This window comes from Suncus etruscus, chromosome 1 (genome assembly GCF_024139225.1).
Source record: "Suncus etruscus isolate mSunEtr1 chromosome 1, mSunEtr1.pri.cur, whole genome shotgun sequence".
In the NCBI taxonomy this organism is placed as follows: Eukaryota; Metazoa; Chordata; class Mammalia; order Eulipotyphla; family Soricidae; genus Suncus; species Suncus etruscus.
The window spans coordinates 206,976,590-207,085,733 of NC_064848.1; the positions used below are offsets into that span (position 1 = coordinate 206,976,590).

At 57.9% G+C, this 109,144-nt stretch overlaps 3 protein-coding genes across 4 annotated transcripts; 2 read left to right on the forward strand and 1 right to left on the reverse strand.

Annotated features, from left to right (window-relative positions):
- Positions 1-7,923: 7,923 nt before the first annotated feature.
- Positions 7,924-73,733, forward strand: RNF213 (ring finger protein 213). The gene is given in 70 exon segments (XM_049768688.1): positions 7,924-8,210; positions 8,349-8,400; positions 8,546-8,780; positions 10,470-10,523; positions 10,589-10,785; positions 13,821-14,267; positions 14,692-14,702; positions 15,601-15,759; positions 16,035-16,237; positions 16,688-16,959; positions 17,371-17,615; positions 18,526-18,723; positions 19,487-19,703; positions 20,024-20,085; positions 22,742-22,895; positions 23,356-23,532; positions 25,245-25,334; positions 25,744-25,866; positions 26,093-26,273; positions 28,153-28,323; positions 28,528-28,677; positions 29,468-30,150; positions 30,914-31,079; positions 32,490-32,707; positions 33,462-33,602; positions 33,675-33,839; positions 35,365-36,493; positions 36,835-37,028; positions 37,112-37,267; positions 39,211-42,819; positions 44,949-45,085; positions 45,472-45,567; positions 46,599-46,717; positions 47,981-48,106; positions 48,362-48,510; positions 48,633-48,774; positions 48,948-49,083; positions 49,367-49,558; positions 51,268-51,413; positions 51,866-52,020; positions 52,708-52,914; positions 53,252-53,433; positions 53,709-53,829; positions 56,417-56,517; positions 57,293-57,472; positions 57,926-58,095; positions 58,189-58,288; positions 58,509-58,620; positions 59,565-59,778; positions 59,881-60,074; positions 60,168-60,287; positions 61,691-61,801; positions 62,223-62,450; positions 62,593-62,674; positions 63,239-63,273; positions 63,726-63,820; positions 64,384-64,543; positions 64,925-65,099; positions 65,537-65,613; positions 65,937-66,142; positions 66,144-66,186; positions 67,436-67,568; positions 70,276-70,359; positions 70,552-70,732; positions 70,877-71,078; positions 71,689-71,766; positions 72,201-72,395; positions 72,522-72,611; positions 72,693-72,859; positions 73,381-73,733. Coding segments are annotated over 70 exon segments (15,618 nt in total). The 5' UTR covers positions 7,924-8,046; the 3' UTR covers positions 73,535-73,733.
- Positions 73,734-75,288: 1,555 nt separating this feature from the next.
- On the forward strand, positions 75,289-81,174 carry ENDOV (endonuclease V). Its single transcript, XM_049768699.1, is given in 13 exon segments — positions 75,289-75,322; positions 75,422-75,483; positions 76,302-76,549; positions 76,877-76,934; positions 76,936-77,052; positions 78,223-78,261; positions 78,263-78,364; positions 78,447-78,486; positions 79,099-79,214; positions 79,491-79,559; positions 79,788-79,917; positions 80,761-80,848; positions 80,949-81,174. Coding segments are annotated over 13 exon segments (1,167 nt in total). The 3' UTR covers positions 81,013-81,174.
- A 16,746-nt stretch (positions 81,175-97,920) lies between these two features.
- Positions 97,921-103,099, reverse strand: NPTX1 (neuronal pentraxin 1). 2 transcript variants are annotated; one of them, XM_049776476.1, is made up of 5 exons: positions 102,654-103,099; positions 102,175-102,379; positions 100,395-100,639; positions 99,447-99,626; positions 97,921-99,115 (listed from the first exon to the last, which is right to left on the reverse strand). In XM_049776476.1, the coding sequence occupies exons 1-5, from the start codon at positions 103,077-103,079 to the stop codon at positions 98,894-98,896; spliced, it is 1,278 nt and encodes a 425-aa protein (XP_049632433.1). In that variant the 5' UTR covers positions 103,080-103,099; the 3' UTR covers positions 97,921-98,893. The 2 variants fall into 2 exon arrangements, with proteins under 2 accessions (XP_049632433.1, XP_049632425.1); XM_049776468.1 differs by having other exon boundaries at positions 102,175-102,382; positions 102,654-103,096.
- Positions 103,100-109,144: the final 6,045 nt, after the last annotated feature.

The window sequence follows — 109,144 nt, forward strand, 5'->3', positions numbered from 1 at the left end:
TCCCCCGTGCCTGCCAGGAGCTATTTCTGAGCAGACAGCCAGGAGTGACCCCTGAGCACCGCCGGGTGTGACCCAAAAACCAAAAAAAGAATCGGGGTGGGACCGGAGAGAAAGCATAAAGGTAAGGCGTTTGCCTTGCATGCAGAAGGACAGTGGTTCGAAACCTGGCATCCCATATGGTCCCCCAAGCCAGCTAGGAGTGATTTCTGAGCATAGAGCCCGGAGGAACCCCTGAACACTGCCAGGTGTGATTCCCCCCCAAAAAAAAGAATCTCAAGGAGGGGCTGGAGAGATAGAATGGAGGTAAAGCTTTTGCCTTGCAGGCAGAAGGTTGGTGGTTCAAATCCCAGCATCCCATATGGTCCTCTGAGCCTGCCAGGAACGATTTCTGAGCATAGAGCCAGGATAACCCCTGAGTGCTGCCAGGTGTGACCCTCCCCCCCCCAAAAAAAAAGAATCTCAGGGAGTGCAGTCGAGGCGATGGTACAGAGAGGAGGGTGTTTGCCTTGTACATGGCTGGCCTATGTTCGATCCCCAGCATCTCAGACCAAGAGTAATTTTTCTGTTTGGTTTTTGGGCCCCACTTGGTGTTGCTCAGGGGTTCCTCCTGGCTCTGCACTCAGGAATCAATCTTGGCGGGTTTGGGGGACCCTGTGGGTTTCCAGGGATCAAACCCATGTCAGCCAGATGCAAGACAAATGCCCTCCCCACTCCCCCAGCCCTAGGAGTATTTTCTTTTTTCTTTTTTTCTTTTCTTTTTTTTTTTTGGGGGGGGGGGCCACACCCGGCGGTGCTCAGGGGTTCCTCCTGGCTGTCTGCTCAGAAATAGCTCCTGGCAGGCACGGGGGGACCCTATGGGACACCGGGATTCGAACCAACCACCTTTGGTCCTAGATCGGCTGCTTGCAAGGCAAACGCTGCTGTGCTATCTCTCCGGGCCCTAGGAGTATTTTTTTTTTTTAGTTTTTGGGCCACATCTAGTGGCACTCAGGGATTACTCCTGGCTCTGCTGAGAAATTGCTCCTGACAGGCTCGAGGAACTGTTTGGGATGCCAGGGATAGAACCTGGGTCAGCCATGTGCAAGGCAAACACCCTCCCACTGTACTAACCTCAACAGCCCCTCGAGTAATTTATTTATTTTTGATTTTCTGATCACACCCGGCAGCGCTCAGAGGTTACTCCTGGCTCTATGCTCAGAAATCACTCCTAGCTGGCTCGGGGGACCATATGGGATGCCGGGATTCGAACCACCATCCTGCATGCAAGGCAAACGCCTTACCTTTATGCTATCTCTCCGGCCCCCCTCGAATAATTTTGGGTTTTTTTGTTTTTTTTTTTTGGGTCACACCTGGCAGCACTCAGGGCCTACTCTTGGTTGTACACTCAGAAATCGGTCCAGGCAGGCTCAGGGGACCATATGGGATGCCAGGATTCAAACTACCGTCTTTCTACATTCAAGGCAAATGCTTTACCTCTATTCTGTCTCACCGGCCCTCAAGTAATTTTTTTTTTTTTGTCACACCCAGCAGCGCTCAGGGGTTACTCCTGGCTTTATGCTCAGAAATCACCCCTGGCAGGCTCAGGGGACCATATGAGATGCCAGGATTTGAACCACTGATCTTTTGCATGCAAGGCAAACACCTTACCTCCATGCTATCTCTCTGGCCCCCCACGAGTAATTCTTGAGTGCAGAGCCAGGAGTAACTCCTGAGCGCTGCTGAGTGTGGCTCCTCCCCCCACATAAAAGAAAGAACCTGGGGCCGGAGAGATAGCATGGAGGTAAGGCGTTTGCCTCACAGGCAGAAGGTTGGTGGTTCGAATCCCGGCATCTCATATGGTCCCCCGAGCCTCCCAGGAGCAACCCCTGAGCACTGCTGGGTATGACCCAGAAAACAAAAACCTAGGAAAAAGGATATATGTTCACCCCAAATAACCAAACATAAGGGCCTTAGAAATTGCTGCCCCAGCTGTGGTTTAGCTACCACAACCTAACCTCACGGCTGGTTCTTGGGGAGTCCCAGGTATGGAGGAGCCAGTGGTCTGTGGGCTGTGTCAGTCCTGTGGCCAGGAGAGAAATGGAATTGGTCCTTGTTAACCTGCCGGGTTAACCCCAGATTCAGCCCACATTGGGGGGGGGGGTTTGAGTAATCAGGAAAGACTGAACAAGCTCCTCTGGGAAGTGAGGAGCACGATTCTCCCGTCATGGTCCCCGTCCCTCCCCCCTTCCCCCCCCCCCAGTCCTTGCTCTTATAATACAAAGCAGCAAAGCAAGAACGAATTGGGGTGAGGAGGAAACAGAAAGGAATGGAACATTCCAGGGCACCACAGCCCGAAAGGAAACAACATTGCAGTCCTACGCTGTGGACAAAGGATGATGAAGGCATTGCTGCCACAGCCACTTGATCCTTTCAGATCTTACTTGAGGGCCAAGAGGTGTGTGGGGTTTTGCTGGCTTTGCACATGGGCAAACCCAGGTTTACACAGGGCACTACACACAGGCAGTCCCCAAGAGTCCTGCTTGGAGAGATCCCTGAGCACAGAGCTAGGTGTGGTTCCTGTTAAAAGTCCAGAGTCATGGGCCGAAGAGATAGCATGGAGGTAAGGCGTTTGCCTTTCATGCAGGAGGTCATCGGTTCGAATCCTGGCATCCCATAGGGTCCCCCATGCCTGCCAGGAGCAATTTCTGAGCCTGGAGCCAGGAATAACCCTCAGCTGAGCACTGCCGGGTGTGACCCAAAAACCACAAAAAAAAGTCCAGAATCGAAGGACGAGATCACATAACCTGAAGAAGGCTGAATAATTTAATCCATCTGCCAAAAAGCCACACACTGGTCGGCCAGGGTCATCTTTAGGAGATGAACCCTGCCCAAGGTCATGAAGAGTTGAAGACCATTATATAGGGGAAGGATATAAGGAGGTTCTAGCTTTCTGATGATCTTTAAAATGATTAGCTATCATCTAGGGTCTTCGTACTGCTTCCTTGTGTCCTTCCCCATAGGCTACCTGGTATGGCCAGGAAGCTTGGGGCGGTGCTATTGGAAATAGGCTTGAGGAAACCTAGCATGTGGCTTACACCATCTGGTCCTTACAAAATAGCATCGCTCCTTGTTCGGAACCCAGGTCCCAACAGTCCCCAAACTAAAAATAGAACTGTGAAACCAGCAGCCGATCCAGGACCAAAGATGGTTGGTTCGAATCCCGGTGTCCCATATGGTCCCCCTTGCCTGCCAGGAGCTATTTCTGAGCAGACAGCCAGGAGTCACCCCTGAGCAACACTGGGTGTGGCCCAAAAACAAAAACAAAAAAAAAAGAACTGTGAAACCAATCAATGCCATGCACCATCTAACAACCCAAGCAGCAATGAAGTCCCTCCCACAGAAAACTACTTACCTATTTCAACAGATGCAGAAGAAGGTGCTGATAAAAAATCCTAAAATCCTGCAGAAGGATCAGGAAGATAGCTGGGGCACATCCTCGGCACATGGGGGACCTGGAGTGGATCCCAGCATCACAGGGTCCCCATGTGGTGAGTCAGGAGTAGCCCCAGACAGCCTGGTGTGGCCCCAAACCAAAGAACAATATCCCACACATTCAAGATCTTAAGGAGGGGCCGGGCGGTGGCGCTAAAGGTAAGGTGCCTGCCTTGCTTGCGCTAGCCTTGGACGGACCGTGGTTCGATCCCCCGGTGTCCCATATGGTCCCCCAAGCCAGGAGCAACTTCTGAGCACATAGCCAGGAGTAACCCCTGAGCGTTACCGGGTGTGGCCCAAAAACCAAAAAAAAAAAAAAAAATCTTAAGGAGAAAACCTTTTTTTTTTTTTGGTTTTTCGGGCCACACCCGTTAGATGCTCAGGGGTTACTCCTGGCTACGCGCTCAGAAATTGCCCCTGGCTTAGGGGGACCATATGGGACGCCGGGGGATCGAACCGTGGTCCTTTCCTTGGCTAGCGCTTGCAAGGCAGACACCTTACCTGTAGCGCCACCTCGCCGGCCCCAGGAGAAAACCTTTTAAACCCCCCACCCTGTCCGATATTTTCACAGAATTCTCCAGCTTTGTGTGCCAGCAGGTTTGAAGTGGGAAGTGTCACCCAGCGTCAGCCCACTAATGTGCACCTAATGTGCCCCGATTTTCTGGGCAGCTGATGTCATGTGTTCCGGTGTGGCAGATGGGAGGGCAGATGAAAATGGGGGGGGGGGGCTGCACTGTGACCCAGGAGTCGAGTAGGAAGCGGGTGCTGGTGGGTGTTGTTTGAAGATGCAGTCATGGGCTGGGCACTATTGTGCTCCCCACACACACCCCTCCACACTGCAGGCACCAGTCCTTTTATGGGACGGACACTGAGGTCATAGGTTCACGGAGAGGAGGCTCAGGGTGTTCTTTGGTTTTGGTTTTGGTTTTGGTTTTAGTTTAGGTTTGGGTTTCGGGGTCACATCTGGCCGCTCTCAGGGGTTCCTCCTGGCTCTGCACTCAGGAATTACTCCTATGGGATTCTGGAGATGGAAACTGGGTTGGCTGTCAACCCAGGTTGGCTGTGGACAAGGCAAGCACTCTCCCCACAGTGCTCTTGCTCTGTCCTTGGGCGGCCCTGGTTTGATCCCTGGCACTTCGGGGAGGGACCCCTGAGCCTCCCAAGCCTGGAGCAGTGTGAACTTCACCAAGAGTGGTGGAAAACAAGGAAGTCGAAGTCTGAAGGGGGGTGGCTGAGCTCAGAGGGAGGCTGAAAGTGAGCGACTGCTGAGTGGTCCAGAGGCCCCCCTCCCCAGACAGCCTGCTGGGATCACCCTGGGGCAATAGAGCTGCTCCCCTCTGCACTGCTTCTGGACCCTAACCTCACCCTCCACTCATGCCACATCCGCCCTTCCTTGACCCCTCTGCTTGTGGTGACTGCACCCCTCACTCACAGGCTCTTCTGTTCTGGTCTCCTCCCTCTGCCCTGTCTGCCCCATCTGTCTTCAAAACTGCTAATGGGTGGCTCCCTGCTCCTGTCCTTGGGGTGCTCCCTGATACTAACCGTGGTGGTATTCCCCTACTCCTGCCAATGGGGTGCTCCCCACTCTTGATAACAGGGTGATCCCTTCTCCTGCTAATGAGTTCCTCTCCATTCTTGACAATGGAGTCCTCCTGCTCTTGATACTGAGGTGCTCTCTGGCTCCAGCTAATGGAATGCTTCCACTCCTGTCCGGAGATGCTATCTGCTCCTGTCCTGGGGGGCTAATGGAGTACTCCCCACTCTTGATAATAGGGGCTCCCAGCTCCTATCCAGGGAGGGACCAAGGTCCATTTCCTTCTTCTCAGAGGCTCAGGCCTGGATCCTGCTGTCCACCCCCCATCCCCCACCAAGCTGCTGCTTTCCCACCTGGGATGAGGGTGCAGTGTTAGTAGGAAACCTGTATTCTTGGGCTCCAACTGGGGAGCTGGGGAATGGGGGGGTGCCCTGCCTGGCCTCTCTCCCATCCCCACTGCCTTGGGCTTTGCTGAGATCAGCCAAGCCTGTGTTGCTGATCCTTCTTTCTTGTCCTCCTTCTCCTCCTGCCTTAGTGCCCCGAGAGCAGGTACAGCCTCAGGGGAGGACATGGACACTGAGATTGGGAACAGGCCGTGGGGGTCACACTCAGCTAGAGACCTGGCGCAGGGTGAGGATGGTGGGTGCTGTGGGGTGTGGATCACCTCCCCAGGTTCATTCCAGCCAGAGGGCTGGCCATAGGGACTGGGGGACTGGGGCTGCGATCTCCCACCCGAGTCAGTGTCCTGCTCCTGGCTGAGGTGAGAGCTGGTGAAGATATGGGGTGTTGATCTCATCCTGCTTTCCCCAAAACAATGACTCCCAGTTTCTTTTCCCTGCACCCACCACTTTTGACTTGCAAAAAACCCACCAGGACTTGGGAAAGTTCTTTGATTCGCCCCTTGATCCTCCCCCATTCCGGTTGTGCTTTGGGCTAGTGTAAGATAGTGGAGAGGTTGGTTTGGGGAGCTCTCAGATCACCAGGCTGGAATCCCCCCCCCCATGCTTTTCTCCTGTATATCTGTCTTGGTTTATTAATTCTCGAGGTGAACCTGCTTCAGACCCAATCTACTGGGGCTGGATACCTTGAGTGGAGCCTTACAGCGTTCGGGAAGCCCAGCCTAGAAACTTGGGATCTTGCCCCTGGAGGAATTTGGGGTTCTCTCCCTGTCACCGGACACCATTCTATGTGCTGGAGGTGTCTCCGGACTGGGACTGGGCCAGGTTGGGGCCACAAGGTGCCAGCAGGAAGTCCCAGCCCCATGCTGACCCTGTGGTCACAGGATGGGATCTTGATAGGGCAGGAGGGGCTGGTGGGCTGCGGACACAGGTATGAGCAGCCAGGGCTAGTCAGCGGGGGTGGGGGGGGGCTTCCTGTCTGGGCCTGGTCCAGAAGAAGAAGCCCAAGTTGGGTGAGGCCAAACCCCAAGTCAGGTTGCCCTTGAGAGGGGCGTGCAGGTCGGTGGCCCTTTGGGTATGTGGGGTTTGGCCAGAAGCTCCTGCAGGGTAAGGAGGATGCAGCTGCAGCAGGAAAGAACCCCGGGGCTGAGTAGAGTCCCCTCTCTGCACCTCCTAACTTGGGAACCTCACCCCAACTCTGCAGTGCGGGGACCAGGAGCCCCACCCTAGCCCCTCTCTGCTGGATTTCCAGGGCTGGAGAAAGAACAGTGCAGGTGGGATCTGGCCAAGGGCATGGGGGTGCAGTGATCCCCACCAGTCTGGCCCTAGCACTTCTTGTCTCTGTGTCCAAGTCCCCAAACAATGAGATCCACAGGATCCAGAGGTTTTGGGGTCCAGCATAGGTCCAGTCAGTGCTTGTGTCCGAGGCCTGAAGCAGAGGGTGGCAGTAGAAGGACCTTCCAGCCCCGCAGACCCAGGATCAGGATCAGGATCAGGGTGTGGATTGGGGGAGCCTTATTGTGTAGGGGAGTGGGGGCACCCCTTCCCCTCTGTCCTGTAGGCTGGTGGAGAGTCAGGTCAACTTCTAATGAGGGGCAAGAGGTTAGAGAACCACACCTGGGCGGCTGGAGAGGAGGGGAGGTAGGTATGGGAGGGGCGGGGTGGCAGGGAGAGGCTGGAGTGAATTGTACCTAGGTACGAAATTCCTGAAGTTCCTTCCTGCTGGGACAAAGGCTGCCAGATGGGCGGAGCTGGGAGAAGCCCCAAACCAGGAATGGCAATAAGAGGATCCCTTGCTCCCGTGGGCTCAGAGAGTCATGTGACCTTGCTCCCCTGGGCTCAGAGAGTCATGTGACCTTACCCCTCTCCTGCTGAGAGTTGGGGGCTACCCAGGGCTCTTTCCTGGCTCTGCGTTCTGGGTCCCACGTGCTCTGGTGTTGTCCTTCACAGGTAAAATCACTTTACTTTTTCAACTTTTCTGAGTTAATTAGCACAAGTCCCCTTCATTACATCAACCCTGACCCTCAGGTGATTTCGGTTCCACTATTGGCTAACAAAAGTGGCAGGAAAAGCAGCAGGAAAAAAGTCTGGCTGTCTCCATAAGCTCCAAGAAGCTGCTCAACAGCCCTGACCGAAAAATGCACCCTTGACTCTGTCCGATTTCTCGCGCAGAACTGCAAGCTGAGACCCGCAGAAGTACCCTACACTCTGGGGGTTGCATTTGCCCCACCACCCCAGAATGTGCAGTAGTTGGGTAAGGGAAGTGAGCTAGTGGGTGCAGACAGGGTCGCCTCCAGCGGAGCAGTGTGACCCCCAGTCCTCATCTCAGAGCCCTGTGCCTCCCAAATCACGGAGGAGCAGGCTGGGGCTGAGTCTGGGTCTTTTGCTAGGTGGGGGGCCCTGGGGAGCAGCAGGTACAGTCGAAGCGGAGCTCCAGCCTGGCTGCGCCTAGACAGACAGTGGGGGGGGAAGGGGTGACCAGCCAGCAAGTTTCCTTTCAGCCGAGAACCTTCCGCTGTTTAGTTCATTTTTCCAGAAATTGAAACTGAAACTGAGGTCATGTGACAGGCGGCCCGGTACTTAGCGGGGCGCCCGGCCCTGCGGAGGATTTCTGCTCGGAGCCAACCCAACACGCCGGGCAGGATGCGGTGCTCCGCTTGCAATTTCGTCTCCAAGGAGGAAGCCCCCAAGTTCTGCAGCAACTGTGGCCAGAAGATGCAGCCTACGGCCCCCCTGACCGGTGAGGCCCCTGGGAGGTGCTGGGGGTCCCTGCGCGCCCCATCGCCCATCAGAGGAGACCCTGGGGAGTGAAAACCCCTGCCCGACCGGCCCCTTCCTGGAAGCGCCTGCTGGCGGCTACTGCTTTGGCTGCAAGTGCCTGGGCTGCTGCGACACTTTTCTGGCTTCGGTCTTGGCTCTCCCGGTCCTGTTCCCCCTGGGAACAGCCCCAAGCCCCAGCCCACAGCCCCCCTGGGGATGAGGGAGCCACCTGCGATGGTGGGCTCTCCTGGGGGTCCTTTTGACAGCACTCTGTGGCCCTGGCTGGGATGCCCAGCTCCGTGCTTCCCAATTGCCTGCTTAGGCTCCCAGCCCCACTGCGCCAGGCCGCCCCATCCTTCCAGCTATGTCTTGTTCCCGGCAGGCTCTCCCCTGCCTCTGTGGCTTTCTGGATAGTAGTGTCCCCAGCTCAGGAAAAGCCTTCAGAGCACGCCACCTCCCCGACACAATGCACCGCCTGCACCCTTGGCACCAAGTCTTGCACCGACACAAAGGGTGGAGGGCAGCGCCCCTGCCCTCCCCACCCCGCCCTTCCTCCTGCTTTAACTTGACTCTGCTACCAAACTCAGTGCGCAGTCAGGTTGTGGATGTGGGTGAAGGTGCCCTTTGCGCTCTCTCTCTCTCTCTCTCTCTCTCTCTCTCTCTCTCTCTCTCTCTCTCTCTCTCTCTCTCTCTCTCTCTCTTGCTCTCTGTCTCTGTCTTTCTGTCTCTCTCTCTCTGTCACTCTCTCTCCCTCCCTCCTTGTAGATGTCTTCTCTACTGCTAGTCCCAACAAAGCCCCAAGCTGGGGCCCAGTGACCAACTCTTGAGCTCACCTGTCACACCTGCACGCGTGTGTGTTCAGACAGGCATGTGAACCGTATGAGGTTCGCTTGTATGTCTGCTCACTTGCCTGCAATGCCGTGCTCAAGCACATCCACAGTGGCACGAATGTGTTTGGATGTGCACGGAATGTTCACACCTGTTCATGTGTGTGTTTGTATGTGAACTGAGTGCTCACACACCTGTTCATACATGTTTGTGAACTGAGTGTCACGTGCCATCATACGTGCCTCTGCATGCTTCTGCACAGGCATTCACCTGTGTTTGGGCACATGTGTGGACATTTGCATGGTTGGGGGTCGGGGTGCCTTTGTGCATCAGCATGCTTATGTGCGTGTGTTTTTGCATGTTTGCACACACTGGTGCATGCCCATTCGTGTTTGATGTATGCCTGCATGTGTGTGTACATGTGTGTTCATACAGAGTTCAGCTTCTAACACACACACACACACACACACACCCTGCAGGGCTGCTTTAGGGCAAGGTTCAGACTTTCTCTTCTCTGTCCTTCCGCTGCCTGTTCCTGCTCCCGGCTTCTGTGAGCCTCCTGAGGTGTGACAAGGTGCGACTAGTCGCTTTCTGGGTGCTGAACCTGCTCACTCCTCTATTCAGCTGGCTGGGAGGTGGGTCTCTGGGACCCTTGTCTCTTGGGGGTGGAGGAGGGCTCAGAGAGCTTAAAGCCATCAGCAGGCACCGGGAGATGTCTGGGTGGGAAGGGACGGAGGAGGCAGGTGGGGTGCCTTGGTCTGGGGTATCACCTACCTGGCAGGCAGTGATTGCTGGGCGCTGGACTCCTGTACTGGGGTAGGCTGCAGGGTGCCATAGGTGGATATGGGGGACAACTCTGGGGTCTGGTTCCCTTTGGGGAAGGCTCTGTTCCTCTGCCCACAGGATAAGAAGCTGTCCCTCCTCAGGCTGGCTGGCCAGGCTTCAGGGGGCACCTGGGGCCTTGCAGGGGCCCCTCCCAGCTGCTGGGGAGTGGTGGGGGAACCCTGGGCAGTCAGGTCTGAGAGACTCAGTTACTTCCAGGGACAATCTGGGCTCCTGATGCTTTTTTGCCCTGCAGCTTTTTCCCGGGCCTCCTGACCCTCTCTGGCCACACCCTCCTGAGGGGGGTCCCTTGTCTCTTATGGGGGCACAGTGAGCATTTTGGAGTGCTGCTTCGTGGGGTCTCACTGCTGCTGGTGTGAGCTGGGCCCTGTTCCCCCACCAGCACATGGCAAGGCCAGAGGGCTGCGGGCGGGGCCAAGGGGGCGAGGCCACTTGGACTGGGGGCGTGGCCACAGGGTCGAGGCGGGGTCAAGGGCAGGGGCGGGGCCACGGGGGCTGAGGCGCTGCAGGGGGATGGCGGGCTGGACCGGTGGTGGTGGGAGAGATGGACGGGACATGCTGAGGGGACAGCAGGAGGGGCGGGATGGGGTCGCACTCTGCACTCCGGCCTTGACCCCGCTGCTTTCTGGGCCCAGCCCCTTGCCGGCCCCAGCTCCTGGAGGAGGCGCCCAGGCAGGCCGGGGAAGAAGGTTCTGGTTCTCGGGCCTCCCTGTCTGTCCCCGACCCTGACCCTGACCCTGCCTCTGCCCTTTAGGTCCCCAGGAACCCCCGCAGCAAGTGGCCCCCGAGGCCCCCCGGGCCCCTGAGGGCGAAGGCCCGTGCCAGGGCGATGTGGAGCTCGGGCAGGAGCTGAAGGCCGACCCCGCTGCCTTCTCGTCCGTGTCCCTGGGCTCTGGAGCCTGGCAGGAGCCCGAAGAGCCGCCCTCCGACTGCTCCTGGACCACCCCGATGGTGAGAGGCCCCGGGGGTGGTGGTGGGGGACCTCTGAGCCTGCCACCACTTGCTCCCACGGTGCCCCTGTTGACCCCACAGCCACACTCCCTCCCACCTACCACTTCCCTCTTCCAGCTTCCTCCTTCCTCCCACTTCCCCCTCCCATTTCCCTCTTCCTTTTTTGCTTCCTGCTTCCCCTTCCCACATCCTCCTTCCCAACCTTCTCACGTTCCCTTCCCCCTTCACTTCCCTTTCCCCTTTTCCTATTTTCCCTTTCTTTTTTTTTTTTTTTTTTTTTTTTTTTTTTTTTTTTTTGTGGTTTTTGGGTCACACCCAGCAGTGCTCAGGGGTTACTCCTGGCTCCATGCTCAGAAATTGCTCCTGGCAGGCACGGGGGACCATATGGGACGCCGGGATTCGAACCGATGACCTCCTGCATGAAAGGCAAACACCTTACCTCCATGCTATCTCTCCAGCCCCAACCTATTTTCCCTTTCACACATCCTTCCCCACTTCCTTCCCACTTCCCTTTCCATTTTCCCCTTTCTACTTCCCTCTTCCTCCTTCCCCATTTCCCTTTTGCCTTCCCTCTTCCCACTCCCCTTGCCTCTTTACTCTTCCCATTTCCCCTTCCCTTTCACACATCCTTCCCCACTTCCCCTTTCTACTTCCCCCTAGCCCCTTCACTCTTCGTATTTCCCCTTTCCTTTCCTTTTTCCCAATTCCCCTTCTCCCTTTCCTTTCCCACTTCCCATTCCCCGTGCTCTTCCTTCTTTCTATTTCCCCTTCCCTTTAACATCCTTTCTACTTCCCCTTCCCACTTTTCACCTCCCCAACCCCTTCACTCTTCTTATTTCCCTCTTTTCACTTCCCTCTTCCTCCTTCCATATTCTCTTTCTCCCTTTCCTCTTCCCTCTTCCCTTTCATACATCCTTTCCACTTTCCCTTTCCACTTCCCCCAAACCCTTCACTCTTCCTATTTCCCTCTTTCCACTTCCCTTTTTCTTTTTCCCAATTCCCCTTCTCCCATCCCTCTTCCCACTCCCCCTTTACTCTTCCCTCTTCCTATTTCCCCTTCCCTTTAGTACATCCTTTTCACTTCCCCTTCCTATTTCCCTTTCCACTTCCCTTTTCCTCTTTCCCAATTCCCCTTCTCCCATACCTCTTCCCACTTCCCACTCCCCCTTTACTCTTCCCTCTTCCTATTTCCCCTTCCCTTTAATACATCCTTTTCACTTCCCCTTCCCACTTTCCACTTCCCCTAACGGTTAGGGCCTAACCCCTTCACTCTTCCTTTTCCCCCTCTCTCCACTTCCCTCCTCCTCCTTCCCTATTCCCTTTCTCCCTTCCCACTTCTCACTCCTCCTTTACTTTTCCCTCTTCCCATTTCCCCCTTCCCCCTTTCTTCCCACCCCCCCTTTCCAGTCCCCCAACTTCCCACCCAGTTCTTTCTGTTATCTGATTGGTCATTGGAAAGACTAATTAGCTTCTACATGCAAATGAGGTTTGAAGATGCCCAATCAGAGGTCTTGGTGATATGGCCCCACCCTCTTCACTGCCTCCAAGTTCCAACTTCCTGCCTGGTGAAGGGACTGGCCGGAAGGGGCTGGAGCTGTAACACAGCAGTAGGGCCTTTGCCTGGCAGTGGCCAACCCTGATGGACCTCGGTTGGATTCCTGGCAACCCATATGATTGTTGCATTAATTATTATTATTTTGGGTTTTGGGTCACACCCAGCAGCGCCCAGGGGTCACTCCTGGCTTTACACTCAGAAATCGCTCCTGGCAGGCTCAGGGGACCATACGGGATGCCGGGATTCGAACCACTGGCCTTCTGCATACAAGGCAAATGCTTTACCTCCATGCTACCTCTCCGGCCCCTGTTATAAAGTCCCAGAGGTGCACGTGGTGAGGCCTTTCTTGGCCCAGCCTGGCACCTGCAGCCCTTCAGACCATGGGTTCAGGATAACGGCGAGGAAATGATTCACAGGCGCTCAGATGAAGTTTCAGCGCTCAGGGGTTCCTCCTGGCTCTACGCTGGCAGTTCCTCCTGGCAGTCTCAGGCTCCGGGACCCTATAGGATGCCGGGATTCGAAACATCATCCTTCTGCATGCAAGGCAAATGCCCTACCTCCATGCTATCTCTGGTCCCTCTTCATTCCTTCTGTCTCACCTCTTGCTCCAACTCTGCTGAGTCTGTCTCTCCCTACCCCCCCCCCCCCCCCCCGCAACCCCTTAAATGACCAACTACAGCCCCTCCCAGCTGTGGGAAGGTCTCAATCCAGGTAAGATAGGCAGGAAGTTGGGGGAAGGGTATCCACTGCCTTGATCCACTGGCGGTCAGGTGAAGTTTCTGGAGACATCAGCTTTATTACAAGGCCCTAACCACCATGTGCATATTTTTCACATGGTCTCTTAAGCTAAGCTTTGTAAGCAGCATCCTTCAGCTGCCCTCCATCCATCTATCAGCCTCTGCCTCTCTCTCTTTTTTTTTTTCTTTTTTGGTTTTTGGGCCACACCCGGCGGTGCTCAGGGGTCACTCCTGGCTGTCTGCTCAGAAATAGCTCCTGGCAGGCACGGGGGACCATATGGGACACAGGGATTCGAACCAACCACCTTAGGTCCTGGATCGGCTGCTTGCAAGGCAAACACCGCTGGGGCCCCTCTGCCTCTCTCTTGCTGCATCTGCCTCACCCCTCCCAGCTGTGGCAGGGTCTCCCTTTCTGGGTGAGAGAGGCAGGAAGTGGGGGGAGGGGTAACAGTGGTCTCCCAAGCCTGCCTAGGGTGGTTTCTGAGCATTGAGCCAGGAGTAACCGCTGAGTGCCACCAGGTGTGACCCCCCCAAACCAAAAATAAATAAATAAATAAAAAACCTGGCAGGAATTATCATCGTAGACTTTGGGGGCCCAACAAATTAAACTAAAACTCACTTCCCTTTTTCCTTTTGTTTAGAGCAAAAGTCAGAGGAGGAAGAAAAGAAAGAAAATGTCCCTGTCTGAGGAGCAGCGCTCTGACCAGTGCAGTCTGAACCTGACAAAGGGTTCCCCTCAACAGTGGGCAGGCACTAAGCCCACCCAGGAAAAGAAGCAGGTTCTGCCGCCTCAGACCCAGGGTGGCCCCCTACCTGCTGGCCACCAGACTCCTGGCCCTGCGTGCCCAGAGTCACTTGGCACTCTCACATCACCCATCCCAAGTGCTCCTGACCACAAGCAGATGGACACGTGCCCTGAGGTCATTTCCACCCCCCTGGATGGTCCCTGCGCCTCCCAAGGGATGGCGTCACCCACTGTGGGAAGCACTGGGTTGGAAGGGGACCCTCCAGAAATGAAGAAGAAGCAGCAGCCACACCTAGCCACCTCCCAGGATGGGAGCCTCCCATCCAAAGGGGCTGGCCCAGACCCCAATGCCCACAAGGGGGGACCCCCCAAGGAGGATGGAGCTGCCCAGGAACCTAAGCAGAAGGGAGAGGGCTCTCCAGCCCCAGGAGCACCACAAGCATCGGTGAGCAAGGGGGCATCATGCCCTGGGGGACATGTGGGATGGCCCAGAGTGCCATGTACTGTACTCCTGCTCTGAGTTCTGTACACCCCAGATTTGAGTTCACTCCCATCTGGGCAGGGTCCCTGGTTTTGCTCTGCAGGAGGGGCGGAGAGCAGCATCACTGAACTGGGGCTTGATGACCCTTAGGTGGGCCCATCTGGAGTCTGGTTTATGCTAGCCCCTCATGTGGTCCCTTGTGAACTTGATTTCAGTACATTGAGGCCACAGTGGTGCCGGCTAATTCCAGGAAAGGAGCTAAGAAAGACACTAAAAATCAGGCTCTGAAAAGCAAACAGCCACCAGTGGGCACCCCTGGGTCCCAGGAATGCTCCCAGATAACTAATTTCCTTCCAGCCTGGCCACCCTGGAGCTCCTGCCCTCTTAGGCCCTGGGCGGGTGGGTCTGTGTTAGGGAGAAAGACTCAGCCCAGTCTGACCTGCCAGGTGCACTGGGCAGAGTGCAGGCCTGGAAGAGGGGGTATGTGCAAGGCCCTGGGGTACAGGGATCAGGGAGTTGTCAGGAGGCTGTGAGGTGTCCTGGGATCTGGGGAGGAGGGACTGAGGGGAAGGGACACTATGGCTCTCACATGTAACTTGGGTGGTAGGAGGCCAGAAGTTCTAAAAGAAGAAAATTTGGGGAGATGGGACCTTCTGGCTGCTCTGGGGGGCAAATTGAGTATTTGGTTTCATAGATTTGGGTTTGGTTTTTCACTCTAGGAAAAGAAAAGCGAGCCCAGGACAGCCAAGACTGGAGAGAAATCAAGGAAACAGGAGGAAGTGAAACCAGACACTCAAAAGTCAGCAGAGATGGGGAGGTCAGGAGAGTGGGGGGGGGGGTGTCAGGGGAGGGACAAAGGGTCATGGGAGATGGGCCAGGGCTCTGAGTGGAGCAGCGCCAGGGGACAGCCTTGTGCCCACCCAGTGCCCATGAGTGCTCCCATGAGGCTGCAGCCACCTTTCTGTGGATCTGTGGGGGGTAAGACCACTCAGGAAGATGGGGGAACCCCATGCTCATTCCAAGTGGCTCAAGTGCCTCCCCCATCCCAGGGGCTTTGGCATTGGACAGTGGGGCAGACCGTCCCCCATGCTGCATTCTCCACATGTTAGGACAGACAGGTGCCAGCTGAGAAAGAGTCATGGCTGTGCGTTGCAGGGACAGTTCTGGGGACAGTCACCAGATGGTCACAGAGATGGTTATGGGGATAGCCACAGTCACGGGGTGGTCATGGGGACAGAAGCGTGTGGGGTTGGTCACAGAAACGCACTGTGACGGGTCTCGCTCATGTCCCTTGTAGCGCATCTAGTTCGGAGCCTGTTGTCACCATTTACTTCCACGCCATCCTATCCAAGGACTTTAACTTTGACCCCCAACATCACCGTGTTGTCATCCGGGGCGGGGAGGAGTTTGGGAAGCCGGAGTGGAAGAGGGAAGTGTGCGAGTTGCATTGCAGCCGGTGAGTGCTCCTGGCTGGGAGGGCAGGGGAGGAGGGATATGGGCCTGCGCATGATGCCTGGGCCTGTGCTCTGGGCACTCTCTTCTGTGGCTTTGGGAGAGCCTATTCATCCCATTGCTGATGTACTTGATGCTGGGAAAAGGAGTCTCCAGCACTCCTGTCCTATGAGCCCCTCGCCACGCTGTTCTGGGTGCCTGCTCTTGGGGTGCTGTGTAGCAGGGGATCGGGGTCCCAGGTAGGGTCTGGGTGACCAGGAGCTTCCCCATCCTTTCCAGGATCTTAGAGGGCCACGGCTTCTTGGTGGAAGGCAGCACTGTCCTTTTGCAGTGCTACCTGGACAAGGCCATCCCTTACAAGTACACAGTGGACCGCGGCCAGGGCAGCTTTGAGTACGAGTTCATCTACAAGACTCCAGCCAAGAAAGGGCAGCACATCAACCGTTGCCTGGTCGTGAAGCCGCACTTGCTGGACACTGGAGGTGAGAAGGTTGCAGGTGGGCATGAATGGAGCCAGTGGATGGGTTCAGCACAGCTCTATCCTGAGCTGCTCCTGTGGTTGGCGGGGGTAACACAGGGACTTCGGGGCCAGTCCTGCCAGGTGCTACAGATGCTGGAGAAATAGTACAGTGGGGAGAGAGGGCAGCTGATCCTGGTTCAGTCTGACCTCCCTGTAAGGGTCACTGAGCCCCGCACAGAGCCAGGAGCATAGCTGGGTGTGTCCCTAAATCTTCTACGAAAGAACAACCACTTGTTCCTTTCTTTCTCCCTCTCTTCCTCTTTCCTCTCACTCTCGCCCTCTCACCCCCTCCTCATTTCCCTCTCTCCCTTTCTTCCTTTCTCTTCTCCACTCTCCTTCGCTCTTTTTCCCCTCCCTTTCTATCTCCCCCTCATCCCCCTATCTTTACCCCACCCTTCCATCTGCTCCCCAGACTGGCACCAGTACGATGACATCGTCTGCAGGAAGCCCAGCTTCATGAAGTCCATCTCCAACTTATTCCACCCGAATTTGGTGGTGCAGGGGAAGCAGTTGGCCGCAACCGAGATGCTGAACAGCGTGTTTGGTGTGCTGGGGACGTGGACTGCAGCCAATGTGGCGGCCTTCTGTAGCCAGATGCAGCAGCTCTTCGAGGTGCTCCGCAGGCCCATAGTCTACGAGGGCAAATTGCTCCCCTGGGCCGACCTGCCCTATGGAGAAAAGGAGGTACCCACTCCCCCAGGATCCGCTGTTTCCCTTTCCCTGCGTTCCCTATACTCCTCCTCCCTGTATGGTTGATACTGTGCTGTGGGGCCAGAGAGATAGCACAAGGGTAGGGTGGGTGTCTGCTTTGCAAACAGCTGATCCAGGACAGACAGTGGTTCAAATCCTTGCATCCCTTATGGTCCCCTGCCTGTCAGGAGTGATTTCTGAGTAGAGAACCAGGAATAACTCCTGAGCACTGCTGGGTGGCCCAAAACCAAAAACAAAACAAAACAGAAAGATAACTGTGCTGTGCAGGCACTTCCCTGGTGCTCACCTGCCCTGAGGATTGTTGTGGCCCATGCAGAGAGATGCAGTAGGGTGGGGCAGGGCTCTGTGCCTTCTGCCATGCCCAGGGCTCTGTCCTCGGAACAGGTGAGGGAGCATCTGTGGCATTACCTGAGGAAGCGGCTGGCGTCGTTATTGGATGGGGACCCCCTGCCCAGAGGGTGGCCTCAGAGCCCATTGAAGCTGGGCCTGATGGTGTTTTTCTGCGTCCGAAAATTCATCCTGCCAGTGTTGGAGGAAGATCTGGGCCTGTTATGCCGCTGTCTGTATCACAGGTCTGCCACTGGCAGCTTTTGGAGTGATCTGGACCACATTTACAGCACCCCGCACAGGTAGTCTGCTGCCCTAGTCATTGTCCTCACCCCTACCTGTTGGGGAGGTGTCACCAGGGTGCACTGGGGGCGGCTAGACTGAGAATCAGAGCCTTGGTGGGAGTCTCACAGTGGCTGTTGCCAAGGCCATTTGGGCTGTGAGGGGGCATGGTTGCACGCGGCCAGCTTGTGGGGGCTCTTAGGTGGATGTGGGCCTGCTAGATTTTTCCATTTGTCTTGGGACCCAAAAACAAAACAAAAAAGAAAACAAAAAACAAGAGGGCCCGGAGAGATAGCACAGCGGCGTTTGCCTTGCAAGCAGCCCATCCAGGACCTAAGGGGTTGTTTCGAATCCCGGTGTCCCATATGGTTCCCCGTGCCTGCCAGGAGCTATTTCTGAGCAGACAGCCAGGAGGAATCCCTGAGCACCGCCGGGTGTGGCCCAAAAACAAAACAAAAAAGAAAACATTTGTCTTGGGACCACACTTGCAGTGCTCAGGGATCATTCCCGTAGGGCACGAGGGGGTCGCTATGGGTTGCCTTGTACCTAGTCAATTGTGTGCAAAGTCAGCGCCCTATTGCTGGAACATATTTCTGACTTCTGCCAGGGTCAGAACCAGGGTGGACTCTCAGGGACCTGGTGGAGATGGTGCAGCCCTGGACCATGGGTCCCTTTGGTCCCTTTGGTCCTCTTGGTACAGGTGGTTAGAAGGAGCCCGAGGACTTGAGCTGTGGGCTGCAATGATGGGCTATTACAGGCTCCGTGCTCTGGGTTCTCGGGGCTGGATCCCACACGATCCCATCAGGAGCCTCATCTCCCACATGAGTCCGAGGAAGGGCCCTTCCCAATAATCCGGCTGTCCCCCTTGTGCGGCACAAGTTGAGTTCCCTTGGAGAATATGTACCGGCTCACCTGGGGCTTCCTCTGCAGTTGGAAAAATGACTTGGAAGACCTGTTCCAGCGCTGCAGGGACTCAAGGGTGCACCTGTGGGTGTGTGCGCTGCCCCTGCTGCACCACCTCACCCCATCAGCCCTGACCTGGTCCGACATGCCGCAGCAGTCAGAGACGGCCTGGGCTGGTCTCAAGGGAGTCAAACTCTCCAAATGTCAGGAGATTCGGACGGAACAGTGAGTGTGGGTGCTCTGACTCCAACCCCTGAGCTGGGTCTGACCTCAGAGCCCCAACCCTGACCCCAGTTTGCATTTTATTTATTTATTTATTTATTTATGTATTTATTTATGTATTTATTTATTTATTTATTTAAGTTTTGGTTCTTGGGCCACATTCTGGGACGCTCAGAGGTTATTCCTGGCTGTGCACTCAGAAATCACTCCTGGCTTGGGTGAGGGGGACCATATGGGGTGCTGGGAGATCGAGCAGCAGTCCATCCTAGGCTAGCGTGCACTACCGCTCTGGCCCCACTAGTTTGCATTTTATCTTGTTTTGGGGCCGGGATGGAACCAACACTCCAGTCCTTGCACTGCCCCTCAGTCCCCTGGTTCTTCTAGGGTCCACCTCAGACTTTCCCACAGCAGTCTTCAGAAGCTTCTGTTCCCCAGAGGCCCAGCCCTCTGTTCCCCATCTCTTTTGTTCTGGTGGATCCTCAGGGTCGGTCACTGACATCAATAGATCTTTCCTACTCAGCACCTTTCCCCTTTCTTTATTCTGGTATTGGGGGTCACATTCGGTGCTGCTCTGCTGGGGTCACTCTGGTGCTGGGGGTCCTATGTGCCCTGTGTGCCCAGAGATGGACACAGAGCCACTGAGCTCTCTCCAACTTTCGTCCCAGACTTCCAGAATCCACGCAGGTACCCTTCAGCCTTCTAGTGGAATTCTCTCCCCCTCACCTACCTGCACTCACAGTTCTTCTCTGTACCCCCTCCTTCATAGGGGGGCACTTCTAGAGCTGATGAAGAAGAATGGACACTTGCTGAAGCTGGACCCCTGCCTTTTTCGCTCCTGGTTCAGTCTGCTGCACTTGGGCCAGCTAGCCTCTTACATGAGCCACTTCCAGGGCCACCTGAGTGACTTCCCCGAGCAGGTGGTTGACTGCCTGATGGGGACCTACCTCCGGCTCTGCAGACAGAAGGAGATCTCCAATATGCAGGTTCATGTCCCAGGAGCCTCCCATGTCCTGCTACTGGGCAAAGGCCGGCGAACCGGGAAATATCCAGGACTCATGGTTAATTTCTGGCAAGGACAGGGAAGGTCTGAGAACAGAAAGTCAGAGTGAGGGGTTTCCTTATTCTGTTTCGGCAGCAGAATCTGAGGACACCCCACCCTGCTCTTTGCTGGGGGGGCGCACTTGATCCTCGTACTCTGTAAGGAGGAGAGGGTGGGCCGACGCCCTCATAGTCACGCCTTCTCCTGCGCTGGACTGTGAGGTTGGGACTGAAGCTTCTTTTTTCTTTGTCTTTGTCCCTCAAGATAACTGATATTGAGACGATCCTGAAGACACTCTTGGTACTCCTGGAGATTTTCGGGAAGAAGTGAGTAGTGGAGAGGAGTCGGGTCTGTCATCTGTCTGCCCCCGGAACCTCGAGGCTAGACTGAGACCCCTCACTCTTGCCTCATTCCACCCTTAACACACATTCTCCCTTGTTTTGGGGTTGATGTGGGGCCACACTTGGTAGTGCTCAGAGCTGACTGCTAGGAGGGTTCAGGAGACCCTATAATGTACCAAGGATGGAATCTGAGTTAACCTCGTGCCAGACAAGTGCCTTAATTTACCCGATGGTGTTTCTGCCTCCATACACTATTTTGCTTGTTCTGGGGTCACACCTGGTGCTACACAGGATTAACTCTAGACCCTGCACTCGGGAATCAGGGATCGCTCCTAGCTGGCTGGGAGAGCATCTGCAGTGCCAGAACTCGAACCCAGGCCAGCTGGATATAAGGTGAGCCCCCGATCTACTTTACTGTCTCTTGTCACTTACTATCATTTTTTTTTTTTTTTTGGTTTTTGGGTCACACCTGGCAGCGCTCAGGGGTTCCTCCTGGCTCTATGCTCAGAAATAGCTCCTGGCAGGCTCGGGGGACCCTATGGGATGCCGGGATTCGAACCACTGACCTTCTGCATGCAAGGCAAACGCCCCACCTCCATGCTATCTCTCTGGCCTCCTCAGTATCTTTTTTTAAGTTAAAAGATGTGGGGGTGGGGCCCGGAGAGATAGCACAGCAGCGTTTGCCTTGCAAGCAGCCGATCCAGGACCAAAGGTGGTTGGTTCGAATCTCGGTGTCCCATAGGGTCCCCCGTGCCTGCCAGGAGCTATTTCTGAGCAGACAGCCAGGAGTAACCCCTGAGCACCGCCAGGTGTGGCCCAAAAACCAAAAAAAAAAAAAAAAAAAAAAAAAGATGTGGGGGAATCTTGGGACTGGAGTGATAGCCGAGTGGTAGGGCGTTTGCATTGCATGCTGCTGACCTGGGACGAACTCGGATTCGATTTTCAACATCCCAGATGGTCTCTCAAGCCTGCCAGGAGTGATTTTTGAGCACACAGCTAGGAGTCACCCCTGAGCACCAAAACCTCCCCCACAATACGACATGGGGGATCTGGAATAACAGCACAGTGAGTGGGGGGGTGCTTACTTTTATGTGCAGCTGACCAGAGATTAATCCCTGGCACCCCACATGATTCTTCAAGCCTCTTGGGACTGATCCCTGAGTTTGGAACCAGGAGTAAGTCCTGAGTACCACTGGATGTGGCTCAAAACACAAAGAAACTAATTTGAAGGCAGTTGGGCCACTACTCCTTTTTTTGTGTGTGGGGGGGCCAACCCAGCGGTGCTCAGGGGTTACTCCTGTCTCTCTGCTCAGAAATTGTTCCTGGTGGGCCTGGGGGACCATATGGGATGCCGGGATTTGAATCACCGTTGGTCCTGGGTCGGCCACTTGCAAGGCAAACGCTCTACCACTCTGCTATCTCTCAAGCCCCACATGGCTTACTCTTAACTCTGTGCTCGGAGATCAATCTTGGCTGGAAAAGCTTCCTTCCTTCCTTCCTTCCTTCCTTCCTTCCTTCCTTCCTTCCTTCCTTCCTTCCTTCCTTCCTTTCTTCTCCCTTCCCTTCTTCCTTCCTCCCTCCTCTCTCCCTTCCCTCCATCCTTTTCTTCTCCCTTCCCTTTTCTCTCCCCTTCTTCCTTCATCCATCCTTCCTTTCTTCCCTTCTTTCCTCCCTCTATCCTTCCCTCCCTACACTCCTTCCTTTTTTCTTTTTTCCCTTTCTACTTCCTTTCCTACTTTTTTCTTCTTTCCCTTTTTCCTTCCATCCCTCCCTCCCTCCCTACGTCCTTTATTCTTCCTTCTCTTTTTGATTCTTTCTCTCTTCACACCATTGGTATGTGGAGGCCTCACCTGTTCTTTCTGACAAACATAAAGCTCCTAGGGCTTGCAGGTCTGCCAAAGAGAAATCCCATCAAAGGCTCTTCCCAGGGTTGCCCCATTTATGTAATTACTGTTTTTTATGATTAGCATCTGTTATGAAGTCTGAAATAAAGAGCCTCATTTCAGGGTCCCCTCACTTCGGTTCTAAGAGTGATCTAGCTCGGAGGCATCATGTTTCCCTTGCTGTCAGGGACATGAGTAACCAGGAACCTTGCTGGCCATGGCAGCTGCCCCAGCTGTCCCCCTGGGCCTTTCCAGGCACTCTCATGCTCCACTTAGCATGATACATGGGGGTACTCCTCCCGCCTGCACCCCCTCTTGTGCTTCCCAGCTTGTGGCCTGGCCTCCATGAGCTCCGTGAGGAGGGACAGCAACACAGCTTTACCGAGTTCAAATGCAGCTTGGCCCAGAGCCATGGCTCTGGTGGGTCTTTTTTTTTTTTTTTTTTTTTTTTGTGTTTGGGCCACACCCGGCGGTGCTCAGGGGTTACTCCTGGCTGTGTGCTCAGAAATAGCTCCTGGCAGGCATGGGGGACCATATGGGACACCGGGATTCGAACCAACCACTTTTGGTCTTGGATCAGCTGCTTGCAAGGCAAACGCCGCTGCTGTGCTATCTCTCCGGGTCCCCGGGTCCGCTCTGATGGTTCTTAATGGTTCTGCTGTGGGCCCCAGCTGGGTGCTGTGTGAGGGACAAACTTGCTGGGAACCCCTGGCCACTCCGTCTTCCGACTCTTGGCTTTACCCCTGTGGAATCTCCAGGGCACTCCAGGACACCTTAGCACCCACCTATCTCTCTTTGGGCCTCAAGATTCACGAAAATGTCTGCCAAAAGGTCAAGAACCAGAAATTCTACAAGCTCCCTGCTCTGTCTGCCCAGCTGGTCTGCAATATCGTCACACTGAGATGTGCAGGGGTACGTGGGGGACTCTACCCCCAAGGGGTTTTGCTGCAGGGATGTTGGTGGTCGTAGGGGCTCACAGGAAAGGTGTGCGTTCACAGTTATGGGAGGCGCTGTGGATCACAGCGTTGTGGTACAGTGGGGTGAAATGGCTGAGGAAGGGTGTGTGGAGCCCATCTCTGAAATGTGGTGCCTTGCTGGCACTTGGGGTTCTCTGGCCCAGAGATGGTGACCCAGGTTCCCCCATCAGCTGGAGGCCAGGGCTGTCTTTGCTCTCACCGAGCCCTGTTGCAGCCCGTCAGTGCGGGACATCGGGGCCACTGCTCTGCCCTTCTGTGTCCTCCACTTAACCTTGGCCAGAAGCTGGGGAAGGGAAAAGTATGTGGAGGGAGTCCACAGGGCCAGTGGGTGTGTGTGGGACTGGACACGAATCAGCAGTCTGTGGGGATGTGCAGTGACATCCCCTTCTCTTCAGGACTTGGCTGCAGGCCAGCAAGGCATGTCTGAAGGCAGCTCTGTTACCGCTGTCGTCCAGGGGACTCTGGAAGCCACGAGACAGTGGCTACGGAAAATGTTCGAGAAGCCCATGCTCAGGGTGTCAGTCTCGTCTGGGACCATGCTTGTCATGTTCACTTGCCAGGAGGAGATCGAGGTGAGCTCTGTGGAGAGCTGGGAACTGCTGGAGTGTCTGAGATGCTGGGACCCGTCCTGAGTTCACTAGCTTGGGCTGGGGGGACATTGTCCCCAGGACTGGCTTGGGGAGGGGACTTCTGGGTCACTGTAGCTGAGAATGGGCTTGTTCAGCAAAAAGCAGGAGCTTGGAGCAAAGCGCTTTCCCAGGAAGGATCCAGGAGAAGGAAGCTGTGCTGTGATCTGGGTTCCACTTGGTTTGGGCTTCTGGAGGGGTTGGGGCCACACCCGCAGTGCTTAGATTAGAGCTGGTTCCTGGCTCTGCGCTTAGGGATCAGTTCTGGCAGGGTTCAGGGGGACCCTCTTCGATATCAGGGGTCCAATCCAGCTTGGCCCTGTCCCTCCCTGTCCTATTGCCCTGTGCAGTTGGGCTGAGCGGGCTGCCTCCTCTACCCATGTCTTCTTAGGGTCTTCCACAGAGTTTTCTGCCTTAGCCAAATAAAGATGGGGATGGGCCTTCATGTGTTTTGAGATTAAAAAGTCAGTAAGGATGCATCATGTGCTTCCCACTAAGCCTCACCAGGCCATAGCTTCCCTCCCGCCCAGTTCTGCCAGGATGGGCCTCATTGAGATTTGCCATTTCTCTTGCTCATTTACCCTGGCATTCTGGTTTCTCCCTGCCCACCTATGGCCTTGATTCTTCCCTTAGTCTTTGATCTGACCCAGGACTCCCCTTTCTCAGTTGTTGGGATCCTGGGCACTGAGGCTTCTGTGGCACCTGACATGGCCCCTTTCAATCACGGACACTGTAGTTAGCTCTTTTTTTTTTTTCTTTTGTTTTTTTGAGCCACACTCAGTGACATTCAGGGGTTAGTTACTCCTGGCTATGTGCTCAGAAATCGCTCCTGGCTTTGGGGACCATATGGGATGCCAGGGAATCGAACCTCGGTCCATCCTAGGCTAGCTCGGGCAAGCAGACGTCTTATCCCTTGCATTACCGCTCCGGCCCATCTGTTTTGTTTTTTGTTTGTTTTTGTTTGGGGCCACACCCTGTGGTTCTCAGGAATTACTCCTGGCTCTGCACTCAGGATTCACTCCTAGTGCTCAGGAGATCATACAGGGATGTTGGGTCAGCCACATGCAAGGCAAGTGCTATCTTCAGCCCTTTTTTCATGCTATTTGTGCCACAAGCAGTGATGTTCAAGGGTTATTCCTGGCTCTGTACCTAGGAATTACTCCTAGTAGTGCTCTGGGGATTCTATGGGTGGCTGAGGATCAAATCTAGGGAGGCTTCATGAGAAGCCAGTGTCCTCCCTGCTGTACTCTGGGTCTGGCCCCCTGTGGCTGGTTCTGGAAGGTTCTCTATGAAGCTGGTCAAACTGGTTTTAAGGATCTGGGATGTCCAGAGAAAGTTAACACCTTATTTGCCACCTGTGACATCTGTCTTCTCCCTGGGAGCACAGTTTGCTTACCTCCCCTCCCAACTCCTAGAAAGTCCACGCTTAGAGCTGGGATGCTGGCCCACGTCTTGAGCATCTCTGAGGTTTGGCTGTGTGTGTGAGAAGCCTTTAGCCCTTCTGGGGTTCCTTGGTGAATCCTAAGTCAGCTTAGCACCCCACTTCCTGCCTCTGTTGTTGCTCGGGAGCCGGACTTTTCAGGGTGTAGGAGGGCTAAACCAAGGACCAAGTGGAGCCAGGTCCTGAGATCTTACCTATCCCCCCCGTGTGCCCGCAGAGCTGGAGGTGCTTGGTGGATGTGAACTTCCCTGAAGATCTGGGCTGGAAGGAGGCCCTGCTGGGGGACATGGAAGGGAGGCTCAAACAGGTACACCTGCAGTGGGACCCAGTCTCTGCTCCTGCAGCCTCTGCTTCAGCCACTGGGCACAGGCTGACCAGGATGCCACAGGGCATCTTTGAGCAGCTGTTGGCAACACAAGTATTAAGCTGGAGTAGTGTGAATCCAGTGAACCCCTTTTCCTGGGGCCTGTGATGGGATGTTCATTCTCTTTAGTGGGACAGGGAGACAGACATCTCACCTGGTCCTGCGCACTGCTTGTCCAGATCGGGCAAGGAGAAGGGCCCAGGGGGACTCGGCCTGGCAAGTCTGGGGTGTCCCCTCACCCTTGGTCTCATCAGCAAAGGCTACAGCAGTGGGAAGAGGAAGAAGTGTCACAGTGGGACTTGGGAGGTGCATCATGGGCACACTGCCAGCTCCTGCACTCCTCTGCCTACAGGAGACGGCCCGCGCCCAGATCTCCGCCTTCTGCAGCTCTGCCTGGGACACTGTGGGCACTGCCAACAGTGTGGCCAAGCGTTTTGAGAAATGTGCCATCGAGGCCGTGAGTGCCGCCTGCCAGGTGCCTGCCAGGGCTGACGGGGGTGTCCTTGTGTCTGTGTCTCGTGCCTCTTCGTGTTGTCTGTCTGTGTAACCCACTGGCAGCTCCTCCACCTCCTCCTTGTATCTGCACTACCCCACTAGTCTGGTAACAAGTACTGCTGGGACAGGAAGGCCCTCAAAGGAAGCGAGTTTAGCTTGGGGCTTCTCCCAGGCTCCAGGGACACTGATCCGTGTGTGTCCCACAGTCCCAGACCAGCGTGCTCAGCGGGCTGTCGTGCCAGGACAAGCGCAAGTTCAGCACACTCTTGTCTGCCGTGGTCACCACGTCCTGGCCCCGGTATCAGGACACAGCTGTGGACGGACTGGAGGAGGTCCTGAAGCACCTGCTGATCTGCCCGGATGCCCAGCACATCTGCAAGTTGCTCGGTATGTGGGGGTGCCAGGCTGGTGAGGCAGCTGGGAAGAATGGCGGAGGGGTGCCGGGAAGCGAGCGGAAGAGCAAACAGGCAGGCTCAAGGCCTCTCCTCAGTCATGGCACTGTTTGAGGGGTGCCACACCCCTGGAAGTCATCCTGAAGACCCCGACTGCAGACAAGCCCATGGGGGTGGGTGACCCCCTGGGCTGAAGGGTAAAAGGCTGAAGCTCATGAATAGCCTCTAAGTCCACTTTAGGGGACTGGGGGCATCTCAGCTGTGGGGATGTAGGCACAGAGACCAGCTCCGATGCCATTCGTCTTTGCAATTTGGCATCTGCTGCCTTGGCACGGGGTCCCACTGGGGGCTCATTGTCAGGAGGGGACTCTTCACGGGGTGGTGCTTGGGAGACCCTTAGAATGAAACAGAAAAAAGCAAACCCTGCTCCACATTGTGATCCATATCTGACCAGATTCTGACAACTAGCACAACACTCTGCACCTCCTCCTTCACCTTGGCAGTCAGAAAGGGAGAACATTAGGACAGCAGGGAAGGTGCTTGCCTTTACACTGCTTACTCAGTTTGATTCCTGGCACCCCATGTGGCCCCTCCAAGCTCTCCCAGGAGTGATGTTGAGCGAATAGTCAGGAGTCAGCCCTGAACACTACCAAGTGTGGGAACTGTGAATTCCCTATGAAGAACTCGTGTTAAGGGGGTCAGAGAGATAGCATGGAGGTAGGGCATTTGCCTTGCATGCAGAAGGATGGTGGTTCAAATCCCGGCATCCCCTGAGCCTGCCAGGAGCGATTTCTGAGCATAGAGCCAGGAGTAAAACCCCTGAGCACTGCTGGGTGTGATCCCAAAACAAGAAACAAACAAAAAGAACTCGTGTTGAAGACCAAAGAGATTGATTCTTTCTTGGTCACAGCATCGGGTTGGGGCCAGGTTAGTGCCCCCTGCCACCACTGGGTGTTGCCCCAAAGAAGATAAGACTGATGGCCATGTTTTTTAGCATATTGGTCATTATGGGAAAGTTGAGTGGACGGTTGTCCTCCCCACACCCTCCCCTCCAGCCCTGGTCCCTCCCCTTACTGTGCAGAGAAGAGAATAGAAAGAGCCATTTCTGCTTGTCCTCTGGGTTGAGAAATGGACACAGTCACAGATCCAGGTTGCCATATGAATGAAGTGTCACTGTCACCAACGCTGGGCATCTCTGCATCATTGCTCTGCTCCATCATCCCACTCCATTGTCCTGCCCCATCATCTGGCTTCCTAGCTTTACTCCAGCTTTGTATCCCCCTGAAGGTCATGGTCCCTTGAAGCTGCCTTCTTGCATCCAGCCTGTGTGTGGATGCTGCTTTCCAGTTCTTTCCTCTGTGGGTCCTGAGGTACCCAGTCACCTGCTGACGGGCATTTGAGGTGTGCCATAGTCTGCAGAGAGGAAAAGAGTCAGAAACAGGTTGAACTCTTAGCACCACTGGCATCAGTGGGGGGCGGGGTAGATACTTCCAGTCAATCATGCAATTGGCTTTAAAGCCATGCTCTGGACACCAGGCCTAACAGGGAGCCACAACATGCTGAGGGGCATAGTCGCCACCTCACGCAGTGCCAGTTGCCCTCCTCTGTCCCCACTGCTCCCTGCTCCTGTGTACTCTCTGCTTCATGACTGTACCTGTGTGGCTAACTTGTACTGTGGGACTTTTGGCAACCTCTGAGGTAACTATGGAACGTGACATGAGCCCCATGATCGGACAGGCCGGTTCTTTGTGCACTGGCCGCTGACTGGGTATTGTGCAGTGCTGGGTTTAGCTGGGCTCCTGAGGGCTGGGCTGCGAGTGTGGGTGGGCAGGTCTCTATCCTCACGCCTCCTCCTGCTCTTTTTGCCTGTGCAGACACCAGGGACATCCTCGAGAACCTCGATGATGAAGGCAGGCGGCTGATGGCTGTGGCAGACTCCGTGTTGACCAAGGTGGTGGGCGACCTCTGCTCAGGGGCCATCACAGTCGCTCAGCTGGAGCTCATTCTCCAGCACAAGGCCCAGTTTCTGGACCTCTCGCAGATATGTACGCACCAGTTTGCAAATGGGTTGCTGGGCGCTCAGGCTGATTCTTGGGACATAGAAATGGGGGTGGGAACAACTGGACACCACGTCGGTACCCGCCGTTGACACAGTAAGCAGCTGGTCTCCCTTGAAGCCATGAATGGCGTGCAGAGCTGGACCTGGGAATTGTGGGTATTGGTGTGTCCAATGGGTTTTCTCTTCCCAGTGAGCAAAAGTACCTCACGCCCGAAGCCGCCACAGGACTTGCAGTGGGTGCTTCGGCAGAGACGGGAGGAGCTGGGGCTCGTGGAGCAGGAGAAGCGCCATGTGATGAGCCTCCTACAGCTCTTCGCTGAGGTGCAGGACCTGGTGGAAGGTGAGACAGCTTCTGGGAGCCATCTGGCCATGTTGTGCAGGGGATGGAACTCAGGGCTTTGGGCATCCAAGGTGGATATCTGGGCCACGTGAGCCCCATCCTAGGCCAGGAGGTTTTGTTTCTATTTTGGGTCATACCCAGTAGTGCTCAGGAACTCCTCCTGGCTCTGCGCTCAGGGACCACTCCTGGTGGGCCTGAGAGGCCTTGTGGGATACCGGAGATTGAATTGGGTCAGTCACTTCTGAGTCATGCTCCTGAATCCGCTGTACTCTTTCTCCAGCCCAACATTAAGGTTATACAGATCAAAGTGGGTGCATGGCTGGCATGCACAGAGCTCTGGCTCTGTCCCTGGTGCCGACACTGCCAGGTGTAGCACAAGGCCAGAGAAGGACTCAGCTGGGCCTGCCACTGCCTGCTACCCTCTATGCCTAGCACCTTCTTCCTAAGTCCTTCCTCTGCCGCAACTGCCCCCATGATCTGGACTTCCAGGCCTGGCCCCCCTCCCAGGCCCCCACAAAAACTGGCACTTTCTGGGTGCCAGCCCTGCTGACTGCCCACCTCATGTTCCCTTTCTTGGCTCCCCACAGGACAGTTCCTGTGGCAGGCCTCGCCCCATGAATGCTTGCTCCCTATTTTCTGGCTCTCTTGCCTTCTGTGTTCCTCTGACCCCCTCAGTTGATGGTTCTGGGGTCAGGCATGTTCTTACCTAGAGGAATTACAGCAGAGCAGGGTAAGGGGTAATGTTAAGGGGCAGAGCAACGCAGGGGCTGACACCTATGTTTCCCGATAGTGGACGTGAATGACCTTGAAAAGAGACACAGGGAAGACCTCAGTGACCACAAGCTGCTGGACCTGGTGGAGGTGACTCTGTCCCCTGCCGTCCCCATGGACCTCAGTAGCACCAAACATTTCCAGCTGAGTGGCTCCGTGTTGGACATGGCCATGGAGATACACACGCTCAGGGACAGCCATGTGTTCCGGGGCTTCTGGAAAGAGACAGCGTCTATGCTGAGCCAGCTCCGCATCGAGTACCAGAAGCAAGACGAAGACGAGGACCAGGAGCAGGACGAAGATGAGGACCAGGATGATGACTCAGACGGGGACAAGCATGAGGATGGAGATGCCCCGAGAGGCCTCACACTCCGGGAGGCCTGTGAATGCTTGTATAAGCCCTGCCGCACCAAGTTCAAGATGCTTTACCAGAACCTGAGAACAGCAGAGGTCACCTTCGGGGAAATCAGCACCACCCTCCAAGACTTCTCGGATAAATACAACGAGCTGACCGTTGACCTCAAGCTCATGTGTACGCTGGACCCCTCAGACTCTGGGGACTGGATCCCCAAGCGGGTGGAGCAGATCAGGGAGTATCAGCACTTGAATCAGGCTGTGGACTCGGCCAAAGTCATCTTGAAGGTCAAAGACAACCTGGGCCTGACCGGGGACTTCAGTGTCCTCCAGACTCTGCTGAGTTTCGTAAGTGATCCTTGCTCCCGGCTTGCCTGTCTGTATGCCTGGCATTCGAGTACCCGCCATGCACCTCAGTTTGCTCAGGGCCTGGCATCTCAGTGCCTCCCCAGCTAGGACCAAGCCTTCAGTGAGTCAAGGACTTGGAAAAGATCAGGGACTTTTCATCGAAAAGTCAGATCAGAGCCCCGGGGTCAGTTATCTTGGCCTCCATCCCCCACACCACACGGGGTAGCCCCACCAGGAGTGAGCCCTGCGTGCAGAGTCAGAGAGTAAGACCTATGCACTTTGACTGTGGCCCCCGATAAACTAAAAACAACCCAAAAAAGGAATCTGGCTGCAAAGAGGGAATTCTGAGCACAGCCTCCTGGCACCCTCCAACTACAGGCCTCACATACACTGTATAAGGTGGCTCTGTTCTCGTGCTGAGGGGCTGGCCCTTTGCTTTGTTTTCAGAGTGCACAGGTCTGGTGCTGGGTGATCAGGGATTAGCTCTAGGTCTCACCCTGGAGCTGGAATCGTATCAGCATGGCCCTGAGACAGGATGAAGTGCGTAGGCATAGCAAATTATTGGGCGAGGGCCTTCTCCAGGACTGGAGCTCCACTGCTGCAGCTCCACTGGATGGGGTCAGCAGGGTTGGGAGATCACGGTTAGGTGGGTCCTTGAGCATTCACTGGCCTGCCGTGGCCTGTCCTGGGGCTGAGACAGCGGTGTGAGTCCTCAGACTGGGCTCCAGGGACTTTCTGCCACCTCTGGGCCCCTCTCTTTCAGGCTGACAACTTTGCTGAGTTTCGCAACAAGAAACTTGAAGAGATGAGCACACAGTTCATGCGGGGCCGGAGGCTCCTGCGCAACATAACCGAGCCACAGTACCAGTGTTTGCGAGAGCTGAGTCTTCGGAAGGAATTTGTCGCCTGGGTCCAGGAGGCGCTAGAAGGTGAGACCCCTCTCATGGCCCTGGAGTGTGGCCACTCATGTCAGATTCTGAGCTCTGGTTTCATGCTGGGCAGAGGCGTGGCACCCCGGGTCCTGGCTTGGGTGCACATGCAGCACTGGCTACAGGTGACACTGTCATTCTGGGTTTGGTATCAAGGGCCCTGACCAGACACTTCTGCTTTGAGGAAGGGGAGATAAAGTACTTTATCTCTTTAAGGAGAAAGAGAAAGTGTGGAAGTATAAGTATAAGCATGAAAGTGAACAGGTGAAAGAGAGGGAAAGTGTAGGATTGTATGGAGCTTGTGAGTGAAAGCGTGACTGGCGGGGCCAGACAGATAGCATGGAGGTAAGGTGTTTACCTTTCATGCAGAAGGTCATTGGTTCAAATCCCAGTATCCCATATGGTCCTCCGTGCCTGCCAGGGGCGATTTCTGAGCATGGAGCCAGGAGTAACCCCTGAGCACTGCTGAGTGTGACCCAAAAAAAAAAAAAAAAAAAAGCGTGACTGGGAGTGAAGTTTGTGGGCGTGAAAATGAAAGCATGAGTGAAAACTTGAGAGTGGGAGGAAAGTGAGAGTGAGCATAAAAGTTTAAAAGTGTGGAAGATGGGACCGGAGAGAGAGAGCACAGTGGTAGGGCGTTTGCCTTGCATGCAGAAGGATGGTGGTTTGAATTCTGGCATCCCATATGGTGCCCCCAGCCTGCCAGGAGCCATTTCTGAGCATAGAGCCAAGAGTAGAGTTGCCCCTAAGCACTGCCGGGTGTGACCCGAAATCAAACAAAAAAAAAATGTGGAAGTGAGGGGCCGGAATGGTGGCTCAGTGCTAAGATGTTTACCTTGCACGCGTCTGACCTAGGATGGACCTCGGTTTAATCCCCAGTGTCCCATATGGTCCCCCGAGCCAGGAGTGATTTCTGAGCGCAGAACCAGAAGTAACTTACTCCTGAGTACCAAGTGTGGCCCAAAACCAAAAACAAACAAAAAAAATGAGGACATGAATATGAAGGAATGAGTGTGGAAGCACACTTCTCAAGAAGGGAAACGTGGACAGCATATGATCAGGCACCAGGCTTCAACATGATTAGGTTTTGAGGACCACACCCAGCAATGCTCAGGGCTCACTCTCGGCTCTGCATTCAGAATTACTCCTGGTGGGGCTCAGGGGACCATATGGGATGCTGGGGATCAAATCCACATGCAGAAATGTTCCTGTCTTCCTGGCACTCAGCCCCTCTCTCCATTTTCAATGGTCAGTTTTGGCTTCCAGCTGGTCTTTCCGCAGAAGGAGGCTGTGGCTGTGGGTTAGTCAGTGGCATGGATATCCCCAAAGGATATGTATGCAGTCTGGGGCTGCCAGTGGCATTCCTGACCCGGGGTCAGTCCAGAATCCCCATCTAGCCTCTCCCCACAGGCATCACGGAGTTGAAGGTGTTTGTAGACCTGGCGTCCATCTCAGCTGGGGAGAATGACATCGATGTGGACCGCGTGGCCTGCTTCCACGACGCTGTGCAGGGCTACGCCTCCCTCCTGTACAAGCTGGAGCCCAGCGCCAACTTCTCCGAGTTCATGGGGCAGCTGAAGGAAGTGTGGAAGGCTTTGGAAAGTGACCAGAACCTGCCCCTTAAGCTGGTATGTGGTCCTCCCGGCAGGAGCCTGGGGTTGAGGCTCCTGGAGACATGGTGGATACCAGCCTGCAGATGACTATTCTGCACGGTGGTCCTCGGTGGGGAAACTCAACTCACTTTGACTTCAGGTCACACACACACAGTCCAGGTGGGGAAGACAGCCAGGAACCTGCTGATGATGCTCTGGTCTCTGTGCTCTCGGCCTTGGACCCCAAAATATAGGACCCCCAGATCCCAGAGCATTGCCAAGGGGGACCCCAAATGGACAGATGTCACTCATGGGGCACTGAGAAGCTGTCAGGTTGGCTATAGAGACACACTGAGCTCTTTTTAAATCATTTTGGTGGCCACACCCAGTGGTGCTTAGGGGTCACTGCTGGTGGTGTTCGGGGAGCCCTCTGTGGTGCAAAGGATGGAACCCAGGGCAACTGCGTAAAAGCCCGTGCCCTGATCCCTGAACTATCCCTCTAGTTTCCGGGCCCCCTTTGGATACTCACATCCAAGCCATAGCTGCCTCCTTCCATTCCTTGGGACTCGCCCAACAGCCACAGGGCACACGCGACCCCAGCTCTGAGGGAATCACGTTGGGAGGCACCTGGGTTCATCATGGTCTCCGAGGGAGCTGGACTGGTGCCGGCCAGGGCTCGAGAACATCAAGACCGCCCAGGGGTGTCTAAGGACTGAGCGAGAATGTGTTGGAGTAGGGTTCCGGGAAGGAGCTGCCCTGACATGCTCTTTCGGATTCCCGGTGCCTACAGCGGGACTCGGCACGGAACCTGGACTGGCTGAAGACAGTGAAGGAGAGCCACGGCTCTGTGGAGCTCTCGTCCCTGTCACTGGCCACGGCTATCAACAGCAAGGGTGTATACGTGATCCAGGTGCCCCAGGCTGACCAGGAGGTAAGAACTGGGGGCTGCGGGGGCTGGTGGGGCATCATCCCAGAAAGCAGCCTCCGAGTGACCTCTTTGCAGATCTCTCCCGACACCATGGTGCACCTGTTTGTGCCCGAGAGCCACGGTGAGCTGGAAGAGGATCGGGAGTGCTCCCTGGAGGAACTTCGGGAGCTCCTGCACAAGCTGATGCTGCTGTCAGGCCTGAAGGAGCACGGCGCTGCTGAGGTGGAGCTGTTCTCTGAGGTGCGTGCGGGCAGAGGTCAGGTCTCCCTACGCATGAGGGCGGGCGCAGCATGTCTGAAGACGCAGCAGGGACTCACCAGCTTGCCTGTGTCCAGAGGACTTAGCCTGATAGTTTGAGAAGGAACTTCTGCAATGGGCTAGAGCAGTGGCACAGCGGGGAAGGCGCTTGCCTGTGCACCCTATAGAGTTCCCTGAGCCCTCTAGGAGTGATTCCTGAGTACAAAGCTAGGATTAAGCCTGAGCCAGGAGCGATTCCTCAACACAGAGCCAAGAGTACACCCTGAAAACTGCCAGGTGTGTCTCAGAAACAAAAAATTAAAGTAAGTTTCCATGATTAAGATCAAAGGACCCGGGCCCGGAGAGATAGCACAGCGGCGTTTGCCTTGCAAGCAGCCGATCCAGGACCAAAGGTGGTTGGTTCGAATCCCAGTGTCCCATATGGTCCCCCGAGCCTGCCAGGAGCTATTTCTGAGCAGACAGCCAGGAGTAACCCCTGAGCACTGCTGGGTGTGGCCCAAAAACCAAAAAAAAAAAAAAAAAAAAAAGATTGAAGGACCTGGAGCCGGAGAGATAGCATGGAGGTAAGGCATTTGCCTCTCATGCAGAAGGTAGGTGGTTCAAATCCCGGCATCCCACATAGTCCCCTGAGCCTGCCAAGAGCGATTTCTGAGCATAGAGCCAGGAGTAACCCCTGAGCACTGCCGGGTGTGACCCAAAAAAAAAAAAAAAAAAGATTGAAGGAGCAGAGGGGTTGGAGCGGATCGAAAAGGTGTCTGTCTTGCTGGCGCTAGCCCTGGACAAACTGTGAGCGATAAGGTGTCTTGCTGGCACTAGCCCTGGACAAACTGTGGTGTCCCATACGGTCCCCAAGCCAGGAGCAATTTCTGAGCACATAGCCAGGAGTAACCCCTGAGCATCACCAGGTGTGGCCCAAAAAAACAAATCAAAAAAGGGCTGGAGCAATGGCACTAGAGGTGAGACAGAAGCACTTGCCTTGTAAGCGCTAGCCTGCGACGGACTGCTGTTCGATCCCCCACGTCCCATATGATCCCCCTCCCAAGCCAGGAGCGATTTCTGAGCCCATAGCCAGGTAACCCCAGTGTCAAATGGGTGTGGCCCAAAGTAACAAAACTAAATAAAAAACAAAACAAATAAAACCCCAATTAAAGGTCCTGAATCTTCCAGGGGCAGGGGAGCACTTGCCTCAAACACAGCATTCTGAGTACAGAACCAGGAACCCCTGGATGTGGCCCAAACAGCCTCCGCCTTGCCCTGCCAAAGAGCTTCAGAAGCTTTGCGTGGCCCCACAGTCACTCGGAACTCAAGCTGAGGCAGGACGGACACCCACTGTGCAGCTCACAGAGCTTGCGCCCCTGGATGCCGAGGATGGAAGTCAGGGCCTCCCCGGCCAAGTGACCGGCTCTAAACCTGAACCCCGCCAAGCCCTATGTGTAGTGAAATCTGTGAGGTGCCTGCCAGAGCTGCCCTGCCCTGCCATGCATCCCTTTTCCCCTGTCTGCCACAGGTATTCAGCAACGTGGAGAGACTGGTGGATGCTTTCATACAGCTGCACAGCGCTGGCAACATGCTTTTCCGGGCCTGGAGTGCCGAGGTGCACTGCAACCCCACGCAGGGCACTGTTGTCCTGGACTTCTGTTCGGGGCTGGGGAAGCTGCAGGGCAGCGGGCGGGTGGCCGAGCTGCTGGCCGGCGTGTGCCGGGAGCTGGAGGCCTTCCTGGAATGCTGGCAGGACTTCGTGGTGGAGCAGCGTACCCAGCACTTTTACCTCAACTACTACACAGCGGAGCAGCTGGTATTTCTGAGCTCCGAGCTGTGCCAGGAGCCACCCAGCCAGGCAGCGCTCACCATGCTGTCCTTCCTCCTGGACGGCTGTGCCCCTGCCGATGTTGCCAAGGCCTGTGCGGGACTCAGGGCTGGGCCGGCTGTGCAGCCCCAGAGATGGGCTCCAGACCAGCTGCCGCCCCAGGCTGACCTGGTGACTCAGTTGCAGCTGTTCCTGCAGCAGTCACTGAGGTGCTCGAGGACATTCCTGCCCGCCTGTTTGGACTTAGGGGAGCTGGGCTGCTGCCTGGCTGCTCTAGCTAAGCAGGGCCGGCCTCCCGTGCAGCGGGAGCTCCCCCGGGGCCTGCAGGCCGGCCGGCCCAACCTGGTGATGTGCAGTGAGGCCGAGGTGCTGCCAGCTGCCCTGGCACTTTACATGCACAACCCGACCCAGCCCCTGCCTTCCTTCGATGAGGTGCTACTGTGTGGCCCGGACACCCCGTTTGAAGACGTGGCCCTGCTCCTGCGCCGCTGTCTGTCGCCCAGCGCCCCAGGCCACATGGTCCACTGCCTGCTCTTCGCTGACCGGCTGAGCTTCGAGGTGGCCCATCAGGCCGAGGAGCTCTTCCAGGTGCTGTGCTCCCAGCCACACCGCCGGGATTTCCAGCTGGTGCTGCTGTGTGACAGCCAGCGTGAGCATTGCTACCTGCCTGCCGCCTTCAGCCGCCACAAAGTGCTGCTGGCCCCCAAGCAGCCGCTGCCTGCCCTGCAGGCCTACTTGGCCCACCATTTCCAGGTCCCCAAGCACACGCCTGCTGTGTTCCAAGGAGGCACCTGTGTCGGCCTGGTCACTTCACACCGCGCTGGAGTCGGTAAATGCGGGGCCCCATGGGAGGAAGACCCAGCTGGAGCCCTTTTCTAGGGAAAACAGCCAGGGGGAGGCTGAAGTCGGCCCGCAGTGGGTCATCTCTTTCTGCCTGGGGTTCAGGTCACATTACTCCGAGTGCCTCAGTTTCTTCTCTGATTTGTGTTTCTAGACCCAGTAGCCTCCCAGGGTGTGCATAGGGGACGAGGCCCAGTTCTTTTGGGCTTGGCAATGCTTGGATGGAATTCAGGGTTCTCTCGCCAGAACCCTCATCCAGCCTTTATCCCAATTGGGCCTGGCACTGTACCATGACCCCATCCACCCCTAAGCCCCCCGTTTCCCACATAGGCAAGTCTCTGTACATCAAGAGGCTGCACGAGCAGCTGAAGACAAAGCTGAGGAGCAAAGATGTGCCCCTGAAGGTGGTCCGGCTGATGGAACGCCATGCCGCTGAGCCCCGCGTGCTGGCTGCACTGCTGCCCTTCCTGGACACCCGCTACCAGAAGAAGCCCATGCTGATCCACTTGGATGTGACCTCGGCCGTGAGTGCCTGTGCCCCATGGCCGGTGGGCGGATGGGGAGACTGGGTCTCCGTGACATGCTGGAACCCCACCTCTGGGTGTAGGTGCAGACGGGCACAGAGGAATTTCTCTTCAAACTCCTCATCCTGCGCTGCTTGTCGGATGCCAGCGGGAAGATGTGGCTGCGGGAACCACGGCACCTGTATGTCGTGGAAATCCTGGAGGGCCCTGAGGCCCAGACAGCCCGGTGTTCGAAGAAGGTACGAGTTCCAGAGTAGCAGGAGGGCCCGTGCCTACAGGCCCTGGGTGGGACCGACCCTGGCTCCAGCCACCCGTAACCCTGGGGAGGCTGCTCTGTGTGGAGTCAGGCCCAGAAATGCTGCCTCCCAGTACATGGAGTTTGTTGGGTGGTTGAGTTTGGTTTGGGGACCCACCCAATGGTGCAGCGTGTGCTGTGTCAGCCCGTTCACCCAGCCCCTTGAACCCAGTTCAGTGGTGACAAAAGTTCATCTGCGACAAAATGCTATTGGAATCAGCAGCAGTGTGAGCTTGTCGGCTGGGGTGAGTGAAAAGGTGTCTGGGCCTGAACCAGCATGGCCCAAGATGGGCATTCTCCATGAGGAGACTCCCTTCTTCTGTGCTGACTGAGATAGAACCTTAGTCACAGCACTGCTCTCTACCTTCCTCCTGTCCCCCTTTTCCCTCCCCTCCCTCCTTTCCTCCTTCCTTCCCTCTCTTTCTTCAGCCCTCCCTTCCATTCTTTCTTCTTCCCTCTCTCCTCCTTCCCTTATTCCTCTCTCCTTTCTTTCTCCTCCTTTTCTCCTCCTCTCTTTGTGTCAGACATGGGACCCAGGACCTTACATGTACCAGGCACTTGCTTTGCCACTGATGCATGCCCTCATCCCCCTCTAAAGGAAGTTTTGTAGCAAAAGCCTCATGCCCCAAGTCCATGGAGAGACAGGGGTCTGGAAGCAAACACTACTGTAGGAAATAACACACACACAGTCAAGGGGTCCATACAGGTTCAGGCACTCCCACATGCAAGCCTTTCACTCCTAAGGAACAGAGAGCTCAGTGGAGGAAAGCTGGAAACAAGTGGTTTTGCCCAGTGTTCCTCCCGGGGTTTTTATTCTCAAGCGCCAGACCACACCCTGGGGTGGAGAACAGGTGGTCTAGGGCACCGTCCAGAAGGTGCTTTTATCCAAAGGTGCTTCCGACCAATGAGTAACAATCATATCCTGAATAGGGTGGAATCTGGTTACCCCGACAAGTTTCATGGCCAAATCTATGTTTGTGGGAGGTTGCTGGGAACTCCTGAGTCGCCTGCACAGATACCTGCTTGCACCTCCAAGCACGAGTTTTTTTTTTGTTGTTGTTGTTGTTGATTTTTTGTTTGTTTTTTTTCAGCCACACCCAGTGATGCTCAGGGGTTACTCCTGGCTATGTGCTCAGAAATCGCTCCTGGCTTGGGGGACTCTATGGGACTGGGGAGGAGGGGGATCAAAACGCAGTCCGTCCCAGGCTAGCAGGTGCAAGGCAGATAGATTCTTTACCTATTGCACCACCACTCCGGCCCCTCCAAGCATGAGTTTGTGGGTTCAGTCTCAGCATGCTGAAAAGTGATAACAAAAAGGGAGCATCTCTTTTCGCTGATATATAAAAACTGAACACTGGGCTGTAGAGATAGCATGGAAGTAGGATGTTTGCCTTGCATACAGAAGAATGGTGGTTCAAATCCCGGCATCCCATATGGTCCTCCGAGCCTGCCAGGAGTGATTTCTGAGCATAGAGCCAGGAGGAACCCCTGAGTGCTGCCTTGTATGACAAAAAAAAAAAAACAAAAAAAAAACAAAAAAAAACAAGCAAACAAACAAAAAAAGTGGGGCCGGTGAGGTGGCGCTAGAGGTAAGGTGTCTGCCTTGCAAGCGCTAGCCAAGGAAGGACCGTGGTTCGATCCCCCAGCGTCCCATAGGGTCCCCCCAAGCCAGGGGCAATTTCTGAGCGCTTAGCCAGGAGTAATCCCTGAGCATCAAATGGATGTGGCCGAAAAACCAAACCAAAACAAAACAAAAACACACAAAAAACTGAACACTTTTCCCTCAGAAAGGCCTATCCACTATAGTGCTCACACCGCTAGAGCTGAAATATTATGACTCCAGGAAACTGCAGTGTGGAAACCCATTCTTTCCTGTCTTCTCTGCAGTTCGCTCAGGCGCCCCATTTCAGCTTTTTGGATGTCTTCCCCAAGATCACCTGCCGACCACCCAAGGATGTGATCAACCTAGAACTGAGTCCAGAGGGCAGCACTCGGGGGCCTGGCATGGACATGGTTGAATTCCACAGCGAGACGTTCCAGAGGCCTTACCAGTACCTCAGCCGCTTCTATCGGAAGCAGGACCTGGACGAGTTCTGGTACGAAGAGGGCTCCGTGGAAGACACGCCTGGCGAGTGCCTCCAGCTCTTGCTCATCTACTGCGGCCTGGTGAACCCGTCGTGGGCTGAGCTGCGGAACTTTGTGCAATTCCTCAACTACCAACTCCGGGACTGCGAGCACTCGCTCTTCTGCAACCTCAGCGCCACGGGGGACACACTGAAGGGCTTCAAGGCCTTCGTGGTGGACTTCATGATCCTCATGGCTCGCGATTTTGCTACCCCGACCCTGCAGTCCTCCGACCAGAGCCCCGGCCAGCATAACTTCTCCCTGGACGGCATCCGGGAGGAGGACCTGGCCCCATTCTCTCTGAGGAAGCGCTGGGAATCCGAGCCACACCCCTACACTTTCTTCAACAGTGACCACACCACCATGACCTTCATTGGCTTTCATGTCCATGTCAGCCCCGACGGCACGGTGGATGCCGTCGATGCGGTGACGGGCAATGTCCTCAAAAGGGGCATCATGAGCCAGCGGCTGCTTCGGGGGCTGCAGAGCCAGTGGGTCCCCTTCAACCTGGACTTCGACAAGCTGCCCAGGCACGACAAGCTGGAGCGGCTCTGCCTGGCCTTGGGGATTCAGTGGCCCACTGACCCTGACGAGACGTACGAGTTGACCACTGACAACATGCTGAAGATCTTGGCCATCGAGATGCGCTTCCGCTGCGACATCCCCGTCATCATCATGGGGGAGACGGGCTGCGGGAAGACCAGGCTGATCCGGTTCCTCAGCGACCTGCGGCGGGGCTGCACCGATGCCGAGACCCTGCGGCTGGTCAAGGTACATGGAGGGACCACGGCCAGCATGATCTACACCCACGTCCAGGAGGCGCAAGCCTTGGCGCAGCGAAACAGGCGTGAGTACCAGCTTGACACCATCTTGTTCCTGGACGAGGCTAACACCTCGGAGGCCATCAGCTGCATCAAGGAGATCCTGTGTGACCGCACCTTGGATGGATGGCCCCTGGCCCCAGACTCCGGCTTGCACATCATCGCCGCCTGCAATCCCTACCGGAAGCACACGCAGGAGATGATCGACCACCTGGAGATGGCGGGGCTGGGGTACCGGGTGCGGGCAGAGGAGACGACTGAGAGGCTGGGCTCCATCCCCCTGCGGCAGCTGGTCTACCGGGTCCACGCGCTGCCACCGAGCCTCATCCCTCTGGTGTGGGACTTTGGGCAACTGCAGGATGCCACGGAGAAACTTTACATCCAGCAGATTGTGCGGCGGCTGGCAGAGGACATGCCACTCAGAGAGCAGCAGGTCCAGCTTATTGCCAATGTGCTATCAGCTTCACAGGCCTTGATGCGGACCCCGAAGAGCAGGTGCGGCTTTGTGAGCCTGCGGGATGTGGAACGCTGGGCCAAGGTCTTCCAATGGTTCCTGAAGCACAGCCAGGAGCTGCTGCACCAGCTCGAGGCCTTCCTGAACAAGGCAGGGGACACAGGTGGCAACTTTGCCAGGGACCCCGTGCTCTGGGCGCTGGTGCTGGCCGTCGGTGTGTGCTATCACGCTGCCCTGGAGGACAAGGAGACCTACCGGAAAGCTATTTGCAGCCTCCTTCCCGCCCCGTACGACAACAGCAGGGCCATCTTGGAGGAGATCAGCCGCGTGCAGGACCTGTTCCTGGATGGTGTGGTGCTGCGGAGGACCATCGCCAAGAACCTGGCCCTGAAGGAAAACGTGTTCATGATGGTGCTGTGCATCGAACTCAAAATCCCGCTCTTCCTGGTGGGCAAACCCGGCAGCTCCAAGTCACTGGCCAAGACCATCGTGGCCGACGCCATGCAGGGCCCAGCGGCACCTTCCGCCCTCTTCCGTGGCCTGAAGCAGGCGCACTTGGTGTCATTCCAGTGCAGCCCACACTCCACCCCGCAGGGCATCGTGGGTACATTCCGCCAGTGCGCCCGCTTCCAGCAGGGCAAGGACCTGGACCGCTACGTGTCAGTGGTGGTGCTGGATGAGGTGGGGCTGGCCGAGGACTCCCCCACAATGCCCCTCAAGGCCCTACACCCTCTGCTGGAGGATGGCTGCATTGAAGACAGTCCCGCACCCCACAAGAAGGTGGGCTTCATCGGCATCTCCAATTGGGCGCTGGACCCTGCCAAGATGAACCGGGGCCTGTCGGTGTCCCGGGGCAGCCCCTCCGAGAAGGAGCTGGTGGAGAGTGCCCGGGGCATCTGCTCGTCCGATCCCCTGGTGCAGAACAAGGTCCAGGGCTACTTCGGCCCTTTGGCTCGGGCCTATCAGCAGGTATGCCAGACACAGGACAAAGAGTTTTTCGGGCTCCGGGACTATTACAGCCTCATCAAGATGGTCTTCTCCGCGGCCCGGGTAGCCAACAAGGAACCGTCACAGCTGGATGTCGCGCGGGCCGTGCTCCGCAACTTTAGTGGCAAGGACAACATGGACGTACTGGAGCTATTTGGCGCTCAGTTGCCCATGGCTGGGTGCGGTCCGGAGGTCAGCACCATGCACATGATCCGCGAGAACATTCTTGGCTCCCAGAGGCCAGCGGGTGGCAGCAGCGAGCTGGACGACTTGGAGACGCGTTACCTGCTGGTGCTCACCCGCAACTACGCGGCTCTCCCAATCCTGCAGCAGGGCCTGTTCCGGGAGGGCCCGCATCCGGAGATCCTGTTTGGCTCCAGCTTCCCTCGCGACCAGGAGTACAGTCAGATCTGCCGGAACATCAACCGTGTGAAGGTGTGCATGGAGACTGGCCGCACGGTGTTGCTGCTGAACCTGCAGAGCCTCTACGAGAGCCTGTACGACGCGCTCAACCAGTACTACGTTTACTTGGGTGGGCAGAAGTATGTGGACCTGGGGCTGGGCACCCACCGCGTCAAGTGCCGCGTGCACCCCAACTTCCGCCTGCTGGTCATCGAGGAGAAGGACGTGGTGTACCAGCACTTCCCCATCCCGCTCATCAACCGGCTGGAAAAGCACTACCTGGACATCCACACAGTGCTGGAGCCTTGGCAGCGGCGTGCGGCCGAGGAGGTCCGACGCTGGGCGTGCAGTTTTGCTCAAGTGGCCCCCGAGTTCCGGACCGGGTCCCAGTACGACCCCTCGGATGCCTTCGTGGGCTTCCACTCAGATGCGTGTGCCGCCCTGGTACTGCAGGCGGCTGAGCTCCTGGGGCCAGGCCCCTCCTCTGAAGACCTCTACCGGCGGGTGTGCACCGCTGCCCAGATGGCGCTGCTAGACTGTGCCACGCCCGACGCCGTGGTGCGCCTGGCCACGTCGACGCTGGGCAGCTTTGCCGCCAAGGCCCTGGCACAAGAGTACTACGAAGGACAACAGCATGGCTCCCTGGCCGACTTCCTGCAGGGGCACTTGCGCACCCTGGACCCGGCACGCCCCACTGCCTTCACTGAGGTGAGTGGGACCTTGTGGCACCCCCACCTCCAGGACCCCACAGTTCAGGATTGTTGTATTAAGTACAATGATAAAGTCCTTGGTGCTGCATGGAGTCAGCCTGGCGTCTGCTGCCCCTTCAGGCAAGCGGGTCTGAGGGCTCAGGATAATGGGAGGGAATGACTCACAGAAGCCAGATTTCAGGAGACCTGAACCTTTATTAGAAGGCCCTAACCTTCATATCATCTGTGCTTTCTAAGCTAAACAGCCTCTGCGTTTGTGCGGTCTCTCATCTCTCCCTGCTGCATCTTCTTCCTGCTCCTTCTCTCATCTTTCTGAGCCTCTGTGTCACCCTACCCCCATGCAGCCTCTTAAATTACCAACCACAGACCCCTCCTAGCTACGGGAGGGTCTCCCTCTCCAGATGAGATAGACAGGAAGTTGGGGAGAGGGTAACACAGGATTCCTGCCTGCCCCTGTTGTGTGGACCCGGCTCCCCTCCACGTGGGGCCGGGTGTTACACATATTTGTCAGTGCTCAGACCCAGCAGTGTGGGGGTCCCCTGAGAGTGCACTGGGGCTGGGCAGCAAGTGGGCCCATTGCCTGAGTCACAGGCTCTTGCGGTGAGCGTGTGTGCCTGTGGATATAAGAATGTTTATGTTGGACCCGGAGAGATAGCACAGTGGCGTTTGCCTTGCAAGCAGCTGATCCAGGACCAAAGGTGGTTGGTCCCATATGGTCCCCCGTGCCTGCCAGGAGCTATTTCTGAACAGATAGCCAGGAGTAACCCCTGAGCACCGCCGGGTGTGGCCCAAAAACCAAAAAAAAAAGGAATGTTTATGTTGGGGCCAGAGAGATAAGCATGAAGGTAAGGTGTTTGCTTTGCATACAGAAGGACTGTGGTTCAGATCCGGCATCCCATATGGTCCCCTGTGCCTGCCAGGAGTGATTTCTGAGCATAGAGCCAGGAGTAACCCCTGAGCACTGCCGGGCGTGACCCAAAAACAAAAAAACTGTTTATGTGGGGGCCGGAGTGGTGGCACAAGCTGTGGGGCATTTGCCTTGTGCGTGGCTAACTTAGGACAGATCATGGTTCAATCCCCAGCATCCCACAGGGTCCCCCAAGCCAGGAACAATTTCTGAGCGCAGAGCCAGTAGTAACGTGAGCGTGTGAGTATGTGAATAGATCTGTGTGCGTGAGTGCATTTGCATGGGTGTTAGTGCGAGTGTTGATATCTGTGAATTGGTGAGATTACATGTTAATGGGAGTGGGTCTGTATGTGTATGTGTGAGTGTGAATTGCATGATACATGACTGTCATTACATATATGGGTATGTGTGATTGTGTCAGTATGTACTAATATGTGTGACTACATGCATGCCAGTGACCACCAATGTGCCCGTATATATGAGTATATATGCACACATATATCTGTATATACTGTATTTTCCTGCATATAAGATGACCCCCTAATTTTACAGTTAAAACATAGGCTTAGGCCTATATTCGCTGTATCAGACAGAACGTTCCTGTGCTGCAACTGTATGTGCCACAGTGAGCCAATCACAACAAGCAAAGGTTGAAAGGTCATACTGTCATAGACGTCCTCTCTGACTCTGGCCAATCTGAGCAGGCTTTTGACAGTGTAGATTCGGGTCCAGAACATTGTCTCATTTGCATGCATCAAAAGCCTGCTTGGATTGGCGGAGTTAGAGAGGTGGTTCAAGCAGCCTGGCAGTGATTGGTGCAGAACATCGTCTAATTTGCATGCATCCAAAGCCTGCTTGGACTGGTTGAGTCAGAGAGGTGGCCCGAGCAGCCTTGCAGTGACTGGTGCAGGATCGAGTTGGAAAATTTGTTTCGGGGCAATATCCAGATGATTTTCATTTAGCAGCACATGGAAACGTTTTTCGGGTTATACTTGGCGTATAAGACGACCCCCGATTTTCAGCTGACTTTTTTTCGTTTCAAACGTCGTCTTATACACCGGAAAATACGGTATGAGTCAGCATGTGTGTGCGTGTGTGAATGTGAGTCCGTGTATATGTGAGTCAGTGTGTATGTGAGAGTGTGAATGTGTGTGCAGGTGGGGACCAGGGTTCTGCTGAGAGTCCTGCCTGATCTGTAGCCTGGTCTGGTGGCCCCACAGGTGACCACATTCTCCAGGCTGCTGAGCACTCACGACCTGGCCGAGCTGGCGTCGGAACTTCAGGACTGGAACGCGAGACTCTGGCTCCTGTCCCTGCAGCAGTTTGACACTGAGTGCTCTTTCCTCAGAGAAGTGCGGTGAGTCCCCTCCCAGTGCTCCTTCCTCAGAGAAATGTGGACCCTTCCCCTGTCTGCTATGCCTATACTGGGCACCGAGGCACTGAGCTGCGGGGTCTGGGCCTGTCCCCAGGACCTCTCTTGAAGGGACAATCTATCATGGTGTTTCCATGTGGCCTCGTCTCAGTCATTCTGGGTTTGTTTCTTTGGGGCCATCAAGTGCTCTCAGGGCACCTCTGGCTGTTGGGCTGTTGGACAAATCGCCCCAGGCCTGTGGAGCCGGTGACGCCATGCAAGAGGTCACTCAGGCTCCAGGGTGCCGGGGTAATTGGGTGGTGTGGAGACCCAAGACTGTCAGATGTTGTGCGCTCTCCCCAACTGTGCTCACCTGGGCTGCTCCTCTCCAGCTCCTGCTGCTGCTCCTCAGCCCCGTACAAGATCCTCATCATCCAGACTGACTTCCAGGAGGGGCTGCACAGCGCCCAGCTCGGGGCCTCTGCCAAGTACGTCTCAGCAGTGGGTGCTCCTCACCGTCCTGAAGAGGAGGGGAAACATACCTGTCTCTTACACCAATGGGCCAGAGACCGGGCCAGAGACGAGCAGGCCAGAGACCAGGGGACAGATTAGGACATAAAGGGTGCAAGGGCCACACATGAGGTATTATTGTACCCCTGGCCCTTTCTGGGGCCCTGTACAGTATCTGTAGCAAAACCTACTCTTAAGCCCCTTGCTACTTTCCATCCAAGTCAGAGTCATTTCTGGTCACTTTTTTCAGGGGACAGCACCCAGGGGCCATGGTGGCCCTGATTCCTTGCAGGGCTCTGCAAGTCTGATCTCAGTGTTGGGTTGCAGCGGGACCTGGTGGGCAAGGAGGAAGGGTGCCACTGGCCACACCCAAGGGTGACCGCCTGCTGCAGACTCTGGGCCCCGTGGTGTCAGATACGTGCTCCAGTCCTCTGTGCCACCTCTCTGTCCTGGTTCCTAGACGCATTTTCCAGGCACTGCTGTGTCTGCTGCTGGGCATGTTCTCAGTAACCGAGTTCCTGCAGTGAGACGTTCCCTGGGATTTGGTTGCTCCACAGGCTACCAACCCAGACCGAATCTTGATGCTGTCTAGAAGCTATTCAGAGCTGAGGGAAGGAGAGAGGAAGAGGGGGGAAGGGCTCAGCGAGGATCCACTGCAACCTCTGGTCAGCAGGAGAGGCACTGAGAGCAGAGCTGGCTGTGTGTGTGTCATCCCCCCCCCCCCCCCCCCGTCCTCTTCCCGCCTCACCCCCGGTTGTGTCCCCAGCTGGTTGACTAGCCATGCTCCTTTTGTCTGTCTCTTTCGTTAGTTTGACTATGGTTTTGGGCCATACTCAGCAATTCATGCTCAGGGGTTACTCATGACACCACACTTAGGGATCACTACTGGCAGTGCTCAGGGGACTGTATGGGATGCCAAGGATCGAACCCAGGTCGGTTGCATGTGAGGCAAATGTCTTCTCTGTTGTGCTGTCGCCCCAGCCCCGCTTTGGTCTCTCTCTCAAACTAGGTTTGCAGCCATCAATGAGATCAACCAGCTGCAAGAGGCCCAGGGGTGCGTCCTGGTCTATTTTATCACCAAACTGTCTCGGATGGGGAGCAGCTCTTGCTACGTGGGGTTCCAGGGAGGTGAGTCTGTGTCTCAGGAGTGCAGTGCCAGCATCGGCATCGTTCCCCCCGCCCCCATCGGTTAAACCCCTCTAGTATGTTGGGGTCCATCTTTGCACGATTTGTTCATTTTAGTTGAATGAGATTGCTCGCCCTGATCTTTGCAAAAAGGGCTGAGCCCTCTACGTGCCTTAGTTTGTTTCTCTAGAGAGTTTTAAAAGCATTTAAAACTCATCTTTGATATCAATATAAAATGTAAAAATAATAAGTTTAAAATCACAAGGACAATACTAGGGAAAAAGTTGTATTCTGTCGGAGTGGAGAGAAAGAAAACACAGGGATTCAGGCATTTCCCTTGCCTCTGGCTGACCTGGATTTAATTTCCAGTACCCCATATAGTCCCTTGAACCCTTCCAGGAGTGATCCCTAAGTGTCGAGCCTGGAATAAACCCAGAGTACTTGCCAGGTGTGGTTCAAAGGCAAAAAAAAAAAAATTGATTATAAAATAATCAAAGGTTTCTGAGTTAGAAGAGATAATATAGCAGAGAGGACACTTGCCTTGCACGTACCTTACTGGGGTTTAGTCCTTGACATCCTATATGGTTCCCTGAGAAGTGCCAGGAATAATCCCTGAGCATCACCAAGTGTGACCCCAAAATCTTACTTGTTTGCTTTTGAGAATACCTGGTGGTGCTCAGTTTACTTTTGGCTCTGTGCTCAGTTGTCACTACTGGTGGTACTTGGGATACATATGGGTGTTAGGAATTCTAACTGGGGTCGGTAAGGCAAGTACCCTACCCGTACTATCTTGGTTGCCCTAGGAAAAAATAATTTTTTTTGTTTTTGGGCCACATCCATTAACGCTCAGGAGTTACTCCTGGCTTGGGGGGACCATATGGGATGCCGGAGGATCAAACCACGGTTTGTCCTAGGCTAGCACTTGCAAGGCAGATGCCTTCTCTAGAGCCACCGCTTTGGCCCCCCCACCCCAGAAACTATTTTATTTAGCTCACATGAATCAGAATATTCATCACAGAGGGCTACATTCTTCTGACAGTGAACAACTCCCATCTACACCAGTGCCTAGTGCTCCCCCAGACAAATTCTTGTGCTTCCACAGACACGGTTGTTCCCCTAGACGCTGCTGCTCTCCCAGACCCTTCTGTGTCCACAGACAGACCCTGGTGCTTTCCCAGACCCTGATGCTCCCGCAGACCGGTGCTCTTCCAGGCCCTGGTACTTCCCCAGGCCTTGATGCTCCCTCAGACCCTGATGTTCCTTCAGGACTGTGGCGGGCAGTGCATCTGGATGACCTGAGGAGACCCACTGCCATGGTCTCGGATATCACCAAGCTGCAGGACATGACTCTGAGTCAGCTCTTCCAACCGGAAGCTAGGCCCGAGGAGGACGGTGAGTCAGTGAGCACCTCTGGGAGGAGGGACATGTTTGCGTGACTGAAGGACACTGGCCTCGTGTGTGTGAGACCCCAGTGCATGGAGGGGCTGGCCGAGTTGGAAGGGCGGGGCCTGGGATCTCTCCTCTGGGGGCTGCTGTGTGTCTAGGGCAGTGGGATTGCGGGATTGGAGCATGTGTGCATCCCTCTGTGATGGACAGACAGACGGATGGACGGACTGACTGACAAATGGTATGTTGGTTTCTGTACAGGAGACTCTAGGCCTGAAGACAATGCCCAGGAGGCCATGGATACCAGCCCTGACCCCCCGGGAGACATGGTGGAGGAGGTGGACAGAGTAGAGGAAATGGACACAAGAAGTCCCATGACCACAGACAAGGCCTCAGAGCAGAGGGGCCAGGTGGGCACAAGGGTCTCAGGTCCTGGGGTTGCCCCTGGAATGAGGGCAGTGGGGGGGTCAGCTCTGCCGCAGGGGCCTGGTTACTGACAGACAGGGCCTTGATGGGGGTCTGTCGGACACAGGTCCTGGACACGGTCAGGCTCCTGCGCAGCTGCATCCAAGAAGCCGTAGGGCTCCTCCAAGACCCCCCCGACAGCGGCCAGCGCAGCATGCGGAGGGTGGACATCCTGCTGGGCCTCCTGGCTGAGGAACCCCCAGAAGCAGGTGGGACGTGTTCCACCTCCGGGTAACCTCGGATTGGGTGCCCACTTCCCTCCCCGCATCCTCCCTGGGAGCTCACGCGTTGGGCACAGGCCCCCCGACAATCTGCCACCTCTCTTGTGGGGGTTCCTACACTGACTTACTGTGCCTCCCCTGACTATCCCCTGCCTCCCCAGCCCCTTTCCTGCAGATACTCAAGCTCCGTCTCTGGCACCTTCTGAGGCAGCAGGAGGAGCAGTCACTGGGCAACACCCAGTGGGTGGCTCGAGTAGCCGCCAACCAGGAGGCACTGCAGGAGGCTGGCACCTTCAGGTAGGGGTGACAGGCAGCTTGGCACTCAGTGCTGGGTGATGTCTCCACATTTGCTTTTTCCTGGGGACAAGAACTAAGGTCACGGCCCTGCTCAGGCCTCACAGAGCGGTAGGGACAGGGTGAGTGTAGTGGGTATGCAGACAGGGATGAGTACAGGGTTGCAGCTTATCAGGAGCAGGACTGGTCATCACAGGCTGAACCATTTCTGCTGAGCAGGCTCGAGGGGTGATGGGTGAGTGGAACCCCCTGGGCTGTGCTGATAGCTCGGGCTTTCCTCACGCAGACACACGCTCTGGAAGCGTATCCAGGCTGCAGTGACACCGCTACTGGCCAGCATCCTCTCTGTCATCGACCGTGAAGGGAACCTGGAGCTACTGGTCAGGCCTGGGTTGCCTGGCTGGGCCCAGGAGCTCTGGATGACCATCTTCAATGACATAAAGTTCCTGAACATCCCTCTGGTGTCAGGCTACTCCAGGTGAGCCCACACTTGTCCAGGGGGACCTGAGTGTCACCACAGCTGAGTGGAGGAACAGCCCCCACCGCCTCCCCCTAATGAGCCCTACATACTGGGCCGTAGAAACTGCCATCCTGCTCTGTCTGCCCCTGCCTGTGGCCTGGGGACTGTCGCACCCTCTGAGAAGGGCCGGGCACCACTAGGAGACCCTCTCCCTCAGCCCTACCAGCTTACCCAAAGCTTCCTGCCTTCCTGCCAGGGGCTGGATTCTGTGCTGCTACTAAAGAAAGGGGCTCAGCCGGGCATGGTGCCTCGAGCCTGTAGTCTCAGCTACTCGGGAGGCTGAGGCCGGAGGATCGCTTGAGTCCAGGACTTCTAGGCTGCAGTGCGCTATGCTGATCGGGTGTCTGTACTAAGTCTGGCATCAATATGGTGACCCCCCCCCGGGAATGGGGGACCACCAGGTTGCCTAAGGAGGGGCGAATCGGCCCAGGTCAGAAACGGGAGCAGGTCAAAGCTCCCGTGCTGATCAGTAGTAGGATTGCACCTGTGAATAGCCACTGCACTCGAGCCTGAGCAACATAGCGAGACCCTGTCTCTTAAAAAAAAAAGAAAAAGAAAAGAACGAGACCCTGAGGGCATGTACACGAGGTCCCCAAGTTGCATTCCTGGCACTGTGGGGTCCCCAGTAGCACCAGGTGTGAGTCAGTGGCCTTAGCCTGGGCAGTGCCACCTGCTGGCCTGAGCTCAAAATTGGCCATTGGTTCTGCTGAGTGAGCATCTGTGAGCCTGGGGAGGTCCCCAAAGGGGAAGACAGGAAAGCACAGGTGTGAATAGGGTTATGGATCCATGGAAAAAAAACGTGGATTTGGGGGGCAGGGAAGTGACCCAGGAAGAGAGGGCATTTACCTTGCACACAGTTGACCTTGGCCTGGCATACGGTTCCTCTAGCCCCGCCAGGACTAATCTCAGAGCATAGAGTTGAGAGCAAGCCCTGAGCACCGCTGGGTATGCTCCCAAAAGAAAGCAGAACCCTTTTGGTTCTGGTAATTTATGCTGTGGGCCCTCTGAGGTGATGCTCGACTTTATCAAGAGTTTGGTCTGGGGGCTGGAGAGATAGCATGGAGGTAAGGCGTTTGCCTTTCATGCAAGAGGTCATCGGTTCGAATCCCAGCATCCCATATGGTCCCCCGTGCCTGCCAGGAGCAATTTCTGAGCATGGAGCCAGGAGTAACCCCTGAGCACTGCCGGGTGTGACCCAAAAACCACAAAAAAAAAAAAAAATAAAGAGTTTGGTCTGTGGGGCAGGAGAGATAGCACAGCGGCGTTTGCCTTGCAAGCAACTGATCTAGGACCTAAGGTGGTTGGTTTGAATCCCGGCATCCCATATGATCCCCTGTGCTTGCCAGGAGCTATTTCTGAGCTGATAGCCAGGAATAACCCTTGAGCACTGCCGGGTGTGGCCCAAAAACATAAATAAATAAATAGTTTGGTCTATAAATAAATAATAAATAAATAAATAAATAGTTTGGTCTAGTACGGAGCAACCTTGAGCCTTTTCAACAGAGCTGCCCAAGGTGCAGTGCTGCAGGATGTGGCCTTGGTGTGGACAGGCTGGCGGCCCCGTAGGGGAAAAGCTGGTGGCCTTGGAGACAAGGTCTATCTGGGACAGGAGACAGGCTCTATCTCACAACTGTTCTTGACATCTTTCTCCTTTCTTCCTGGTACAGAGTCAGGGGGGAGGCGCTGTCTGTGCCAGTGCAGAGCTGCATGTGCCTCGAGGAAAATGCCTCCAACGCTGTGCCCTTCAGCTGGAGAATCCGGGAGTACGTGGAAGAGCTGTGCATGCAGGAGCAGTACATCGGCGGTGCCCACGGTGAGCACATGCCATGGCCGCCCCATCTTGCTCCTGCTGGGGGGGCACATTGCTCGTCCCAGGCCATCATGAGCAGTGGCCACTCTAGGGATGCTGTGGGACTTCTTTCCCTAGGCCAGAGCAGTCTTGCAAGGCCAGGGCCAGGCAGAGACTTGGCTGGATGTGTGGTGACAGGTCCTTGTCGTGATGACCTCCTTGCCTCAGATTGGCCTGGCCCGCCCTGTATTTCTGCATTGCCTGAGGGCCCCTCTGCCCCTCAAAACGTGGGCATGGCCCTTGGTGGACAGGGACCCTTTTTGGACAGAGACCACCGAACCTCAGGCTGTGCCTTTGTCTCCCTGGGGATCCAAATGCCACCAGCCCAATCTCCTTGGCTGGGGCCCTTCTCTGGGGTCTGTGGGGGGAGCGGGGCACAGTCCCTGCCTCCCATGCCAGCTCTGTGCATCCTGCAGGCCCAGTGGAGAGGCTGGTGCACATCTTTCAGCAGACTCCTCTTGGCTGCTTCCTGGCACGGCTTGGGGACAGTGTGCAGCAGGAGCTACTGGACGCTTATGCCAGGGACTTCCTTCTATTGACCACGAGGGTGTCCTCAGATCAAGAGCTGATGGTAGGCATTTGGCAGCATATGCTGTCAGATGGAGTGGGCCCAGGGATGCGGCAGGTGCTGGTGTGTCAGTGTGAGAGGCCATCGGGATCCCTAGTGCTCCTGTAAGGGAGTTATTGCCAGTATGTCCCTGGCGCAGAGGAAGAGCCTTGCAGCAGGTTAGGTGCAGAGTCTGAGTGACTCGTGGAGGACAGAGTGACTGGTGATGGGAAGGGCCTTCTATGCAGGTTTTATTTGTCCCCAGAGTTTTTTTTCGGGACGTCCCAAATGTCCTTGGGAAATTAGAGGACCAGGGGCCCCTCATGGCAATTCTCTAGGGTCATCAGGACACCTCCAGAAAGGCTTATGGGATCAGGCGCTGCCAAGGTGAAGCTGGTACTGCCATTTGTAGGCAGCATCTGCCCCATGGCTCTGTCATGCCAGGAGCCAGTTTCTTACTCACAAATGTTGTGCAAGGTCGGGGCCTTGGGCCCACATTTTCAGAGGCTCTCTCCATTGCCTCCTTCTTGGCCCAGTTTCTAGGACAGGGCCATTAGGATCCAGCGAGTGTTCAGCACTAGAGGGACAAGTTCAGGCAAGTGGTTCCTGGGACCAGGGGCTGGGACAAAAAGGCACCCGAGAGGCACTGGCAAGGGGCCAGGGGTTGAGTTCCGTTTCCTCTATCACCACTTTGCCACGACCCTTCCCCAGTTTTTGCAGATGGCTCTTTGGTCGTGCATAAGGGAGATGCATGTGGGGCGGCCCCAGGAGGAGCCAGCCTTGCCTTGGATACACCTGGCCTACCGTCACTTCCGACTACGGCTGCAGAACTTCTCCAGGCTTGTGGCCATCTATCCCGAGATCATGAACAGCCTTGCAGCGAGCACCCAAGGCCACAGTTCAATGGCCAGGGAGATGGTACGGCTCTGGGTGTACGTGAGACTTATAGCAGGATCTAGCCAACACCAGGGGAGGGGTCCCCACACCAGTCTGCCCCTTGCCCCAGAGGGACAGCTCTGGGCTGGTTGACACCCAGGACACACCTTCTCGTGTTTATACACATGTGGGAAAATGGGCACTGGTGTGGGGAATGAGGCTCAGACATGAGGAACAAGGTGCAGGTTTGGTAAATGGGGTGCAGGCTCAGACATCCAGGTGGCCTCCCTTGCATCCTGTGTGCACGTAGATGCCCCCAAGCCACCTCTGCTCAAAACTGGACCCAGGCTATGGGTCACACGGCCTCTACTGCCCACAGACCTTGGATGCCCTGGCAGCACTTGCCTGTGTGGAGCTGCTGAGCACACAGCTGCTGCAGCCCAATGCCCAGGCCTGGCTGCAGATGGTAAAGCGCCTCTCCACGCCACTGGAGCTGCTCTGCTCTGACGCCTATCTGCATGGCTGTGGGCATCTGACCCGGGACATTGCCAAGGAGGTCAGGTGAGTCTGGGCCTGTGGCTGGTCCAGCTCGGGGAGACCAGAAGCTCCTGCCTCAGCCTTCACAGGTGCTTCACAGAATGCGGGCGGCAGAGACTTCCTGAGAGTCAGGGAGGGGGCACAGAGGTCTCTTTGGGAGACCTCCTGGGGACTGTGTCTCAGCCTGGGTAGGTGGGAAGGCTCATGATCACACACAGAGCTGCCGGCCTGGCCCTCCACCCTGCCCCGTCCTGCCGCCTGCTCCCGCGTCCCTGCCACCTGCCTGCCTCCTCTTGCAGGGCCCATTGGAACCGCATCTGCTCCCTCGCCCTCTTCGTGGAGCACGTGCTGCTGGGCACCCAGATCCAAGTCCCTGAGCTCAACCAGCTGGTCACCCAGTACGTCACCCAGCTCAGCAAGGTGAGCCCCAACTCAGCTTAGCAGACCTTGTGCCTCCCCTGTCCAGAGCACAGAGCCCAGCACTAACCTCCGTGGATCTCACTTACTCTCTCTGAGCACCAGTCAGGGAAACGCTGTGGTCACCATTCCCAGGAGACTACAGTGTTGACACCTACGGAGCTGATCGGGTGGGATTGGTGGAACCACCTGAGAATCAGGGAGAAACAGAATTCTCTGAGGCTGCCGGGGCCTCAGCCCGTTCCATCCAACACTGTTTGCTTGGTGCTCCTCCACATGCGAGGTGCTCTTCTGCTAGGCAACCACACACACACTTGACCCACCCGGTCCGGTCCTCCTGGGCCCCCAGGTCTGGCAGAGGTGGCAGAAGGCAGCATCACTTGGACACATAGTCTCTGATATTTTACTCTGGGGGCTAACCCAGGAAGGAGGCAGACTGATGGGGAAGGGAAGTGAGATCAGGTAAATAGAAAGAAGGATGGAGAGATTTGTGGGTGGGTGGCAAGTAGATGGATAGACAGAGAGAGGATGGATGGGCAGGAGGACAGGTGGAGAGAAGGTGAGACAGAGGGGTGGGTGGGTGGATGAAGGAATGGGTGATGGGTAGATGGCTGGTATCCTCAGGGGGGTTGCTGTCCACATGTACGGTTTCCTCGGCCTCCTATTATTGGGCCCTGGTGGACACTTTCTCATTTCCTCCTCTGATCCCTGCGGGCCTAAGTGACAGGTTGAGGTGCTGTTGAGATGACTGTCACCTCTGTGAGGCTTGGACACCCCACTTTGTTCCCTACCAGCACTCAACTAGGCACTTCCTGGGCCCTGAGCCTGATCACTAGTCCCTGGAGTCAGCTCCTCTCAAAGTGCTTTCAGACATATCTCCACCTTCTTTTGAGGGCCGTTGAAGGACAGTTTGGACCATCCATGGTAGTGCTCTGTGCTGACTACTGGTAGGCTCGGGGCCTTCTGTAGAGAAGTCTGTGTGTTTTAACCCTTCTTGGCCCAGTGGGTTAACAGCAAATTGAAAGGGTCATCGGAAAAACTTCCTGAGGAAGGCAACCTCTGGGAATTTAAGGGCTCTCACCAAATCACTGAGTCTATAAACACATCTGTCACACAGCAAGTCAAAACCACCTCCAAAAGAATCATTGGGGGGGGGGGGCGGAGAGATAGCATGGAGGTAAGGCGCGTTTGACTTGCATGCAGAAGGACAGTGGTTTGAATCCCAGCATCCCATATGGTCCACCAAGCCTGTCAGGAGCGATTTCTGAGCACAGAGCCAGGAGTAACCCCTGAGCGCTGCCGGGTGTGACCCAAAAACCAAAAAAGAAAAAAAAGAATCATTTGGTAAAATGTGGTGTTGGGGGGCCCAGAGAGATAGCACAGCAGCGTTTGCCTTGCAAGCAGCCGATCCAGGACCAAAGGTGGTTGGTTCGAATCCCGGTGTCCCATATGGTCCCTCCGTGCCTGCCAGGAGCTATTTCTGAGCAGACAGCCAGGAGTAACCCCTGAGCGCCGCCGGGTGTGGCCCCCCCAAAAAAAAATGTGGTGTTGGAACATGCAGCTGCCACTTGAAAGAAATGCAACTTGGAGGGAAAAGAATAACTTTTGTTGTTTTGTTTTGGGGTCACACCCGATGGTGGTGCTCAGGGTTTAAACTCTTGGCTTTGCACTCAGAAATTGCACCAGCAGGCTCGGGGTAACATATGGGATACCAGGGATCAAACTTGGGTCCATTTTGGGTCAGTTGCATGTAAGGCAAACGCCTTACCTTTGTGCTATATCTGTGGCCCTTCAATTCACATTTCAAAAAAAAAAAATGTTTGCTTCCAGAATGCAGGTTTTTTTTTTTTTTTGGGCCACACCCGGCGGTGCTCAGGGGTTACTCCTGGCTGTCTGCTCAGAAATAGCTCCTGACAGGCATGGGGGACCCTATGGGACACCGGGATTCGAACCAACCACCTTAGGTCCTGGATCGGCTGCTTGCAAGGCAAACGCCACTGTGCTATCTCTCCGGGCCCCAGAATGCAGTTTTTATGATAAATATGTCTGGTTGGGCTTTACCCAGAAGTGCTCAGGAGCCTGGGAGACCTTGGCGGTGGTCGGGATTGAACTGGGGGGACTGAACTGGTGTTGGTGGGGTGTAAGGCACGCACGAGCCTTAATACCTATGCTAACTCCCTGACCCAAGAAAAGACTATCACAGGAAAAAACAAACCTATAGCAGAGGTCCCACCACAAAATGCTTGTAGCACTGCAGCTAAACTGCTACTTCCACCACTGCATGTGCAGCTCCCAGAAGTGAGCACTTAAAGCCCCAAAGCAATGTCCTCGGCTACTGAGTGGGCAGGAGGGGGAGTGCAGGATGGTGCGGCAGCTTCCCTCCTCCCTGCTGCTCCCCCTGGCCTGAGTGGCCAGCCTCACAGTGTCCACAGACATGCGGGGGGAAAAGTGGGATTCGGGCTGCAGTGCCCTGCAAAGTGCCAATTTGTAGGACTGGGGTGAAAGGCTATGTACTCTGCTCGCCAAAGAGCTATGCCAGCTCCTGCTGGCAGAGTGCTTCCCTGAACTGACCCGCATGTCCCTCCCTCAGTGTCTGCAGGAGAACTCGGACGTGAAGAAGCATCGGGCTTTCCAGGCCGTCATAAGAACCCTCTGTGACTGCAAGGAGCAGGCCAGCCGCGCCCTGTCTAGGTGAGGCTGCGTATGGGGTCCACTGTCAAATACATTCCCCGAGGTATGAGATCACCCCACATGCCTATTTCTACCCTTGGGGCGGACGCTTCTGAAGCAGGGAGGGCAACTGTGAAGGATTAATAAACCAGCCAGTCAGGGGCCAGAGTGGTGGTGCAAGCAGTAGGGCATTTGCCTTGCACATGCTAACCTATGATGGACTGCAGTTCTATCCCCCGACCTCCCATATGGTCCCCCAAGCCAGGAGCGATTTCTGAGCACATAGCCAGGAGTAACCCCTGAGCATCACTAGGTGTGGCCCCTAAAGCAAAAATAGACAGACAGATAGACAGACAGACAGACAGACAGACAGATAGACAGATGCCTCTTTTTTTATGAACCCAATTCCCAGGCAACCAGATGGGGGAAGGTCGAGTAATCCAGGTGGGCTGCTACCTATCAAAAGGAAAGATTTTAAGGAAAGGGGATGCCTTTGTTTTGGGTTAATTGCTGGGTATCATCTTTTTTTTTTTTTTTTTGGTTTTTGGGCCACACCCTGTGACGCTCAGGGGTTACTCCTGGCTATGTGCTCAGAAGTTGCTCCTGGCTTCTTGGGGGACCATATGGGACGCCGGGGGATCGAACCGCGGTCCGTCCTAGGCTAGCAGGCAAGGCAGGCACCTTACCTCCAGCGCCACCACCCAGCCCCGCTGGGTATCATCTTACAACCCACAAAGAGGTGGGAGGTTGGGGAACTTGCCTCTGTGCTTAGAGCTCCTCCCTGGTCGCCTTCCAGGTATGGGGTGCAGCCCTGCCCCATCTGCCTGGTGGATGCCCTAGAGCCTGTGTGCCTGCCCTGCGACCACGTGTATTGCAAGCCATGCATCTGCCTGTGGCTGTCCACGGAGCGCCGGTGCCCGCTCTGCCTCACCGACCTGCCTGACAAGTTCTCAGTCCAGGTCTCCCCCCAGCACAGGTAAAGCCCCCCACCCCAATCCCCAGGAGCTGCTTCTTTCCACAGGCTCCACTCTAGAAATAGAACCCAGTGGGAGCCCAGACAGCAGAGAGCAGGTCTGCACACCGGAGGCCCCAGGCTTGAAAGCCCAGCACTGCAGAATCCTGAGCCTGCCCAAAGCGAGCCCTGAGCATTGGCCCAGGAGTAGCCTCTGAGCATGGCCCCATCCCAAGCAGCCTCTCGGTGGCCCTGAGCAGAGCTGACGTGGTCCAAGATGCACCTACACGGTGCTCAGCTCTCCTTTGGATTGGGTTTGGGATGACTGTCCCCCGAGCACAGCTGTCCCAGGCTCAAGGCACTGGCACCCCAGGTGCAAATAGAGTCAGCGTGGCCCCATCCTCCTGCGCCTATCCCAGAGGCCGGCTGCTTGGATTGGGTCCCTGAGGGGTCCCTGTGGTGCTCTGCCCCTTGCAGGAAGGCCATCAGCAAGCACGCCCACTTCCGGGAGCTGTGCACCAGCTTCTTCCTGGACCTGGTGTCGTCTGTTTGCTTCCGGGACAACACGCCCCCTGACAGAAAGGTGGTGCAGTCCCTGTTGTTGCTGCTCTTTGCTGAGAAGACGCTGCCCAGAGACGCACCCCAGAGTAAGTGGCTGCGCCCGCTACCCTGGAGAGGTGGTTATGTCAGCCTGGGCATGTCTGATGTCTTCATCCGAGGCTGCTGCTTGTCCCATCTAGGGAGCCGCCAGCACACCAAGACTCTGTCCCCCTTTGACGACGTGGTGGACAAGAACCCTGTTATCCGTTCAGTCATTCTGAAGCTACTCCTTAAGTACAGGTACAATGCCCTCCCACCCAAGGTCACGGTTCTGGGCCTGACCGTCTGTGGCGGGTTTGCTGTCCTGCCCTGGGCTTTTGCATCCTCAGTGAGACTAGCATGAGCTGGGGGTTTCTGGAGGCAGAGAGAGGACAGATGTGGAGGGGCAGGACCATGTGGATGGATGATTTTGCTTTGTTCAGATGAATTTCTAGATCTGAGCCCTGCTTTCTTCTTGTAGCTTCCGCGAAGTGAAATGTTACCTTCAGGACTACCTGTCCATGCTGGAGAAGAAGGCGTTCATTTCAGAAGACAGAACAGAATTGTACATCCTGTTCAGTAACTGCCTGGAGGTAAGCTGGCCAGAGCGGGCACACAAGAGGGCACACAAGAGGCGACTGCTCCTCTTCAGGAAATAAAGGTCTCTGTGGCCTCATCCCCCACCATTCTTCCCAGGTAACTTGATCTTACCTGCAAGACCCTGCCCATTTCTGGAAGGAGTCTTGGAAAGGTTAGATAAGGCTTTGATGAGAGAGGATTAAGGGCTTTTGGCCCTTTTGGTCTTTGGCCAGAAAGGAGAGGAATTGTCATTTACCTGGATGGAGAGCTATGGCTGAGGGAGAAGTGAGAATGCAGCATCTGTTGGCCTGGGCAATAAAGATGTTATCTCTCTGGAAGCCTGCCTGTGAGGCTTTCCTGGACCCAGATCCTCCAGTTAATGGGGGATGGAGCCACATGGCCGGGGCCTAAGAACAAAGGCCTCCATTCACCTTGGATGGTCTTGGATGGCCATCCTAAGGTCTCCCCAAAATTCCGTGGGTCGTCTCTGAGCAGGCGCGTTCGAAGTGCCATTAGTCCTACCTGGAGACCTTGTGCCGTCATCTTTGCTTCCTTCCAGGTGTGAGGCTGGATGGAACCCCTTTACTTTCCAATTATCTGTCAAAATATCTTCAAAATGTGGGCATTGTCCCCCACTTTGTTTTTGTTTTTGTTTTGGACCACACCCAGAGGTGCTCAGGGTTTTTTCCTGACTCTGCACTCAGGAATTACTCCTGGTGGTGCTCAGGGGACCTATCGGATGCTGGGAATTGAAGCCGGGTCAGCTGTGTGTAAGGCAAATGCCTCCCTGCTGTGCAATTGCTCCAGCCTGTCCCTCTATTTTATGTTCCTAAAAAGATGTGAGTTTTTCATGATTCAGACCTATCAATAGTCTTCCTCCTTTATCCTTCTGAGGCTTGGGGCTGTTTGAGGGTACACACCGAAAACTCAACCCCCATTTTCCATGGCTGCCCTCCAGGACTCTTTGTATGAGAAGACTAGTGCCCTGAGCCCAGCCGCTGCTGCCGAGCACCTGAGGGAGGAGACGCGCTTCCTGCAGGCCTGTGTGCAGGCCCGGGGAGGCCGTGGCGCCTCCTGGGAAGCCTCAGTCGAGGGTCTGCAGGAGCTGACACGGCTGCGCCTGTGCCTGGACCGGGCAGCTGAGTTCCTGGCTGAGCTGCAGGAAGGCTCTGGTGCGCCCTTCCCTGGGGTTCAGGCCGACTGTGGTGATGAGGGAAGGGCAGGCTGCAGCCTGGCTGAGACAAACCCATGCTTTCTCCTTCCTGTCCCCACAGCTGTGCCCGTGGAGCAGGACAAACACCAGTACCTGCAGCAGGTGGCACAGCTCTGCCAGAGCATCGGCAATGACTGGTTCCGTGTCTACCTGGTGCGCAGACTTGCCAGCCAGCATGGCCTGGAGTTCACGCAGCGCCTGACCATGCACTGCCCCGACGCCCAGTGGGTGCTTCCCGCAGGGGTCCTGCCTCAGGTATGGGCACCCCCACCTGGGCGTTCCACCACCCCCTGCATCTGCATGGCTAGTCCACCCCAAGGGACTGACCTTGTGTTTCTGGGCCCACAGAGAGACCAACTGTGCCCCATGGACAGCTTCCTGGTATACGGCAGGGACTATAAGGTTGTTCGGGAGGCCGTGGGCAAAGCCATGCTGGATGGTCAGTTGCAGACCTTGGAGGAGCTCCAGGTCGGTGTCAAGCCCCACAGGCAGCGTCTTCCCTTGCTTCTTTTCTTTGGTGGGGGGTTAGGCCTTACCCCTTACCCAGTAGTGCTTGGGATGACTTCTGGCTCTGTGCTCAGGAATATCTTCTGGCACTGCTTGGGAAATCCTACGGGATGCCAGGGCTCAAACTGGGTCAGCCATGTATAAGTCAAGATGTCTTCATGCTGTGCTATCTCTCTGGACCCTTTTCCTCACTTTTGTATGACATAGGGGAGCAGTCCCAAGGAAGGGGTACTGCTGAGTGCCTGGGGTTTGGGCCCATTAAGACAAAGAGTGCAGCTAGCCTAGGACGGACCGCGGTTCGATCCCCCGGTGTCCCATATGGTCCCCCAAGAAGCCAGGAGCAACTTCTGAGCGCATAGCCAGGAGTAACCCCTGAGCGTCACAGGGTGTGGCCCAAAAACCAAAAAAAAAAAAAAAATTCTGGGGCCGTGTAGGTGGCACTAGAGGTAAGGTGTCTGCCTTGCAAGCGCTAGCCAAGGAAGGACCGCGGTTCGATCCCCCGGCGTCCCATATGGTCCCCCCAAGCCAGGGGCGATTTCTGAGCACATAGCCAGGAGTAACCCCTGAGCGTCAAACGGGTGTGGCCCAAAAACCAAAAAAAAAAAAAAAAAAAAAAGACAAAGAGTGCAGGGGCCCGGGTGGTGGCGCTAAAGGTAAGGTGCCTGCCTTGCCTGCGCTAGCCTTGGACGGACCGCGGTTCGATCCCCCGGTGTCCCATATGGTCCCCCAAGCCAGGAGCAACTTCTGAGCACATAGCCAGGAGTAACCCCTGAGCGTTACCGGGTGTGGCCCAAAAAAAAAAAAAAAGACAAAGAGTGCAGCCCCAAGCCAGGTGATAGCCAGGTGTTGGCAATTCTCTGCCATTCGCCATTGCCCACAGCATCTCCCCAGGTCCTGCTGGGGCTACAGGGATGCAGTCGCCTCATGCCCCTGGCCTGGTGTGTCTCTCGGTGCCCAGAGAGCTTGTGCTCTGTCCTCATTTCCTTCAGATGTCCCCTTCTCAGCTACTGTTCTCCATAGCCCTGGGAGGGGGACACAGACCTGTCTGCCAGGACAGACTCACTGAGGGGGACTCGGCTCCTGCACCCTGGGAGCCCCACACAGAAACTGCAGCAGGCCCCACCCCGCCCAGAGTTTCCACTCACACCTTGACTCAAGCCAGGCTGGGGGTGTCCCTGGGGGCACAGGCCTAGTATCCCAGGCCCTAAGTTCGAATTCTGCACCACACGCCCCTGCCCCATGCTCTGTCAGGAGCCGGTATGGAAATGATCAGTCTCTGACCAAGGGTGGGTGGTCCTTGTGGATCCAGGAAAGTCAAGGGGCTGGACCACAGCTCTGACGTGCCTCTCCCTGCTGCCCTGCAGGCCCATAATAAGGCCGGGACCCAGCAGACTGCCCACCTGCTCTTAGCACTCTTCAGAGAGGTCAGCGCCCCACACGCGGCCTGCAGCACCAACCGTCAGCCCAGGCCAGAGGTGGGTCAGTTGGGAGGGCACAGCTTGTTGCTTCCTGGGCCCTCTCAGCGAGCTCTGCTGTAGTTTGGGGGTTGTACATGGGCTAGAGCCTGCCCTGTTAGTCTGCCCAGGGTGCCAGGCTTGCCACCTTCTTTTATGGAGGAGCCATTTTCCTCATTTTATGCCCAAAGCTTTCAGAATGGGCCACCGGAAGATATATGTTGACACACACACACACACACACACACACACACACACACACACACACACACACACACACACACACACACACACACACACACACCACCCAAATAGGATGTTGTACCCATGCTGGGAATAGAACAAGGCCCTGTTCGAGGAAAGGAGGTGCCATACTGTGTCCTGGTGGGAAAGGACAGGCCCTGCCCCGTCTCTGTTCTGACTCCCCCTCTCCGGCGGTCAGCATGAGGCCATGGACAAGTTTATCAGAGACTGTCAGGCCCTGCCCACGCCTGCTCTCCAAGACTTCGCTGCCTCCCTGGTGAGCGGTGCCCTCCCGCTGCTGAAGCTGGATGGCATGGGAGGGACGGTGCTGGACCTGGCCATACACGCCGCCGTCGTGTTCCTGTGTGGACAGAACTCGGAACTGGAGCCCCTGCAGAGACTGGCCTTTGCCCCAGCTACCATGGTGGTGAGGGAGCCCCCAAGGTGGTCTGTGACCTTCAGACATGCTGGCCTGTCACTGCTCTTCTGAGCATGGGGTGAGGCTGGGAGTGAGCATGGGTTTCTGGTGCAGCTCTGTGGCCCCTGAACCTTTGCTGCTGCCATTCCAGAATGCGTTTCTCCCCACGATGCCCGAAGACCTGATGGCACAGGCTCGGCGCTGGCAGGGACTGGAGAAACTGCACTGGTATGGTGAGTAGACATGTGGCCCATAGGGGCACAGCACACACCCGGGGATCCTCTGGTGGGTACCTAGTGTCCCCAAGTGCCCATCTTCCTGGGACAGGAAAATGGACAGCACAAGAAGTAGGAACTGATGGGCTGAAGGTTGTTGGCAATCTAGTCTTCCTAGTCCTGGGGGGATCTGGAGATGAAGTGGATGAGGCACTGTGCTCAGGGCCCCAGGGGTAACTGATAGAGTTGGGGGACAAAACTGCGTGCCTTGGATCCATGAGAAGGATGCATGTCTCACATGGCTTCTAAGCTAAGCAGCCTCTTTCCTGCTCCTGCATCTATCCTGTCTCTCACCTCTCCAAGCTGCCTCTTCCTTGCTCAGCCTCTCTCCCTGACTCTCTTGTGCTGAATCTCTCTCACCCCTGAGGCAACCCCTTAAATGACCAACCAGACCCCTCCCAGCTATGGGAGGGTCTCCCTCTCCAGATGAGATAGCCAGGAAGTTGGGGGGAAGGGTAACAGTTGCTGGTGTTGGGGTCCTTGTGACACGGTGACAGCCAGTGTCTCTCCTTGTTCTTCCAGTGTGTCCCAACGGCCACCCCTGTGCCATCGGGGAGGTGAGTCTTTCTCTATAGGGGTGCAGATACGGGGTGTGCCTGGATGGGGACAAAGGAGAGGAGGATAGTGCCCTGACCTAGAAGAACTTGGCCATTTTTGGGCCAGTGACGAGCATGCAGGGACTATGTGGGACATTGGCGTGCTGTGTCTGTGTGTCGGGGGACCCTTGTGTGCTGGTAACAGTGCCTGCGTGCTATAAAGTGTGTGCAGGGCCCTGTCACTGAGGGCAGGGTCCTGTCACTGAGGGCAGGGTCCGTGAGTGTGGGACATACACACACATACCATGTGTGTATGGGGCCGTGTGTATGTGTGCAGGAAACGTGGGAACATTTGCATGCGCCAACTGTACATATGGACTGTGTGCTGGAGCCATGCATGGGGGTCATGTGCATACGGGAACCTTGTGTGAGTGCCTTGTACCCACCGTCTGCCCACCACCTGCCCGTCCTAGTGTGGCATGCCCGTGGAGAAGAGCGTGTGTGTGGACTGCCGGGCCCCCATTGGAGGCCAAGACCACAAGCCCCAGTCAGGCTTCAGCAAAGTCATGTGAGTATGGCCTCTGGGAGTCTCTCCTTGCCTGTCACCTACAGAATGGGGGACCCTGTGCTCAGACCTTGAGGCTGGGTTCAGGCCAAATCCCTGGCCACAGAGCAGTGAGGGGCTCTGCTCTAGCTCTTGAACCCCCGGGAACCCCCCCCCCCATCAAACTATCCATGCCGGGGCTCCCTGGAGCAAACCTGACGGAGCGTCCACCTTACAACAGCCACTCCTGAGAAATCCAGGCTCCAACTGGCCTTCCACAGTCTCCCCACGGCCCCACCCACATGCTGGCTATCAGGGTACCTTGTGGCCGTCACCCAGGTCTGGGGCACAGAGCACCTCAGCGTTCCCTCTGGGCACCCAGGTCACAAGGAGGCCCTGGCTTTGGACTAAGGGTGCATCCACCACACTCACTGCCCCTGCCCACCCTCTCCCCTCTTCTGGCTCCTCCCACAGCACCTGTGGGCACTGGAGTATGAAGAAAAGATCCAGGGCATTTCGGGGTGCAGGGACTGTCTAACTGCCCCCCGCGCCCCATGCTGAATGGCTGCTCACTCTTGTCTCTCTAGAGACAGCACAGATCACACGCAGACGGGTCATGTGCTAGGCAACCCACGGCTGCATGGGGAACCCAGTGTTTCAGACCGTGGGCTTGGGCCTGTGCCCTTCCTGCTGCTCCGGCTGCTCACCCACCTGGCGCTGCTGTTGGGTGCCAGCCACAGCCCCCAGGTGAGACCTCTGCAAGGCACCCCCGGGCTCCTTGAAAGCATGGAAGTACATGAGAGCCCAATGTACAAGCAACAGAGGTGCATAGTGACCCTGTCTGTGTACAGGGACAGAGGGACCCCCCATCTCAGGGTGGGCCGGAGGGTCTGGGTCTGTCCCGTCTGTGCCCATGTCCATTCTGCACAGCAGACCATGCCTGAGGTCGTGACCTGCTCAGTCTCACTGATCCACCGACCTGACACTCGGCCTCGCTTCCCTCATTTTCCACTCAGATGTCAGAGGCAGCACTGGGGGTCCCCATTCTCGCGCTCTGCCACAATGGGCCTCATCACTGGGGCATATCCTGCTGCTCCCACATTTCTGGCCTTGTTTTTGCCTCCCCAGGATCTGAGGCGCCTCATCAAACCACCCGTGCCAGATCCCGTGAGCTTCCTGCAGCACCACCTGCTGAGAGACTTGGAGCAGCTGATGCAGACGCTGGGCCGGAGCGCAGACGATGCGGCCCACGCTGTACACCTGGTGCTGCGCTGCCTCCTCACGGCACAGGGCTCCAGCTCAGGTGAGGGGCGGGGAACGGGGGCCCTGGGGCCGGGACCCTGGGAAGCTTGGGCAGCAAACAGCAGCGGCTCTCCTCCCTTCAGGGATGCTCAGAAGCCGTAGTTGATGCCAAAGGCGGTCAGGGGCTGCACCAGGTGGGGTGTTGGTGGCTGGGGAATGCTTGATTAGGGCTATAGAGACAGTACAGCAGGCAGGGAGGGAGCTCGTGTGTGTGTGTGTGTGTGTGTGTGTGTGTGTGTGTGTGTGTGTGTGTGTGTGTGTGTGTCCATTCCTGGACTCCATCCCCAGCATCCCATAGGGTACCCCGAGCACCGCCAGGGTGATTCCTAAGCCCTGAGTGCCACTGGTTCTAGCCAAAAACCAAAGCCAAAATGAAAAGTAAATGCCCGTCATACTCCATGTATATAGATATGTCCTCTTTGTGGTCCTCCTGTGCAGGCTGCTTGCTGAGCTCCAGAGAAGCGCGGAACAGCTGGGAGAAGCGTGTGGGCTCCCTGCTCCTCCAGGAGCTGCAGGTGAGAGCGGGCAGCAGCTGCCGAGTCTGCTTGGGGCTCTGGGCCTCAGCTCAGCTCTCCCGATAGTCCCTGTCTTCTCCCGTCCAGAAACCTCTGGGGAGTTTCTCACATCACCTCACCTCCATGGAGCCCCGGAGGTGGCCTGTAATCACCTTCAGATGAGAGGAGCCCCACAGGGTCCCCAGCCTGGACACGAAGTGTGGAGCTGTAGCTGGCGGAGGGGGGGGGGGGGACATGTCCAGACGAGACCATGGTGAGGACAATGAGCTCAGTAGCACTGGGGCCTGGCCGGACACCTCACTGCCACCACGCCCCCCTTCCAGCACCTGGACCAGTCACTCCGGACCCTCAACAAACTCCTCAGCGAGGATGAACGCATCGGCTCCAACCCCGTGGCCAGGATGGTGCTGGGCGACCCCGTGGCCTTTCTGCCACAGCTACCGAAGGACAGTGGGCTGCACTGCTCCAGGATGTGGCACTGTAGGAAGAGGCTGAACGCTGAGCACCTGCGGCATGTGGTAGAGAGGAGGAGGTCGGGAGAGCGTCCCCGCACTATGGCACTTCCTCCAGCATGTGAGGACACCCCCCCCCCGCTCCCCGTCAGATGCCCCTGCAGCCCCACATTAGGGACCCTCACCAGAGAAATACCATTAGTATTTATTGCAGTAAAGTCCCCACTAGACCCCCACGTTGGATCCCCGTGCTAGATACTCCACTAGAACCCCCATGTTACATCCATATTTGACCCCAGAGTTGGATTCCCCTTGTAAGACCCCACATTAGTTCCCATGTTAGATGCCCACGATAGATCTTCTCATTAGATCCTGCATTAGACCCACATTGCCAGGAAAAGACCTAGCAGAGCCCTCTTGGGAATCTGAGAATTTGGGGGCTGGAGAGGGACTGTTGGGCTCCAGCATCATGTCTGGTGACAGGAGATGGAATGTCTGACTTCTGTCACTCCTGCATGACCAAAAGCCAATCAGCTTTCAACAAACTGGAGTATAGGGTGAGGGGGCACCCAGAAAAGCACATTTTTACATTTTTTTCTTTGTTTATTTTGGGGCCACACCTGGCAGCTCTTAAGAAGTCACTCCAGGGCCCGGAGAGATAGCACAGCGGCATTTGCCTTGCAAGCAGCCAATTCAGGACCAAAGGTGGTTGGTTCAAATCCCGGTGTCCCATATGGTCTCCCGTGCCTGCCAGGAGCTATTTCTGAGCAGACAGCCAGGAGTAACCCCTGAGCACTGCCGGGTGTGGCCCAAAAACCAAAAAAAAGAAGAAGTCACTCCAGGGGCCCCAAGAGATAGCACAGCGGCGTTTGCCTTGCAAGCAGGACCAAAGGTGGTTGGTTCGAATCCCAGTGTCCCATATGGTCCCCCGTGCCTGCCAGGAGCTATTTCTGAGCAGACAGCCAGGAGTAACCCCTGAGCAACGCCAGATGTGGCCCAAAAAAACAGAACAAAAAAAAGAATTCACTCCAGGCAGCGCTTGGGGGACCATCTGGGATGCCAAGGATTGAACCTGGGTCAGCTACATACAAGGCAAGTGCTGGCCATGCTGCGCTGTTGCTCTGGCCCTGTTTAATTTTTATTCTTGTGTTGGGCATCAGAGCCCACATGAGGACTGAGTCCCAAATGGAGTCTCACCCCGGTGCACTTGAATGTGGTATCTGGGAAAAATATGTGGCTGCTACTGTGGGTCAGTCAGAGAAGGGCAGGACGACCGTGGCACCTGCGCCCCAGGGATGACCTTGTTCAGAGCTGCCCGCAGGAGCAAGGCTCGGTTATAAAGGCGGCCCTTGTGGTCCTTCCTGCTCCAGGAGGCAGAGCTGAGACTGGTGAAATTTCTCCCCGAGATTCTGGCCCTGCAGAGAAGCCTCGTGAGGCAGTTCCAGAATGTCCCCGAAGTGCCCAACTTCACCATCAGGAATTTCATCAACAGCCACGAGTCAGGTGAGGCGGAGAGACCGGGCTCAGGATGGGCCTGTGGGCTCCAACTGGGAGGGTTCTGTCTCTGCCTCTCTTTCCACCCCCACCCATACACCCCGTGGACACGTCATGAAGAGTTCTATTGTTTAAATATATAAAGTCCTAGGGTGGTAAGGGCAAGGCTTTTCTCTGCTCAGCACGGTGCCCAACGCCAAAGAGGCATCGCCAGTGAGTCTGTAGGTTGCAGGGTAACCTGCAATGGCGGAGAGATCACAAGTAGTCAGTTGAAGTTTCAGGAGAAATCCAGCTTTATTGCATGGCCCTAACCGCTGTGTGCATTTCTCCACATGGCTTCTAAGCTAAGCAGCCTCTTTTCTACTACTCTCCATCCATCCTAGCAGTGTCTGCTTTTTTTTCTTTCCCCTCCCACAGGCAACACTATTGTCCTCTCTTCAAGATTACCCCCAACATCCAGGTGTGGGCGGGTCTGATCTGAGGTGGGATAAACAGGAAGTTGGGAGAGGGATAACAGTTCCACCTTCATTGTTAAAACAAACGAAAAAAATAATAAGAAATTACCTTCTGTTTTTCTGTTCTATGCCAATGACAGGAACTCTAATATAACCCAAAGCAACGAAGTTTAAAGTGTACACATTCCTCTCAAAACAATCAACCTTTTCCAAGTCTTATACATATCACAAAATTTAAACATTAGAACTTCTGTGCAGAAACACTTATGAGATTCTTAGGACAATTACACTGAGCATAAGTATAAGTCTAGAACATCCTAGTTCCTTTCCATAAACTTCTCTAAACAAAATTACAGGAACATTTCTGCAGAAAATACAGTTTGAAAGTACGCTGCAACAATAAGATACACAATAAAACACAGCAATTGAGAAACATTAACCAGCAAAACAATGACTGATGCAAATAGGATTAAGAGATAAACCAGATGCAGAAGGCTTTAATAATCAGCTTTTCCAGGGCTGGAGTTGTGGTACAAGTGGTAGGGCATTTGCCTTGCACATGCTAACCTAGGATGGACCATACATAGTTCGATCCCCTGGCATCCCATATGGTCCCCCAAGCCAGGAGCGATTTCTGAGCGCATAGCCAGGAGTAACCCCTGAGCGTCACCAGGTGTGGCCCAAAAACCAAAATAATAATAATAATAATAATAATAGTAGTAGTAGTAGTAGTAGTTGGGGCTGGGTGGTGGCGCTAGAGGTAAGGTGTCTGCCTTGCCAATGCTAGCCTACGATGGACCATGGTTCGATCCCCCGGCGTCCCATATGGTCCCCCAAGCCAGGAGTGACTTCTGAGTGCATAGCCAGGAGTAACCCCTGAGCGTCACCGGGTGTGACCCAAAAACCAAATACCAAAAAAAAAAAATAATAATAATAATAGTAGTAGTAGTAGTAGTATTCAGCTTTTTCATTGGGCTTTGCTGGGCTTCTTTCTCCATCTACTTTTTCTTCATCATTATGGTGTCCAGACGCCAGTAAGCTGTGGGCAGCTCCTCAGGGTGCGCGGGCTGGCCACAGGCTTTAGCTCCATGGAATCCCGGGTCCCCCAGGCCGTCCTGGGCTGGAGCTGCCACTGCAGTGCATCTGGGAGCTTAAAGCAACTGGAAGTTGTATGGGCCAGAATCCACGTTGGAGGCGGTTGCTTATCATCCTGATGCCCGTTCACTATCAATGAAGCCTCTTTTCTGGCTTTTTCCAAATCAGTGACCTTTACGTTCCTGCATATTGGGGGCCAAGGTCCTCAGAAAAAGCACTTTTTGTAGGAAAACAGTCCGGTTTCTGGGCCTCTAGAGGGGTGCTCCAAGTTTTCAGCTCTTTTCCCTTCACTGACCGCTCTCCTGCCTGAAGGGGTCTCTGTCATGTTCAGATTAGGTGCCATGTGCTTTCCATTCGCACTGCGGCTCAAGAAAGCCGAGATTACCCACTCAAGAGTCAGGGCACAATTAGCATTCACCATTTCTGAGGTCTTCTCAGGTTCTCAAGTCCTTTCCCTGTACGGGCCACCAGTTGTTGTTTAAATATGAAATACAGAGTCCTAGGGCCGGAGAGATAGCACAGCGGCGTTTGCCTTGCAAGCAGCCGATCCAGGACCTAAGGTGGTTAGTTCGAATCCCGGTGTCCCATAGGGTCCCCTGTGCCTGCCAGGAGCTATTTCTGAGCAGACAGCTAGGAGTGACCCCTGAGCACCGCCGGGTGTGGCCCCCCAAAAAAGAAATACAGAGTCCTAGTGTTGGGGTGGGTGAGGCCTTTTCGGCTCAGCTGGTGCCAGTAGCCCCTTCTGCTGGTGGGTCTGTAGGTTGCAAGGTAGCGGTGGAGAAATGATCCACAGTCAGTCAGTTGAAGTTTCAGGAGAAATCCAGCTTTATTTCAGGGCCCTAACCACCATGTGCATTTCTCCACATGGCTTCTAAGCTACGATTTTCTTGCCTCCTCTTTTCGCTGTCCTCCAAGCACTCTTCCTGCCTCTGCTCTCTCTCCACCATCCCTCTTATCCTTTCTTCAAGATACCCCCATCCATCCAAGGTGTGGAAGGTATGATCTGAGGTGGGATAAGCAGGAAGTTAGAGGAGGGGTAACAGTACTTTCAGCTCCACTGCTTTGATGGTGGCTGTATGACACGCTATAGCTATGGAGCCGGGCTGGCATGTGTGGAGTATGGAGGCCGGTGTGACCATGGGCTCCTGACCCCCTTCTCTCTGCAGAGGGACTGAAGCAGCTTTTCCAGGACCAAATTGGCCTCTTCCTGTCCACGTGGAACAAACTTCGCTCCTCGCTGCAGACTCAAGGTACCTGGGCTGTCCTTACTTGGACACTCTGGGCCGAGGGTGGGTGTCAGCCAGCGGTTACTGAGGCAAGGAGCCCCGCTGGGGTATGTATCAGCCATGAGCAGGACCAGTGGGTGCTGTTGGCTCACAAGATGGCAGCTGGAACCTGGAGCCCCTCCAGGCCAGCTGCACAGTGACTGCCCCTGTGTACAGGCGAGATCAAGCTGCAGAGCCACTACTGCAGTAAGGACCTGGGCCTGGAGTCCCCCTTTGAGGTCCTTCTGCCACGACGCCGGGGCCTGGGGCTCTGCTCCACAGCCCTGACCAGCTACCTCATTGCTCTGCACAATGCTGCCATCTACCAGGCCCAGAAGGTCACACAGGAAGACAGCAGGTACGCCCCAGCACCACCCGGTCCTGTTAGTTCCTTCTGGGAAGACCAAGGTCCCTGGCTGGTACCCGCCTCTCGGGCCCCAACCCCAAGGGCCCTGCTCACTCCCTTGACCTGGGCACTGAGCGGGGCCTTTGTGTCTCTCAGCTATACCGTGGATGCTTCAGAGGTGTCAGACTTGCACGTCATCAGCTACGAGCCAGAGCGTGACCTGAACTCGCTCATTCTCTCCTGCTGCCAGTACAGCGTGGAGCAGGGAGCCAAAGCGTTGCAGGATGTCGACCTGGACAAGCTGCAGCGCCAGCTCATCAGCCGCTTCCTCCAGGGCAAGCCTAAGCTGACACTCAAGGTGGGCTGGGCCAGTGGCCTTGGTAGCCACAGGTGATCCCGGCCCAGGGATTCCTGTCTCGGGCCTTTGCACACTCTGCCTCTTTTGAACCTCCAGCCCATTGTCCCAAACCCTCCCTGCACTGCCGTCACGCATCCTCCTGGTTAGTCACAGCAGGGAGCCCTCATCTTTGCCCTGCCAGCCCTGCCCGCTGCCATGGGCCCCATCAGGGACACTGGATGCAGCCCCCACATCCTGGTCAGGCATGTAGGGCCCTCAACTCCGCTGCTTGAACCTGTGTTGTGCAGGGATGTCCCTGCCTCGTCCTCCCTCTGTCCTCCCTCACTCCTGTCCTTTCCCCTCATGCTGCCGTCCACGTCCTGTTCCTCTCCTGTCATGCCCCCTCTTTTATCTCATCCCCTCCCCTCCTGCCCTGTCTTCCCCCATCCTGCCCCTCCCCTGTTGTACTCCCCAGCTCTGTATTGCTCTCTTGGGCTTCTTCCTTGGGACTCCCCACCCCTCTGTGGCCTCTTCAGTCTGGAGGGGTCTGGGCTGCTGAGCTCCCTAACCCCCTGGAAGCAGCAGGTGGGGCAGGCTCCAGGCTGTGGTATGAACCTCATCCTCCCTGCAGGGCCTCCCCACGCTGGTGTGCAGGCGAGACTGGAACTACGAGCACCTCTTCCGGGTCATCAGGAGCAAGATGGACCAGGTGAGAGTGGGGGAGTCGCTTCCGGGCTCTCAGCTCAGTTACTGCCTCATCCCTTTCCCAGGGGCACAGGGCAGCCTCGGGGATATGGCCACCATGTGGCCTTGGCATGGGAGTTTCTCACGAGGGCTTGTATGTGCACAGAATGGTGAGCATGTGCGTGTTCAGGTGTATCGTGTGCACATGTGTAAAGGATCTGACTGCATGTGTGTTCACACATGTGATGGATTGGCATGAGTGTTTGTGTTGTCTGTCATAGCTTGCGTGATTTGTGGATGACACTGTTAACATGGCTTGTGTCTTGTTGCTTGTCATACGGTATATTCATAGATTGTTCTGGGAGCTGGAGCAGCAGTGAGCAGGCAGGGGTGGTGTGAGGGTCCTGGGCCTGGCTGGGCAGCAGGAGGCCAGTTCGGACCAGGCTTGTGTCCCCCCAGAGCCCCCTTGGGCATGCGGCCAGAGACATCCTTGGGCGCCAGCTGCAGTCCTACAGTGATGCCTGTGAGGCCCTGTCAGTGGTCGAGATCACTCTGGGCTTCCTGAGCACAGGCGGCGGTGACCCCAACCTGCCCTTGAACGAGTTTGTCCAGGACGCTCTGCACATGGTCGACCAGGGCCCTCAAGTGATGGAGGTGAGTCCTCCCCACCCGCATCCCCACCCTCTTACCGGAGGACCCAGAGCTCACCCTGGGGCAGTAGCAGGGGAGGGCAGACAGGGCTGGGTAAGGGAGGTCCTTCAGCACCCCTTGTGCCTGCAGACCCTGGCCAGGTGCCAGCTCCGCCACGCCATCGCCCTGTGGCAGTTCCTGTCGGCTCACAGGTCCGAGCAGCTGCTTCGCCTGCAAAGGGTGAGTGGCGCCCTTCTGGGTGTTCCTGGAGCCCTCCCTGGTCTTCCTGGCCCTGCTCCTGCTGACCGATCATCCCCACAGGAGCCTTTTGGGGACATTAGTCCCGAGTACAGAAAGGAGCTGAGCCCCGAGAATGTCCAGCTCCTCCGAACCTTCCTGAACTACACCAGCCTGGACTCATTTCTCCTGGAGCTGCACGACATGATGCTCTTGAAGCTGAAGACCCTGGACTGGAGGCCAGACTGGAGGTAGCCGCACCCCGTCCCCCCTCCACTCTCCCAGCCCTCCCCAGGACTCCAGGGTGGGCACATGCTGCCGTGGGTCCATTCCCAGGCCATACGCTGGCCCCCGACATGCTCCCCACCCCAGCACACCCCAGGCTGATTTATCCCCCATCTTCATCGTCTGTTGGCCCTCTGAGCCTTCTCTTCGGGAGCGCAGGAAGGTTTTTCCCAGGTGCCTGCAGGAAGTGGTCCCATGGTCCTATCCCACCGTGCCCTCTGCTCCCAAGGGCCAAGCACCCGGCCTCCCTCCATTTCTGAACTGCCCTTTCATCACATGGCTCTGGGGCATATTCATGGGCCTGATCTTGTCTTTCACATCATTCTTTACAAAGGATGATTTCCAAGGCAAAGCTATGCCCTCTGTGGGGCCTGAGCTGTTAGGGGTGTGGGGGAGGAGGCGTTTCCAGGCTGTGCTGGGGCTTGGGGCCGGGGTCAGTCCTGCCCTCACCTACCCTGACCCCTCCTCCTGCCCACTCCACCCTCAGCTTGCAAGAGACTCTGGTGAGCTACATGGACTCCCAGGAGAGCAAAGTGCTGCCTGATCTGGAGACTCAGTTCCCGAAAGAGATCCCGCTCGCCAGCTGTGTGGCTGTGTGGAAGGCAGCCACCCGGCTCAAGTGGGACCGCCAAGCCAGGTAGTCTCAGGCCACCGGTGAAGAAGGTTTTACAAGCAAAAGCCCCTGCAGAGACTCCAGCACGAGTCCATGCCACAGAACTGCACTGTTGCTGGAAGTTTCCAGAACACAGGGTCTTAGCACAGTCCAGCTGCCCCATCCCTGTTTCTATGAGCCCATTCAGGGCCCAGTCCCCCCTCAGGGAGAGACAGTTTAGGCTCTGTCTGGACAGTTTAGGCTCTGTCTGTAATCCCGGCACTGCCGTACCTGACACACCTACCTGACACACCTACATTGACCTGCTGGTGCTTGGAGCGGACCTCAGCATCCCTTCTGCGGGATCCCTGGCTCCTGGTTTGAATTAAGCCAGACTGACTCCAGTCTCATCTGCTCCTGCAAAATTTCCTAAGGAAATTCGACCCAGCCCGGCCTCCCCAGTGCCCCCACAACTCACTGCCAGAGGCTCCCTTGCTTGGAGCCTAGACCAAGACTCAAGCTTGGGGCTGCCTCCCGGGCCTGGCAGCCACCCGCCCTCCTGAGGTGCAGCCTAGCATCGTGGGGCCTGGGTGAGAACGTGTTTCTGGCATTTCTGCGGGACAGTTCCAGCTATCACGAGGGGTCCAGGTCAACCACGGCACTCAGGATCTGCCTGCCTTGAACATCAAGGGGCCCATTCTTCCCTCGGGACTTCGAGTGGATAGTTGATGGCATTTCAGACAGGGACAAGCTCCCTGATACCTTTTCTTGAACTTCACACTCGTCCCCATGCCACGGCCCAGGAGTGTCAGGATGAAGCGTCCTGGAGGGACAGTCTTGTTTTGTTTTGTTTCGTTGATTTTTTTTTTCCACACCTGGCTGGCTCTGTGCTTAGAAATCACTCCTGGCAGGCTCTGGGCCATATAGGATGCCAGGGATTGAACCTGGGTCAGCGGCATGCAAGGCAAACACCCTACTGCTGTGCTATCACTCTGGCCCTGGAGGGACAGTCTTAAGTGGCCCAGTGAGGGCTATGGGGCCGTGCCCAACACACTATCTTCCAGGGATGCTGCCTGGTGGAGACGGCCCCTTGTCCTCCCTACAGGGGCACTTGCCTAACCTCAGCCACACAGGTGCAGTGCCTCTCCATCTCTGCCTGTGCCTCAGGTGCTGCCTGTACAGGGCAGGGGGTAGCAAGTCTCTTGATGTGAAGCCTTTTTTGGGGTGGGCGTTGGGCATCCTCAGGGAAATTGTGCCCTTTGCCCTGTTCCTGGTCCCAGCCCTCTGACCAGCACTGCCCATTCCACAAAGATGCCCGGTCACACCTCTTCCTGTGCCTGTTTAATAAACCTCAGTTCCTGCAGACACTGTCCTGGGCCTGGGCTGAGCAAAGCTTTGCATGTGTATGTTTGTGTCTGACACCACAGTGCTCCCCAGCACCTCTGGGTGGGCCCACAAATAAATAAGGCGATTAAGCAGATGCAGACAAAACATTGAAGGCAGATTCTGGGGCGGAGGGTGGAGAGAGGCACCCTAGAAGCCCTCCCAGTGGTTGGGGGTCACGTGGCCCTTTGAGATCCAGTGCTGAGCACCTGTCGCCTGCCTGGTAGGGAGCCCCACTGAAAGGTGTGATAAGGCCCAGCCACATGGGGGGAGCGGCGGCGGCGGCGATTTCATGGACAGGGAGATGTGTACCGGGGGCATCCATGGGGTGCAGGTTGGGTTGTGGGGTTTGCTGGTTGGATTCTGGGACTATGCAGTTTCTCTGCAAGCCAGCTGGGCTTGAGCATGTAAATGGGCTCAATGGGAGCAGTCCTGGGACCGAGCTTTGCCGGCCGTGGGTCAAGCATGTCCTCCTAAGGGGCCACCAAGTCTCCCAACAAGTCCTGCCCTCAAGCCTACTCCCCTTTTCTCCCTATCCCCCTGCACCCTCAAGCTGGGAAGGGCCCCCAGCTCATCCCCTCTCCCTATGTGGACATGATGTGGTCTGGCACCAGGGTACTGCAGCTTGTGAGATCATGGGGGTCCTGGGGGCAGCGGCTATAGCCCCTTCCGAGTGGGGGTGACAGACTCAAGCACCCCAAGCCTCAAGTGGCTTTATTGAGAGGGAGGTGGCTCCCACATGTCCTTTTGATAGCCCTGCAGGACAGGACCTCTAATAGGATTGTGCTCAGGGCCCCGCTGAGGGGCTGGGGAAGTGGCTGGTTACAGCCAGGCCTGTCCCAAGTTGTAGACAGGAACCCTATGCAGCCCACCGCTTCCTGAGTGGGCTCCTCCAAGAGGAGGTCTAGGGTCACAATTCTAACTCTGTCCTACTGCAATCCAGACTCCAGGTTGCTGTGTGTCACTGGGGGTCTTATGTCAGCCTGGGGTGAGAGCTACTATAGAAGGACCTGAGGGGCAGGTCAGCCCTGCCCCTGGAGGAGGGGACGCTAGTGCAAACCCACCCCCATCTACTGTCTTTCCATTTAGGGCAAGTCAGCACCACCGGGGTCCTGAGTACTTGGGCAGGAGGGTCAGTGTTGACCTCGCAGACTTTCAGGAAGGAACACAAGGGGACCAAAATATCTCTGCAGGGGCCCAGGGCCACAGCAGAGGGAGTAGAGCGTTTGCCTTGCACGAGGCTGACTCGGGTTCGATCCCTGGAATCCCATAGATAGGGTCCCCCACCCCCACCCAGTCTGCTAGGAGCGATTTCTGCGCACAGAGACAGATTGACCCAGAGCACCTAGTGGTGTGGGGCAACACAAAGAAAAAAATCTGCTGTGAAAGAGGGAGCAAAGGAACACGACCAGGGTTAGCCTGGCCTTGTGCAGAGGGGAGCACCCAGTGAGAACCCCGGGTCACGCCCGCCCGGAGCAAGAGCCAGCCGACGGGCCCAACCAGGCCCCGCAGAACAGGCCGAAGCCCGGAAACGCCAAGGCTGCGCGCGCCGCGCGCCGGAAGTGAACGCAACGGCGTCCGACCTGAAGTGGCCGCACGCGGAAGCGATGCCACCGGGAGCGCATGGCCGATGCGGCGGGGCGGCCACCGGATGGAAAACCCTTGGAAGCTCTGGACACGGGTAACGTGGTCGAGGACGCATAGGTGCACCCGGCGCTCGGGGGGACGGGGCGCCCCGCGGGCCTCCGGAGCCTCTCGGCTCCTTCGGCCGATGTGGGCGGGACGCCACTTCCGGTGTGGCCGTAAGGGGGGCCTTCGGGAGTTGTAGTCCGCCTGACTGGGGCGCCGCTTCCGGTTGGGCGCTGGGGTGGGGTTCAAGGGTCATAGGGCGAGGGTCGGTCCGGGAGCTGCTGGGCCGTCGGTGATAGGAAGACGGGGGTCGTGTCGGGCGGCGCTGGGGGTCGAGGCGCGGGGCTCGGGCCTCACGGTGTGGGCGTCTTCCGCGCAGGGAGCAAGCCCGGCTGAAGGCGCGCGTGGTGCTCGGGGACACCGAGGCGTGGCAGCGGGGACCCCGACTTCTCGGGGCTGCGCAGGGTCGGGGCGTGGACGTGTCTTTCGCGGAAGGGCGGCGGCGGCCTCGCCTGCGCCTCCCTGGTGGTGCTCAGGCTACCCCCCGAGCTGGAGGTAACCCTCCGGGGGGCCCCCACGGCCGGGCCGCCCCGAGCCCCAGCCCCTGTGGCCAGGCTCCGAGGACAACCCTGCTGGCCGGTGCCCCATGGGGTGCGGGGCTGAGGGCCTCTGCGCAGAGCAGGCCCGGAACCCCAAGGCCGGTCCCGTGCCAGGCCCGGCCGCCCCCCTGCCCGCCCCTCCGCTCTGGCTCTGCCCTCCACCCCGGCTCCTCTCTCTCTTGGTCTCGCTGGGGCTGGTGCCGGCCGCCCCCAGACAATCAAGCTGGGATTATTGACAGCTGCAGGGCTTAGGGGTGACACCAAGCAGCTCAGGCCCAGGCAAGCAGAGTTATTTTGGGTGAAGGAAATGGCCCTAAAATGGAGGCCTGCCAGACTAAGTGCTGAACACAACGAATCGCGCTCGTTCAATGAATGCACTTCACGGAGCTCACTAAAGTGGTTTGAAAAGACACTCCAGGGCCACTGAGACCTTCCCTCGGATCAGGCTCACTCCCTCGCACTGCAGGACCTCAGAGTCTAGGACTCCGGTTGGCCTAGTGTCATTGCCTAGCACCAAGCACCGGGAGGCCCCCTGTGAAATGGGGCTCCAGAGCCCCAGCCCCTTCCTGGAGAGGTAGCGTGGGACCTGCTTTCCCCAAAGCACAGTGGCTGGGCAGTCACAGCAGGAGAGTCTCCCAAGCCTGCTGGGGTCCTTCACATCTCCATGTCCCTTCTGGTCGCTGCCCCGGGATCCCCATGATATTGCAAGCTGCAGTTCCCCGATGCCAGACCCGTTTCCCACACACTTGGTGACCATGTTTGTGCTGAAGACACAGCTCAACCTATCCCCAGTGCACTTCCACAGACCACCAGCACCCACCTCGGCACACCATGTCCCGCTTTGTGTGTCATGTCTTCCCCTCGAGCCCCCTGTGGCCCTGGGCTTCTCCTGCCTGTGGTGCTGGCAGTTGTGGTTCTGAGGCGGTCCCGTCCTGTGGGTCTGAGGCGCCCCGTCCTGTGGGTCTGAGGCGCCTGGTGGCCACGAAGCACCATAGCCACAAGACCAGCTATGTTCCCCTCCCTCCCTCCCCGCTGACTTTCCTGACTGTCTGCCCAGCTCTGCCCTCTGTGCCCACTGAGCTAGAGGCTGGCACCTGCAAGGGTGACGTGCCTTATGTGGTGGCAGGTGGTTCACGAGGACCAGAGTGTGGTCAGCCTGACGGCCGCCCTACGTCCCGGGCTTCCTGGCCTTCCGAGAGGCGCCCTTACCTGGCCCAGGCAGTGCAGCGGCTTGCAGGCAGAGGCGCCCCACCTCATGCCCCAGGCAGGTACCCGGCTTGCCCTGTCCACATGCCCAGCTCTGGGGCCCTGACACACATTGACTGAGCCAACTCCCGGCATCTCTTCCAGGTTCTCCTCGTGGATGGCAACGGGGTGCTCCACCACCGAGGTGGCGTCCCCAGGCAGCCCTGACAACCCTGCCACCTGCCTACACCCCCAGCTCCTCTGGGCTAGGCCCCACCCCTGCTCAGCCCCATATCTACCTGGACATCCCAGGGCCAGCTGGTTGAACTGACCCATGTCCAGGCGCACCCAGTCTGAGCCTGGCCCTTTTATCATTTTCATCTGAGCAGGCGGGGACAGGGCATGGCCCTCAGCCTGGGAACAGCCCGGGCACCTGCCCCTGTGCATCCCTGGAAACTGTAGGGCCACTGCCCAGGGGGCCAGAGCTTAGCACCACATGTTCTGGATGCATTTGTGGGCCAGCATACCTTGCCCAGTGCAGGTGCCTGGCCACTTCAGTATGGCCCTGGCTGGGAGGCAGCCCCAGCATGTTGGGGTCAGGGGCACAACAGCCTCAGCAGAAGAGAGGATGGAAGGTCCCAGAAAATCGAGGGAGAGAGAGGGTGGAGCAGATGTAGAAGGCAGTCAGTTACCTGAGCCTTCATCGGGGAGGGGAGGCCAGAGCCCTCCCACAGGGACACATTCACCCTGCCTTCCTGTCCTGCTCTCAGCCCAGGTCTTGTTATCTGGTGTCCCAACTGCACCCTCTGTCCTACAGGTTTTTGGGGGGTGGCCTGCCACCTCGGTGTCCTCACAGATCTTCCCTGCATTGGGGTGGCTAAGAAGCTTCTGCAGGTGGATGGGCTGGAGAACAATGCTGAGCACAAGGAGAAGGTGGGGGCCACCCCCCAGCGGGAAGGGTGCAGAGGTGACCCAGTACCCCGTTATCCTTCCCAGCCTGACCCTCCCCACGGCCCCCAGCCCAGTCGAGTCTGCAGTGGCCCACTCGAGCCCTCTCAAGGCCTGGAGACTGAGGGCAGAGTGCCAGTCCCTGGGACCCCTGTGGTGGCATAGCGGGGGACCGTGAGGCCCGGCCCTGCTGTGGGGCTCGGCCTGGCCACTCTACCTGCGGCTCCTGGGCCTCACTGCTCTGACACCTGCTGTTCCCAGATCAGACTCCTGCAGACACCCGTGGACCGCTTCCCGCTCACGGGAGCCTCTGGGGGCTATCCTGGCATGGTGAGTGCCAGGGATGGGGGCAGCCCTGAGGGTCAGCATCGGCTCCTGCATGCTCTCTTATACATGCATACACATGCATCACATGGCCACATACTCACACACTGCCACTCCTGCATGCTGGCTCACATATCAGCTCACATACATGACCATACACATGTTCACATACCTGCTCACACACATCTGCATCCCCACTGTTCTCCCTCCCCGCACTGCCCCCTTCCTCTCCAGGCCCTGAGGGACCCACGAGCACAGCACCAGGCCCCCTGTAACGTGTCTGTGGGCCACCGCATTAGCCTGGAGGCGGCTGTGCGCCTAACACTCCACTGCTGCAGGTTCAAGAGCCCAGAGCCCGTGCCCAGTGGGCCGGGGTGCTGTCCCCCTGATGGGGAAAGGCAGGAGGGTACCCACCCCACACTGGCTGCCCCAGGAGGGCCTGGCACCCTGAAGGTGCCTTGACAGGCTCGGCGGAGGCCCTCAGGTGAAAGAGGGCCCTGTGCCCAGCAGCCTTCAGCACTGCAAGTCTGGCCAGTCTTGTGCTGGTCTCAAGGTACCAGGCAGGAGAGTGGGCGGAGCCATGCCCAGTGCCATCCCCCGTGGGTCCTGAGTCAGAGTCAGAGGCCAAGTCAGTTGTCTGAAACCAAGGAGTTGTGCCCGGCCTGAGCCTGGGGCACCCCAACTGGTGACGGGCACCCAGCATCCCTGGAAGGGCTCAAAGCCTCGCCGCTGCACTGTGCTGATCAGCCTTCAGGGGGCATACGTGTGGCTAAGAACGCCGCCAGTGGCACAACCTCAGTCCACGGGAAGGAGGGGACTGGCCTGCGGATCTCCTGCATGCCCCCCCCCATTCTGACCCTGGTATGGGCTGAAGTCCAGATTCCCCCAGCTCATGGGGGGCCACTCTGGCTCCTCCGCCTGGCTGAGTCCCCCAGGAGCAGACTTGGGCTCCTGCAGGAGCCCCCAGACCCGGCATCTCCCCTGGAGTGATGCCTGTGCCCCTGCCTGGCTACCTGGGGCTTCTACAGAAAGCCTGGGCATCCCCAGGGCACTGCCCACTCTGCCACAGAGACATTTCTGTTTCTGGATGCTTCTTGGGCCCAGAAAACTCAGGAGGAGCCCAGCTGTCCCCCCATTCCCACACACTCACCCTGAATGCCCTGCCCCGCACCCCACTAGCTTCTGGAGGGGCTGCACAACTCACAAGTCCCCCACCCCCAGGCTGACATCCGCTCCCGTGAGCATCTCCGCAGGACCCTGGGTAACCCCACGACCCCCGAGCCTACCCGCGCCAGGTGAGCCAGGAGCAGCCGCCCCCATAACTGGCTGGATGGGGACCCTTGGGTGGCTCAGCCTCCTGTGGGCCCCCAGGGTCACCCCCACCCTCCTTCCCAGAAGCCCCCCGGCACCATCGCCAACATCAAGTCCCCAGAGAGGCACAGAGGAGCCTGGGGGATGAGAGCAGACGGACGGACGGACGATGGCATCCCAGAGGACCAACTTCCAGGGGTGCTGGAGAAACCTACCTGCCTCCCAGGGGCAGGAAGGAGATTGGGACCCCGGGATGCCGCCCCTGCCCAGACCCCATCTGCTCTTGCAATACAGCCTCACTGCTGGGTCACTGTGCTTTGCTCCTGTGCGCCCACGCCTCTCATGCCCTGGACCGCCAGTCTCCTGTCCCCGAGGCGGTGGCCCAGCCCAACCCCTGCCGGAAGGTCCCTCCTGCCTTGGCAGCCTCAGTTTTCCTCTTACCTGAGCTTGGCCAATTGTAGGGTTGTTTGTGGAAGTAGCGAGTTTGGGAACACCCCAGAGTTCCCGGGTCTTACAGGGCAACTGCAGGGTGGAGCTGGGCCACAGAGACCAGTGGGAGGGGTGTGGAAATGGGGTGCTCCTTTCCCAGGCCCTTCCCATGGCCAGCTCAGGTGTGGGAGGACATAGGAGACTCTCAACAACGCCCCCATGGCACTACCCAGCACCCAGCCAGCTGCTGTCCAGAACTGGAATCAGCCACATATTAGATGCGGGACCCAAATAGGGTCCTGTAAGCCACAGGACCTTCACACACCCTGGGACAGGACTGGCTCCACCGCCCCTGGGCACAGCCCCCAGAGGGCAAGTCCCTGACATGTGGCGATCTGAGCCTCTCGGTGGGTGTTGAGCTTTCAGTGCCTGGCAGTGCCTACCTGTGGGCACTCCTGTCTTCTGGCACAGTGAAGATGTGGGGTTCTGCCCAGGAAGTGGAGAAGCCCCTCACCCCAGCCTTCCCCACTGCACTGCCCCACCAAGCCTGCCTAGACTTTGACATGTGATTCACTGAGGCTCAGCCTGTAGGTACCCCCACATTCTGGGTACCCCACTTCTTAGCCATCGCTCACAGGACTAGGTCATCAATGTCCGCAGTGGAGTCAAGCAGGGCCGGGGGGTACTGTCCACCTCCCACAATGGTGCCTCAGAAGGAGGCAGTGAGGGTTCACGAAAAAGTGGAGGGCAGAAGGTATCTGGGAGGCCCGGGAAGCAAGCTGAGGTCTGCAGCGAGCCCAGCCTAGAGAGGGTGAGGGCACCCCTGTGTGGGGTTGGGGCCTCGGCTTTCGTCCACCTGCTGTTTTTATCAGTTTTGTTTGGGGAACACACCCAGCTGTGCTCAGGGCTGACTTCTGGTGGTGCTCGGGAGTCCCTCTGGAGTGTCGGGGATCGAACCTGGTTCAGCTGCAGGCAAGGCCAGAGCCTGACCCTGCCTGGCTCTGACACCGTCTCATGGAGGCAGCAGCTTCAGGGCACTTAGCCCTCCTTCCAGATTTCCCGCAAAATAAAGAGCTGGCCCCACCTCCTGCTTCAGAGATGGAGCAAAATATGGACCTAGTATTGATATATTGACCCTGTCTGGGTTTGAGCATGATGGATCCTCCAGCAGTTACCCTCAGACCCCCTCACGCCCATACCCCATAGCATCTCTGCCCCTTTCTTCTCTCCTGGGTGTCAGCACCTCGACTCTGCTTCTTTCAGTACAATCTGTTTTCTCTTTTTTTCTTTTTCTCTTTTTCAGTTTTTGGGTCACACCCAGTGGTGCTCAGGGGTTACTTCTGGCTCTGCGCTCAGAAGTTGCTCTTGGCAGGCTCGGGGGACCATATGGGATGCCGGGATTCGAACCGGAGTCTGTCCTCTGTTGGCCACGTGCAAGGCAAACGCCTTACCACCGTGCTATTAATCCGGCCCCCGTAAATCTGTTTTCTGGATTTTGTTGCCTGTTTGGGGTTCAGGGTGCCTGTGCCCTTCGTCTCTTTTTCCAAACTCCACACAAGTCCCGCAACCTCCATCTGTGACCCGCACTGGGGGGCTTCTCACCTCTGTCACTGCACAAGCTCCACAGCCCTATAGAGGGCCCGGCCACCCCCACTACCCCTCCCTGTTTGGCCCGCCAGGTCATGGGGCCTCCCACCATCCACCCACAGGGACATGCCCCAGGACAGCTGGACCCAGAAACCTGAGGCCGAGATTGGAAAGGGCAGCTTCCTGCTCCAGCCTCCCTCAGCCATCCCCCAAAAGGGGCCCTAGGGAGTCTCCCCCAGACACTGGGAGAGGTGCTGGCTTTGGGGGGCAGTTCCAGTCACAGAGCCTGGCTCAGGATTGTCCTGCCGCTCTCCTGTGGCATCAGGGGGTGTGTAGACACCAAAGCCCGAGTGCTCCTGCCTGCACCCACTGAGGGCAGAGTGACCGTCCAGACGCCCTGAGTAAGGATGAGTGTGGTGGGGGCCGTGGGCTTAGTAGATGGGGTGGGAGGGCTGCTGGCTCCTCTCCCCAGGACTGGTGGGGAGCCATGATTAAGGCTCGTCATTAACTCACCGTCCTGGTTTCTGGGCCACAGACGCCGACAGTGTAGGGGACCCAGCTGTCGGATCTCGAGGTCTCCGTGACAAATTACTTGGGTATCAGTTAACTCTCCAGGGAAATGTCAGCTGTGTCCGTCACACTGGCAGCCGGGAACGGTCAATTAACCCTGCAGCGCAGCCTGCCAAAGGGGCACGGTGAACCTGGGCCATCTTGTGCTGGGTGGCCGCTTGCCAGGCCCCCTTCTGCACCCACCACCACGGCCCTCACTGGCCTGTCTCATATCTGCTGCAGTGGGGATGAGCGGGTCAGGGCTGGGGGCTACAGGGAGGAGGCAGGCAGGTGCAGGGCTGCAGGAGTAAGGTGGCCAGGTAAAGGGGTCAGTAGAGGTGATAGGGGCTGCAGGGACGAGGGGATGAGTGAGCAGGGCTGCAAGGGTGAGGAGCGGGTAAAGGGGTCAACAGAAGTAAAAGGGGCTGCAGTGTGATGGGGTGGTGAGGGGGGCTTCAGGGTCAAGGGGTGTCGGATGGATGGGCTGCAAGGGCGAGCGGGAAGGAAGAAGGGACTTCAGGGGCAGAGGAGCTGCAGAGGGAGGGGGCTGCAGGGGTGAGGGGAGGTGAGAAGGTCTGCAGGGTTGAGGGGCAGGCCCCAGGCAAGGACAGAAAGCAGAAGAGGGGCTGGGGGAGCTCATGCCGAAGCTGGGTAGAGGCCCCGTGGGGACTGTGACACGCACAGTCACAGGCCTTTGGGGTTCCCTCCCATGTTGCCATGGTGGAAAGCACCCGTTGTCCGGGCCGTGTCCCTGGCAGGACAAACCCCTCCCTGCCGCCCCAGACCCGCGCCCTACACGGAGTGCGCTGCCCCTTCCTGCAGCCCGTTCCCGCACAGGCCTGGTGCTGACTCATGACACGGACATACGGCAGCTCCGGGGGTGCCGGGAGCAGCATGTCCCCATCAGTTCCGCGGAAGCAAAACACACAAGGATGCCAGGCAGCAGGGGTGGTGTGTGCCCGCGTCTGCCCGCACGTGAGTGAGCCTGTGTGTACGCATGTCCCTCTGCGTGTGTCCCGTGTGCTTTCCCACATGTGTGGCCGTGCGTGAGTGAGTGTGTGCTGTGGCTATGTCCGTGCACTTGTGTGTGGCTGCGTGTGCCCAGCATGAGTGCAACTGGGGAGCAGAGACAAGGAGAGGCAGCAGAGGGGATGTGCTCAGAGGCTGCGGGTGTGGGTGTCATGGGCTGCACTGCGGGTGTCCCTTTGCCCCCCGTGGGCACTGGGCCAGAGGCCATGGGCATGGGCATCATTGTGTAGTCCTGAGACACTCCAGCTTTGAACATGCTATCCAGATGCCCAGCAGAGCCCTAGCCTGCCTCTGGGGTTCCCTTTGGCTGCCCTTGGTCTGGGGGCCTGGGCACAAGCTGGGGGGCTCGAGGCTGCTGGGAGGTTCCTGTAAGCAGGGAACGAGGCAGGATCATGCTCAGCCCTTCCCGCTCTCCCTGCCCTCATCCTTCCACACTCACCCATGCCTTTGTTCCTCCACTCTCACCCCCACTCTTCACCTGTCCCCACTCACCCCTGCCTGCTCACCACACTCACCCTTGCCCCTCAGCCCTCCACACTCACCCCTACCTGCTCACTCCCCAGTGTCCACTCACCCCTGCCCCACAATCCTCCAGGCTCTCCCCTCACCACTCACCCCTGCCTGCACATTCCTGTCTCTTCCCCCTCCCCTCACTGCTCTTCTCCACTCCCCCCCCCACTTATGGTCTCCCCCTGCCCCTCTTGGGAAGAAGTGAGAAGACAGGGCTGGGGCCAGAAGGGTCCCAGGGCTTGGCAGGGGGGTGCCGTGAGAAGCAGGTGGTCAGCCCTCTTTGCTCTGCTCGCCCTGGGGGGGTCTCCCGTGGCACCTCCTTGGTGGTAGCTTGGGCCTGCATCCCCTGCTCTTTCCCAGACCGATGATTTTTAGCATCGAGGAGTGCCAGAGCCCCCGAGGGCCCGAGGCAGGTTGCAGGTCCCACCGAGCGGTGAGGCCTGGGGCCAGGCTGCTGTGCGGTGCCATGCAGTAGGCGTCAGGGCAGATGGGCTGCCGGTGAGCTCAGTGTGCGGGGGCCGGTGCCATAGGAACCCTCCCGCGGGGACTGGGGGTGGGAGAGGCAGCACTACAGGCCGGAGTCTGTGTGTCCAGGGGGCCATCAGGCAAGGGGCTCAGGGATCCCTGGGGGGCTGGGGGCAGCTGCTCAGGGCAGGAAAGGGCTCCCCATCACCCCATGGCCTCATGGCCTCGGCTGAGCCCCTTCCTGGGCCTGAGCTCAGTAGGATGGGGTGACAAAGGCACAGAGCGACTTGCTAACCTGTCAATCTGGCCTCCCCAGGTTTCGCACAGGACAAATGTCCCGAACCAGAGCAGAGCGGCCTGGCCACACACAGACCAGGGATCCTGGTAACAGCCCCATGGCCCCCCTTCCAGGCTCTGCCAGGAAGGGATGCTGGCAGTGGGGGCCACACACTCATCACCTCCAGGTTCAGCCTCCAGGTAGGTTGCGGAAAAGGTAGCAGCCAGGAACTTGGGGGTCTGTCCCGAGCCCGGGGAACTCTGGGCATGTGGGGGGGGGGGCGGTCTATAGAACGGACGCTGCAGGGAACACAGGAGCTGGTGCAGGGCTGAGGCCCCAAATCTGTCCCTACTTGAGAGAGAGCTATGGGTATGTGGAGTGGCCACTCTGGAGGTTACACGGTAATGCCTACCACCTGGGCCCAGGATTTGGGGGGTAGGGGCACCGTGGGGCATGGAGACCTCATCCTAAGGCCCAACACACCCTCTGGCCTGACCGGGCCAGAGCTAAGTCTGCAGGACTCAGATGTGCGGCCCACCCCAAACTCTGGCCACCAAATCAAACCAAGCAAAGCCTGTGGGTGGAGAAGCCTTCGCTGCCATAGGTCATCCCAGATCAGGGGCCATACCCAGGCCTGATGCAAGGCAGGGGCACCCCAGAGGCCTGCCTGAAGAAAGTGCCACAGGACAAGGAAACAGGAAGGTTCCAAGACCGAAGCCATTAGCCCCAGCCAGCAGCATGTAGGAGGACCCCAGGCCAGCACCTCTGAGCTGTGGGGGAGCCAGACTATCCTAGGGCTCCTTGTCTCAGTGCCACTTCTCAAGGAGGGTCCACGCTGGCACCACCCAACATGAAAGCATGTGACGGGGGTCTCGAGTTTCCCAACAGAGACCCAGTGAGGGGGCAGCACAGGCTCAACCACACAGTCTTGGCGGCCCGGCTCAGTGTCAGTGCCCTGCTGGCTCAGGCTGGTAGCACCACCGTGGTTCTGAGGGCGTGTGGGCCCCACAACGTCCCGTCCCCCATCCCTCCCGCCTGCTGGCCTCCTTCTCTGTCCTGCACCCCCCTCTAAAATGAAGTCATCTAGAAAAATAATCAAAAAATAGCAAAGAAGAAAAAAGGCAGGAAAATGGGATTTTTCCCTGCAAACATGTGTTGAGACGCCTCCCACACCCCAAGAGCTGCGGTCTGTTCAGACAGGCTCGGCCTGGGAGCCGGGGCGCCCCGTGCCACATGGGGGTCCGCACCAAGCTGCCCTGCCCTGCAGACCCTGTGCACCAGGGAGATAGGCCCAGGGCCTGCTATGCCCGAGGGTTCCGGGTGGCTGGCGTGGGGTCCACCCTCAACACCCAGCATCTCCCCACCCCTCGCCACCAGCCCACACCGCAGAATTTTTTGTTTGTTTCTTATTTATACTCTGCTTCTAAGAAATCTCCTGCTCTTGCTGAAAAGTCGCTTCCACAAGCTCGGCCTTGGGCCTCAAGCCCACAGTGCCCCCTGGATGCTAGGCTCAGGCTGGCCCAGGTCTGACTGCACTCATGTGCCTCCCAGGGGGACCCCCACACCTAACAAGCCCCGGCCTCCCTCCCACTGGCACTTCCCAGGGCCCAGCTGGGGTCAGCATGCCCTGCTCTGGGACTCGACTCGCCCCTCACAGGCCCAGCGACACCCAAAGGGCATAGCCCAGGCCCATGGAGGTTTGGGGGCCGTGAGAGTGAGGGGCCCTCCTGGGATGGGCATGTGGGGAGGCTGGGAGTCTAGCTCAGGGTAATGAGGGGACTGGACAGGGTGAGGAGCTGCAGGGAGGACAGCAGGGAGGACTTTGGGGAGGACAGCAGGGCAAACTGTGGGGAGGACTCAGAGAACAGAGGATTCTTCAGGGAGAGGACAGTAGGGAGGACGGGACAGGGACGTGGGCTTGGCAGGCAGCTGGCCAGGCAGCTCTGTGCCAATGGGACTGAGCCAGAGCTGACCGGGCCCAGATGGCAGCTGGTGAGCCGGCGGGTCCGAGAGAGGGACAGGGAGGGATGGAGGCCTGGCAGGGCTGGGACTCCGCATGGTAGCAGCGGGTGAGGAGGAGCCTGGAGCTCTTCCTTCCCAAAGAGCACAAGCATCTCCATAAGCCGGGGTGCCCAGAGCCACCCCAGGTATGCTCAGGCAGGTATGCCACCTGGCCACAGAAAGGGGAGGGGCTCGGGTAAGGCGGAACCCTGGAAGGGGCGTGGTCTCAATGGGGATGGCCTCTCTGGGTGGGCGTGGCTTTTGAAAGGGTGGAGCCTAGAGCAGGGCATGAATGGGCATGAGGTGGGCGGGGTCTTGGGTGGGCGGGGCCTGTGTCAGGGCAAGGGTGGGCGGGGCCTCCTCTCAGCCTGTCTGGCTTCAGACGGAACCGGCCCACGGGGAACTGCCCCCTTGGCAGGCACACGGCAGACTGGCCACTCTCAGCTTCTGGCTCTCCCTGCCCGTGCCAGGGCCCACAGATGCTCGAACTGCACGGACACGGAAAACAGATGCCCACCCTGAGCCTCGGGCACGTGCCGGCGGGCAGAGGCCGCCAAGGCCGCTACTGACATGACCCAGGCCTGCGTGGCACCTGCCAGGGGTGGGCAGGCCAGGATAGCCCCAGTGGCGGATGCTCGAGAGCAGCTTCCGAGCATATGGCAGCTAAATCTCTCAGCACTGGCACAAGTGCCCAGGCCCAGCTCATCCCACACCCTGGGCGGGCGGGGAGGCTGCGGCCAGGATGCTGCTTGGGCTCCTGCTAGGCGGAGGCTCCACGATGTAGGGGAGCTGGCGTCTGGGGCTAGGTAGACACCCCAGCCCAAGTTCTGGACACCCGAACGGGCCCTGACCTACCCCGGGGTTCACGGTCGCCTTCAGGTGTGGCACAGGCCGGTCCCAGAACTGACCTGGTGGCTGAAGGGCCAGTTCAGGCTGGACCCCTGAACCCGAAGCAGACGCAGCACCTTGGTGGAGTCGGTGCCGCGTGGAAGGGTCCCTGAGGCCACCCTAGGCGCCCCAGTGTCTCGCCCATGTCTGTCCGGGCTTCCCTCTACACTAAGGCCCGGGACTGGCGGCCTGACCCCGGGCAGGGCCACGAGGGTGGGTGCGAGAGCAGGAGGTCGCGGGCGGAGTCCCGCACTGTGCCCCGCGGGGCCCATGCCATCAGATGCAATTGGCGCGAGGCTGTCCAAGCAGGGGTCACTGCGCTCCTGTCAGTGTTGCCAGGGCTACGCTGCCAGCCTCCTTTTCCCGTGGCCTCCTGCGTGCAGGCTCGGAGTGTGTGCATGCTCCCCGGCTGCGTCCTCGAGGAACACAGCGCGGCAGTGTGCAGACTGGGCCGATTGTTCCTTGCCCGGATCTGTCCTGGGGGGCAGGCAGTTGCCAGCCCCGCACACCAGGCTTCCATCGGCCTCCTGGCCCTCCTGGGCTGGAGGCATTGCAGGCCTAGGGGGGTCTCCTGGGATCCTCCGCGCCTGGGCACCCTGAGCTCGGCAGGGTTCTCTGCCGCTCCCCTTTAAGACGTGTGGGTCGGCAGATGCTGGATGGCCTCAAAGCCAGCCCCTTAACTGGGCTCCCAGGGCAGGGTCCTGGGCCTCACTCACCTGCGTCCCCACCCATGGCGCTGTCTGACCACGATCTGTGGCAGCAGGCGCGGGATGCTGATCGCCAGGATTCCACAACTCTGAGGAAAGTTACTGTAGCTGGGAGATGTACAGTTGGCTGGAGAATTTGGCTTTCAAATAAATAAAATTTAAATTGCATAACTAACACGTGTTTGATGTAAAAAAAAATATGTTGAAAACACTTAAGTACAAAGTTTCTGGATCCCATCCCAAGAGAAAAACCTCTCTCGAGAGTCTGTTTTTCCTCCGGCGGTTGTGGCTCCCGAAATCCCCTGCTGCCGTTCACGGTGTGCTCAGTGTCACAGACCCAGGTGCAGGGACAGAAAAGGGGACTCAACGGGGTCTGAGTGCCAGCTGCTAGGGCAGCCTGGGGTCTGCTTCTTATCCCCACCAGTGGGGAACCTGGTCTGCCAGGGGTCCCTGCACTCCTTTAAGCTTCCTGAGTTCCCAGGTACCCACCGGTGGACCCAAGATGGCATCTCGAGGAGGAGGAATTTGGGCAAGTGACGCAACAGAGGACACCATGGTCCAGGCTGTCAAGCTCCCTGGAGGAGGAAGAGGAGGCTTCAGATCAGGTGGAGGTGCCCAATGCCTAGTGTGGACACCCTGGAGGGAGCCCATCCTGGTCAGTGTGAGGATCCAGTCCCCCACGGCCCTGACTCCCTCCCTCAACCCCTCAGACCCAAGTCTGTCTCATCCCTTGCTACTTCCTGCTGAGCATGAAGTCTGAGCCCCCTTCCTGCTGCGAGGCCATTCTTCATGGGGCTGCAACACAGCAGGTGGAGATGGAGTGTTTGCCTTGAACACAGCCACCCCGAGTTCAATCTCCGGAATCTCACAGGATCCCCTGAGCCCGCCAGGAGTGATTTCTGAGCACAGAGCCAGGAGTAAGCCTTCAGTGCAGCTGAGTTTGCTCCAAAACAAAACCAAAGGTTCTTTAGGGGGCGTCTTCTGCTCTGCTGCCTGAGTTGATGGGTTCCTGAATCAAGGAACCAGCCTGGGGCCAGAGAGAGAGCACAGCGGTGTTTGCCTTGCAAACAGCCAATCCAGGACCTAAGGTGGTTGGTTCGAATTCCGGTGTCCCATATGCCTGCCAGGAGCTATTTCTGAGCAGCAGATATCAAGGAGTAAACCCTGAGCACTGCCGGGTGTGGCCCAAACACCAAAAAAAAAAAAAAAGGAACCAGCCTGGTCTCTGCTCCTGCCCCAGGCTGGGACCCAGAGCTCATCTCCCCGGCCGCAACTCATCCTGCTCCCTACCATGGTGCCTTCCTCTGCACCCCCAGAAGGAACCTCCCATCAGTCTTCCCTTTGGGGAATCACTTCTGTGTTTTCACCAGAGCTGAGCACCTCCATATCTCCAGGAGCTGGGGAGCATCCAGAGGGGGCTTGTGCAGGGTCCAGGGCTGAGGTGCAGGCTGGGAGCTAGTAAGAGTCATTGAGGAAATGGGGTTTGGGGGGATCCTGACCCCACCTTCCCGGCCTGAGCCTGTTCATGCTGTTTCAGGCCACCCAGTGGGTTTCCCACTCCCATAGGGGTCCCCAAACTGATGTGGGGCCCCTGATGTGTCAACCCCAGGTCCCAGGCATCAGGACCCTCTAGCCTTTGCCCATCTATGTCCTGGATTGGGGGGGGGCAGTGCCCAGAGGATCACTGGGGGCTCTGGATCGAGTAGGGGGATGGAGGTGGGGTGCCCTCTCTGCAGCCCTCGTGAGTGTCAGTGCTCACTCAAGACTCAACACTGCCCTCACTGGCCTCGCCTGATGCCAGTGCCCTTGCTTTGCCCTGGAGTTTTAGTAGCCGCCTTCTGGGGAGTAGCCCATTCTTGGCATCTGTGCAAAGGACGCTGCCTGGCATGTCCGACATCGCAGGGACAGTGAAACCCGGGGGTGGGGAGAGAAAGGAGGAAATCAATTCTCTGTGGACCAGCTGAGCCTCTGGGCTTTGGCCCTAACCAAGCGTCCGGGGGCTGCCCTCTCACAGGCTGGCACTTGGCAGCGCCATCCTCCTTCCTCCTTCCCGCATCTGCGCCCACATTCTGCGATTCTTAGACAACCAGAACTCTGGAGAGCAGAGCCCGGAGCCAAGAATGCTCGGGCCAGACCCGGGAGCGGCTGGGCAGGGACATGGCCAGGGCAGGCCGAGATTGCAGAGTCTGGGAGCCTGGGATTATGACAGGGCTGGGGGACCAGGGAGAGTCAAGCAGTTTGCTTCTTGGATGTGACCAGGAGCTCAGACAGTAGAAAGGAGAGGATAGTGCTGGCCTTTGTGGGTAAGCCTGCACGCTGGGTGGGCAGTGGCTGGCAGTAGGAAGCGCCCCCCCACCCCCTGGGACCGCAGCACTGAGAAGTGGTCCCTTTTCCAGAACTCAGAGAGAGTCAAGGGCGAGCACAGAAGCTGGCCCCAGAGAACAGGACTGACTCAGGGGCTCTGCAGCTCATGGTGCCAAGCTCAGTGTCTCACCCAGGTTCCACCACCTGACAGGACCTGCCTTCATCGTGGAGGAGCGAATAGAGGGACACCGGGACCAGATGTCCTGTCAGTTCTGCCTAACCACACGCCAACGCATGCGAGCACTTTCCAATGAGCTAGTTCCAAAAAGAACAGCCAGTCATCACTCCCTGCATCTTCCCAAAGGGCTTGATGCAGCAGAGATACGGGGGGGGGGGGGGGGCGCCAGTCGAGCCCTGCCTGCCTGCCTGCCCACCCCCGGGCCCTGACCTTGCCTGCTAGACTGCTCACAGCCAGCTTCGTGCTATGTGCTACGGCTCCCCTCAGAGGCCAGTTTTCTGCACAGTGGAACTGTGCCCTCTGGGCGCATTTCTGCAGGCGGCCCCCACCTTGGCCAGACCAGCAGGGCCAGACAGGGTCACCCCTCCAGACCAGTCCTCTGGGAACCCAAGGAGCATACACCCTCATCTCTGTCTTTTCCCTCTGATGTCTGGAACTGAGCCTCCAGAGGAACCCCTGAGCCTGGCAGAAACCCACACCCAGACTTCTGTTTGCTGATGACCATCCTGAGTAAACAAGTGAATAACTGAAGGAATGAGCAAATGGATGGATGATTGAATAATGAGTGGATGGATGGGTGGGTAGGAGGGTAGATGGATGAATGGGTATATGGATGGGTGGATGGAAGGATGGCTGAATGTATGGATGGGTGGAGGGATGGATGGATGAACGGATGGGTGGGTGGGTAGATGAGTGGATGAGTGGATGTAAAGACGGATGAGTGAATGGATGGGTGAGTGGTTGGTTGGGTGGATGAATGGGTGTGTAGGTGGGTAAAGGGGTGTATGTGTGGATTTCTAAGGGCATGGTCATGTTTTCCATGTTACCACCCTTTCCTGCCCTGTACCCAACATTCCCCAAAAGTCCTCCCCTGATGTTGTCCTTGTTTGTAAAGGATTTGTGACAGGGTCATAGAAGTGGACACTATACTGGAACGTTGGCCTCCCCAGGACCTATACGGATCCAGATTTATGTGGCAGCTGAGACACCCAGTGACAGGAGCAGGGGTGAGAGGTGAAGATGGCAGGTATGGTCTGAGAAAGGACAGCAGGGCCTGCAGGTGACTCCTGCATACTGGTATCTTGGCATCACGGGACTGGGTATCAGTGGGCAGAGGGGCTAGTCACTACCCAGGGAGTCTGGAGCTCCCACCCTGTGGCCACCAGCACTGGCTGTCCCTCGGCAAGCCCGTCCCCACCCTCCCCTGCAGACCTGCATTTGTGCAAGGTGGGGAGCAGGGGCTCAGCCGAGTGCTGAGACTTTGTCACCTGTTTGATGTGGGTGTCACTGGTCAGTGGTGGCCCCCAGGGGCTCTAACAGGGGAGTGGATGGGGTGGGGTGAAACTGGGTGGGGGCATGAGGCTCCTGAGGCAACTGTTCTGACTGGGGGAGCTGAACCTGGGGAGTGAAGCTTTTTAGAACCTGTTCTGGGGGTTCAGGGGTCACCTCTGACTCCTCCAGAAGACGGAACCTGACAGGGTCCTCCCAGCAGCTTCCAACAGCCCTGTGCACAGGCTTTCCAGAACATTCTGAAATCCTCTTGACTGTCCCATGGTCACCCACTGCTCAGCTCCCTTTTCCAGGGAGACAAATGAGAGTCAAGTCCAGGGTCTCAGAGCCAGGGCCTGGCTTGTGGCTGCCTGTTCCGAGGTTCCTGGAATCCAGAGCTGTGACCAGGGCTCTCCCACTCCAGAGGATGGGCCACAGCTCAGAGTGTCTCTGGTACCCAGGAGGGAAGGCTGGGCCCTGGGAGGGTGGACGGAGGGAAGGCTGGGCCCTGGGAGGGTGGACAGGCCCTTGGGGCAATCCAGGGCCCTATTGATCCTCCCCAGGCCAAGAACAGCTCAAGACCGGGCTTGGAGACATATGACAGACACCCAGCTATTAACCCCAAACAAAGGCGCTCTCCCTTCTTTCTCTTTCCCCCAAAAACCTCTTCCTTTGATATGTAAAAGACCACCTGGACCTTCCCCTGTTGCATTCAGCCTTTATGGTGGGCTTGGATAATGAAGATGAAGGCCTTTGTCCTTAGGCCCCGGTCACGTGGCTCCATCCCCCATTAACCGGCAGGTCATCATCTTCAAGTGGTCGCGGCGGGAATCAGACTCACTCAGACAGGCTTCATGAGAGATAACATATTTATTGGCCCTGGCCATCACATATGTGGCCTATATCATAAACCTATTTAAGCATTTGCCATTCTTAGCTAGCCTTGCATCTTAACTTCTTTCATCCTTGTCTCCTCCAACCTCCATCCTTGCCAAAGACCCTAATCCCTTGGGTCAAAGGCCTTATCTAACCTTCCCAAGACCCCTCCCAGGAATGGGCGGGGTCTTGCAGGTAAAGATACATGTAATATCTGCTCAAGAGACCTCCCAAAAATGGGCAAGTTCTTGCAGGTAGTTACACAAATCCAGGGTGGAGTCACATTCCCCCACGCTGCCCCACCTGGTGGGATGGATATTAGTTTAATAAGAAAAGAGGCAGTTCAGGCTTTTGGCTCCGCAGAGACCACAAAGCGAAAAGCCGTGGGCGCCATAATCATCTTTTCCTGACTGGCTTGGTTTATTTTATATTATATTTATATATAAATATATATATATTATATATATTTATATTTTATTTTGTTTTGGGGTCACACCCAGCGGTGCTCAGGGATTACTCCTGGCTCTGTGCCCAGAAATTGCTTCTGGCAGGCTCGGGGAACCACATAGGATGCCCGGATTCGAACCACTGTCCATCCTGGGCTGGCTACGAGCAATGCAAAGGCCCTGCTGCTGTGCTATCTCTACAGCTCCATGGACATCAGTTTAATCAAGCAAGAGGCAGTTCTGGCTTTTGGCTTTCGCAGAGACTGCTAAGCGAGAAGCTGCGGGCGCCATGATCATCCTTTCCTGACTGGCTTGGTTTATTCATCACCACCCTTCATCACCACCCTGCTTCTCAGACATGTCCACCTGGGGTTGGAGATATGATGCATGGGGTGATCTTACAAAGTGGAGATTTATTTTACAGGGACAGCTATCAGGACCCAAGGGAGTCTTGGGCTTCCCCTTCCCAGAGGTCAGGCCAGGGCCCCCGGCCCCAGAACCCACAGGTCCAGGTGAAGGGGTGCTACTCAGGAACTCAGGGACCAAGCCTGATGTCACCAACTCATTCACCCCTGGAATTCCTGACTGGAGTTACATTGACTGCAGGTCACATCTCAGTGCAGACACAAGAAAAGGTAGGGAAAGGCTTCGAGGAAAAAAGCTCCAGGCAGGGGGTCACTGTGCTAGGGACTCTGTCCTCTGCAGCTGAGCCAGTCAGAGCCTGAGTCAGGCACTGCCAGATGTGGACAGAATATTTTTTTAATTTGCTTTTTGGGTCACACCTGGCAATGCTCATGTGTTACTCCTGACAGGAATCACTCCTGGAAGTGCTCAGGGGACCCTATGGGACGCCTGGGACTGAACCCAGGTCAGCCATGTGCAAGGCAAATGCCCTCCTCACTGTTCTATCGTTCTGGCCCACTGACATATTTCTTCTCAGGGCAGTGGAGACGCACTGGCTCCCACAGGGCCCAGAAGTGCCAGCATGAAGCTCACACCCACAAAACCGGCACCTTCTCAAGTGGGGGACATGAGCTGACCACCCCCACACCCAGACCGATTCCAACTTGATTTTAGCTAAGGCAGCGTGTGCGTGTCAGGGAACCCTGGGTTGGGCAGGTGGCATGGAAGCTGGAAACCGTCTTGAGGGGTTACCCTGCTCCCTGTTGGCTGGAGAGGCCAGGACGGGCCCCGGAGCAGGGAGAAAGCAGGGTGCTTGGCTAGGCCAGTCAGTGGGGGTCACAGTGACACAGAGCAGGGATGAGTAGGGGATCTGGGAGATATGAGGGGGCCTCATCAAGTCTCAGCACCACTGAGGGGAACCCCCACATCTCAGTAAGTGAGGGCAAGGGCGGTGGAGGCCGGGCAGCCTTAAGCAGGAGTCAGAGGCACTCATCTTTCTTCACTCTTTACTGTGTAAAAATAAACTCAACAATTCATGTCGTTTCAGCAAGAAAATGAGGAGAAAGGAAGAGGAAAGCGAGAAGACCAGTAGAAATAGTGCGTTCCAGAACCGCTGAGGGGGGCCGGGCCCTGGTGCTCACCGATACCCAAAAGGCTGCTGCGAGTCGTATGAAAAATGTACAGTTTTGGTTAGCAAGTCACGGACAGTCAGACACGGATTCTCTCCTACGACACAGTATTTACACGGGAACAAGAGCAACCGGGGCGGGGCTTGGTGTGTGTTGGTTGGTTGGTGGTTGTTGTTGTTTCCTTTTTTTTGGCAAATAAGACAGAATCGGGACTTTCAGAGTTGGGTTTTTGTTTTCTCCGCAGCGACGTCCCCTTCCACCCTGCAGTGGCCAGAGGCACTGCAAGAGATATCAGGGTGGAAGATTCTCGATACTCTCCCTGCAACCCTCATCAGACCGGAGCCTTCCACGGGGACAGACGCATCACCGATTCTCACAGACTCCATGCACGGACGGCACCTCCTCCTGGTTCCGGGGTCATGGGGAGACCCTCCAGCCCTCCACCCCCACCCCACCTGGCTGGGGCTGGCAATGAGGCCTCCTTCAAGGTCTCAGAACGCCCATCGGGGGAGTAGGAAGGGGCAAAAGCGGACGAAACACGAAGCTCTTCGCTCCCAAAGCTTGTGTAAGTCCTGGATCGGCGGGCCTGGAAGTGTCTTCGAGGGGGGCAGAGGCGAAATTAATTTATAGCTTTATCTTTTTCTCTCATAAAAATACTCTTGTTTGGTAATAAACTTTTTTTTTCTTCTACAGTGAGAAAGGATACTGTATTATCAAAAGCGAGAAGGCTTCGATTCCGGGGATCTAAGCCCCTTTGGGGGGGCCGGCGGCGCCTGCCTGGACCCCAGGACGGGGGCTGGGACTGGGCGCGTGGCTGCTGCTTATTTTATAAAATGGCTTTACCTGAGAAAGGCCTGTATTGTTCAGTGCAAGAGGGGACCTCAACCGGATTAAGGAGTCAGTGGCGACGGAGATTAGATTTGTGGGTCTCATCTGCCGTTCCTGGGGTGGCACAGTGCCCATGTCACACAGTGAGGGAGTCAGGGGTCGGCACCGGCAGGGCGAGGGTGGTTGCTGTGGAGGGTGGGGGGGGACTGCTGCTGTCCCCCAGAACCCTGGGCACGGCCGGGAGAGGCTGGGAAGGGAACGTGGAGGTGAGTATCTGGGGTGCTCTGGTCCCCTCGAGTCGGGGCAGAGAATGGCTTGTGGTCCCAAGCGGACTGTCCGGCCTCGAAGGCGCGGGGTCCGCTGTGGCAGGGGCTGCCGGGAAAGCACCGAGCCGGGGCTCGTGTACACGGCAGCACCCTCGGACATGGCTGAAGTGAGGGTGGGGCCCAGCTGCAAGGGTTGGGGGCGGGGGGGTCCAAGCTCTCGCCCAATCACGGAACCCTTTAGGCTTGTTCACGACCTCCACACTACAAATTAAGTCTGGGTCTGGTGTTGGGGAGTGGGCAGGGGACGGGCGGGGGGCTCTCGAGGGGCCTCCCCCGCCCCGGCTGGCTGTGCAGCCATTCTCGGTCGCTGTACACGGAGGGGCAGGAACACGGGGCACTCGGCACACGACACAGAACTGGAGAAGTCCATGCAGGCAGGGGAACGCAGCGACCGGGGAGGGATGGGCCACCCAGGGACATGCAGACAGGGGGTCCCCGCGGGCTGGGGTCCGACAAAGCACAGTGCTGTTGGAAGACCCGCGCAGGGATGGAGGCGGCCCCGTGCAGACACCCACGTGGGCCTGACAGACGCACGCACAGATGCACAAGCTTCCGGCCCTGTGGGCCATGGTGGGGGAGATGGTGCCTATGGCCAGCACCCACATCCCTGGGGGGGGGGCTGGCAGCTCAGCGGGGCCGGGCGGGAGCGTCAGCCTCGCCAAATCGGCTCCTGTGACAGGGACAGGGCTCAGGGGCGTGTGACCCCAGATGACACGACATCTCGGCTGCTCACCCTACGCGGGCACAATCTGCCCAGGCAGCAGCGCACACGCACGCGTGTACACACAAGCACACACATTTACATGCTTGCACACGTTTGCACATACTTGCACACCAAGACCTGAACACATATACTTAGACATGTACACAAATTTGCATACACATGCGTTTCCAGGAACACACATACTTAAATACTTGCACGAATTTGCACTCTTTCTTCCCTCCTCCCAGGGCCAGAGGAAGCATGCACAGCTGTTTCGTGATGGGAAAGTTGGGGTTCTGGGAATGGGGGTTTGCAGGTGCAGCTGCTTAGTGCAGGGTGAGGGGCCAGGTCCACGCTGCTCCCCAGAACCCTGTGTGAGGAAGAACTATTATTCTGGAAAGCAAAAAATAAAAACAACTGTTATTCCAGGAGCAGCCACAGGCTTGGCTCTTGGATATGAGCTTCCTGTCTCCACGATTCTTCCTGCAAGGGCCCACAGGCCTCTGGTCCCTCCTGACCATGCACAAGGGGCTGCAGTGGCAGCAGGAGGGAGGGAAAAAGGGGAAAAGGGGGCAGGGGTGGGGGTCAGCGGGAGGCACAGCTGGACACGGCCTTGGAGACAGCAGGTGCCAAAGAGCAGACAGGGCTCCAGCCAGCGAGTTCAGAACGGTTCTTCTCCAGGCCCCAGGAGGAGGGAAGGGAACACTCCCCTTAGAGAAAGTTCCCTCACGCCTCATGACAGTCACTCTTGCACACACCCACATGTACACTCACAACGCACATGTTAACACACTCACAAGCACACACGTACACATGTGCACACATAAGCACGCACACACACAAACGCAGGTGCACACACGTGCACTCACGCGCTTGTCCCCTCTCACCACATCCCAGGGTGCGAAGCCGCAGCGCGGGTGGTGCTGGGATCAGGCATGCCTGAGACGGGCGGGGAGGGGGGCAGGCCTGCCTCGCGTGCAGGGGGGGACGCCAGGCTCGGGGGACGGGGGCCAGACGGACGGGCCATCACCGCACAAGCACGGGTGGGTGAGGCCGGCCGAGGGCTCAGTTGACCTGGCGACAGGCCTCGAATGTCCATTTGGTGGCTCCGCCGTAGATGTCGATCTGGCTCTCGGCCCAGGCGATGACGTTGCCCGACAGGGCCTTGGCGCTGCAAGTCGCCAGGCTGTACACCTCCCCGGGGCTCAGCTTGCGGTCCCAGATGTTGAAATGGGCCAGCTCGCCCACGAAAGCCTGGGTGGCATCGAACCCTCCACCCAGGGTGTCCTGTGGGGAGCAGAGGGGGCTGGGCAGGCTCGGCCAGGGAACAAGGGGCCCTTCTCCTGGGAACCCTGTGGCCCAGGAGGCCCGTGTTCAGCTAGCTGTCCCTGGGCTGCTGTACCCATGACATGCAAGGGCTGCTCCTGCCTTGCACCAACCACCCCCAGGGTACCAAGGAAGGGCTGGCATTTCTGGAAATGGGGGGTGGGTGCAGCTCGACTGTAGGATGATCCACCTGGGCCTGTCCCGTGCTGCAGACCCTCATTCTGACCCAACCTACGGGCCGACTGTCCCATAACCCCATGCCCGGTTCCGGGCCCTGCTGTGGACTGTGTACCTGCTCCTGGCCGAGCACCAGCACGCCCTGTGGCTTGATGGGGTGGTATGGTGCCAGATTCTCGCCACTGCCGCCCTGCGTGCCGTCCTGGTAAGCCTCCCACACGCCGTCACGTGTGGTCCAGGTGACACAGATGTGATGCCACTTGCCGTCGTTGATCACAAAGGGCAGCTTGGCCACCTGGCCAGAGGGAGGGAAGGGGCACGGCATGTGAACTCACACGGGGTTCAGGTCGGGTCCCCGCTGCTGCCAGAGCTCTCAACCTAGGTCCTTGGCCCAGGGATGGCACGGGACCACATGTCCTCTCAGCTCCCCCAACTTAGCTGCCAACTCCCAGCAACCTTCCAGCCTCATGGCCCTGGCAATGTGGCCTCTAAGGGCTGGCCCGGTCTCCACACGCATTTCCCAGTCGTGTCCCAGCTTTGGGGGGCGGGGAATGAGCACCCCTCACCCCTGCCCAGCCTGAGCCAGTCTGTCTGGTCCTCAGTCCTGGCAGAGTAGCCACCAAGAACCTTCCCGACCTCCAAGCGGGGGTCCCTGGGGCGTGGCCTCCTCCTCCTCCCTGCCCAAGGCACTGAGAACTGGGTGAGATTCAAGCTCCTGCTGCGATGGCATCTGTGGCTGGCAGCCTCCCTAAGCATGGGCATGCACAGGCTGAGGAGGGACCTGGAGACCAAAGAGGCTTCTCGGGGATCCCTAGATCCCTCTCCCCCAGGTGGGGGTGCTCACAAGTTGTGTCGGACATTGGTGTCGCCCCCACCCACCATCCCAGAGCACCGAAGGGCCCTGATATAGGCTGGGGGTGAGGAGGTGACACTGGGGGATGGTGAGGGGCTCCCAGCTATTATGTCATTCTTCTCCAGTGACCATGACCAGGATGTGCGGATGGGGCGGGGCCACAGTAGCCTGTTCTGGGAGGTCTCCCCCACACTCCCACCGGAGCGCTACCTTGTCGTTGATGAGGATCTCCATGGGGTTGTTGCCCCATTCGATGAGCACCAGCTCGTTGGCCTGGCCGGGCACCGCGTAGGAGAAGGGGGTGCCCACACCAGGGGCAGCGCTGGACTTGAGCCACATACAGACACTGAAGGCATACATCTCGGGCAGGCTGCGGCGGGCCTTGGCGTACATGTAGTTGGTGCGGAGCGGGAAGGTCAGCTGGAACTTGGAGCCGGGGCGACCGTCCTTCTGACCTGGGGGAGGACTTGGTGTGACCCTGGGGAGGGCCCTGCCTGTCCTAGGGGGCCAAGAGCTCGGGCCAGGATGCAAGAGCTGACCCAGACCTCTGCACTGGGGGGAAGGTAGGGGCAGAAGGATGAGGCTGGGGAGGTCCCCATGGAGGTGTGAACTTGCCCCCCACCCCAGGTTCTTCTCTTCTCCTTGGGACTTGCAAGGCCTCAGAACCCTAAACCCCACTCTCCGGATCACTGTGTGGTGGCTCAGTCGGCTCTGCTCTGAGACTGCGGCTTCTTCCTGCACCCATCCCCCCATTTCCCCGCACCCCTTTGCCCTCTGGGACCTCCCGGGAGTTGCCTGTGAGAACCCACAGCAGGCTCGGGCACTGCCAAGGCCCCCAAGGTGACTGCTAGGAGGACATTTCCCTCTACCCTGAGTGTCCCCAACAGGCAGGCAGGCAGGCAGAGCTCGGCCTCGTGGGCCTCTCTCACAGCCACCATCCTCCACGCGGCCCCACAAGGCTCTGGGGAGCCCTAGTTCACCCCACACATAGACACCTCCTCGCCCTCCCACACACTGGTGTGGCGGCTTGGGCATGACGGGGTCGGTGGGACCAGGTCCAAGCAGGTCACAGCGCCCGGCAGTGGGCACAGACACCGCTCAGAGCCGGGGCTCGTGCGCACCACCCCCGAGCTGGCAGTTCCCAGCCCCTGGAGCCAAGTATTATTTCTAGAAGGCAGCTGGGGACAGAGCCACTTCCTAGGAGTGCAGAACCAGGGAACGGGGCCCGGGGGGTGGGGGTGGGGAGGCCCTCAGAGACTCCAGTGCCCCCATCTTCCCGGGCCTGGGCTGGAAGGAGGAGGCCAGGCCGGGCCCCAGGGGTCCCCCTGCCCCAGTCTCTGCGCCTCCGTCCCTCCTCCTCCCTCCCAGAGCGGGGAGCCGCTTCCCAGTTACATAACGCGCCTTAAGATGGCGCTGTGGGCCCCATCCCGCACCCCCGGCAGGCGGGAGGGTCACGTGCCCTGCTCTTTGCGGGGACCCCTCCCCCTTTTTACAACCGGGTCTGATTTCCGCGGCCGCCCGGCTCTGCAGCCTGAGCTCATCCGTGCGCCCTGGCGCGCGCGCGCGCGCGGGGACCCAGGAGGCGCCGAGACGCTCGCGAAATGTCAGTCGCGGGTCACTCCGGAGAGGGGTCCGGGCTCGGGGTGCCCGAGCAGACCCCAGCGGTGCCACCCAGGAGCTCCGGGCAGGAGCCGCGCCCCGGGGGTGGGCGGGGGAGCCCGCGTCTCCGGAGGACGCGGCCAGCCCGGGCCAGCTGCGTGGCAAAGTTACTGTAGATCCAACAGACTTGGAAAGGCCCCTGCGTGTGGGCGTGCGGGGGGAGCCAGCTGTCCCGTCCCTGCCGCCCTGCCCCGGGGAGCTGGGCGGTGGGGGCTGGGTGGGGCCGGAGGAGCGGGGCGCCGAGTGCCGGGGGCGCAGGGGCGCAGGAGCGCAGGAGCGGGGTGAGCGCCCGGGTGAGTGCCCCGGGCCGGCGGCGAGTCCCCGTCCGTACCTTTCTCCAGCTCGCTGATGCGCTGGTGCAGCGAGGTCAGCGCGCTCTCGATCTTCACCCGCTCCTCCGTGTCGTTCCTGGCGCCCCCCTTGCCCTCCTCCAGGCTGTTGACCCGCGAGAGCACCTGCCTCTCCAGGTCGTCGATCTTGCTTTGCAGCAGATCCTTGAGGCTGTTGGTCTGGCTGGAGGAATTGAGGCGGCTGTACTGCTGCGGGGAGGGAGGGAGCGAGGGCGGGGAGAGCAGACCGTTACCCGAGCCGGCCGCCGGGCCACTGCGGGGGCGGCCGGGCCGGGAGCTCCGCGAGGGGCCGTCCCGCGTTGGGGGGACCCCCGCCGGCCGGGGCGCGGTGGGGCGGGGACGGGAGAGCCGGGCCGGGCGGGGAGAGGGCCGGGGCGAGGGCCGGGGCCGGGGCCGGGGCCGGGGCCAGGGCCAGGGCGGGCAGCGGGGCGCGGGGCCGGGCCGCGGAGCGCGCGCGCACCTCCAGGTTCTCCAGGCGGGTCTTGAGCGACTGCAAAGTTTGCCCGAGTTGGCTGAGCGTCTCGGCGGCCGGCGTCCGGGACAGGTCGCCCATGGTGTTCTTGGCCGGGGCCCCGGCCGGCTTGCGCGCGGCGCCCGTGTCCAGCGTGCTCTGGCTCTCGCAGCGGCCCAGCTTGGAGGTGAGCTCGCGGATGGTCTCCTTCTGGCTCAGGATGGTCTCCTTCTGGGACAGCACCGTCTCGCGGAGCTGCAGCACGCTGGTCCGGAGCTCGTCGGCGCCGCCCGCGGCCACGGACGCGGCGCACATGTCGGCGTCCACGGGCACCGAGGTGCAGATGAAGCGCGTCGGCCCGAAATCCTGGGCCCCGCCGCCCAGGAGGCAGAGCGCGAGCAGCGCGCAGGTGCGCACGGCCCGGCCGGCCGGCATGGCTGCGGCGGGGGCCCGGCTGGCTGGCTGCGGCGGGGCGCGGGGCGCGGGGCCGGCGGGCTGGAGCGCGGCGCGCGGCTCGGGGCTCCCGGTGCGGTGCGGTGCGGTGCGCGCGGCTGCTCGGCGGAGCGCGGCTCGCGGGGCGCGGAGGGCTGGTGCGCGGGGCGCGCCGGGCTTGTCCACGCCGCGCGCTGTCCGGTCCCCACTGCCGCCTGCGCTGCGGAGCGCGCGCCTTTTATGCCCGCGGGAGGGGCCTGGGCGCCGCGACGTCAGCGGGGGAGGAATCCCGCTTTAATTGCCCGCGCCCGCCTCGCCAAGCCTCGCCAAGCCTCGCCTCGCCTCGCCGGGGGTCGCGCGCCGCCCGGGGGGGGCCGTCCCTCCGCCGCCGCCGCCCCCGCAGCCGCCTCTCCCGCGCCCGCCCCGCGCCGCGCCACCCCCGCGCCGCTTCCCCGAAAGCGCTCGGAGCGCGCCTGGCGAGGGGGCAGGGGCGGGCTCGGCCGAGCTCCGGGCTCTGCGCCCCGCCACCTGCTCGCAGCCCCCAGGGTCCCTCCGAGCGCGGGGTTGGGGCGCGCCGGGGACGGGGACCCCCGCCGGGCCCTGGCCGGGCTGTCCGGGAGATCTCGAGGCTCCCCAAGGACTCGAACCTTGGTGCCGTCGCCCCTGGAGGGGAGCGCGCGGGCCCCCGGGCTGCTGGCCCTTCCCCCGCGCCCGTTTGGGGGGCCGGGGGCTCCTCGCCCCCTCTTTGCTGGTGCTCGGTGCCTGGACCCCGCCCCGGGGGCTTCCCTGCGGGCCTGGGGGACCCAGCGGAACCCACCCAGGGCCGCCCCCGCTCCGCGCTCCGGCGGGTGGAGCGACTTCTCGGAAAGCGCCCGGAGGACCGAGCGGGGAGGACGTGGGGAGGACCGGACCGAGCCTTCCGGATCGGAACCGGCGGGGGGCGCGGCAGGCGGGGCGGGGCGGCATCACCGGGACTCCCCGGGCCCGCGCGGCCGCTCCTGTCCTCGCGTGTCCATGTCCCCCGTGTCTGTCCAGCTGTGCGCGGGGCCCCTGGAGGGAGGGGCTCCTAGGGCGGAGGGGCTGGGGTGCGGGAGACTTGGGGGAGGAACAGGTGCCCGGGGAAGGGATCAGATATGGGGGTGATCCGGGATGGGGATGGGGGAGCAGCTCCTGGATCGCGCCCCAGGTCTCCGGTGCCAACCCCGGGGGTCCTTTCCCTCGAGGACTCGCGCCCGCCCCTGCGCTTAGCTTCGCGCCTTCTTGCTGGGCGGCGGCGCCGGGCTTGGCGCTGAGAATCCGGTTCCGGCCCGGCCTGGGCTGGGCGCCAGGCCCGCGGTTGCCCGCATGGTCGGATCCGGCGCGTCCTGGGGGCGGCGCGGGGTTCCCGTGCCCGGCGCAGGAGAAAGGCTTCCCCGGGTCTGCCCAGATCCTGCCTCGCTCTGGCCCGGCTCCCCGCTCCCCGCACGCTTCGCCCCCAAGGCTCCCCGCATGCATCCCGGCGTGGAGCGAGCTCACCAAGGGGTCTGCGGGGCGCAGGGCGGGGACGCGAGGCAGAGGAACGAGCCGCTTGGTCTCCCCCCCAGACTAGACCCCCCGCCCGGGCAGCTGCTCCCCATCCCGGACTGGGGTGCGGCTGACGGGACCGGCCTCTCAGGGGCTGGGGTGGACGGAGGAGGAAGGAATTAGAGGTCCCGGGACAGGTTCGGGACTCCCCGGTCTCTGCAGTTAGGGGTCCCGCGCCTGACCGGCTGGGGACACTCCGCCGCGGCCTCTGTCTCAGGCCCTGCCCGACTGGGGCGGGGCGGTCCCGCCTGCGGGGCGCCCCATGTCTCAGTGTTCAAAGGTCACCTAGGCCCAGACCCCCACACCCACCCTGGCCTGCAGGTAGGAGTCGAACTGGGCCTAGGATGGGGGGCTCAGCAGGTCCCCTTTCCCGAGCTCAGAGATACTGGCCTCCCCGCGCGCTGCCTGGTGTTTCTCTGCCTAATGCCGCTAATTGAATTGTGAGTCTGTAATTTAGGCCTTCAAGGGGCTGTGTTAACCATCAGCTGTCCGCTGATGCTCCGCTCGCTCGCAGAGTCCTTAGGAGCAGAGCCCTCAGCCTCTTCCTCCAGATATAGGGGAGCAGGGATCTGGGCTGAGACACCCCCACCAGCCAGGGGACAAGGAGCGGGGGTGAGGTGGGCTCAGGTAGGGGCACAGCCTCACTGCTGGGTGCATAAATCCTATAGCTAAAAAGAGGAGCCGTGGGGTGGGGGTGGGCGTGAGAGAAGCCGGGGAACCCTGGGGTGACCCAAACTCCCGATGGTACTGCTGGCTCTGTGGATTGCAGCTCCAGTTGGGGGGGCTGGTCAGGGGCAGACACGAGGTCACTTCCTGTGCGTGCCCAGCTGTCAGGCATTTCATTTCTGCACTGAGTGCACTCGCTCTGCAGCTCGTGGGGGCGGTGTCAGAGTGTCTGGTGTGATGCCTGCATACATGTGTATTTGTGTTAACACATGTGCATATATGAGTCTGTGTGTGCACACACAATAATATCTACACAAAGTGCCTGTTCATGTTCCATATATGTGTTCATGCCTATGTCTATGCGAACTCACATGTTTGTGAATATGTCTGTGTGAGCTCACACATGTCTGAGTATCCATATATGTGAGCTCATATATGTATGTGTGTGCCCCTAGGGATGGGCTGCAGCAGTCACGGACTCGCCTAAGCTGAGGTGTCCCCCAGGTGAGAATCTGAGGCCCGTGAAGGGAGAGCTTTCTGTGCAAGGCGAGGGCCTCCAAGGCCACACAGCTGTGACGCGACTGCACCGCCGTGGCTCTGCTCTGTGCTTTATCTTCTCAGAAGCTGCTGGTTGTTGCTGTTGTTTGGGGCCCACCCCCAGTGATGCTCAGGGCTCACTCCTGGCTCTGTGCTCAGAAATTACTCCTGGCGATGCTCAGGAGACCTTATGGGATGCCAGGGATGGAACTGGGGTCTGTCTACTGCAAGGCCAACACCCTCCACACTGTCCCATTGCTTGGCCCCTCAGACAAACTTTCCAAAGCTGCTGTCTGGTCCTTCCTCTGCTGCATTTGCCTTGAAGGGACCATCAGCAAGGCCCACAACCGCTCCTACTGATGCAACATCCAACCCAGAAGCCAGAGGCCAGTGCTGGGTCCACAGCTCCCCACTGAGGACGTAACTCTCTGCCCTACTGGGCCGTGGTGGCGCCTGTAGGTCTAGACTAACAGCGGAGCATCCTGAATCACACACACATGATCATTCATGCTCGCAGGCACTCATGCATGCACCCAGGCACACAGACACACTCATATCCATACATGCACAGAGGCAAACTCACACACACATCATTCACTCTCACATCCATGTACACACCTGCACTCACACACATGCATACTCAGGCATGTTCTCATACTCATCATAAAATCACACACAGGGGATGGGCACTCACATGTACATTCACAAGGCCGAAGAGATAGCATGGAGGTAGTGCATTTGTCTTGCATGCAGAAGGACGGTGGTTCGAATCCCAGCATCCCATATGGTCTCCCGAGTCTGCCAGGAGCGACTTCTGAGCATAGAGCCAGGAGGAACCCCTGAGCGCTGCTGGGTGTGACCCAAAACAAACTCTACGCTCATACACTCTCATGTACACTACTGCCCCCAACCAGGCAGCCCCCTGTCAGGCAAACCAGGGACAGTGGCTTGTCCTACCCACACCCACCACTGAGGTGGAGGCCCGCAGTAACCACTCTCCCCTCATTGGGGGTGGACAGGTGTCCCCAAAGGACCTTTCCAGGGTCCCAGTGCCCCACGTGGTTGAGACTTTTGAAAACACCCCAATGTTCCAGAACATTGTCCAGAGCAGCAATGGAGGGCCAGGTTTGGGGTGACTGAGTCCCTGTTTCTCATTGTGCCCTCCAGGGCAGGTTTAGGGCACAGAAAGCACAAGACCAGGTCTGGAGACCCCAGCACTGCCACTGGGGGACCTCTGAGGAGGTGAAGCGGAAATGCTGGAGTTGGGGTATCAGACGTACATTTGGGGTGTCAAGGCAAGTATGGGGCCTGGGCAGGAACAAGTGTTGGGGTATTGTGGTAAGTGGGGCTCTGGCTGTACGCAGGATTCCAAGAAGAAGTCTCCAGGGAATGTTGGGGTACAGAGGGCTTGTCTGGAAGCTGCCCAGGCTGGATGCTGGGCTTGTGGCAGGAGCGGGGAGGAGGGGTCTGGCAGGAGTGAGATGGGGCAGGAGGGTCCAGGGAGGTCCCACAAGTTTCCAGTTTGGGGGAAGGTAGGTGGTGTGACTGCCAAGGGGGGCCAGGAGGCAATGGTTTACCCTAGGACACCTCTGGGGCAAGTCCAGGTTCATGCCCTGAGTCCCTCTAGCGAGGCAACTGCTCCCAGCTGACTGGAGCCTGGGCCATGTCTGAGTGAGACCCGGTGGGGATGGCAGCTGCTGGCCAGGCTTTGGGTGGGGTGCATCTCAGGGGTGGTGCCCAGCCCTGCCTGGAGAACACCCCAGGGAGGGGAGGAGAGATGGTGGTGTCCCCGATGCTCATATTCAAGCGCCCCAAGTTTAGCAGCTCCCAGATTTGCAGCTCTGAGCCCAGACTTTGCCTGTCAGACTCTTCTCATCAGCCCAGCACCTGCTTGTCCCCCCCCCACCTCGCACCCTGCCTGCCTCCCACCCCATCTGCCTGATGTGCCTGTCCCTCCCGGATGGCAGCTGGCAGATGCGGCGGGCATCAGACTTGCCAGCCGGGTGGCCTTGTGCATCTCACCTTCACCGCCTGCCACCCCAGTAGCGGGCGCGTGAGGCTGGCATTGAGCTGGGGCCTGGGGAATCCAAGAGCAGACGGTGTGTTCCGGGAGGAGGCCACATGACCACAGAGCCAAAAAGGGCCACACACAGCAGTGGGCTCTGGACACTCATGGACATGGGACACGCAGGACACAGAATGGGAATGCCTGCAGGTGTGAGTGCATGTGTGTGAAGTGCATGCCTGCATGTGTGTGTGTGTGTGTGTGTGTGTATGTGTGTGTGTGAGTGTGACAAGCTTTTCCCATGTCCCCAGCCTGCCAGGGCCTGTCCCAGACAGTGGGGAGCTGAGAGCTTTCTGGATTATTTTCAGGAAATCACTGCTCAGGGCTGGTTAGCACCGCAGTCAGGCTGGGCACAGGCCTGCCATGACCTGCCCAGGTTCAACCCAGCGCCACACTGGCCCCCAGCACCGTGGAGTGACCCAGGCAGTCAGCGGCATCCTCAGCCTTACACTGACCCTCCACGGGGACCCCCGCGCCCCGTGCTAATGCTAATGGTGGAGGCTGCCTGGGCACTCTGCCTTTGCCATCTCACTTTCCTCAAACGCTCGTCTGCATCTGCTGCCGGCACCTATATAAAGAAGTGCTGAGCCGGTGTCTGGCAGGGCTGAGCAGCAGCGAGTGACCTGCCTCACTAGGCGGAGGTTGGGGTGTTTCCAGGGACCCAGGATTTCCCAGCCCACCCTCGCATGCAGAGCTGGCAGCTGAAGTGGCCTGAGTGGGTGCTGGGCTGGGCGCTGGGTGAAGGCAGATGCACAATGAGGCATGAGGGGCCCTCCGGGTGGCCCAGCAGCTGACAGTGACACGCAAGGGCATGGGGTCTGTCTGAGCTTCTGAATGGGGGGGGCCTGCTGCAAGAAGGAGCTGGGTGGGTCTGGTGGGACCCGTAATCCCCACTCTGACAGTCTGGGACAGCCCCTGTCTGTGGGTGTGGCTTGAAGGACCCCCTTCCTGGTGGGTGTGGGTCTTGTGTGGGGTTGGCCCTCCTGTGGGGTGTGACTTGGGGCGGGGCCTTATATGTTAGCCTGACTAGGATTGGCCCTTGCTATGGGCGTGTCCGGCGGGGCCTCCTCCGTGGCCCAGTGGTGGGCTGGATCCAGGGCAAATCCATCCCATGTTGACCCCCTGGGAGCTGGATCCAGGGCAAGTCTGTCCCCATGGTGGACCTGTGGAAGAGAAGAAGAGAACACCAGGTTTGCTTCACCCTGGAGGCCCCAGAGTCCCTTTCTGGAAGGTTCCC

What these genes read in the sequence shown, in the direction of transcription:
- NPTX1 (XM_049776468.1), bottom strand. Translation starts at nt 103,079, where the DNA reads ATGCCGGCCGGCCGGGCCGTGCGCACCTGCGCGCTGCTCGCGCTCTGC. An exon ending in CCCGCCTGGAGAACCTGGAG is followed by an intron (nt 102,383 to 102,653) that starts GTGCGCGCGCGC and finishes CCCTCCCCGCAG; the next exon opens with CAGTACAGCCGCCTCAATTC. An exon ending in CATCAGCGAGCTGGAGAAAG is followed by an intron (nt 100,640 to 102,174) that starts GTACGGACGGGG and finishes GTCCTCCCCCAG; the next exon opens with GTCAGAAGGACGGTCGCCCC.